This window comes from Natrix helvetica, assembly GCF_964273705.1.
Source record: "Natrix helvetica genome assembly, chromosome: 11".
Taxonomy (NCBI): domain Eukaryota; kingdom Metazoa; phylum Chordata; class Lepidosauria; order Squamata; family Natricidae; genus Natrix; species Natrix helvetica.
The window spans coordinates 17,892,728-18,020,249 of NC_138562.1; the positions used below are offsets into that span (position 1 = coordinate 17,892,728).

Genomic DNA, 127,522 nt, shown 5'->3' on the forward strand with positions numbered 1-127,522 from the left:
TTAAGCTCACGCCGACTGCTTCGGGGGCTCTATCCAGCCGCTTCATTCTCTGTCGCCCTCTTCTTCTTTTGCACTCAATTCCCGGAGATACCGTATTTTTCAGAGTATAAGACGCACCGGTGTATAAGACGCACCAAGGTTTTGAAGAGGCAAATTAAAAAAAAAGTTTTTGCACTCTGCAGACCTCCCCAAAATGGCCCATTTTTCACGAAAACAGGCTCGTCTTTTTTTTAAAGGGCATGAATAGCCTTTAGGAGGCCTGTAGAGTGCTCCTTGGGGGTGCCCCCCCCCAAAACAAACAAAAAATGGCCGGTGATGGCAAATCTATGGCCCATTTTTTGTGTAAACTGGCCCATTTTTTTGTCAAAACGAAGGGTATGCATACCCTTTAGGAGGCTTATAGAGTGCTGCTGGGGGCCCACAATTGAGCAAGAAAGGCCTATTTTCGCTCATTTCTGCCCCCCCCAGCCCCTAGGAGCACTCTGCCAGGCTCCTAAAGGCCTTGCATGGCCATATTGGTGAAGGGGGCGGGGTTTTAGGAGGCAAAAATGCTGTATTCAGTGTATAAGACACACCCAGATTTTCAGCCTCTTTTCTGAGGGAAAAAGGTGCGTCTTATACTCCGAAAAATACGGTACTCTGTTTCAGAAGGTTATGCCATGCTGGCCCTTTCTCTTCCAGAATGGAGATCCATGTTAGGCTCGAATCAGAGCAGTAGCAGCAGCCTTCCGTTCCCACAGAGGCAAGTATCTCTCGATGCATCAATGCCCTTGGGCCATTATCTCACCGTCTTTGCTTCTCTTCTCAGAAGAAAGAGCCAGTCACCTTGGCTAAGAAAACCAACAACACCTACAACATTGTGGGGACCACGTACGCTCTCAATATCACCAAGGAGCCTACCCTCCCAACCATTGCCAAGAGTGCGGCTGCTCCAACAGCCACACCTGCGGCCGTGGTGGTCCCCGCCGTCAAGGTGCCCCGATTGGAAGAGAAGCCTCTGGAGAACAGGAAGACCTACAACAGTGTCAGCAAGGTAGACAAAATGTCTCGCATTGTCTTTCCGGTCTTGTTTGCCATTTTCAACATGGTGTACTGGGCAACGTATGTCAACCGGGAGTCAGCCATCAAGGATATGATCCCCAAGGATTGAAACTACCTGTTCACCCTCCATATGTCCATTCAATTTGGACAGAGGAGCCCTGGGGGGGTGCATAGATCCCCCTGCTGATACTATAATCATTTTTACCTTTTATTATGATTAATATTATTCAGCTGACTTCCTTCCTCTCCTATGTGAATCAAACTCTGATTTTAAGAAAGAAAACGAAATCAAGAATGTTATTGGATGTGTTACATTTACTGTTTGGGGCAGGGGACGTCCCTGAAAGACCCACGGGGGGGGAAGTGTGTCTATCTTAGAGTCTGACATCCCTTTGCTTCAATCTTGCTGACTCCTCTCCAACTTGCCAGGAGCCGGCTTCCTGCCTTGCTCATCCTGTGCGAGGCAAGCCGAGGAGCTCCTGGGGGCCATGGCCTCTGGGGAGCTAGAGGGAGGGGGCTTTCTCACTGGAGGGCCTAGGGTTTCAATGAGAAATAGGTCCCTCATTTGGAGAACAAGTTACTTCCCCTTGGAGCGACTTGGCCATTCGGAAAATGTGATGAGAGCAGAAGGGGGATCTTAGCTAGCGGGCAGGTGGAGGACGGCCACTCACAGAGTCCAGGCAGGTCCTGGACTCAGTATTTGCACGTTCTTGCAAAAGCTGCTAGGATATAACAGGAGTAGGTGTCACTACTGAACAGGTGTCTGTTTCAGGAACTTTGCAGTTTTATCAGGACAGACTTTATACGCCATGGGTTTCTGAATTTTTGACTGGGTCTATGGTTCACCATTATTTGTTTCTGATCATATACGGCAGTACTATATAGAGCAGATTTTATTATCTGTTGCTATCTAAATTGGATTTTGAAATTTTGTAAATATTAAGTACCGAAGCATAATTGGCTAATGCAGCATTTCTCTGTCCTTTCAGATAAATTATTATTATTATTATTATTATTATTATTATTATTATTATTATTATTGCTTCATGAAGCCGTGTGCATGGACAAACGTGCACATTAAAACATAGTGCCCCGTGGTTTCTAGAGAATGCACACTTGTGGAATGAATGAATCAACACATGCATTTCAATTTTATTTCACCATCCACGTAATACATGGGCATTTGCAGTCTTTTGAAATATTGCCAGTACACAAAAAGCACTTGAGCTTTTCAGAAGCATTTCCTGTGAAAATGGACAGATCATCTGCAAGCCCAAACTGCTTCCCTTTTGAGAAGAGAAAGAAGCTGTTCCACCTTTCAGTTTAACAAATAGTTTAAACTGAAAGGAGCTCAGGCACTTTTCCATCTTCTGGCCCTCCAGCCAGCAGGAAAATCAGAAACTATCCTTCACTTGGAAGTGATAAAAGCAGAAAGGGGAGAAACCTATACATGTGCTCTGTTGATCCTCACAGTCTCTTGGATGATATTTTGAAAGAGAGTCCCAAGTTCACTCCAGATTCAACCGCAGCTGGAGGAAAGGGAGCTGCTTAATCTCTATGGAGCCACTCCCACTCCCACAGCAGGACACGGGTGTGCAATTGCACGCTCCTGCACAGGGCACAGTACCGGCGTTTAAAGATGAGGATTATTTCAGCGTTGAGGTTTCAGCAGCCTCCTCATTAGAGGCTACTTGTGAAGACAGAAGGTGTACAAATAGAAACGGGATGCACTTAACAGCAGTTGCAAATTTTAAAACATGTGAAATGGGTAAAGATCAGGCAGAACACACTACAAAACCAAATTGCAAAGAATAACCAAGGGAGACATAGTAAGAAAAGGGTGGGATTTCTGATATGCCTAAAAATAATCGTTACCACTGAACAAGTAAAAAAGAAACTAAATACAAAATAGAAGGATGGCAATATAAAGAATGACCAATGTCTTTTGGCCAGAAGAGGAATTCCTCCCTGGTCTACTCTCCATTGGACGGCCAGGGAGCCCTCTTCTTGTCTCTTGTTTTTTTGGCCTCTGGCAGCCTTTCTCTGTTTCTCACAGAACAATTTTCTTGAGGCGGCTTGGGGCTTGGTATTTAAGTTTTGAACGTACGGGCATAAAATATGTAATTCTTCATTTCCCTTCATTGTCCCAATGGCCTGAACCTAAATTGTTCTGTTTTGTATATGCACATGTTGAAGTTTTTGCATTTGAACCCTGACTCATTTTTAAAGACACCTCTCAGCCCCCTTAATAGCACATCCAGCACTTGCTGTCCTGAGTCGGGCCCTTCTGTCTCTCCTGCTTGGCTCTCCAAAGCCTCTTCGGGGAGGTGCAAGAAGACGCCCCCTCCCCCCCCCCAGAGCTCAACTGAGCATCTGCCTTGCCTGAAAAGCCTTTTCGTGCTCCTGGAGCTCTTCACCTGGAGAATCTGAGGCTGGAACATTAGGAGCAGCCCTGGGGGGGTTGGGGGAGGGGGGGATTGCTTAGATAACTTCCAGGAAGCTTGCAAACTTACATAAAAACAATCATCGAAATATGCTTAAAAATATTAAATATTGAAGCATTCCAACCATAAGCATTTAAACACAAAAAAGGCCTGGTGTATAAGAGCCTAGCTCCACTCCACCCCAAAGTGTAATAAGGGGGGAAATGCCCCCCCCCATGAAGGATTCAAAGGGAAGTCCTTCCAAGGGCAGCTCCTCTGGCCAACCAACCACAGTGGAGCTGACCTCACCCTGCTGCTGTGGTCCTGGGCCTTCCCGCCTGTCCCTCTGCATTCCTGGCCAGGGGCAGTTGCTGGACCCTCTTTAAGGATTGGCCATATTGCAATAGCTGGAGTTTGAACGGACCAGCGTCAGTCTACGGAGAGTCTCAATCAACCCGATCCTGGTGTCCCAAAGATGCTTTTCAAAAGGCAACTGGTAAAGTCCAAGAACCTCCCGTTGCCTTTTGAAAAACACCCTCGGGATCTACCGGTGAATGGCTTGTCAATGGACACAAGCCAAAAGCCTTCCTTGCTTCTGATGCTCTGTGGCCACCCAGACCCAGGGAGAAGAGCAGGTGGCAACTTTCTTCTCCTTTGGGGAGAGAGCAACCAGATGTGCTACATAGTACATAGCCACAAGTGCATAGTAGGATAAAGACAAAGGAACCATAGATTTGCTGCTGGGGTGGAAAAACATCTAACGCACAAGTTGCGTCCTCTGTTACAGCCAGTAGACAGCACAAAAAGGAAGTTAGGAAAGGAAAATAGTCCTTTCCTCACTTACATAGAAGTCCCCCTGCTAATGAAGAAAGCAGAGCAATGGCTGACAAAGAAAAGTCATTTCCAAACCAATTGTGAGAAAAAAAAGTAGGCATCACGCAATGTTTGAAAAAGCTTTGCTAAACTTTGGCCAACGGCTTGCTGCTCAGCAGCATCTCAATCCATTGAGCGAAGCATTAGAGAGTTTTCGTATGACTGGGCTACCATTTTGCGATCATCCAGAGTTTTGCATTCAAGATATGACAGCCCTCCTGTGGGATCCGCCAGGCTGGCTTCTTCAAGAGGAGCTTTGCTCAAGAAGCCCTAATGAAGCTGCACTGGGTCTGGCGTGAGGAATCGGGGCACCTGCACCCCCAGAAAAGTCCGTCCTCTATTGGTGGGGAAGAATTGAAGCCATGAACTGGGTGGGAATGACCTCGTCCTGGTTTCATTCTTCAGCTCCTAAGAAATATATTTCCTAGAATTATTTCCCCAAATGTTACGGAGACTCAGATTCACTAGCGTTTGTAGATTATTATTTTTTATTAGCTTCAAGGCAATTATACAAAATACCCCAAAATCAGTAGATATGCAACATTTTTTTCTTTTCATAAAACCTCTCATTGGGTTGTAAATATAATTGTGAATGTTTAGAAAAAAAATTAAACAGGGATTGGTGGTCCAAATCTCTTTCTGATCAGCCTTTTTGTGTATAATTATTATATCTGCCTGAGAGGCATCCACCTTGAAAGACTGCTTGTTGGGGCAGGGGACATCAAGGCTCTGGAAGGCCCCCTCCCAAAGTGGAGGAGCTCCTACAAGTTAGCAAGTACTTTAGAAGACCATCGAGATATCACTGTTTACCACTGTTACCTTATGGTGTAAACTGTTACTTTGGTTTCTGTTTTGGTAGGATTGCATTGTATTACGATGTTGGACATTCGATTTCTTACTATATGTTATTGTCTTTCTGTTAATATTCTTACTGCAGATATATGTTATTATAATGTTATACTGTAAGCCTCCCTGAGACTTGATAATTTGGAATGCTGCTGCTGCTCCTCCTATTATTATTATTATTATTATTATTATTATTATTATTATTATTATGTCAGACTGACAAGCACTTGGCCTACAACACACCTGACATAACAATAGTTGAAAAGAAAAAAGTCTGGTTCATTGACATTGCAATACCTGGTGGTGCGTGAATTGAAGATAAACAGCAAGAAAAAATCACAAAGTACCGAGACTTGCAAATTGAAGTTGAGCGACTGTGGAAAAAGAAATCGTGTGTTGTCCCGATTGTAATTGGAGCCCTTGGAGCAATACCTAAAGGACTACCTCGCTATTTGGAAATTTTAAATTTATCGGATCTGAACATTCTGATTCTACAAAAAACCGCCCTACTTGGAACAGCTTATATCCTTCGACGTTACCTTAACAGTTCCTAGGTCCTTGGTTAGGACTCGAGCTGTTCAGCTACCAACCAGCCCCAAAGGCTGTGAACCTCACTAAAGATTAACTAATAATAATAATAATAATAATAATAATAATAATAATAATAATAATAATAATAATAATAAATAAAAATAAAAAAAAGCCCAGGCAAGGGAAGTTTTGCTTGAGAACAAGACGTGAGCAAGGAAAAAACAATAATTCCAAACATGTCCCAGACTCAAAATGAAAGACCAGAGAAAGCACTGGTTGGGTTAGATAGAAGGAGAAACACAGCCTATTTTTAACAAAAAGGGAAACTCGGAAACAAGGACTATTTGTGCAATGGGCAACATGGGGAAGAGCAAGCAAGAGAAGAAAAAAGGAACAGGAAAAGAGACGATTGCTGAGAATGTCTCCAGTGGAGAAAAAGAGATGCCCAGAGCAAAGCAGAAGAGAAAGCAGCAGAAGGCAAAAGGGAGCCATGCAAACACCATTGGGCAGACTCTAAGCACCTCCAGAGAAGCCGGGAGAGCAGGAAGCTGAAGAAGGCAGGGCCTCTTTCCTCTGGAGGACTTCCAAGCTAGTGCTCGACTTCTGGACCCGTCTGCCTCCCACCTCCAAGTGTTTGCAATGCCCCACCCCCACCCCCAAAGTCAAGACAACCCTCGTTGCATATACAAGGTGAAACTATGGACTGGCCATGCTGTCTGAGGTGGACAGCCAGAAAATAGATTTAGCATTTGACCTCATTATCATTTTGGCAGCAAGGTGCTACCAGGAATCTACTTTTAACATCTTTAACTTCAGAGCAGGAGAATCAGTTTGGTATGGTGGTTAATAGCATTTAGGTAGAAACCGTGAGGCCCCCCGAGTTCTAGTCCACCTTGGACACAAAACCAGCTGAGTGACCTTAGGCCAGTCGCTCTCTCTCAACCCTAAGAAAGAAGCAATGGCAAAGCACTTCTGAAATACCTTCCCAAGAAAGTTTTAGGGATTTGTCTAGGGCAGTCTCTCAGAACTGGACATGATTGAATGGAAAGAGCGGGGGGGGGGGGGGGGAATTTCAGGGAGCTAAGAAAAAGTTACAGCTGCTATAACGATGCTTGGAAAATCTGCCAAATATTAAATTAAAGTAAGGGCATGGCATTGTCCCAATGTGCCTTTGGCCTGGATTGCTGGTATTATTGTTTATATGATTATCCTCTTCTCTTGTATTGTTTCTATCCTGTTTGCTCCCCAGAGGCCCTTTGGATTGGAGTGGATTATAAACATTACAATACAATACAATACAATAGTAGAGTTGGAAGGGACCTTGGAGGTCTTCTAGTCCAACCCCCTGCCTAGGCAGGAAACCCTCTATACCGTTTCAGACAGATGGCTATCCAACATCTTCTTAAAGACTTCCAGGGTTGGAGCATTCACAACTTCTGGAGGCAACTTCTGTTCCACTGATTAATTGTTCTAACTGTCAGGAAATTTCTCCTCAGTTCTAAATTGGTTCTCTCCTTGATTAGTTTCCACCCATTGCTTCTTGTTCTACCTTCAGGTGCCTTGGAGAATATTGTTCAATCAATCAATCAATCAATCAATCAATCAATCAATAAGAATAGCTGTTCCTTTCAGCATCAAAAAAAACCCACCTCCTTGGGAGGGGTATACTAAAAGACACAGGGCTGCCAAGACCAAATTCATGGCTAAGGGAAGACAGATTTCAACTGACGTCACCTTTCCATTTATGGTAGGCACAACATTTAGGGACTTCTGGAAAAATTGGCTCACTTTCAGAAAATCCACAAACTGAGCAAAGGATCCGTCCATTAAACCTGAAGTCAAATGGTGACACATGAGGCACTGGTCTGCAGTCTCACATTAGCAAAAACTAGCTGGAAATCCTGTTTTTAACCTTGTTCTGCCATGTTACTTATCCTGGCATCTCTGTAGTGCTCACAGATCAGAGGGCATGTCTGAGCGCATGATCGGGCACAGATGGAGCCCTCCATTAATCAAGGTGGGTGGAGGAGTGAAAATCACTATTTTCACTCTTTGTCACTGGAAACATTTGTTGCCAGGATAAGGAAAGGAAGTGCCCCAGTTTCTGTTCCTTGCCAGGGAGGGATGAGTCCAGATGTTCAAAGGACTCCCTTGCAGGACTTCCCACTGGTGGAGCTAGACTGGAGGTAGGGAGACATGGGGAGCAAGCAAGCAAGCAAGGATTTCCTGAGGAGGCCATTTCCCCTGGTTTGCTACTCAGACCAGCTTGCTGTGAAAAGGTGAAAGGGCAGGTGGTCCTCAATTAGTAACCTCAACTGGACCCCATTAAGTGAAGGAGTTGCAAAAAAATAACCCTGACTGTACTTATTATCTTACTTCAACTGTACTTTACAGATCAGCAAAAGTTGTGCATGTGAGCCTGGGTTGCAAACTTACTTTTTCACCACCATTGCGATTGTGAATGGCCGCTAAACGAGGTGGTCACAAAACGAAGACGACCCGTAACTGAGAAAATGATACAGGATGAATTTTCCCCTCGCGCCAATTTTGATTTTTTTTTTTTTTACTTAAAACAGCAAGGTGCTTTATAGGAAGACAGAAATCTTGAAAGGAACAAAATAGTGGAATTAGCCAATTAGCTAAGAATAGAGGAAGTCAAACAAAATGCCGCCCTTCCCAACCTCATCCATTTTTGTTCTTCAGGAATCAAGAAAGGGCCCATCCCTTGATTTAAATCTGATAATTGCAATAACCTGTTTGGTGGCTGCAAGGCAGGCTACAAAAATTCTCCTTCTTTATGCTTCAAACAAGAATTTGAAGCTCACCAGAAGGCCACTGACTTGAGAGTTTTAGCATCAGTTGACGCACCATGGAAGAGGGCAGCCAGTAGCTCTGGCCTTCACTTTCCAGGTACTCTTGCTTCATTAGGCATCCCATCTGCTGTGTGAGCTGGAGATTCAGCCATTGTGCCTGAGGGTTGGGTTATTCTGGTTGTTTGAGGTAACTCACACCTTTTTTCAAATGAATAACTTAGTTGTACAGAATCCGGAAGGAGGATCTTTTAACCAGGCATTCTAAACACCTTTTGCATTTCTTCATCAGCATCCAACTTGCAGTCACATACAACTTTGATAAGGGCCAATTGCTAGGAACTTCTATTGGAAACCCAAGAAAACAGCAAAACACCACATTTTATGACGGGAGGAGGTCCGTTTCGTCCAGAGAGGAATGACTGCCAGATTCCAGGAACCGAGGTCAGAGTACAGGTTCTCTGAGCAGAAAAGGTCCTCGGCCTGTCCCAGAGCAGGAGGAAGAGCTGAAGGAACTGTACTGTCAACTCAAAGATGCTTTTCAAAAGGCAACTGGACTTCCGTGGTTTTATCCTTGAAAACATTTTGCTTTTCATTCATTCATTCATTGTTTCTTCAGTCTTGGATGAGAAATGAAATGTTTTCAAGGAAAAAACGAAGAAAACCCAGTTGCCTTTTGAAAAGCACCTTTGGGACGACCATAACCTGGATGATTGAGAATCTTCATAGTATTGTCAACACAAAGAACTGGCACTCAGAGAAGCTACCCCATTATTCCTTTGAATTAGCAAACCTCCCGTTCTCAAATTCCAGGTGGATGGAGCACTTTTTCCCAAGCTGACTCTCAAAGGTCGGCTTTTCTGCAAGGGATCAGGGGAAACGTCCCAGGCTCTTGTGCCTGCATCTCTCTGAGAAACACAGTTGGCCTGATTAGGGCCAAGGAGGGATAAACGAGAGGAGGAGAAGCCTTAGATTAGAAGAAAAACTCCCAGAGGACACATCTCGGTGTGCCTTGGGGCATTCTGGAGGAGAAAAGGCAGTTATTATGCAGGCGTAATTAATGGTGAGAGAGAACATTTCACAACTTCATTTCATATTTTAAGCATTAACAGCTGATGGTGATAACAGCTAAATCCTAGCCTACAAATATCCGCATTTCAAAAATTAGCAAGTAGAGGAGAATAGAGAAGTTGGCCAAAGACCTGGGAGAAAAGTGTTTTGGCCCTCTTGGCCCTTGATGAGAGGAAGAGCCCACCTGCAGAGAGCAGCTTTTCCCCTTCGAGATCCCATTGTGGGATCCCTCCTGAATGTCTCTGTCCCTCTTCCTTGTCAGAAAGTGCCCACAGTTGTGATGGAAGAGTCCGTCCACATCGCTCCTTCTATGGACGGAGAGGAGCCTTTGACTGAAGGAGCCTGCTGGCCTTCTGGCCTTGGGCAGGTGGAAAAAACTGTCGATCACAGCAGCCCAGCACAGGCAGGGGAGTCAACCGGCACCCCAGTTGGCCTCCACTTGTGGAAGCCAACGTTGTATCCTGGGGCAATGATAGGCCAGTGGAATCTGGCAAAAGGAGACCTCCGATTCAAACCAGAAAAAGATGCCTCAAGAGGCGGGTGACTCTTGGTTTAAAAGGCATCTACGTTCCGTGTGTGAATCACGAATTCCAGAAATCTGGAAGAAGCAGGTCAGAGAGAACTGCAGGAACTGTACTGGGGGACAATAACAGCAACCTGAAGGTGCTAGATTAGGCGATCTTTAGGTCCACCAGGCAGCAGGAATCTTATTTTTAACTCGCTCCGCGCTGCGGCTCTCGCAGGACCGGCTTCCTCGACCACCAACGCGAGGCCGCCGCTGCCTCCGCTCCGGCTCCTCCCTGACCGCACGGAGAGACCCTGGGCGAGGGTCGCCCTGGCCTTCCGGATCAGTCTAGAGGAAAGCAGGGGGCTGGGATCGGGCATCTTCCCTCTTCTGTCGCCCTCCAGGAGACAGACAGTTTGCAAAGCACCGGCGATGGCAGTTGGGAGGGCAGACGTTGGCTCCCTCGCCCTCCGCTTTTACGGAGGAGAAACCGGGGGTGGGTGGGTGTCGTTTGCCCCCCTCCCCCCCAGTTAAAAAGGCGCTGATCCGGAGTCAAAATCCGGCCACTTTCGTTGACTCGCTCATTCACCTGCCTGCCCCTCCTTCGCCGCGCGCTTCAGCAGGGAATCCTAAGAGTCGGCCAAAGACACCCCCCCCCCAATTCCCACCAGCAGCAGAAGCAACCAGGCGTGCCTCGGGATGACCCCCTTGTGGGGCCTGAGGACAATAATCGTCTACCTTGAGCCCCCTTGCTAACCAGAGAGAGCCTCTGAATGTGAGGGTGGCCAATCACTATTCATGGGTTTAGCCTCTACTCCAATATACCTTAACTGTTTTTACCTTTGCCTCCAAACTGTAAATTTTTAGGGGGGAAAAGGGAAGCCTGCATGGAAAACATGGCAGCTTTACCCAAAATGTTAAGAGCCCAACTGGCACATTTCTGGATGTTGTATTGAGATATGAATATAAATATGAAACTTTTGGGCGTTGCTGATTCAATAGGTTTGTTGTAATAGAAATGACTAGTATACGTTAGTATATAAAGTTAAAAAGTGGAGACTGTCATGTTAATCATATTTCTACTGTGCTAAAAAGCATTCAAAAGTCTATGCTTTTTCTTCTTTTTCCCCCGTTCCCCCCCTCTACTCATTTTCCTCCCCTATTTTCCCATTGTTTTCATTTTCCTTTGTATTTTACATCCTAATAAATGAATAAAAATTTGATTAAAAAAATAGTTTCAAGCTGGCAAAAAAATCCAGATTTTAGGAGGGGGGTTATTTTAGGAAGTATTGCTGTGAAAGAGAAGAACAGACTTTTTCCCTTTTCTTTTGAATGGTGTGTTGTTGTTTTTTTAATTTCCCTCTTGGGATGTTTTTATCTTCTACTTTCCACCCCCTTGGCTTTGCCAAGGCACTAGACCGCTTTGTGACCCCCCAAAGGGTGGCAGATCTTGACTGCTACTGAATGCCTGGGGGCCTGTGGAAGCTTGAGATCAGGTCCAGGCCATCCTGCACCCATCACGAAGCCTTTGGGCATGGGGAGTGGTGGGTCCAGCCTAGAAGGGAAGCAAGACTGGGCTTGCTTTCCCCATACAAGAGGCCACAGGCAAATGGGATGACATTTGACAGACTGACATACAGAACAGAGCAGCCCTGACAGAACAAACAAACAGAACAGACTGACCTGAAAAACCAAGCCAGGTGTCATAACTCCCCCACGTTATCATGGTAGAAAGGAGGGGAAGTACATACTCTCAGCGGATCTCAGATTACTGCAGCTGGCTCAGGAGGGGTGCCTCTTACAGTGGAATGTGATTTATGACACAGACTGGGGTGGGGGGAGGAACAGGGGTAAAGTGCAGAAGAAAATCAAACAAAGCACAGGCTTGACTGCGAACAGATATTGCCTAATGGATCACCTAATAAATCACTGGTTTTGTACTAAAACCTTGACGCAATAATTATGAATTAATTAGGCCATCGTTAGGAAATTTGACACCAGGCTGTGAAATCCCCAAGAGGTTGGCCTTTGGGTGAACAAAGCCAGCGAGCAGAAAGGGCTGCTGGAGATTGGGGACTCTGTTCGATTCCTCGTGAGACTCAGTGCTTCTGCTTGGCTGCATTGGGCAGCTGGCTGTGATTGAACAGGCTGAGTTTGCACAACAGTCACTCAAAACTCAAGACATCAGCTATATTAATGAAATTGCTGAGCGGCAGGCAGGCAGGCAGGCAGGGAGGGTATGTTAATAGAGGCCCTCAATATTTCACCCAGCAAATCTTCAAGCTCTGAAGAGGTTTCCATTATCCTAGATGAGAATTGCTTTGAAAGATGTTAATTCCCATTTACCGTATTTTTGGGAGTATAAGATGCTCCAAAGTATAAGACGCACCTAGATTTTGGGGGGGGAAACAAGGGGAAAATGTCTGCCTCTGCCTCCCAGCAATTTGCCTCTTTGCAACAAACCGCAAACAGTATAGACAATATACTGTTTGTAGTGTTACATTTCAGACTATACTTGTATAGATTTGTTAAAATTAATGTGCTTTCTGGAAGTATAGTTATTCTCTGCTATTTAAAATAATAGCACTTTTAAAAAGAGTAGAAGGGGGCCTCTTCAGATCAAGCATTTATTTTAAAAAGCTTCTTCATTTTGTTAAGTTCTCTAGAATAATAATAAAGCAGCCTTTAAAAAACAAGTCTAATAATTTAAACATTCTATGGGCATTTATAGTTGTTGACTTACCTCCTTGCCGCAAACAGCCTGATTAGCACAAGAAAAGAAATCTGCCTCCCAGCAATTTGCCACGTGGAGCAAACAGCAAGTTTCACTTTCAATTTATCCCGCTCATTAGCTGTTACAGGCTGCAGGGATTGCTATAGTCTATTGAAGCCTCCACAAACCCTGTTTGCTGCAAAAAAGTTAATTGCTCAGAGGCAGAGGCTAAAGGCTTGGGGCCGGTGGGTGTAAAAGACGCACCCAAATTTTCACCCTCTTTTGGGGGCGGGAAGGCGCGTCCTATACTCTGAAAAATACGGTACCTTATTTTAGTGGGTGTGATAAATTAGTGGATGTTCAGCTCCTTTGGCCTTCAAGTTCAGTTCAAATCGTTATTGTCAATGCACAACATGGTTCAATGAAAGCTAGAGTTAGATATGGATTGGCCATGCATCCTACTGAAAGCAACTTGCATTCCCATCTCTGACAAGGGCAAAGGAGTCGTGAAAGCCGTGAAGTGTTTTATACTCTTGATATAGTTTATTGAGACTGGGCAGTCTTTCTAACCTCTTCCGGCCTCAAGATTTAATACCAGTGAAGTAATGCTCAGATGCTTTGAAAAGTTTCTGGTAAGGGTTCTCCGCTCATCTCCATTGAGAAACTGGATGAGATATACTTCCCTACCACCACCACACCAGCAACATTGTACCAGCAATCAGTTTATTTTCCCATGAGCCCCACTCTTTCATTATTAACCCCATTAGAATGCAACAGCTGGTTTTAGGTGGCATCATCCCAAAAACAACTGCCTGACTCTTCGGCAATCCTAGCTTTCGCAAAAGTTAAAATAAGCTCAGGTGGGTCAATAGGCTGAGTCAAGCATCTGGTTTCATTTTGTTGATTGTGCTTTATTTTGTGATACTTTCATTTCTGCCAGCCTAAGGCGGCCCTTCTGGGATTGTGCCTTCCTAACAGCTGCGGATTGCTGTTGCTGTCCACAGTGCTGAAATAACTTCCTCCTGGGTGAGTTGTGGGTTGTTGTTGTTTTTAAAAAAAAACTATCTTTAGTGCCAATGGGTAGCCTGATTTTGTCTTAGTATTATTCTGTCATGAGGGGCTGAGCAGTAAAAATGTAGCATTCACATGTTGTCATTATGGAAGCAAGTCAGAGGCTCCCCTATTTCCCCCAGGCAAATGGGAAGGAATGACAATAGCAGCAGAAACAACAAAGCAGATGTTACAAATGCTTGTAGCACAGTCCCCCACTTCTCTCAGCTGAAGCCTCCATTGTTCTTCTGCCACCCTGAAGCAGAAAAAGCTCCTGTTGCCTCCCCCTCCCCTTCACCGCTGAGTCTTGTGGTGTTAATGACTCCCACTGTTGGCTGTTGACTGAAGCAAAAATTCCCATAAACTAGAAAGTAACACGGAAACAAGACCGATCTCAATGGACTGGGGGAAGATGGCTTCCCAGTTATTTATTTCAGAGCATTGATACGGTTGCCCAACTCAATGACTCTGGGCAGCTTACAAAGATAAAACAATGTAAAAACAATAAAAAGGCAAAGTCAACTCCAGTCAAGATGGGTGGCAATTAATCCAATAAATAAATACATATAAATAACTCAGTGATCAATCAGATCAGCTACTTGATGGACTCCATCCCATTCTGGGGTCCCCAGGCCTGTTGGCAGAACCACATCTTTAGGCCCTTCGGAAAGTGTCAAAATGGGGGTCTGTCTTATCTCCATGGGGGTCCCTGGGGAGCAGCAGGGAGGAAGGCTCCAGTTCTGGGTCCTGCTAAATCAGGGGTGTCCAAACTTGGGGACTTTAAGACTTGTGGACTTCAACTCCCAGAATTCCCCAGCCAGTCCACAAGTCTTAAAGTTCCCAAGTTTGGACACTACCCCTGCGTTAAATGGACCTCCTTAGGGGAGGGGACCCATAGCCTTCCCTCCCTCTCTGCTCTGGTGGGTCAGGTTTACACACCATTTCCAGCACGCGAGTACAAAAAAGATTAGCCGTTACTGTCCCAAATCCTGTCCTAGGGAGCAACAGTCAAACCATTCCCAGATAACTGGGCAAGAACCTACCCCAGGTGCCTCCACCGGTCCAGCAACCACATTGGCAACTAGCTGGGGATGAATCTGGGTGATTTTGTCTTCTAGAAAATGAGCAGATCCCTCTGCACACCCCTTCAGGTCGACCTCTACATCCTCTTTCCCCAGGAGGAGACAGCTCACTTGAAAAGAGGGTCGCTGGCCATTATCTACAGATGCAATTAGTGCGGGGAAGGACTTAGGCTTCTATGCCCAAATCAGCATGCCTTACTAGCAACTTTTGCCAGTAGTTGATCCAGTTTTGTCCCTTGCCAAGGGTTCGGGCTGAGGCTAGGGCTGCTTTATGAGAATGAGCAATGGGTTGCTTTAAAGGAAGCCCCGTGCCTGCTGAAGGGCTCAGGAGCCTCTGGAGGGCATCACAAATTTCAGGAATCTATCCTGCAAAACTGTGTTGCTCCATCCTTCTGAAACTTCTATAAGCAAGTGGCCTCCGGATATCCTCAGACCAAGCTGACCAGATGGAAGAATCCACACCTGAAGTAAGTAGATCAAGTTACCATCATCAGAGAAAACCTATCCACCCAATGGATTTAACTCTCTCAAAAACGCAAGACATTATTGCAAGTTTGCGCCTGGTCAAACTTCACTATTTTGGGGGAGGGGGGGAGTTGTCATTCCTTCAGATGTCCTGCCTTTATAGGCCAACAGCACCCCCTTGTGGTCTATGGTTCCCTTTGTGGACAAACCACTTCCTGCCATCCCTAGAATTGCCTGGCCCTCCTGAGCCATTTCCTGGGTAAATAAAGTTTCTTTAGAAGAAGACCGGCTTCAGCCATTTCTCTGCCCCATTTTCCGCTCACAAGAAAAGACAAGGAAAGGAAAGGCTGCCAGAAAAGAAATCAGCCAGACGTATCATTGACACGAGTATTTTATTTTATTTTATTTTTAAAGTATGACATGGGACCCTGTAACTCTTGTTGCATCAAGGCAGACGTCTCTTAAAATAGACTAAAAGTAGTGCAATGTGTAAAGTGACTTTGGGCACACTGCTTTCCCCTATGCATTTTTCTCAGGAACCAGATGACTACCCAACTGGCCTAATCTGCTTCCAATCCTAGTTAGATCTGGTGGGAGGGATCCAAAGGCTCTTTATGAAGCTGCACAGGAGAATTTCTTCTTTGTTCCCGGCTTCTGAAGTAGGACAGAGGCTCATCCGTCCACATCATCATCTCAAGGAGACCAAGCAAGTGTTACCATGAAGGTGCAACACAGCTCTTTCTCCTCCTTAGGAAAAGTGCTGATTTTTTTCTATTATTGTTAGGGCCAAGGACTGAATCCGATCAGGTAAGGAAGCACTGTGCAAAAGCCTTTCCAGACAACTTCATTACACGGATCCGATTCACAAATCCTGCAAAGCACATAATTTCCCCATCCATGAGGTTTGAAAGATCCCTGGTTTAAAAGAGGACTGGGCTATATGATTATGGGGATCTGGTGGGCAGCCGTAGGCCTCAACCCACCAATAATCTATGCTCATTGAACAGCTATTCCCAATTAATTTCAGGTCCTCTTCGAGCTGGATCTAAGTATGAGAATAGATGACTGGCCCAGAAAAAGATTCTGGATCTGACCTTTCCTGACTGCCTGAGATATATGAAGATAATCCCTAATCACCTACTCCTGCTAGGATGTGCTGCAATTTTTGGCACAGTGTTGCCTCAGAAGAAATTTCAGTTATCTTCGAAAACAAAGGGAATACGCAGCAGGAAATCTCACTGTTCAGAATTAATAGAATAAAAAGATCCAGGCAGCGAAAACTGCGCTGAAGTGTACAAGGGGATTTAGGCACATTTTTTTCTCTCTGCAATTTTGAATTATACAGCCCTCACTTAAAGAGATGATTCCATGTCCTGGGGACACAATACCCATGCTTCACTCACATGAGGTATGTGTACACGCTTTCCTTCCTTCTGCGTGTGAAATAATAGAGGCAATAGAATTCCATTGGAAATGGCCTCCACAATAGGAAGACTTGGGACCTTTTTTTAATCGGCTGTTAGTCACCAACTGTGAAATGATATTTCAAAAAGGATTATTGCCACCAGAATAGAGGTCAGAAGTAGGAGCTACTTTCAATTTCATGACTGTTTTTTTCAGAACAGACATCTAATATCCTGCACTGTCCCACCTGCAAGGGGGCTAGGAAAAGGAATGAAGGGAGGGAGTTAAGAAAAAGGGAGACTCCGTTATCTGTTAACTAGTGAAAGAAGAAAAGCGTGTAAGGTTACTGCAAGGGGAGGAGAGAGTTGTGTAAAGAGCCACAGTCTGGAAATGGATCTTGTGGTCAGATAATCTGATGAGAATTAGATCAGGGGGGGGGAGGAATAAGTAACATGCAAACAAAGTAAATAAATTAAATGAGCAGGAAATGGTAGGAAGCAAAGCTTCAAGGATCGGTTTTTTCCTCTTCCCCCAGTGGGCTGATAATGCCCTCGAGAAAAAGCTCCTCCTGCTTGTCTTCCTTCAGTTTGGTTTCCAGAGAAGTAAGGCGCTGCTTGAGCTTCATCTGAGCGGCATCGTATTCAGCCAAGAGGCGAGAGAAACGAGCATTCAGGGTCTCCAGGCTGGTCTCCAACCTGTCCAGCTTCTGGCCCACATCCATCGCTTCCATGCTCTCCGCCGCTGCTGCTTCATCCAACAGCCCCTCTTTGGTGAGGATCTCTCGGCCACGTTCTTCCAGGACCCTCTTGGCATCCGGATACTCAGTCACCGCTTCCATGAGGTCTTCTTTGGATAGGCAGAAGAGGTCAGAGTAGCCAATGCTCCTAATATTGGCCGTCCGCCTGTTCCCCATTTTGCTTCCTTTAATGTTGAGAATGCTGATTTCTCCAAAACAGCAGCCGGCCGTCAGTAAGGCGTATTGCGTAATACCATCATCTGCTACCACGGCCAACTTTCCTTCCTTAATGATGTACATTTCTTTACCAATATCTCCTTTCCGGCAAATATAATCACCAGGGCTGAAAACCTGAGGACGAAGCTTGAGCACCAATTCCACCAGGAGCCCAGCCTCACAGTCCTGGAATATCCTCACTTTCTTCAGGGTTTCTAGGTGGACATTGATGGCTATTTCAGCCCTCAGTTTATCAGGAAGATTTTTGAGCACTTCCCACTCATCCACAGTCTTCTTGTTGGTCCAAAGGTAATCAAACCACCTGATAACCTTAGCTTCCATTTCTCTGCTTACTTTGCGGAAGTGCATATAGTGCTTGACGGCATCGATCTTGGCCTGGAATTCTGCCCTGTTGGCATTCATGTTGGAGATCATGGAGCCCACATTTCCCACAATAGTAGCAAAGATGAGAACGCCAATGAGGAAGTCAAAGATGACAAAGAGGTATTCCTCATCGCGCACAGGGGGAGGGGTCTCACCGATGGTTGTCAAGGTCAGTGTGGACCAGTAGAGACAATAGACGTACTCCCTGGTCAGATATCCATATTCTGGATCTGAGATATTTGGATAAACCCAGGTGTCTTCTCCAAAGCCAATGGCCTTGGAGATGGCGTAGTAAATGCAGGCATTCCAGTGGATGATGACCAAAATGTACATCACCAAATTGCAGATCCTAAAGATGTTTGGGTAACTGGTTCTGGTTTCGGTCCGATCGAAGAATTCAAACATGCGAGGGAAATGCAGCAGCCGGTTGAAGCGTATCTCAGGCCGATGGATGCCAACTGCGAAATATGCCAAGTCAGTAGGCAGAATGGATAAGACGTCCAACTTGAACTGCAAAGTGGCAAAATATTTAGCACGCAGTTTCTTGAAGTCTTTAACGAGTAGTCCCTGCTCCAGGAAACCTACCAGGAAAAAAACACAAAGAGCAATTCAAAGACGGTTATGTGCGTCATTCTTTGCTCCTGTTCCTTATGCCCAGGGTCCACAGTCTGCCTGTGATGAGTGAAAGGGGCTACTCTGGATCGCACAACAGCATAAAGGACAACATTTTCCATTCTCAACAGTCATGAAGGTTGGCGAGACAAAATATCGAAAGCTACAAGTGCTCCACTTTGAGCGTTTATTCATTTAGCTGGCTATCAGGGCAGCATCATGTCTATGAGGGCCACTACTGCCCAGTTTGGTCACCGTTAGCAATAAAACTTGATGAATCTGTCGCTGGTTCCCCCACCCCGCCGAGCTTCAGGCAAGCAGGTTGACTTTCTCAGGGTCATTTCCTGCCTGTCGGAGAGCTACAGAAAGAGCACCAATCCTTCCCAACCCAGATCCCACCTCTTCTCCTTCACCTGTGTTCATCCGGATGACAATGTCCCCGATGTAAATCCCATCTGCCAGGTAATCCAGGAGCAGCCAACAGACCAAATACCTTCTCTGGAGCTCATTGAAACAGGCTCTGCAAAGAGACCAGAGCTGAAGCCCGTGAAGAGCCTGTGACAAAGAGGGCAGGGCGGCCGTGGGGCCACCAGGCAGGCTGTCCAAAGGGAAAACAGGCGAACGATCGCCATAGGATGGCATATCCCTCAGGGAAATATTTTGTGCACCTTCGTTAAAAGCTGAAAGTAAGGGCCAGCTAGTCTAATGGTGAAGGCACCGGGCTAGAAACCAGGAAACTGTGAGTTCTAGTCCCTCCTTAGCTGTGAAAGCCAGCTGGGTGACTTTGGGCCAGTCTCCTCTCAACCCACAACATCAGCCTCAGGCAACAGGCCAGCCGGTCAATTTAATGCCATGATCAAATGGATCAACCTTCAGTTGATCTGATTTAAAAAAGTGGTCCCTGCACCTGCTAGGAAGGTGTGTGGGGGAAGTTAAAGGCTGAAAATCAGTTTGTTAAAAGGGACCCATAAGCGGTGGGAGCAAGTATTTGGATGTTCTGTGCAGGGAACTGACTGGTCCTCCCTTGCCTTGAGTCAAAAGGGCTTCCTTGATTTTTTGGGTGGTGGTGGTGGTGTCCCCCAGGAGAGGAAAGACAGCCAGCACAATTTCCAGGGACAGTTGTTGGGCCTCCATGCATCAGAGGGATTACAGCTGTCCACCAGCAAAATAATTCCTTCTGATGACCGAGCTGTCCAAAAGAAGCTCTGGCCCTACATACTCATCCTCTGCAGCCAGTGGAAGAGAGAAAGCATGGCAGGTACGGAAGGAGGCAGCCTGGGTGTGCCAGCTCAGGTCTGCAGTGGGCGGATAATCGCCTTCGGGGCAGAATAAGGGCTATGAAAGGGTCGACTTGGGAATATTTGCTTCCACTCTGCCGTTGCTGGAGCCTGCTTGATTGCTGGGGACCCAGGGAGCCAGGTCACCCCAGGAAGTGAGACCCCCACAGGAGGCAAGTCCCCAAAACCACACTCCCCACTCACCTGGCAACCAGCACGCACCAATTGTACAGAACTGGTATTGCGATCACCAGGAGCCAACGATAGTACCACTCCCCAGCAGGGTCGACCACAAGGACTTTCCATTTCTTCCTGGAAACACAGTCAAAACCTTCTTTTAAAGGAACTGAGCTGCACTGGGTGGGCAGAGCTGATGAGAGGAAGGATCCAGCTCCAGTTCAGATAAGGCCCCCAGGGTCTGGAGGCTGAGGGGGTTTGTGATGTGTGTGTGTGAGAGAGAGTGTGTGTGAAGAGGTGTGTGTGACTTGAGGAAGCCAAAGCACAGCCACTGCCATACTTCTGTCCAGCATCCACTGCCTTGGCTTCAGGAAAGCACATCCTTGGTTGGCCCAGGGGAAGAAAGAGACAACGCCAGTCTCTGGCTGAATGGTCTACTTCCTGAACAGATAATGAGAGGATTCTGGAGCTGATTATGACTCACCGCCCTTCAATCTGTCTTGGATACATCTATTTTAATGAAAACATGGACCAAGGGAGACATGACAGCAATGTTCCAATATCTAAGGAGCTGCCCCAAAGAAGAAGGAGTCAACCTATTCTCCAAAGCACCTGAAGGCAGAACAAGAAGCAACACCCCAGAAAACGGCCTGTAAACACCCAGAAAAATGTCCCCCAAAACAGCCTGAAAATGGCCTCAAAACAGCCTGAAAAATGGCCCAGTAAATGGCCTGAAAATAGCCCCCAAAACGCCCTGAAAACAGCTTGAAAAAATGACCTGGGTTTTGGTCGTTTTGGGGGCTGTTTTCCAGCACCCGTGAAGACCAGCTGGCGATGGTGCACTTGCCCACAGAGAGGGCTGTGCGTGCCACCTCCGGCATGCGTGCCACCTCCAGTTCGCCATGAAGGGTATAGGGTTTCTTCCTTGAGCAGAGGGTTAGACTAGAAGACCTCCGAGGTGCCTTCCCATTCTGTTCTTCTGCTTCGGTGGCATTTGAAAGCCTCCCTGGCTGCCCAGGAAAAGGACCCTCGAGCATGCCATCTAGATGAAGTCAATGACCTGATGAAACCCTGCAGCTGGGGCCTCCTGGGCAGAGACTCTAGCTGCTAGCTGCTGGGCCTGGCCCCAAGAGATATGCTGCCATTTTGCCAAATGCCAAAAGATTAGCTCAAACTCTCTGCTATCCCTCACGAGAGGTCCAGGCCACATCCCGCAAATGCATTCAGTGCAATGTCACCATCTTCGCAATAGCAAATGGGCTGCATTCTCTCCTTCTCTCAAGTTCCTCTCGCTTTTCCCAGCTGCTCACCTCCCTTCCCCAGAGTGGCCAGCAGCTGTTTTCTGGCATCAGGGATCCTCTGCCATCATCCCCCACCCAAGGCCAAGGCAGCCCTCGTGGGTCCCTTCCTTGAGACGACCCTTAGAAAGGAAGTCCCTCATTCCCCTCGGCAAGCCCAGAAGAGAGAGCTCCCCCTCTCACCAGGGAGTCAGGCAGACTCACTTCTTCTGCCGCTGGCCTGCCAGGCCATCTCCACTGGCCGTTGCCAACTCTGATGCTAAAGCCTTCACATCAGGTCCACGGAAACGCTCAAGGAAGGAGTCCGTTCTCTCCTCTTCTTTCTTAGCTTTCTTGGCCCATCCTCGGACAGTCATTACCAGCTGAGCTATCCTAGAAGGAAGAAGGTTGGTTGGTTTGGAGTTGAAGATGTGGCACTGAAAGCTTCGGGGAAACAAACTGGCCATTGGGGTTTTTTTCCCCCTCCTGTCTGGTTAGGTCTGGAAAAGGAAAGCATTAATGTCCAAACAGAATACATCTTGACCTTTGGTAGTCCCCAAAATGTTGTTACTCCTCCTGCTGAAACATCGTCACATCCTCAGATGTTGAAACCAGGGACCTTGATTGCATCCGTCTTATTAGGCAAACTACAGCATTACTCTTGAAAGCGACTGCAGCCCAAAGTTTCCAACAAAGGATCCACTGAGCCCTCCCTCTATTGCCTAGGAAGGGGTGCAGCAGGAGTCCCCAATGACTCTGGCAAAAGAGGGCTGCATGTCAGGACAAGGAATACATCCCTGCTGTTATCCAACTCCACTAAACATGTCTGCACCCGTAGTCTGCTTCAGAAACCTCTGCTCACCTGGCCTTTCCCACCTGGCCAAGCCTAGCTGGCCAAAGCCATGGGGAGCCTACCTGGAGAGGGCCCCTTTTTTGGGGTGGTTGGCATCCTCCAAGGCAGCCACTCGTTGCAGTTCTGAGGAGACATCGTCATCATCAAGTGAGGGAAGCCTGTCAAGAGACCAAAGTGCCTTGGCTTACGAAGCTAAGCAGCAGCCCACCATTGCCCATCGTGCTCAGCAAGACCACCCCTCTCTTTCACTGAAAACAAGCCCTCGGTAACTCGCCAAACCCTGAGCTGATGCCTCTCAGTGGCATCAAGAGCTTCTGCTTTCCCCAGAAGGGCACAGCAGAGAAATGAAGCCATGCTGCCTCTCTCTACACAGACTGGTGGGAATCAGAGGAGGTATTCAGCCAGTTCTGACCAGTTCTGGAGAACTGGTAGCGGAAATGGTGAGTAGTTTGGAGAACCGGCAAATACCACCACTGGCTGGCCCCGCCCCCATCTCTTCTCTGCCTCCTGAGTCCCAGCTGATTGGGAGGGAATGGGGATTTTGTAGTAAGTAAAAAATGTTTGAATCCCACCACTGGGGGGAATCCACAGGTTTGCACCTTGCCAACCAAGTTTCTGGGGCCCATTGATCTGGAAAGCAGCTCTTTATTGGCCAAAGCAGGTGCTGCTTCTATCAGCCTAGCTTTGATGAGGCAAGAGAAAGTTTGAAATCAGAGGAGGGGAGGCCGGGCTCTTTCTGATGAAATGCCACCTCTTGGGTCACATGAGGAAGAACGTTTCCTTGGCATCAGGGCAGCCTCTCCAACCTCTCTGGATGGGGCCAGCCGGGAGGAGACGGCCAGTGGGTGAGTTCCATCTGAATAACACAAGGAGCATCAAAGCCTTGGGTGGCACATTTTATACATGGCTGCAACAGGAAACAGGTGCGCAAAAGGAGCAAGGTTTGCAGCACACCACAGCTCTGCAGCGCCACACGCTTGTTCCGTGTCCCCTCCAAACATGCACACGCATGCCAAAATGGACACTATGCATTCAGATAGACAGAATGCCACGGTCTTCGTGTAAACAGTGACCCGTCTGGCAAATGGAGGCTCATGCAGCCTTTCCAAAGTTACCCGAGTTACCTGCTCTGGTGGTTGCCGAGCTTGGTCTGCTCCAGGTTACCTTTGGTTTTTATAGGGACGGTTCTCTGGTGGTTGGCGCCATTGTTTTTTGCCATCCTCCTCCATGGGCAGAAGCCACCAACCTTATTCTGCTCTGCAAAACAGGGGAGAGAGAGAAGGCTGGCTTGGAGATGTGAGAACCTGATAGATGTTTGCTTCTGGGCTGGGGGCTTCACTATGGCTTTATCCAAAGATGGCTTTGCTGTACGTGAAAGGGGGCATATGGCTGGCAATCTGGAGGAAGTGGTACCTTCAGCAATTTTCCTGCAATCCAATGAAATAGGGCACCTTTGCTTGGCAGAGGACTGGCTTATAAGCTTAGGCAACTTGCCAAGGCTGTTGTCCGACTTCCCTAGAGCAGCAAACTGTGGTTCTTTCCTCCCTCTGCTGCGGCTCCGTCACCGGCCGGCGCCACAATTTTGAGAGGAGCTTCCGGTGCGCGTGGGGAGAGAAGCACAGTGTGCCAGGAGAAGACTCTATGACAAGGGGAGGTTTTTCCAGTCATCTCCACAATTGATAGGTCTTTCGGTTAGCACAAGTGGAAGAAAAAGGACGCCGCGCTAGGAGGAGACTCTATGGTGGGGGAACTGAACTTCCAGTCAGCTCCAGAACTGAACAGGGGGCTTCTGGTTAGGACCCTTGTGGCTCCCGGTGTTTTCTTTTCCATGGGAAACAGGTCCAAATGGCTCTTTGAGTGTTTAAGTTTGCTGAACTCTTTGCTCTTAGAGCAAAGACATTTGTTTAGGGCAGGGGTTCCAAACTTGGGAACTTTAAGACTTGTGGACTTCAACTCCCAGAATTCCCCAGCCTGGCTGGGGAATTCTGGGAGTTGAAGTCCACAAGTCTTAAAGTTCCCAAGTTTGGACATCCCTGGTTTAGGGCTTTCTAAAATGCCTTTTCCCGTGTTGGATGGAGCATCATTTGAAACATCTCAGCGAGGTTGCCTTTTCCTCCTGTCAGTTTGACCCCCTTTCCCAGATGTCTCCATTGAGGGCCTGTCCCCATACATCTTAAGGCAGGGGTGTCCAAACTTAGGAACTTTAAAGCTTGTGGACTTCAGCTCCTGAATTCTGGGAGTTGAAGTCCACAAGTCTTAAAGTTCCCAAGTTTGGACACCCCTGGTCTTAAGGGAACAACCAGCCTACGTTTCCATCCTGGCATGACTCACTTCCAGTTTCTGCCCAGGACCAGGGGGAGGAATCACATCTGGTTTTAGGACAAGAAGGATTGCGGGTAAATTTCCAAATACCCAAGAGCCCTGTGGCCCATAGCTAGGAGCTGGCTTCATAAGCGCCAGCCCCATAAAATCAGTGAGAGCTTTGGCTAGGAAAGATATAGAAGGATTGCTGACTGGATGCTAATCATGTGGCACCTACCATAAAGCAGAGCTGAACTTCCTTCTTCCCTCCATTAATCTGCCCAAGCCCCTTCAAACAGCCTGTCGTGACAAATAATCTCTGCAGATACAATTGATTGTAGGAGGAACACACACACAAAAAAACCATCTTCTAAATGGTTGCATTTTAATAAAAAGTTGGACTATTGCAGTTGGCAAAGCAAAAAGCCCCGTATTCACATTCAAAAATTTGTTTGACTTTGATTGACACAGCTAGTGAGAGAATTTCCTCCTGTCCTCTTTCCTTTCCCTGCTTCTGCAGCCCTCACCCCCACCTGACTCTAATTCCCCACGTGGTGGTTTCTCCATGTTATTATTCAAGGCTTCTCCCCAAGGCTTTCATCTTTGCCATCAGAACCATAGCAACCTCATCAGCGTCAAGATCCTGCCTAACGACAGCTGCGAGATGCTTTCGTGGCCTGCCCTCAGCAGACTCAATGGGGCAACTCGGGAGGAACCAGCCTGGGGAGGCAAACCCCCGGCCGGCCTTCCGGCTTCACAGGAGGAGCCTCCCCTAACTCTGCCAGAGGAAGAGCAGCAGGGCAGCCCAGCTCAATAGCCGGAAGGTACAAGAGAGCTTCCAATTAACCGCAGCCAACCAGTTGCAAGAAGCAGCTGCCGCAGTCTATTAGGTGGACATTTTGATCTCTGCTTTAGCCCTCCCTAGCTTGGGTTGTTTGTGTTTGTAATTGGTTTCAGCAAACCTAGCAGTAGTTATAATAAAAGCAAAAGTTAATAGCAGTACTTGTATCAACTCAATGGGAGAGCCCAGAGTGGGAGAGAAAAGAACTAACGCTGAAAGAATCACGAATCAAAGGAATCGTATTTAAGGACTTGAAGTGCCCTTACACTGCAGAGCTGAGTTGGGGAGACCCATCCACCGACTATGAGCAAAAGCCACGTCCTTGGCTGAATTATGTCACCTGAAAAGGAGGAGACAGCAAAACCAAATGCAGGCTATCTCCATTGTGTCACCTCACCTGATTAAAGATGGGTTTCTTTACAGCCTTTCAAAACCTCCCCACCTGAAACTCCCGCTGCTTTCCTTATTTGGACAGGTAGCTCAGAAGAAGTGCCCAGCATGGTCAGCAATTCAGCAGGTAATTTCTGTTTTCTTCTTCTCTTCTATCTCTATCTCTCTCTCTCTCTCTCTCTTTAGTACCTAATTGCCCTGGCTGACCATCTTCAAGAACATACAGGCACTTCTTCCTTTCTGCCCTCTGAATTCAGACTTGGGGGAAGGAGTCAAAGAAGGGGCACAGGCCAGGCAGCCCCCAGGCTCAGCAGCAAGGCAGCCAACTGGGTAAAAGGGAGAAGCCAGCTCAGCTGTGCCAGAGAAAGAGCCGCTAACATGGACTGTGGGTAACAGACAGTTGATGTCATTCCGGAGCAGTTGCAAAAGTCAGTTGAAGGAAAAGGAAGAGGCCGTTGGAACAATCGAAGAGAAGGGGGGGGGATCTCAGGGCAACACCGATGTATTATTGACCTTGGTTCTTTTTAATTGACCAGTGCTTATTTCTAAATTCTCTGACATCTGCTATCTTTGCCACACTTGAGACCGTGGGCAACCGAAAGCGCCTGCCCCCTTGACTGCCATCCTGCAGATTTCCACACATCTCCCTGTTTGTTCCGGTTTAATGGCAAAGCATTTCCAAAGCGCCCTTGGGTTAGCCTTCCAGCGACTGCAAGGATGAGGTAAGGGGTTTTCTCTGCCAGGGAAGAAGGCTACTGGCCACTATCCTCAGCCCCATGTGTTGGTTCCTCCAGGCCTCCCCCCCCCCCAACCTAACCCTTCCTCCAGCTAAGTAGGCCTAGCCAGCGCTTCCCCTGCTACTCACTGGTCAGGTGCTCTGCACGGCCTGTGTCGGAGGCAGTAACTGCACTGGAGGTGGGCAGGCCTGGAAGAGCAGCAGCAGCTGCTGCTTCCACAAGTGATCCTGCCGTCTGCGTTTGAGCACCCTCTCTCCGGGCCTCAGGTTCCCTTCGCAGTGTTGCTGGGCATTGCCGTTGGGTGGCTGACTTGCTGCTTCAAAGGGTTGCCAGGTGTTCCAAGGAACCAGGAGGTCCTTTGTAAGCTGGGACGGTGCTAGGCGACCCAACTCATGCAGCCTGTTGTTCAAGAGAAAAGAAGAGCCCAAGACCAGGCGCTGCCCATCTGAGACTGCATTTGTTCGAACCTCTTCTTGTAGGAGTTCTCAACCTGCCGCCAATGCTGAGCCAAATGCCCTTCTCAACGGCCCATTCCTTCATTGGCTTGGAAGGGCCACCTGCTTACTGCCGAGCCCTTCCTCCGGCTCCCTCGGTGTGGGAGCCGAGCCCAAAGGAGCTTGCCTTTTCTACTACTTTCTGCTGCTCAGAGACTAGGCTGCTTGCCAAGGTTACCTCCCGCACCAACGCAGATCGCTTCGAGCGAACGGGCTTGCTGCTTTCTCTTTTTTCTTTAGATCTGGGGCCTCTCTGCTGAGCTAGTGGGCAAGGAAGTCAAAACGTCTTTGGAAAAGGCCAATGGGTGTCAATCCATCAAATTCTCTCAGATGCAAATTCAACAAGCGAACTGCATCCTCCTCTCTCTCCCACTTGCGTGCGCCCAGCTGCAGACAGTAAGACAGCCTTCCCAACATCTGGCAAAAGGTCCCCTCTCAAACTGGACAGATGTCAAGGCTGAACTTGACACCCTCCAAGCAGGGAGCAGATGCAGAATGTGTGCCTTTAACCACTGGCAGCAGCCACAAATAAGGCCCCGTTTTTGCAAAAAACCATTCTTCTCCCCAATTAGAAACTTGAGTTGGAAGTCCTGGGAAGGGGAACTTTGGCAGGAATACGACTTTCCAGGGTGAAGCTTCAAAACCAGGAGATCTGAAAGGAAAATGGCAGCAGGCAAAGCTCAAGAGGCCGCAGTTGCCACGCCAAGATCTCCCGGCACAGGCTCCCTAGTGCACCTCTGATGCAAAACACACTTAGCAAAGACACAACAATTTTTTCCCTGGAGAAGGGGGCTGGGGCTGGGAAAAAAGTCTATAGGAGGTTTCTAGTCAGTAAAAAATGTAGATATTGGGGGTGTTTTTTTTGTCTGATCGAAGAAGTCAATTTAGCCACCGCAGGTAGGTTTCCTTCCTCTTCACCAGCCATTCTTCCGTGATGGGCAGTGCCGAATCTTTCCATCTTTGTGCATACAATAATTTCGCTGCAGCTATCATGAACAAAACGTTCCCAAAAATTATATCCAAATTTGATACTGAAAGCATGCTGCAGCCCCACAAGGTAGAGCAGATCCAGAAATCAGCTGCAGACGAAGGCTAAAACTATTTTTTTTCAAATTCTTTTTATTTTTATAAGTTCTCTTACATACCATTGTAAGTATACATTCACATAACTGTTATTCTTCTTTACATTTGTCATTCTTATACATTATTTCATTTAACAGGTTATAATATACATGATAACCCAATGTTATCATGCTCTTCGATGCACAGCACCTCCATACGATCCCCTCTAACATGGACTGGGGAAGAGTGGAAGAGAGGGCAACTCAATGCTACTTACACACACACGCACACACACGCACACACGCACACACACACACTATCCCCAGAGGTGGGGTTCAAATAATTAAACAACTGGTTCTCTGCCCTAATGACCAGCTGGGTAGACGGGGCTCGGTGGTCATGTGACCGGGTGGGCGTGGCCAACTCAATGTCACTCAGGTTGATGGGCACTTCGCCTTAGCTGTTACAATGGAATAAAGGTTAACCGGAGAGGCAGTTTCTGTAAGCAGGGCAATAAAGATTCAGCTAGAAACAACACCAGAATGTTTCCTTCCTGCCTTCCTTACAGGATTAGCCCTGGAAAGTGGGAAAAAACAAAAGGAGATTTCTTCCAACAACCGGTTCTCCGAACTGCTCAAAAAGTTAGCAACCGGTTTTCCCAAATAAGTACGGACCGGCTGAATCCCACCGCTGCCCATCCCCCAGGAAAGACCGTGGAAGTAGGAAAAAGGACATGTTCTCCCTCTACAACCCAAGAGGGGCATTGCAGGGAATAACAATAGTAATAAAGATAAAACCTGGCAACGGCTTACAACAGGAACATTAGAAAAGAAGAAAGAAATGGAAAGCTGGAAGGGCAGCCGTTCCTCTCCCCTCCTACCCTAGAGACCAGGAACACTCAGTGTCCCGTCTCTTCCTAACCCATCCCACCACCCACCACCCACCACCCCGTCCCCATGGCTGGTTTGCAGGTCTTACAGCTCACCGCATCCTTTTTCCTCTCGTGGCTGTCGTGGGCAGGTCATTTCCTGAGCCACATCCACATGTTAAAGAGCCAGGCAGACACCAACATGGAGTAAAGGAACAGCTCCTTCTGGTGCCAACTCCCACTTTGCTTTTCCAGTGTGCCCAGTTGCCGAGAAAGGTCAGACAGCTGCATTTCCAACAGGAGAGACAAAGAGGAGAGAGTAACCCGGCCAAGGGGGGGGGGGGAAGAAGCCCCTCACCGCCTTTCAGGGCTTCACAAGGGGAGATCCATTTCGGGGGTCCTCCACCTTACCTGCTCCATCATCGCCCTAATCTCCAGGGTGCAAGGCTCCTCCAGGGATCTGTCTGAGACCACGTTCCCCCCCCGGACACTAAAGGGAGGAGGCAGAGACCCATCATTTGCTGTTGCATGCTGGGAGGGGGAGCAGGGCTAATTCAAACTGGAGAAGCTGGCAAGCATTTATGGTGGCAGGAGCAGGATGGAGAAAGAGCCCCAGCAAGACTGGTCAAACTTGAGGATGTGGCTGCACCCCCTCCCCCCTGGAAAACACGACCCACTTCTCAGGACGCCACATGCAGAATCCCACAGGGTGGTTGGTCCTACCTGATTTGAACTCTGGGCCCCCACAGCATCCGGAACAGTTGCAGCCCCAGGAAGTGCAGCATTCGGAGGACATTCCTGGGGGAGTAGATCCTGCCCTCCCCAAAGAAAGCTGGGCAGCTGGGGCACGGCTGCAGAAGGCCTGGATCCAGCCTTCAATGGGCGCAGAAAGAGAGAGGCAGAGCTGGAAGCTTAGCAAGCTCCTGCTGGCCCAGAGGGCGGACAGGCCGATGCTTCTCGTGTCTCAACCGCAAAGAAAGCTCGCGTGAAGGAAAGAAGCCTCCTCAAGGAAGTGGAAGGATTTGCCAAAAAAGAGAGAGACCCCTGGGGCATGCAGGGTTCTAGGCTATTGGAAAGGGGATACCCCAATGCTAGCTTAACCAGCTAGACGGGGAGGCCCTAAATGACCCCGAGTGTTACTTTGCCTTGCTTACCCCCTGCCCCACCCATGCAACCGGTGCTGCCTCCAGTGCCTGTAGAGGGAACCTTCAGCTTACAGGTGAAGTTTCTTCTCCTAGAGGGCCATCCTTTTTCTTACCTGCTCTCCCTCTGCCTGATCCTCTCCACTGTCCCCCGAGGGGCCTCGTCGGACATTCCCTCTTCCCAGATTGTATCCGCAAATGCCTGTTGGGCACAAGACGCAAAGGAAGGGAACCTGGGCTGGCAGTCACCTCTGCGGTGGCGTCAAAGACACATGGGAAGACCTCCCTGCCAGGGACCCTCTGGGAGAGTCCCAGAGACCTCGGCCAACAGCCCCACATGGCTCCCTGGCACAGCAGGAGACTCTGCACCAGGCCAGCAGGCCTCAGCCCCTGCCACAGGACGTTGGCCTGGCCCACCCTGGAAAGGACAGCACAAGCAAAGCGACTGGCTTAGGGTGAAACATGACACATCTCCACGGGCATGTCCTGCCTCGCTCGTGTGCGCCCACGCGTGTCACCACCGTAAACTCTACTGAGCCTAAAGAAAGTGGTCCTCAGCAGGCCTCAGTCACTGCAAGAACACCATATCCAAGCTCCCTGAATATGCCATTGGTAGCGTTTGCTCACTTTGGCTGCCAAGGGGCAAGAAAACCAGCTCCTGGGCATTTGGGGCTGGTTCAATGGGTACGTGGCACATTGGCTTCCCTGCTGTGTCTAGTGTGGTTTGCCCCATGCAGCCCAAAAACCAGGAAAGGCGACCTCAAGCCAGGAAGCATTGTGCTCATATGCACAGCACATACTTGCACACTTGGGGAGTGGGGGGGGGGGTGTATCCTCATTCTTCTCCTATTCTCCACCCCCAGCAAACCACCTCTGTTCTCCCAAGGGTGGAGATGGCAGGCACCCTCTGTAGCTCTTCACCAGAAACCTCTGGATTCGACCCATAGCAAGGACGCCAGGCGTGGCTAAAGTCCTGAAAACCCCTTCTGTTCCCGTCTGCCCCCCCCCACCTCAGGCACTTTAGTTCCAAACACCACCTCCCCCTCTGGGGGCGGGAGGGGGGACCCGAGACCTCCCTGGCCTTCTGGTTTGCCACTAGGGCATATTCTGTATTGAATACCAGTTGCTTATTCTTCTGCGGTCCAGGCTGGCAGGCAAAGCTGAGCATCTTATGTTGGCCATAGACTGGTTTACGGAGGGCTGGTTCCAGGAAAGGTCGGTCAGCAAATGAACGAGGCTGCTTCTGTGCCCCAGATGGTTGGAAACAGAGAGACTTCATTTCTAAGGGGGGGGGGAAGGAAGGTGACCCCATCAGCCCCAGAAAAGGAAACCTTCCTAGGGCTCTTGGGAGTGAATTCTATCAACTCTCACTTCCCACGGTCTTGGAGAACTCATAAGTCAGGAAATTCCTCCTCAGTTCTAGGTTGCTTCTCTCCTTGATTAGTTTCCACCCATTGCTTCTTGTTCTGCCCTCAGGTGCCTTGGAGAACAGTTTGACTCCCTCTTCTTTGTGGCAACCCCTGAGATGTTGGAAGACTGCTATCATGTCTCCCCTGGTCTTTCTTTCTATTAAAGTAGACGTACCCAGTTCCCGCAACCGTTCCTCCTATGTTTTAGTCTCCAGTCCCTTAATCATGACCTCCGCTCACCCCGCGCTCCGGGCGGAGATTCTCACCAGGCAGTGCCGGCAAAGCCTCTACCGAAATAGCTGTTCCCTTGGCACGGCCCTGCATCAAGCACCCCCACCAGAGGGTCCTGGCGGCGGGGAGAGACCCCCAGCGCCTAAAGAACGAGTCCGAGCCTTGCATGCGCGCGCGGACCCTCCCCCGCCTGTCCCCCACCTACCCCCGGGGTCTTTCTGGGGCGCGCAGGAAGGTCAGTTCCCGGAGCGCTTGAAATATTTGGCACCAGGCAAGGAATCCTCCAGAGCAGCCGGAGGAGGCCCGGAAGGGCGAAGGGGGCAAAAGCGCCGGACGGCTCGCAGCCCCGCCTGGCTCTGTCTGTCCTGCCCGGGCCCTTCCTTTTCCCTCGGACCCGCCCCGACTTCTGGCCCCGCCGGTCAGCGGCCTCGGCCGGCGATTGGCCTGCCGTGGTCCGCCCCCAGCTGCGACCCGCGGAGAGCTCGGCGTTGACCGAAAGGGAGCCGGCGGCGGCGTTCCCCATCCGCGGAGCCTGGCGTTCCCTCGAGCCCCGGGGCTATGCCGCCCACCGTCCTCTGCGCGAAGGGCCCCCGTTGCCCTGTCCACCGTGCCCCGGGGCTCCTCTCCGGCTCGCCTGCCGCTCCTCCAGAGCAGCTTCAAGCCGAGGTGCCCGAAAGAGGCATAGCTGCAGCGGCATCGGTGCCTGATCTCGTTAGGCTTTGCTCTCAGGAAGAGCTCAGCATATTAATCCCAAGGGCTGGAGAGGCAATCTTGCTCCCTTCAGGTCTACCTCATGGGAAGGACGTCTCCAGCTTGACCCCCACCAAAAGCTGGAAAAGTGCAACCTCAGTACACAAAAAGTACACACACAAACACACACACCCCAACATGTGACAACACAATCCAGCTCATGGAGCATGGAGTGCCAGGGTGGAGAAGGCTAATTTAGACCTAGAAATACAGCAATTGGAGCAGAATATGACAAGCGGACATGGCTTGAAGTATGTCCATTGCATAAACCATTTCTGTGGGCAAACCCACCCACCCTCCACTGCCACAAAGCCCTTGGACCATCCATCCAGCAGGGACAAAGCCTGGGCAGGTTCACCCTTTGCTTTCAGATTCTTCTGAAGGGAGAGCAGTTCGGCTGGCGTGTACAGATTAGGGTGTCGGGAAAGTTTCCCCGAAGTTTCAACAAGCAGCATGGAAGATGCTAACCTCTCTTCGCTGATGACCCCAAGACCCATCTGCCTGTTCCAGGTTCACTGGGCCCTGAAAAGGGCGGAATGGGAGAACTTGCCACAGCCACCAGTCTCCCTGGGCTCAGGGTGGTTGATGCCAGGATGGTAGGCAGCTCTTCTTAAGAGAGGGGGTAAAATCTCCCTGTAAGGCAGGCAGTGAAGGGAGGAGGAGGAGAGTTGCTATACTTACAATGTTTGGAGTCTAAATGTTTGGTTGTCTAAATTCACGGCTGATCATGGATGTGGCTTTCAGAACAGTGCAAGAAACAATCTTACTGCCCATGAGAAATGAACTTTCTTTCAGTTTAAACAAAATGTATAAATACAGTAAAGCAGCATAGAGAGTGTCACAGAAGGAGAGAGAATACCCGGCTATGAGTTAGCACCATTGAGAAAAAGAAGTGTGGAATAAGAGCGTGGGTGTGCTTTGTCCAAGGGAGTGAAAACATCGAGCAGCTGTTTCTTCTGGCAAGGAGGGAATCCCGGTGAAATGAAGGGGGCTGCACGGTGAGGGGGGGAAACCCAGAGCACTGAGGGCAGGAGGAGCCCCCTCTATGCCCCGCTCTATCCAACAGGGAACAGGGCCAAAGAAGGGGGCCAAAGGGAAAGTCTGGGGCAGAACCCCACCAGAGGAAGTGCTGTTGCAGCAGGAGGGGGTCCCCAGTACAGATGCCGGTCTAGAATCATCTTTGGCAGCATCTTTCTGCCAGGGTCTACCTTTGGACAGCCTCAAGGAGAGGAAGACACAGATTGGGCCAGTGGGATAAGCCTGAAGGGCGAGAAAATGTCCTGATGTGTTTCTGGGAGGGAGGGAGGGAGGGAGGGAGGGATGGGCTCAGTCCTTCTCCTCTGCCCTCCATATGGACATATAGATTACATGCACAGACACACACACACAGACACAGAACCTTCCAGTGCGACAGGTACATCAGAAAAATGGCAATTGCCAATGCATTGGCTTTGTGGATGCAAAAAGTCACTTTTGCTTTTGGGCTACTTCTCTTTGCAGGAGGAGGTCTCCCATCATCCATAGACAAAAGGCAGCATTCCACAGGGAGAGCGAACACAGAGGGGAGGGGGGCACTTTCTTCTCCTCCTTTGGCAGTCGTTGGGTAGAAAGATAAAGCGAGCTGAGCAGAAAAGAAGGACTGGCATTTCCCCATGTCAAATACATGGCCAAAAAAAAGGGGGGGCATACCTGCCCTCCTCCTCCTCCTCAGCGCCATCCCAGGTGGGTAGAAAAAGTGGTAAAGCCACCACCCCACCCGATCCACCCTCAGCACCCAACCAAGCTCTTGCCCAAAGGGTGGACATGGAAGGTGCTGAATGCCCACCCACCCCCCGGTAGCAGTAGGGCCCAGCCTCTGCCCTGGGATGCCACCCAAACGGCGGTACAGCCGTCTTCCTGTAAAGCAATGTTTCTCAACCTTGGCCACTTGAAGATGTCCGGACTTCAACTCCCAGAATTCCAACATCAGGTGTCTCTTGGAAGACCCTTGCTCGGGGTTATCCCCCTAGAACAGTGTTTCTCAACCTTGGCCACTTGAAGATGTCCGGACTTCAACTCCCAGAATTCCAACATCAGAGGTCTCTTGGAAGACCCTTGCTCGGGGTTATCCCCCTAGAACAGTGCTTCTCAACCTTGGCCACTTGAAGATGTCTGGACTTCAACTCCCAGAATTCCCCAGCCAGCATTCGCTGGCTGGGGAATTCTGGGAGTTGAAGTCCAGACATCTTCAAGTAGCCAAGGTTGAGAAACAATGCTGTAAAGGGACCCCTGGGGCAGAGTTCAGCCCTGCTTTCTACCACGTCCCTGCAACCAGAACCGCTCCGGTTGAGGATCCCGCAACAGCCCAGCAGAAGGAGTGAAGGGGTTGAAGGTCACCAGCCACCTATGGAGCACTTGGTGAGGGTGGAGGATAAGGCTGTTCTGTATTGACTTCACCTGGCCGAGAGGATCCGGGGCCGTTACTTCCCAGGAGCGTGAAGGGGATTCATAATCTCCTCATATTTGGGAGGTGGGTCGCTGTAGGACACGTTGGTCTCCTCTGCGCTACTGCTGCCACCACGATCCGGCCGCCCCGTCACTTCTTCGTAAGAGGGGGGAGGAGTGGCACTGCACACTCTAGGCAGGGGTGGAGCCATGTGATCAGGCTCCACAAGTGTCCTGGCCAGCTGACTGGGTGACCCCTGCCCCCACTCGCCATCTACAGCCCCTCTGCCACTTGGGTCCTGCTGGCAGTGGGCTTCGCTTTGGCTGGCAGGAGGAGGAGCCTCGCGGTGCACCCTCACCCTGGGCAAGCTGCGAGCCGCTCGGCTGGCCAGTCCCCTATTTCGGGGGTAGGAGGGACGGTGGTGCGTGACTTTTTGCAGTTGGCAGCGCCAGATGATGAAGAGACCAATGACAATGAGCAGTGCCACGCCCAGCAGGGGAACTACGACGTACATGGCATCGGAGCGGTCTGTCCCGTCAGAGGCATCTTTGACGGAGTAGGCATAGCCCTTCCAGAATTCCATCTGCCAGGAATGGGAGACACCAGTCAGTAACTATCCACAGTGCCCCGTCCCCCCACTTTGCCCCCCTGAAAGGGGTTAGCTCAAAGGTGCCTAAGGATTTGGGCCGTGTGCCAGGAACGGCTCATATGCAATCCCTCAGTCCCATCACTAGGAGGCAGTGCGAACGGCCCTGCTGCCTGGAGAAATCACCAAAATAAGACTGCCCCATGACCTTAGCCCTCTGATTAAAAGTGCATGCTTTTGCTTTGGGCTTTAATTGGCATTTCTTTGTTTTCCAATCCTCCAACTATTTGCCCATTTTTCACTCCTCCTGCAAAATTCACCCCGCTGCCCTCCTGCCCACTCCTCACTCTTTTACACCACAGAGCCTCGAGCAGTGAATAATAAACCTTTTCAGACACTTGGAACAGGTGGGACAGATGTTATGCTGAGCACCTGGGATTAACATGCCGGTTCCCCCCTTAATGACCAAATCCTTGATCCAGATGGATCCTTATCCACATCTTGGGAGCAAAGTGGGGGAACCTGGCGCAAGGGAGCTTTTGGGTGAAAGGCAAGGCATGCCCCCTCCTGCTGTTCCCTCGCAGACCCACCTACCGTCTTCTCCTTGTTCTCAAAGACCTCCTTGACTTCCTCATAGCTGCAGACCTCCTCCACGCATTCACGCTCAATGGTGCCCTGGCGAAACTCTTCCAGAAAGCCATTGGCCCGTGGAAAGCGCTTCAGGACGGAATGGGCTTTGGGGGCTGTGAGGAAGGCTGGAAAACAGGCACCAACACGGCCACCTTTTAACAAGGGCAGCCAGCATCTCTGCCAGGTCTCATTCTTCTTCCATGGGGGAGGTCTTGCTGCTTTAAGTGCAGAGCAAGATCAGGCCAGCCCCTCCCACCCAAATCTCCTGGGGCAGGAGAAGCAGGTACCGCTCCTTCTCCTTAACCTGCGATGGGCCAGAATGGGCTTGTGTGGGACGGTAGCCCAATTCCCTTGACCCATGGCATCAACCGTCTTGATGCAAAGAGGGCAAACACGACCTTAAGACTGGAACAGCTAAAAATAACCTCCATCAGCCTCCGTTGTAGGCTGTGGCGTTTGGGAAGGCTACCCAGCCACAGGCAAGGGCAAGTAGGCCCCTCCTGGAAAGGTAACCTCAGATTAGGGCAGTTCCAGTAGTGGCCAAAACGTCCCCAAGACTCCCCGATTTGAACAGCCTAAGAAAAGCCCTCCTCCCCTTCCTCGCCTTGTATTTTAAAGCCAATTTGGGAATGAAGAAGAAACCCAGCCAGCTACATTTGGCACAGGGGGTCTTTGAGCCCCTTCTCCCTAGGGTGGGTGTGAAACATGCCTCCCCTCTAGCAAAGAAGTCACCTACTTGCCATGTTAGGTCTTCACTCTTATCAGTTAAGGGTCTCGGCCAACTGTTAGGAAGAGAACAAGGAAGTGAAAAATCCTCCCGCTGATCCTCCCGTTCTTCCCTTCCACCGCCACCATCCTTGAAAATGCTTGAGACCCAGTGGCCCAGGCCATTCCAAAGCTGCCCTTCTTCCTCCAGATGATACCCGCACAGGGTAACTGCAATGGGAAAACAATCCGCAGAAGCCGAGGGTCCCTGTTGGCAACGTCCATGCCAGGAATGGGGACAGAGTGGTTGGGAGGAAGGAAGGGGCCCCGAAGGCAGCTCCCTGCACCTACGGTCCGACATCAGAGGATGGAAGAGAAGCGGTAATCCCTCCCACCCACCACCCACCCCAACATTGCACAATGCAGGGATTCTGCGCAAGGAGGGGAGTGGCAACCCCCACAGTCCGAAGGGGATCTGCGTTTCAGTTCCAGGCGTCGCAACTGGTGAGCCAAACGGCCCCCTCCAACCTCTCAGGCACCTCCACCCACCCCGCACTTTGGCCCGCAGGGGCCAGCGCTGAGCGAGGAGTAAGTTTTGCCCAGGCAGCAGGAACGGGGATCTGGTCCCCAACACCCGCGGGGGAGACGGGCTCGGGGTGGAGTTTCTGCAGTGGGAGCGAGCGCCGGCCACAGCCACCGTTCCACGCAAACCCCCTGCCGCATTTCCCAAAGGGAGAGAGAGAGAGAGAGAGAGAGAGAGAGAGAGAGAGACCTTCCTGGAGCGCCCGAAGTCCGCGGGGAGCCCCATCCCTTACCTCTGCCGTCGGGGAGGAGGTCGCCATGGCAACAGCGAGCAGGCGTAGGGGATGCAGCGAGGATGCCGCTGACGTCATGCGCGCCACCTCCAGGCATCGTGGGGGAGGCGGGGGGGGAGGCAACCGCGGGTAACGGCCCCGCCAGAGCGCGCCCCTCGCCCGGCTCGCCGGGAAAACGGAAACCGCCCTCGAGAGAAGCGAGCCCGCCTCGCCGCCGGTGCTCGGAGCGAGAGGGGCAAAAGCGAGGCGGCCAACTCTGCCCGTCCGCCGGGCAGCTCTCCGAGGCGACCGCTGCTCCGCCACCCTCTTCCCAGGTCTCGCTTTGCTCCGCCTGGCGTCTGGCTGGGGGTGGGGTGGGGGGGCGGCCCGAAGAGTCCTGCAGAAGCTCAGCGGGTCAGCCGCCAGTCGCGGCCCGTCGGAGGCGCCAAGGGGAGGGGGTCTTGCCGCGCGCCCTAGCCAGCCACGCCCTGGAGGCGGAGCTCGCACGCCCCCCCCCCTCCCTCCCCCAGCTGCGGGAACTGCTCGTCGGTCCAGCGAGCTGGAAGCGGACCGAATGCCCATCCGTTCCCCGTTTGGGGAAGCCGGCGGGTGGCCTAAAGGGGACGTTCTCGCTTGATCTTCTGGGAAGCGTGATCCAGCGGCCCCCCACCCCCCGTCGTCCTGGTCCTGGTCCCCGGGGGATTTCGCTCTTTCTGGGTCAGGCTCTTCTCGCCGCCGGCTTGGCTCAGAACCGCTTGTGAGGAGGAGATGCGGTGTTCCGTTCCGTAGAGAGCCTTCCCCGAGCTCCTTGGCGGCTGCCCCCACCCACCCACCCCACCAATTAAGTGAAAGGGGAAGTGGGGGTGAAAGGGGGCTGGCGGGGGACAGGCTGTTTCGCTGAGCCTCCAATGTGGAGTAGAATAGGAGTAGAAATAGGAATAGGAATGGAGTAGGAGATAGAATAGAATAGAATAGAATAGAATAGAATAGAATAGAATAGAATAGAATAGAATAGAAGACAAGAACAGAAGAATAGAATAGAACAGAACAGAAAAGAACAGAAGAATAGAATAGAACAGAATAGAATAGAAGACAACAGAAGAATAGAATAGAACAGAACAGAAAAGAACAGAAGAATGGAACAGAACAGAAGATAAGAATAGAACAGAAGAATAGAATAGAACAGAACAGAAGAATAGAATAGAACAGAATACAAGAATAGAACAGAACAGAAGAATAGAAGAGAAGATATAATTCTTTATTGGCCAAGTATGATTGGAAACACAAGGAATTTGTCTTCGGTGCATAGACTCACAGTGTACATAAAAATAAAAAATACGTTCGTCACGAATCATAAGGTACAGCACTTAATGATAGTCATAGGGTACAAATAAGCAATCAAATCATACTAGGAATCAATCAATAGAAATCATAAGGATACAAGCAGCAAAGATAAGAGGCACCTGCAGCCTCACCCCATTCCTCTCCTCCATGCCCTGGCTTTCGTTTTGTGTGTGTGTGTGTGTGTGTGTGTGTAAAACATTTTTATTTCTTTTCCTTTTAAAACCAACGTTTCATCATTCGTCAATCAGTGCGTCGTCCGAGTACAATTGTTTCTGTGTCGTGATAGTTATAGCTTACCACTAAATTCTTTACATACACCCGTTCTCATTTTAACATTAGCGTTAGGAGCTTTCTTTTCCAACGTCGCCGTTCCGTTGTCCTGAGTTGGCCTCCTGTAATATCACAGAAGTCAAAGGAAGCAGCCAGGCAAGACAGCTGCCTATCAACCATCGGGATGCTGCAACCGCGTTTCAGTTGCCTTGCGAGACGGTCAGAGGCGGTGATCTTGGTGCTCTCTGAGCGTGTTTTCTGGCAGACATTTCAATACCAAACTGGGTAACATCATTAGGCGCCGATGTTGCTACCTAGTTTGATAATGCACGTCTGCAAGAAAACAAGCCAGCTCAGAGAGAACCAAAAACCCCACAGTTCAACTCATACAAACATTCCCTTCTGTCTGTATTGTAGGAGGGCTGGAGGGCAACAGGAAACACTGCTGTTCCCCACCCACTCACCCATCCACCCAACCTCTTGGCTTTTTGGCACCAAAAATAGAGAGTAAATCTGGGCATTTGTGGGGAAACTTACAGGCACATACCCAAAAAACCTTGCTGCCAATCAGTGCGGGCAGAGCTGCATTGGGAGAGAAGCAGGAAAGGCAAACCTTATTTCCACCAGGCTGGCCAATTAGCAAGGAAAAGCCCTCCAAATGCTAGGATAAGGAGGGGGCAAGGGATGTGTTGAGCCAGAAAAGACCCCTCCCCATTCGCTCACTCTTCTATCCAAAACTCTGCTCTGGCTGTCCTGAAGCAGCTAAACACGAGGAGAGGGATTCTCTACCAGACTCAACTGAGGAGCAAAATGCCCCTCAGTCCCTCGGAGCCAGGGACTGCGGGTGCTAGTTTCCCCACACACACACACACACACCTGCACTTGTGCAAGTGTGAGCAAGTGGAAGAGTGGCTCCTCACGCCACACTTCTCCTTTTGCGAAAGGTTTTTAAAAATCAAGAGGAACGGTTTTATTTTTCGATAGACGTGTCCAAAATACATAGAAAAAGCTTTATTTTATCTATCGAAATGGACACACCATCCATCTCATTCAGAGGAGTACATGCTCCCCCTGTATACCGGCCGAGGGTCGCCAACTCATCGAAATGGAAGCACAATTGTTAGGGGCTTCTTCCTCCAAGGAATAAAACGGTGGCTTCTCCGAATGTTGGTGAAACTACTGAAAACAGAGGGTTCCTCCCTTTGCCCTATTTTTCATAACGGATCGTTTGTTTCTTTTACGTTTTCGGACGTAATTTCTAAGATAAGGGGATGGACAAAGGGCACTTGGCATTTTTTTCAGAAGCTAATAATTAATCTGGGATGGTTTCCTTTCAAGCTGCGTGTCTTCTACGCAGCATTTGCTCCCACCGATACTTCAGCAGAAGGGCACACAGGGCAAGGAGGCATCTAACAAGCGGCATCAGGAAAGCAAGCATGGTATCGGTCGGGCTCCAGTTGGTAGGCTACATTTTGGGGCTGCTGGGCTTGCTGGGCACCATGATAGCCACCGTGCTGCCCAACTGGAGGGTCAGCTCCTACGTCGGCTCCAGCATCGTCACCGCTGTTGGCTTCTCCAAAGGACTCTGGATGGAGTGTGCCGTCTACAGCACCGGCATCACGCAGTGCGACATCTACAACTCTCTGCTCAGCCTGCCCACTGACCTCCAGGTGGCCCAAGCCCTGATGGCCACCTCCGTTGCTATAGGTTTCCTGGCCGCCATCGTCTCCGTGGCGGGGATGAGATGCACCATCTTTTCTCAGAAGTCCCCAGCAAAGGACAAAGTGGCAGTCGTGGGAGGAGTCTTTTTTGTCCTGGGGGGCCTGCTCAGCTTCATTCCTGTCGTGTGGAATATCCATGTGATCCTCACTGAGTTCTTCAACCCTCTGGTGCCCGACAGCATGAAATACGAGATTGGGGAAGCCTTGTACTTGGGCATCCTGTCATCCTTGATCTCTCTCATCGGCGGCGGCATCCTCTGTGCCTCCTGCCCACCTCGTGACTCACAAGCCACCGGCTACAGTCCTTATCACTCTCGGACCATGGCAGAGAAGAGCCCCCTGCCACTTTCCGCATCTCCAAAGGCCTACAGCCAGACTGGTTATGTGTAGCATTGGCTGCCCGCCTGTGGAAACGCTCTTCGGATGCACTGAATGGGTAAGCAGAGAGACAGATGGGTTTAGCCTTCCCACAACCCTCCTTTCATCCTCAGCACTCCAGCTCTGCCTCTTCCCCAGGCAACCTGGCACTGCCGGAGGTGCCGTGTAGCTTGTCAACCGTCTGGTGGCTGCAGTTTCCCCCAGGCCCGTGGGGCTGTGTTTTCTCCGAAGACCTTCCTGTCGCTAAAAGACCAAGCAAAGTGCCCGGTGACTGAACGGCACAGGAGGAGCCCATTTGGAGGAACCACAGGTGCCCACCAGGCCTCTACTGGGCACTCTTCAAATCTTGCCTTCATCCCGTCTCCCGTGTCATACGATTCAGCCCCCGATTGGGAAACGGGACTTAAGGATTTGGGGGGAGGGGGACGGACATAGCTCAGTGATGTGGGAAAACAGTTGCCATTTCAGGGAGAAGCCTGCAAGTCCTTGGTAAGGGAGTAAAAAGACCCCAACCCAAACTGTTGGAGCCCAGAACAAGGGGACTGATGGCAGAACAGAACAAGGATGATGCGTGGGGATGTCTTGGGCAAACAAAACATCCTCTGAGAGATGACAAGAACTCCCCCCCCCCCCGGTCTCTTATCCCTTGCCCTGCCCTCTGCCAGGGGCAGATTTCCAAAAAGGATGACCAGGTGCCCTGCAGCCCACTGTTATTTGGGTCTCAATAGCGTAGATTCAGCTTCTGGCTTTGAAGAGACCGAAATGTGCCTGCTTTGTGGGTGGGTACATGTTGGTCTTGGCAGACGCAAGAACTCTGTGGACAAGCCTGCCTGCAACTGCTCTGGGATCAAAGGGCCGCTCCATCCGCCCACCCGCTTCCAGGACTCCAAGCTTGAGAAGAATTTGGGCTCAGAGGGCCTCAGTGGTTTCACTGGCCAATAAAGGAATTCCTGCTCAAGCAGGGATTGGACTAGAAGACCTCAAAGGTACCCTTCTGACCCTGCTATTCTACCTTCTGTAAAGGCAAAGGACAAGCGGCGAGACCGACGGGCTTAACTGTGTCTGGGGGAAAAGAATCTACATCCCCAAGACCAATTCCTTCCAACCTGGGAGACAAGGAAATAAGACGATTGGGATGACCCCGAAGTACCTCCGGCCCATCCCAAAGCACAGCCAAATATGCCCAGGGCTGTTCTACCCCCAGCTCCAAAGCAATGTATTGGCACCAGCATCTGTTGGTCTGTTGGTCTGTTTAGCAGTGTCCTAGAATAGGGATTTTTAAAAGTACATGTGCTCCCAGATGATGAGCTAATGGGAAGGGGGGAAAAAAGGGGTGGGTGGATGGGAGGCAGGTAGCATGTGAAAGCAAGTTGGCAAACGGGTGCAAGGAAAGATAAGAGGCCCGAGACTTGGTTCTCCCCACGCATGCGGTCAGACAGGTACTGTACGTTTTGAACTATAACTCACCTTTTTCCCCACCAAAAAGAGGGTGAAAATCTGGCTGCGTCTTACAGAATTTTTGGCCTCCCAAAACCCCACCCCCTTCACCAAAATGGGCATGCAGAGGGTTTGGGAGCCTTGCAAAATGCTCCTGGGGGCTGGGGAGGGCAAGAATGAGCAAAAAATGCCCCCTTCCTTGCTCGTTTTGCCCCCCCCCCCAATCCCCAGGATCACTCTACAATCCTCCTAAAGGGTATGCATGCCCTTTTTTTTTGACAAAAAACGGCTCCATTTTCATGAAAAACGACCCCTTTTTTGCCCGTTTTTGCCCTCCCTCCAGCCGCCAGGAGCACTTCGCAGTCCTCTCAAACTCTCTGCATGCCCCATTTTCACAAAAAACGAGGCATGCAGAGGGTTTGGGAGGTCTGCAGAACGCAAAAAACTTTTTAAAAAAAATCTTCAAAATCTTGGTGCGTCTTATATTCTGAAAAATACAGTAATTAGGAGGCATGGAGCAGCTTAAGTGGCCAGATACTAAGCTAGTTGGGAATCCCTGCTCCAGGAAAGGCTTGGCTCAAACATGCAGCAAAGCATGATTCCCAGAACCAGAAGGGGTTGAGCTTCCCGAGGGTGTGCTGAAGACATGGCAGTGCGGCCACACAAATACACACAGTGGGGAAAGAACTTAAGAATCTACTCGGGAAGAGCGCAAAGGAGGCAGAGAGGGAGGACCAACCAATCCCTTCATGACTGAAGACAGGAAAAGTTGGTTAAAGAGCCCAAGAGACGAAACCAGCAGTGACCGAGCTCAGGGGATGCATTCATCCTGGCAAGCTCCTCTCTCTCTTGCAGGGCCATGAACAGCAGGGGGCTAGGGGAGGGGGCTGGGAATGGGAAACTCAACAGGCCTTTTCTAGGTGCAACAGCCTAGGAATTTGTTGGTCCAGTTTAAACATGCTGATCTGAAGGTGGGAGACTAGGCCATTCCCAGATTGGCTGGCCCACAATTCCTTGCAATGCTTCAAAATTGGATGGGGCCAATGTTGGGAGAAGCATTGGGATGTCCCGGAAGAGTGAGAGGCCAGGATGGCACTCTGGAGCTAGGAGACATTCTATACGCAGGGAAGTCTTTTCCCATGAATTGAGGGGGGGGGGGGAGAGAGAATGTACCGCTTTGTGTAACAGTTAGAAGCCATGAAAATGGTACAAAAAACCTCAGCAGTGTTATTTTTATTTTCTCCCGGTCGTGCCAGTGATGGAGGAAGGGTCAGCATCCTTGGGCAAAGGAGCAAGCTAAGCTGTGGGTGATGCTCTCTTCCTTGCAGGAAAAGACGAGTGGGGCTTTGGATGGAAACTGTTTCTCCTGCCTTGTTCTGACCCACGGTGGGGCGTGGGGAAGGGAGGGGGGGCACAGCTGAGCTCCTTTCAGAACAGCTGGGTGTTCGATGAATTTACGCTTCCACAGCTCGTGCAGGCAAAACTTGGAGAAAAGTTTAGGGGGGGAGAAACCCTTTTTGATTAATGCACTGCTGCATTGCTGCCATTAACCTTTGCAAACCAATAAAGCCATTTTCCCGATAATGAGTGACGAAAGCATTCTTGCCATCCTCCTAAATGGTTCCTAAGGTGAATGAACTTAAAATGGACTTTTTCTCCCTCTCAGATTGAGTGCTCCTTGAAACAATTCACCGTGTGACCAACTTTAGGAGGGCGCGGGGCAATCTCGGCAGTCATGCCCAGAAGGCTCTGCAAGAGATGGGACAGCTGGGGGTAGCTTTGCCGCACCTTGGCCTCCCTTTCTTGCTGAGCCTGTAATTTTTCCCTACTGGAAAAATTCCCCTTGGAATTAGGGCAGCCCAAAGCAGCCATAGGTATCTGGAACAAAACCTGACACTCTTTTACTAACCAAGGTGGGGCCACCAGATTTCCGTGAGCCAGAGAAAAAAGCATCCAGGAGAGGTAATTCTGGAGCAGAGAGACAAGAGGTGGTGGAAGTGGGAGACCTTCTAAGACACCTTCTCCCTTCCATGCAAAGGGGGGCAACGGTGGTGTGTTGGAACAAGAGCACATCCGAGGCAACGCAGAAAGAAGGGCGTTTGCCCAGCAAGACTTAACACATCAGCGGCTGTGGTTTTCCTCCTTCAACCAGGTGAGAATTCATTATAAGGACGAAGCATCCCCAGCCAGCTCTGGGTTCCCTCCATTAGATCAGACTCCCTCCCTTTCTTGCAGAGGGGGGAAAAGGAAGGGTGGAAGCAACCATCACTTCCCTGCTACGCTCCCCCCATAACCTTTGCCCTGAAACGATGGAGCGGGAGAAATCAAGGTCAGCTATGAGTAGTCCACGGTTCTTTCCCCAAGAACAGAGTCTGGTGTGGGGGAGTGGCTTTTGAAAAGAGCCCAAAACAAACCAGCAAGAGAGGCTCCTTCATCTATCCCTGCTCTGGGAGAGTGGAAGAAGAGAGAATGGGCTTCCCTGTTAGACACACACACACACACACACACACACACCAATGGGCCTCCTTCACCCTGGCTGGCAAGATGCTCAGGCTGCAAACGCTTCTCTCCTTTTGCTCCTTACCTCAGAGAGGTGGGAAGCAGAGCTCCAACTGCCCACTGGAGGCTATTTCTTGGAGGGCCTTGGGCTCCCACTCTTCTCCCCCAAGGGTCATTCTTGCTGCAGTGCTGGGGGGGCAAAGAACCTACGTTGCATGCCGAAGGCCTGGCTCTCCCTGAAACCAAGCGAGCATCTTCGGCTCCCAGTTAGCCAGAACTACTTTTAAGTATTCATCCAATGGCTCTTTAGCAGTTCAAAAAGGCCCAAGGAAAGGGGCTTACTCCAGCCCCTAGAAGAGAAAGACCCCCCTCAGCCAATGCTAAAGAACCCCGCCACACTCGCTTATCCCCTGACTGAACCCCAGAATGCTCTGAGAGAACCCAGACTACGCAGCCAGAGGAATCGCGAGCATTCACACAATTCATGCAAAATGAGCGAGAAAAGATCCGACGGAATCTCTCATCCAATGCTGGCTTAACAAAACGACTCCTGCAGCTTGGCCACTTTTATTCCCTGCTCCCCCCCGCGTGCGCTCGGCTCCCTCTGTATGTAGAAGCAAAGGGGGTCACGGGAGCTCCAGTGGCAACAGTCTTCTCTGTCTGCAGGCAAAGCCATCAAGCTACGCCAACACTTTAGGATTTGTCTGATTGGCTGTCATTCTCCTGGAGTGCAGAGTTGATTCCGGGGCCCAGGGCGGAAGCCGGCTTCCCACTCCGGCCAAACTCAAGGATGAGCGGCTTCCCTCGCAGGAGAAACCCGTTGAGCAGCTCCAAAGCTTCCTGGGCCTGGGACACGGCTAGCCAGAGAAGAAGGCTTAGTGGAGGAGAGAAGAATCCAACCCAGCCCGGCCCTCCCACAGGGGCGAGGTACTTACTAGGAAAGGTGAGGAAGGCCTGGCCTTTCATGCGCCCGCTCAGCAGGCGCAAACGAAGGGGGGTGGCATTCTTCTCTTGGAAGCGGGAGAACAAGGGCAGCAGGTCCTTCACTGTAGCGCTGCGACTCAGATTTTTCACGTACAGCACCTAACCGCCCACAGAGGAAACGGAGCAGACTGGGTGTCTGCCTCAGCCCCCGCCACCTCCCCCGGGGGGGGGGCACAGGAGCCGTTTCCACACCTGCCTGGCAAGAGGGACAAGAGGCCCCTCCTTCCTCCTCACAAGCCTACCCGGACTGAAGGCCACTCTATTCTTCTACCCTGCAGGCTTCCCAAGCCATCTTAGGAATCCATCCCCGTCAGCCTGGGCAACTGGCAGGGAGAGGTGGCTATTTTGCCCGGCTCTGCACTTTACAGAGAGGTAAACCCTCTCCCTCTGTGGGGAAGCTGCTCAGTGGCCTGGGAACCAAGCCGAACCCTGCGACACAAGAGGCAACCGGGCTCTCCCAGAGAAGAGAAGAGCCTCTGAGCCCAGCCCAGCCCGCCTGCAAGTACCTTGCTTGGCTCCCCTGGGTTATAGGAGGAAAATCTGGGGATCTGGCGGATTTCTTCTTTGGAAAGGCGGTTCTGGAGAATCTCCTCTTCTGGCACACACGCAACAGGCTCTGTCACCATCACAGGCTCGGGGGCTGGGGGAGCCGCTCCACGGCTACTGAAGGGGGTAGAGCCAAATGGATCAGGCACCTTCTGGGGAGACCTGGATGGTTCCGGTGGCCTCTGGCTTGACAACGGTTCGCTCAGGAGCTCCCGATAAACCGTGTCTAGTGGAGCCATTGGGCCCGTCTCAGGGGCAACCTTCGGCCGAGCTTCATCTGCAGCACAGGAGGCAAAGGCAATTCCTGACCAGTCGGCCCGGGGAACAGGGAGGAGCCCCACACCATCTGGGGCAGCCCTCGGGCCAGACGGGCACCGTACCTTGGCGATACAACATCCGCAGAAAGGAATGGCGGTCCGTTCCCTGGAAAAGAGCCTTCTCGATCTCCATCTCGCGCCTGCTGAGGGACTTGCTGCCCGCAAAGTGCTGCGGCAGGGAGAGGATGCGCTGGTGCTCGGCCATCTTTTCCTGGATGGCTCGGATCCTGTCCTGAGTGGCCTCCGGTGCTGCCCCAAGCCCAGGGCTCTGAAGGGAAGAAGAGGCTGGGGGAAGACTCCGGCCTCCAGGGCAGGGAGAGGGGCAGGCCGCCTTCCTCGGGGCCTGGGGGCTGTGGGGAGAGGGGCTCCTTGAAGGAGGGAGGGGAGGGCAGCAGCCGCAGAGGGACCTCGGCCGGGCAGCCCCGCATACCAAGCAGGAGGCAGAGCCCCCACCCAGCCACCCGGTCGCCGCCTACCTTCTGGGCCCGCTGCCTCCAGAGGCGGATCTCGGCGTCGGAAAGGCCCAGCTCCTGCAGGGAGGCCGCTTCCCCGCTGCTCTCCTGCAGCGCCCGGAATTCCGGCAAGCTGCGGGCGCCAGCCGCCTCCTCCCCGAAGGGCCGGAAGACGGTGGCCGGCGCGAAGCGGTGCCGCTTGGCCACACACCTGCGGAGAGCGAAGGCCCGTCACTCCCCGGCTTTCCTTTCCCCCCGCAGCCGCTGCGGGGGTCCCGGCCGAGCCCCTCCATCCCTCCCTCCGCCGCTCACTGCTCCAGCGACGCCGCCGTCTCCAGCTGGTGGCGCAGCAGCCGCTTCAGCTGCCTCTCGCCCTCCGTCTCCAGCTCCTCTGCCGCCGCCGCCGCATCCCCGCCGCACCTGCGGGAGAGACGAAGCCAGGCACCGGCAGTGCCCCCCGGCGCCCCCTCCTCCCCACGCCCCCCCCCTCTCTCGGAGCTCTCCCCGCTAGCACCGGTTCCCCTCCTCCCGCCTCCCTCTCCCGGAGCTCTCCCCCCTCCCTCCCAAGCACCGGCTCCCCCCCTCGCCCACGCGCGCCCCCCCTCTCCCGGAGCCCTTCCCCCCCCCGACTCCCCCTCCCCCCATCTCCAGGCACCCCTCCCTTCACGACCCCCTCCCCCCCGGATCCCCCCCCTCGCCCAGCACCGGCTCCCGCCCCGGCGCCCCCTTCCCCTTGCCCCCCCCCCCCACCGCCCAGCACCGGCGCCCACCTCACCTCCTCATCGCGGCTCGGGGCTTCCCGGGTGCCGCGCGGTCTTCCGGGAGCGCCCCCATTGGCCGGCGCGTCCCCCGGAGCCCGCCCCCAATTCTACGTCCTACGAGGCCCCCTGGCGGTGGGCCGGCGAAGGCTCAGCAAAAGAGAGGCGTTTGGAAAGGAACTCTTTTATTGAGGGGTTACAAAAAGAAGCGGGGGGGGGGGCGCGTGAGTGGGGGGGGGGTCGCTCAATCGAAGGCGATGCGGAAGCTGCGCTCCTGCTCCTTCCGGCGGCCCTCGCAGACCTTGGTCATCTCCTCCACTTTCCTCTGCAGCAGGGCTGTGGACAGATGGAGGAGGAGGTTGGCTGCGGGGTGGGGGGCTTCCACCACTCTACAGCTACAAGCTTGCTCTTATGGCCCGTGTGGCTGAAAAAAGCCCCCTCCCCTTAGCAGAAAGATGGGGAACCCCATGAAAGAGGAGATCCAGAAAGGCACAGCTGCCACATCAGAATGGGGTGGGGTTAATCCTGGACTCAAACACCTCCCCGGCCCATGATACTACATCTGGCTATAAAAGGGGGGGGGGGCTGCCACTCCCTCAGAATTCAGAACTAAATACCTGAGTTCTGATCAATCCACTGCAAAGAATCCATGTGTGCGTTCAGAATTTTGCAGATCTGCTGAAGCTGTGAAAAGGGGGGGGGGGAGAAAACCCACATTCTGGTGAGGAAATGGCTCCCCTGCCTCCATGCCAACCAAGGACATATTTACATCATATTCCCCAGCAAGGGGGCAGCTGAAGCATTAGCTCCAGCAGACGTCACGATTCAAAGTGCAGAATTGAAGCCCCCTCCCCTCCCCCCGCACAACAAGCGTACTCACGGGGTCACTATTGTCAGCAGGGCCCCCGGAGGTGTTCAGGTGCTCGATGATATCTTTCAGATCTTGGGCCATGCGTTTCAACTGGGCATCGATGTTCTCTGCCAGCTTGTATCTGCAGCAGAAGAGCAAAGGTGACACACAGTGGCGAAGAGCTGCGCAATGGTGCCCCTGCCTCCTACAGAACGGGCAAGAGGGTTGAGCAGCATCAGAAGGGACCCAGCTGGAGGGGCCATAATACTCAAACCCTGAGCAAAAGGACCTTTGGCTACAGCAGGGGTGTCCAAACTTGGCAACTTTAAGACTTGTGGACTTCAACTTCCAGAATTCCCCAGCCAGCAGAGCTGGCTGGGGAATTTTGGGAGTTGAAGTCCACAAGTCTTAAAGTTGCCAGGTTTGGACACCCCTGGGCTACAGGTTGTCAACGGCTGGGCATAAACCCCTCTTTGCTGAAGCAAAGTACAAAGACAGCCAAGGAAAATGACTGAAGCCTGAGAAACGGGCCCTCTTGTCAGTCAACTGTGCTGATTTACCATCAGCTTATCTTAGGAACTGAGGACTTGGCAGCACAGGGAAACAGGATGGACTCCAGCACAAGCCTGAAAGGCTTACACCTCTGGTCCTGGGTGACCGACCCAATTGGATTCCCACTACTGTTCAAAGGAGGCCAAGGAAGGGCACGATGCCAGGCAACTGATCCCTCCAGGAGAAGGCCCGCCTTGAGGGATGCTCACGTCTTTTCCCGTTCCTCATCTGCATGTTGCAAGTAAATTGTCCCACTCTGCTCCTTCACCGATTCCTCCAATGGGATCAACAAGTCTTCCAGCTCCTTTTGCTGAGACAAAATGAAGTCCAGCTCCTGGTCCAGCCTATAAGGGAAGGGAGGGAGGGAGGGAGGAAGAGAATGCTAAAGGAGATGGCACACACACACCCCTTTCTCCTAAAGCAGCCAGTAGGGACAGCCCTCCCCACTGCTCCTGAAAAGCCAGGGAACCACAGCCAATCCTAGTCTTTTTAAGGCCCCCCACCCCTTACCTCTTTTGATCCAGCTTCACTTTCTCTACTTCTCTGTGTAAGGTGGTGATCTGCGGGAGAGAGAGAGAGAGAGAAATGCCGTTGCTTCTTTCCTTGACACAACCTGCCTTGCCCAACACCAGAACCAGGCAGCCCCCTCCTACCTTTTCTCCATTTTCAATCAGTGTCCTGTCCCAGGCGTTGACCTGGGTAGCCTGCTGAAGGAAGTGCTTCTCCTGGTCCTCCAGTTCCAGGCTCCATTTGTTAATCAGGCTCTCCAGCTGGGCGTAAGTCATGACGGGGGGAGTCCTGGACAGAAGAGGGGAAAACCCAGCCCGCCATCAGTCTATTTGGCAAGGGGACCTGGTGCCTCTTGCCCAGCATCTTCACCGGGCACTTTCAAATCCCGTCGCAACCGGAGCTCTCTCCACACAACTCACATGCCAGTTGTGGTGGTTGCAGTGGAGGTGGAAGCAGCCACGCTTGTTGTGGCAAGGGGCTTCAGGTTCAAGAGGAATCCTGCAGCAGGTATGGAAGCGGCGCCTGGAGAGAAAGTCACCTGGCATCAGACTGTGGCGGGCAGCTGCTGCTGAAGTGGGGGCTCAGCTGTGACCGACAGCAGGGCGTGCCCCTGGAGAAGGCAACACTTTGATTCCCACCACCAAGCTTAACAGCCATTGTGGGACCAGGGATGTTTCCCATTCTTCACCCTGCTTCACCCGGGCCTCTAGCCCCTGCGTGTCCCCTGGGCAGAGGAGCAGGGGAGGCTCTGCTCTGTGGCCCCTGGACTCAGCACCGCCCAGGACTGGTTTTGCCCTGCAGCATCAGCCCTTCTCTCCTACTGATGGTTTCGCCCTGACCCTGGTTTCTTTTTGTAAACTGACTTGATGGCTTGCCTTAGAAAAGGAAGTTGTGGGCATATACTCAACACGGCCCAAAAGGAGGGCAAGCCAGATGGTCAAACCCGCCAGAAAGTTCCCTTTAAAGAGCCTCAGGGCGCAAAAGGACACCTCTTTCCTTTGTGCCATTTTTCTAACCGATTCTCACCAGCTGTGGGAAGGGCGGCGGCGGCTGATGTGGTCACTCCAGGCATTTTAGAGCCAAATCCTAAGGTCCCAATGGGAGCTGCCCCCGTTGAAGTGGTACCCACTGCTGAAGAAAGAGACAAATGTTGGTAAGCGACCAAAGGATATTTTTTTTTAAAAAAAAAAAAGCTGAATCATACATTGAAAAATGCTACAATCATTTGTGTCAGACAAAAACAGGCAAAGTATACAAAGCTCTCTTGATCTGATGGGAGATCAAGTTCCCAAACTCACACTTCTAACTATGCCACGCTCGCTCAGTTGAGCAAAGGCCGTCAAGGGATCTGCTCCAGCTGGCCCTACCTCCTCAGCCAACTTACCTGAAAGGCTGGTGGCGGTACTGGCAGCTGGAGCCGAAGAGCCTGCTACGGTTGCAAACAGTGTGGGCCCTGATAGGCCGAGGAGGGAAGACGAACTTGTAATGGCAGGTGCCACCGAGGTGACACTGGTACCTGTGGAGGAGGACAAACAGAAGACACCTGCTGCGGTCTTAGTGTTCCCTGGGTGAGAACAAAAATGAACAGCTTCCGGAAATGCACACTTTTCTGTGTCGCTTAAGACCAAATATGATTTCATTCATTCCATCTATCTGGAGACGATGCACAAAGTGAGTGCAATTTTATCAATAAGCCAAACCTCTTCAACTGTTAGAAGGGAATCTAGCACTACTGCTGAACTACTTTGGTGCCATTTGACAGATTCTAAATATGGGAATCTTTAATATGGGACACACACACAGTCACGGACACACACACACACACAAAGGCAGCTTATAAAAGAACTTAGCAACTGAGAAATGAGATTTGCTGGAAAAGTGCATGTAAGAAAAATAAGATTTTCCAGAACAAACATTTGACGCATTTTTCGGAGTATAAGACGCACCAAGGTTTTGAAGAGGCAAATTTTTAAAAAAGTAGGTAGAGGGATAGAGAGGGAGAGAAAGAGAGAGAAATACAGTAGGTAGGTAGGGAGAGAGAGAGAATAGGTAGGTAGGTTGATAAAGGGAGAGAGAGAGAAATACAGTAGGTAGGTATTTCTCTAATACAGGTCAGCATGCAGACTTATGATGCTGAAAGGGATTAAACGAAAGAAAATAGTATCTAGCCAGCATATTTTTTTAAAAAAGCAGCAATGGAATGAGGTTGCATGCATGATTTTAATATCTACAGCATTTTGTTTTCAATGATGGAATAACAATTGGAGTGGAACAATTGGTGTATAATGATGCTATATATACACGAACCAAATACCTAGAATATTTTGTGTAAAATGAGAGAATAACAATCATAGTGGAACGACTGTACAATGATAATGATGTATTTATGCTTATTCAATGGATAATTTGTGATTTGATATACAGTTGTAAGTGGTGAGAATGGAGATGCACAAAAACCTGTAAACAAATGACACGCTATATGAAACAGTTGAAGGTTGTATGTTTTATATGTTTTGCTTCTCTTTTAAAAAAATAAATAAAAAGCAGCAATGAATAGGAGCAGCAGGCAAGTCAGCACAGCTCTTCAACACCCAAACACAAAACGTACCTCCGGGTTTAGCCCCAAAGGACAAGGCAGCGGTGGTGGAAGTGACAGCTGCTGCTGGAGCCAACGCTCCAAAACCAGAACCTGCAACAAGACGGGAAGCAAAGGGAAGACAGAAGCATCAGCTTCCTGCCTGTTTCCAGAAGGGGGGGGGGGGCTCCATGCAGTGCCCCAGCTTCTTCCTTTTCAGGCAAAGGGGCCCCTTCCAGATCAGCCCCCTCCCAGGCACTGCCCTCTCCTCAAAAGGAGAAACACCGGCAGACCTTAGCCAGGCACAAGGGTCTGGCACAACCCAGGACCAAGAGGGACAGCTAAAGGCTCCACCCAGCCGGCCCCCATCTCACCCTCACCTGTGGACGCTGTCCCGAGGCTGAAGGCCGGTGCTGCCTGCGATGCGGGGGCTGTGCTCACAGCGGCGTTGGTGGAGGCGGGAACAATTCCGAAGGCCGGGCCGGTAGACGCCGTTTGCGGCGGGACACTCCCCAGCGAGGCGAGACTGAAATTGGGGGCTCCCGACTGGGCCGCTCCGCCAAAGCTGAAGCCTCCGGTGGGGGCGGCGGTTGGGGCAGCCTGAGCTGGCTGGGGCGTCGTCGTGGCCGCTGAACCGAACACGAAGCCCGCGGGTGTCGCGGCCGCCGCCTGGCTGGCCGGAACGCTGCTGCTGGAGCCGGAGCCGGCCAGTCCGCCGCTACTGGCCAGCGCGAAGCCGGTGGTCAAGGAGGGCCCCGCCGTGGCGCTCGAGGCCCCCAAGGTCAGCTTGGGCGCGTTGCCCCTGCAGGAGGAGAAGGAAGGGAGGCGGTGAGGCGGCTTCTCCGGCGGGGTCAGACCCTCGCTCGCCTCCGCCCGCCCCGCCCGCCAACGCTCGCACGGAGCCCCCCCCCCTCACCCCAGCGTGAAAACGCCCCCCGCGGGGGGAGCCGCCGCCCCCGCGGACGAGGCCGGGGGCATCCCGAAGCTGAACGCGGAGGCCTGCGCTGAGGCGGCGGGCGTCGTGAAGGAGAAGAGACCGGCGGCAGGCGGGGCGCTCCCGGCGTTCGGGGCGGGGGAGCCGAAGCCGAAGGAGCCGCCGGTGCCCGCGCCCGACGAGACGGCCGAGGAGAAGGAGAAGCCGGCGGGTGCCGCGCTGCTGCTGGTGGTGCCGCTGCCCGCCGGCGTCTTGGGCGTCCCGAAGCTGAAGCCGCCGCCGGCGCCGCCCGCGCCGAAGCCGAATTGACTCATGGCGCGTCTGGGCCCGAACACTCTCGCCGCCGCCGCCGCCGCCGCCGCGCTCCCTGATGACGCTACGCGCCGGAAGTAGCGGGCCCGGAAGCCGTGCCGTTGCCGGGCAACGCGGGACGCGGCGGTGCAGAGCGGCCATGGCGACGCGCGCTCCCCTCCCGGGCGACTCGCTGCTGGCGCTGGCCGAGCTGCTCTCCTGCGGCCCGGGGGACGGCGACGAGGACAGCGCGGACGCGGTGAGGTCCGGGCCGGGCGCCGTGGCGGGCGGTGGGGCGCCCCGGCCTGCCTGCTTGAACCCGCCGCTTTCTCTCCTCAGGCGCAAGGCTCCGCGGGCGGCCGCTCCGGCCCGGGGAATATCGGGCCCCCGAAGGCTGGCGGCGCCTCGAGTGAGTCGGCGAGGGCGAGAGGGAGGGCCCGCCTGTCCTCAGCCTGCCCGTCGGCTCCCGGAGGCCGCGGAAGCGCCGCTTACAGCCTCGTCTCTTCCCACAGCCGCCCCGCTGACGCCCGAGGACAGCAAGGCCATCTGGAGCGCCGAGGAGGTGCCCGAAGGGAGCGCGGGCGACGCCTCGTGGGACCCCCGCGAGCAGCCGGAGTACGTCCCCGCGGGGCAGCTGGAGAAGCGGCCCTCTTCCGAAGTGCAGCCATCCCGCAGGCTGCCCGGGGAAGGAAAGCCAGCTGGCCCTGAGCCAGCCCGGTCCAAACCGGGGCTGGAGGGACGGAGAGGGAGGGGTCAACCTAGGACAGGATTTCCCACTGACTTGCTGCTCTGCCCGTTTTTTCTCTTGGTTTGCGAGTGGCTCAAATGGGGAGGATAAGCAGGGAATTTCTCTTTGTGGGGAAAAAGCATCGACTCCTCCATAGGTCTGAGAAAGGATGTTGTTCTGTGAAGCATCCACTGAAAGTGCAGCTGCCTGACTCCCAGTTCTTTACAGATATGAGATTCTGTTCAAGCAGCACGTGAGGGCTGAGGATCTGTTCCTAGGCATGAGCAGAAAGGACCCCTCCACTGCCTGCTGCGAGGACATGCTGGTAAGAAGTCTCTCTGGGCAGTCCTTCCAGCCTTTTCACAGCAAAAGCTACAGGATCTTGTTGGAGTTGTGAATTTCAAAAGTTTGGCAACTGTGCTTTCTCTATGCGCATTCTTATGAAGCGTCTAACCTCTAACATTTCATATGTCTGAGATGACTCTTTCCCTGCCACCTGAACTGCTGTGCCTAAATATTGGAGGATATCCTTAAGCCTCCCTTTTCCTAGTCAAAGGATGCCCCCAGCTTTGACAGAGGTGGTGCAGTGATTCCAGAACCTCTCACTTTGCTCTGTGGTTTAAAACAGAAAAGCAACAGCGTAACACCTCTTGCATGCCTCCCTTCCTATTGAAAACAAGGTTGGATGCACAAAGGATTCATTTAACGTAAGTAATCTCTTTTCCTCACTTTTTTGTTCTTCCAATTTCAGATTAAGATTAAACTGCCAGACACAAAAGCTTCGGACATTACCCTCGATATACAAGAGAAGCTCCTTGATTTTCGGAGTCCCCAGAAGTATGCTGAAGAATTTATTTTTTGTGAGAGAGTTCTTATATTGCCTTTAGACAATAACGCTCCAATAACATTTGAGATGTCTTGGCCGTGAGGTTGAAGCTTCAGAGCAAGCAGAAGCAGATGTCTGCCTTCTCTTGATGCTGGGATAAGCCTCCCGTGCCACAGGCCTATGGAGCTGTGGCCATAGTAACTTCTAATTGGGACAGTCTCTGAGCTTTATACGCCTCCTCTCTCTGATTCCCTCCCCCCTTTGCTTCTGGTGTTTACCTTTCTGCTAGTACTGGGGAAGTGGGGGAGTTGATTTTGCATGTAGCAGTCGTCTCCCCCCCCCCCCCCGCTTCTTCATGCCTCCCTCAATTTCAGCTTGGAATGGTCTGTTTTCCAGGCGGCTCCTTTTGCATCTACCTCATCCAGTGGACGCCACCAATGGGAAAGCCTGTTTTCTTTCTGAGCAGGCCACACTGGAAGTCACTTTGAGGATGAAGCGAGAATTGGATTTCATCAACTTTTCATGAAGAGAAAGAAGGAATCAGCCCGCGAGAGGCCCAGGGGAGATTTTCTAGTTAGGTAATTGAGAGGAGAAGAAGGAGAATATCTTGCCACCGATTCCAAAGAACTAATGCAGTGTCCAACAGGCTGCCTTGCCTGCACCAGGAGACCTTGAGGCCTGGCTGTCCTACTTCCTTCCTCTTGAAATCTGACATTGAAATTTTTCTAGGAGGCCTCTGGCTTCCCCGTTTTTGTTAACTGTTGCTTCCTTGGGGGCTCCATTTCTCCAACATCAGGAGCTCAGCATGTAGGGGGCAACAGAGGCAAGATGGGGGTCCTAATGGCTGAGCTGCTGACTGCTCAGACTTCTGTGCTGTTGATAGATAATAAAAGTCCCGCCCTTTCATGTCTGTGCCCACATCTACCCTTTGCAGAAGTCTGCCCTGGCCAGCATAGCAGGGGCTTCCTTTCAATTGATGCCTTTCTGGGCCATTTGCAATGGAACAGGGAGCTAAACAAGCTGAGGCTTGTTCCGAGAGATGCTAACCTCTGTGCTCCAGCAATGCGCCTGGGGTTCAGTGACGAATGAGCACAGTCTTCCACTGCATAAAGTCAGCATTTTGCACAACTGTGTTTCCATCGGGAGGGCCCAGATTGCAAGCAAGCCCGCAACTTGAAAACCACATAGGAGAAGGAGCTCCTGCTGATGTGTGGTTTGCAGCAGAGGGAGAATGTGTGGGCAAATGAGAGCTTGTTCATGGCCGCCTCAATAGAGTGGGACAACTTGCAAGACATCTGTCATCTCCCAGTAACCAATGAAGCCCTACTTCCTATTGGTTCTATTTAAATGATGGCATTTAGGTTTCATCAGAGGAGCCCAGGTAAAAGCAGAGGAAGACAGTAAAAAGCAGGGTGGGGTTAAGTCAGCAGGAGGACATCGTTAATGTTGACCAACTTTGAGGCAGGGCAAGGAGGGGGTGTGACACATTGGCACCCTGCCTCTTTTGGAAATGCATATCTAATTCCCGGAGCCACGAGAAACGAAGTTATTCAGCCCAGCACCAAGAAGCATTGCCAGGGCAGTGGGAACTTGGATTGGGCCTGCTGAATGTGAGGGGGAGAGAAGGATTTGCCTTTTCACAACAGCAGGATTAGAGGGAAGTGGCAAAAAGGCAGAAGAAACCCTAACAGAGAAAAACGATCAACTGTTCAAAATGCCATTTCCTAAATATGCACACTCCCAAATCCATTCAGCATCTAAACCCTCTCCTGCGTGTTACACCCTGGACAAAAAAGCAGCTTTTTTGAGATGGTGACAACAGGGAACCAAGGTGGAGGACCAATCCTCCTATCTAGATGAGTTTGCCCAGATCCAAGTCCAAGCACTCATTTTTCCAAGGAATAATTTTCTCACCCAATTCTCTCTAGTCACTGGTTGGACTGACCAATTCCAACCTCCAACCAGAGCTGGGGAGAGTCGAAACTCTTTGTTTTCCAAACCTCTAGCATGACCCTGCCCAGAAAGGCCCCTGGGTGGACTTAAGTCAGGGGTGTCCAAACTTGGGAACTTTAAGACTTGTGGACTTCAACTCAATTCTGGCAGTTGAAGTCCACAAGTCTTAAAGTTCCCAAGTTTGGACACCCCTGCCCTAAGGTGTCATGTGGAGTGCATCTTCAAAGGGCCTCATCAGGTTGGTATGGGAGACAGTTGGCCTTGACCAAGTCCAAACATCAACCATCAGCATGCGCAGAGGATGGTGAGAACAAAACTCCCTTTCCCAGTACCATGCCCCCACCCTCCCCGTTTCTATGGCAGCCGATAGCAAGCAAGCGAAGTAGAGGCTGACAGGGTGCTTCTCCTCTGGGCTTGATTCCTCTGCCCCTTCCCCAGGAGCTCCCATGTCAAGATGACATCTTTCATTGTGGCTGAAGCAGCAGCCATGAGACCCCAGGCCTAGGCAAGCCCCCTCCTGGCCCAGGGGCCTCCTCTGCTTCCTGGGCTGAGCTAGACTACCAAGAATAGCAGCCTGCATGCCCCCTAATTGGTGGGGGGAAGGAAAATGAGGAATTTCTAGACTGGCCTTCCTTCCTAGAAGGTGTTGCATCCTCCCTCCCCTTTCCTCCCTCCCTCTCTCCCTCTCCCCCCCCCCTCCGATTTGGAAATTAAGGCTGGCTTCCCCTCAGCCCCGCTCCCCATCGCAGAGCTCATAGCCTCGATCTGAAACCTACGAAGAGGGGCAGGGGAGCCCAGGAGACGCGCTGGCATTTTCCAATCAAGACCACTTAAAATCTACAACGCCGCTTTTTCAGAATGCTGCGCCAAAACCCTTTCGGGTGGGGGGAGGAAAACCACCCTTCCTGGAGGGCCGTCCACAGCAGAGGCGCCATCCACGGGGCCAGAGGTTGGGTGGGTTTCCTCCTGCCGGTGACGTTGCTTCGCTGCCACCTGACAGGCGAAGTAGGGGCGACGGTCCCTCTTTCTCGCTGGGGGGGGGGGGGACGGACCTCCCGGAAGGGATCTCGCCACTCCCGCTTCCCCTCGGCGGGCTCCCCGGGGACAGATGTTAAACTCTGCCCGCCCCACCGGCAGCGAACGGCGAACGGCGAGCGTCCCGAGCAAGGCGGGGAGCGGCGGCAATCGGGGCAGGGAATTCGGCTGGTGCGAGGCGCTCCGGGGAAGAGCCAGGGAGGGTTCTGACGCCGCCGTCTTCCGCGCGCTCTCCGCCCTCCCCGCTCGCGTCAGTCCACCCGCCACCGCCGCCCTGGCCGCTTAGGCCCGGTGGCGTTCCGGGAAGCCGCGCCAACCCCCCGGGCGCGCCGCCGCGCCGCCGCCGCCGCCAGCGAAGGCCGAGCATGGAGCGGCCAAAGACGGGCATCCAACGCCCTGTCGCAACCTCGCCGCCGTCCCCGTAGAGCCGCAGCGGTGGGAGCGAGTGCCAGGTAGGCCCACAGGTTCTATCTTTCTCCGTCCCTCCGCCAGTCCTCGCGGAAGAGGGCTGCTTGGGGCCGTCGGGGAAGCCGTCGGGGAAGCGTCGGGCGGGCGTCGAGGGGCGATGCTTGGGCTCGAGGGAATGGCGGCCGCACCACGCCCCCTTTGCGGGCAGCCCTGCCCCTCCGGCTGCGGTCAGTCCCCGGGAAGCCCTCCCGCATGCCGCCACGAGCTTGCCACGCAGTTCTCCGGGGCCGCCCCGTTCCGTGGAAAGGAATGAAGCCAGTGATGGAAGCCTTGCCCCGGCAGGCCGCTGCACCTTGCGGTCACCTCGGTTCTCGGGCAGCTCTGGCGTTAGCCCGGGCCGGCCAAGAACGTGCGGGTTTCTCTGGGGACGCGGAGATACCGGCTGGTGGGAAGTTGCTGCGGCTCCGCCTCCTCTCCGAGCGGGCCTGTCCCCTCTCTCTCCCCGGCCAGGGCGCTGCGGTCTCCGGAGCCCCTCCCGACCGAAAGAGAAAAAGGACTTCTCTCCTTGAAACAGCGTTGATGGGAGAGCACCGGGCGGCGGCAGAACTGGGCTGCCGGGAAGGCGGGCAGCAGGGAGCTTTACCGCGGGCCTTCTTTCTTCCAGCCCAATTAAGCAGGTGAGTCTGCCCTCCGTTGGCCGGCCCAGCCTGCCTCCCGGCGCCGCGTTCTCCCTTCATTTCTTAAGATAAGTCGCGGGGCGGCGGCCTCTCCCCGTTATCCCGGTACCTCCGGGGCTCAGGTGATGTCGGCGCCGGGGAAAGGAGCGCGAGGGTGGGAGCGTCAGAAGCCTCCTTTGCGGACCCTCGACCTCTCTCCTCCCCCGGAGAAAGGAGCGGCCTTCACCCCCCACCCACCCCCGCAGGCAAGGGAAAGAGAGCTTGGCGGCCTGGGCTGGCACTTGCGCTGTCCTTAGCAAGAGGTGTCCTTGTGTTGGAAGCCTGCCTGCCAGGCTTCCAGATCGAGGGTTGGCCCGGGGGAGGCCTGAGACACCCCCCCCCGCCCGCTTTCCTCTCTGGGATCTGGAAAACTGGCGGGGTGGAGCGATTTCCCCCCCCCCCCGAGCCACGGAGGCGAGAGAGGTCTCTTTGGTGGAGGCTGCTGGGGGTGGGGTGGGAAGAAGCGCGTGCGGGCCCATCTTGCTATGCTACTCTCCCAGTAACCGGACAGAAATTCCAGCCCGCTCTTTCTATTCCGGGGGGGGGGGTGTCCTTTACCATATTCTCCGTTTTCGGCTGGGGAGGGATGACAGGTGTTGTGCAGGGGGAGGGGGCCACTAGCTGAGCTGAGCATCAGGGAGGCCTGGCGGTTGGCATGGATGCTGTGGAGGACGAGGGGGGGCTACGTTGGGCCTTCTCTTGGGGTGACTAGGGAAGCCAAGTAAGCAGGGTGATGGGGGAAGGAAAAAGGAGGGCAGGCCTGAGCTGGAGCTTCCAAACGACTCCTGCAGGGAGGGAGACTTTCTGTTATTTTTTTTTAAAGAATTTTTTTAAAATTTTTAAACAAACAAGCACAGACAAACATATAACATAAAACCATCTTCCAGTTACATCCAGTGTGTCAATTGGTTACAAAACTTGTGTGCATCCTCTCCCTAGTCTTGGCTTACAATTTATATAGAATCTCATATTGTCAATCTGGTATATACTGTATGTATACAGTTATTATCCTTGTTAAACATTTACTTGACTATATTATTAGTTCATTTTATGTGAGATATTCTTAAGTTTTGAATACATTTATATGATGGCATTTCATTACATCATCCTAAATCCATCCGGTAGTAGCACATCTTTATGTTATATTCTGTATCGTCCCATTATCCTTCTATTGTAAAATTCTCTAGCATATTTCAGCCCTTCTGTAAGAACCCAGTCGGTTTCAGCTTGGGGTGCTAAGGGAGGGGATGGGCAAGGAAGAAGACTGCCAGAGCACAGAATTGGCCACTCACTGGCCTCTGAAGTGCCATTGGCCACTTCAGTAAAAATTCCCACCCCATCTGACACCTTTAAATGTGGTGCATATGTTAGCAAAATGCCTGTTGCCTCACTACCTGCACAGTTCTGCATATCTACTCTTTAGCTTGTTTGCACCAGTTGCCAATTTAGATGAGGATTTTTTAATAAAAGGAAGTCATTGGTATGGTGGAGTCAGAAAAAAAGCAGCAAGGATCCTCCAAGAAGGCCACAAGCCAGGGAGGGGCTGAGCTGGTGGCCGTTTTCTCACTTCCTGGGGAGGAAGCAGGGTGTGTGTGTGTGAGATCTCTGTCATTTTATTTCCACCATGAAGATGTTCCCGCTTTCCTCACAAAATGTAAACAAAAAGGTTTGGGGGCTTGCATGAAAAAGGGGGTTTGAAGCACATTGTGAACAGAATTGAAATCTTGGCTTTAATCCACTTAACCCTGTTGGTCAATGGCTCCCTCCTTTGGACCCCTCCCAATGAAGAATGGCCTTTGGGTATGTTAAACACAACTGCAAAAATGTACCATCATATAACTAATAAAGGTATTTTTGGCTGTCAAGAGATGGCTAAAATCCCCAGCTTTGCATTTAAATTGGGTTATTTGGGGTATATATTTTAAAATCTGACATAGCTGTAACTCCCTTCCTTCCTCCCTCACATACATACATACACACACATAAGTAATCTTTCTCATTACTGAACTCTCACATCTACCATCCCTAGTATAACATTATGTGGGGTGGGGGGGGGGGAGGAAGGCTCTGGAGAGCCCATGTTTCTATTTGCCTTGCCTCATGCCAGTTTACTGCTCAGGCTCTTTCCCCCGGAATTGGTGGGGCTTTTGCAGCTAGAGACCACCTTCTTCCAGAGAAGAGCAAGGCAGGGAAGCCCACCCATCTCCTGCCTGGCACCTCACAGGCCCCCTTTCCCTTTCTGGCCCTTGAAATGTGGGGGGGGGGGCAACACCAGGCTCTGCTGGGTGTGAGAGGGCAGTATCCTTGGCAGAGGCAAATAAATACCCCTCTGCAGTGGCTAGAAAGAGACCTGGAAGACAGAAGATGAAGCAACATCTAAGCTTGAGTCTTTGGATCGTGAAGGAAATAGTCAAAATATAACTTCTCCCTTTCCTTTGTTCCTTGTCATCCTTTCTCCATCTCCACGAAGCAACTATACAGCATACTGCTTTACTCTTTTTGTTTCCTTTGAAAAAGACACCGTCCCTCCAGCTATTTCCTTTTGGGTCTTATCCTTGCTGACAGCTGACAGCCTGTCCCTCTGGGCTTCTTTCGAGGCCAATTTCAAGCTCCTCATTTTGTCTTCCTGTCCCTCGGACCTTAACCAAACTTTTTGTGTAGTCAATGTTGCCTCTTCTTTGCCTCACTGGAATTGCTCATAATTTCAAATTTTTCCCCCCTATTATCGTATGGTATAATTTTTATAATTGCCCTGATTTTATTAAAATCACCTCTCTTGGGATGCTGAGTTCAGTTTTCATTAAAATCAGGACTGCTCTTTTGTGGCCTCTTTCCTGCTATCCTGTTCCTGCTGCTTCCATGCATATCCCCCTTGGATTGGAAGGAACCTTCTAGACCTCTGATCCTACTTCAGGTGTTCCATCAAGGCACCTCCAGGGAGGACAGAGGGTCGCCCACCCCAGCAAGAAATCTGTGGGAAGACGCCCCCCCCCCACAGATTCTGCCAACAGAGTCCCAGGAAGTAAAATTCCTCGCGCCACTTTTTTAACACCTCTTGGGAAAATCTGTGATTTGCTTTGGGAAAATACCACCTACGCTTTGAACAATTTTGTATGCGCTCCTTCTCTCCCTTTATTTTTACTTCACGTCATTTCTATTCATTCATCAAGTTTGCCCACCTCATTCCCTTTGGCTGCTTAACAGATTTGGATACTTTGGAAACGCAGTATAATTCCTACTCCCTTTTTATTGTTTCTGCTCCTCATCATCTAATGGGATGTTCATTCTACCAAAGTATTCACAGCTCCCTGTTTAAATCTTTAAAATATGTGTTGAAATGAAACTGCGGGGCGCGCAGCAGAGACCGATGAAATGAAAAGATAGGCATGGAAACGTTTCTGCAGTACTTGGAGAGCCTTCTCACAGTTCTATTGGCACTGCTTTAGGAGGGGGGGAAGGGCCCCGGGGTCCCAGTCTGCAGAAGCACTTCTGGGAACCAGAAATCCCTTAATCTTTGTTAAGTTTCCGATCAGAATAGAGCTGGAAGGGACCTTGGAGGTCTTCTAGTCCAGCCCTCTGCTTAAGCAGAAGTAGTCTAGAGAAAAGAAGGACTAGGGAGGACATGATAGCAGTATTCCAATGTTTGAGAGGTTGCCACAAACAGAAAGGGGTCCGTTTATTTTCCAAAGCACCAGAAGGCAAGATGAGAAACAATGGATGGAAACTAATCAAGGAGAGAAGCAACCTGGAATTAAGGTTTGAAAGCTCTTTCCTGAGCTGCTAATATCCTCTAGATAGGACCGTGTTTTGGGTGAGCTTTAAGCCATTCTTTGTTGACTAGATTCAGTTTGTTTCCGATCAGAATAAAGCTGGAAGGGACCTTGGAGGTCCAGCCCTCTGCTTAAGCAGGAGCAGCCCTTAGAGAAAAGAAGGACGAGTGGGGACATGAGTATTATCTTGATGATTCAAAACCATCTGTGGAGAAGATTTATCAAGATTTGTGCATTACAGTAAAGCGAGCTACCCATCACCAAAACGAAACTCCATTTATCATGATGAATGTCCCAATTTGGCTCTTCTAGAAGAAACTGGACTATCTCTGTATCAATTGTAAGAGGAAATCATGGTGATGTTTGTGGAAAATAACCCAACTTGTCCTTCACCATCCCCACAGCATTTATTCCTCACAGTCGGCACTCTCGGGTGGAACTCCCTCCAATGTAAGGTGTATGTTCTCTTTTGCACTGTGTATTTAGAAACTACGGCTGTACATGCAGACCAGTGTGCATGTATTTATTCATTCATTCAGTATTGTGCAGATAAAATTGGTCCTCACAAGTGATTGAATGTGGAGAACAAAGGGGTGGAAGGATCTGTGCTTGTCTTGGAGCACTTGGTGCTTTTAAGGAAATGGCAGCAGGAAGAGATTTGACGGCATTGCATGGGAGAACAAATGAAAGAAAAACGCCCGTGGGCTTAGATAGAAAATTATATTTAGGTGTCAATAACATTGAAAGCTGTAGATTGGGATGCGCTTCTTTATCCATAGGATGAAAATATCCAGAGTGACAGGGTACATATTTTGTCAGAATTTTCTAATTGTCTTGGATTGATAAAGAACTGATTTTCAAGCAACTGAATTCTGCTAACCGTCAAGAATTTGTCACACTGGATAGTCCGTTTCCAGGCAACCTTGTTAGCTGGTGAACTAAAGCAGTTTTTTTTTTTAACGCACATAGAATAAGTGGAATAAATAAAACAGGAAATGGAACATTGGCTAGAAAGAAGCGGAAGAACCGCTCCAGCTCTGTAGATAGGCAAGAAGGACCCCCATGCTGGCAGTAAGGCGAGCTTCGATGCACGAGTCTTCATCCCATGCAAAAAGCTTTGCGCATCAGCCACAATTCTCTGGAGGATAACACGAAGCATTGCTGGCCAGAGCCTTTCCAGCTATTTTAGGCTGTGAAGGACTTGGCTGGTCCTCCTCTTCTGTCATTAGCTCTGATACAGGTTGCTTGCCAAAAAGAGGCAGGCAAGGAGGGAGGTGGCACTACCTGCACCCATCCTTTCTCAGGCTGCCGGTCAACTGCCAGATCCAGAAGAGGGGGAGGACCAGCCCGTCTGCTGGGCAGCTTCAGGAAGTGAAGCTATCCTATGAGACTCCAAGCAGCCCACAACCAGGCTGGTGATCACCTATGGAAGCTCTGCAGCCTTTCAGACAGCAACTGCCTGCAGAAAGGTATCTGTGCCGAACAGCCACGCGGGAATCAGGGCCACAGGGCATGTGGCACCGCCAGGCCAAGACTGACCTGGGGAGTCAGCTTCTTACGGTATTCAGTCCAAGCGTTTGGCTATAAATGTGGCTGACCCTGCATTAAGAAACCGTTTGGTAGCCTCACAAGAGACTTACGGGTCTCCCCTTGCTCTGAGCTGCCTCCCCAGATTTCTCTGTTGTAGGGAGGGGGATTTGGCGATCCTCCCCCTCCCCCCAGCGCTGCCTGTCCTCAGCACAGAATTTGGACACCTGCCGTCTTTCACAGGCAGCTAGAGAGTTGGCAGTCTCTAGGCTAGATCTGCAACGACACTGCAGCAGCGACAAGATCTATCTATCTTCCAGCAAAAAAGATCCAGGCTCTCCGGGACGATTCCTTTTTTTAGAACCCACACAAGGGATGCAAAAAATTCTGCGAGGCTTCTTGTGCTCCTTAGGCAGAGCTATGAAGGTTCAGAATCCCCTGGGGAACCCCGGGAAGGCCTGGGCAGGTGAATCAAACCCCAAGGTTGAAAGCCTCGTGAAAGGAAAGGTTGCTTCTCTTCGTCTCAAGAAAAGGACAACAATGCCATCTCTCCCCACCCCCCCCGAAAAATGTAGTTATAAGGAGGAGGAGCATAGTCAGCCTTGAAGGCAAATTAAGCATACAGGATCATAAAATGCCAGCATTATAAATGCATCTTTTAATTAATTCATAGACTATAATAACTTGAAACCATTGTATACTTAACAAAGGAATAATTTGTGTTGTTCTATGCTTATAACTGTGAGACACATTAAAAAAAACTAAAGTAAAATATAACATACCTCTTGGGTCAATTAAAAACAGGACTTGGGGATTCCCCCCTGCTCTGTGTAGGAAACTGTAGACTTCAAAAAAAAAACTTAACCCTAACCCCAAATCACAGAGGATGAGCCTATCTTGCCCGTTTGGCCTGTTTTCTGGAGTGGGACCGGATAGGACATCTGATGCAATGTATGTGTAATCTGGGGGTCCTCCTGGACTCACGGCTCCTGCTTGAAGAGCCCGTGGTGGTCATGGCCAGGAGAGCCTTTGCACAACTGCAGCTTGTGCACCAGCTATGCCCTTTTCTGGACCAACAATCCCTACTCACAGTCACCCATGCCCTACTCACTTCCCGTCTTGATTAGTGCAATCTGCTTGACATGGGGCTGCCCTTGAAGAGCATCCGGAAGCTCCAGTTGGTGCTAAATGCAGCGGGCCACATGGTTTTGCGCAGATCCCGGTGTGCACATTTATCAACCTCTCCTGCAGGAGCCGCATGGGCTGCTGATTTGCTTCTGGGTGCAATTCAATGTGCTGATTGTTACCTTTAAAGCCCTTCATGGCTTGGGACCAGGTTATATTGTGGCCTGTGAGCAGCCAGAAGATTCGGACAGTGAGGAGGTTGGGGAGGAACATGAGCCAGTCCTGGAGTCCAGGGAAGGCTCTGATGAGGGCTGTGCTTCGGAGGCAGAGAGGGGGCCAGGGACGTATGCCAGTTCTCAGCTGCCTTCGGAGTCAGACATCAGTGAGGCAGAAGAACAGCTGGAGCCTGTTCCCAGTGTGCGCATGCGCAGAGTGGCCAGACAAAGGGAAGAGCTAAAGAACAGGGGTCGACTTGGGAGAAAGGCCACAGGTGAACAATGAATGGACCCTCCCAGGGGAAATAAATGGGGAGCGAAAGGGGAGTGGAGACTTGGTTTTGCCAGAGGGCTTGGGGAACCCAGAGTGGGATGGAACCCTTTAAATGGCTCATGTGATGTGCTGTCGCTGGGGCAGAGGGTGGAGGGGGTTATTATTATATTATTAAGTTACGTTATGTTACATTATATTATATTATTATATTTTTATTAGTTTCATTGTTTTAAATGAGGTTTTGTATTCTGTAAGCCATCTTGAGTTGCCATGTCGAAATAGGCAGCAATATATACTCTGTGTGTGTGTGTGTGTGTGTACACACACACACACACACACACACACATACATACATGTATATATGTATTTGTGTTACAGCCCCTGGTATGCCCAAATATGGGAGGGAGCTCACTACTCCCCCTTTCTGTCCTTCGGCTCATTACAGAAGAACATTTATTTATTTATCAGCACAAATACAGCACAAATAAGGCGATTCTGTATGGGAACCAGGAACTCTGGAAGCTGCAAGCAAAGCCCTCTGAAGCCCCCCAGAATGGTATTGGAATAGGGTTGACTTGCTGCCCACCCTTGTCAAGCTATGTGTTCCCCTCGCTCTCCTCTTTCCTCAACGTGCCACCCTAGACTGAACCTTGCTGCACCTTCTGCTGGTGTCAGTTCAGATCAGGCAACTTGGAAAGCGCAGGGGGAAAAAATGTATTTTTGCTGTCTTACATGCTTTGCTCTCAACACTTTCCCAAGCAAGCCAAACAGTGCGGGCTTTCTCATTTCAGCACCCTGGCCAGCACCCTCTGCAGAGAGAACCCAGACAGGAACTGGTGGGTTCTGGGTGGTATGGCCCAGTATGGGCGTACCGGTGGCAGATGGGAGCAGCGGCCACCATACCAGAACGGAGTTTCGTTGGGCCCACCCGCGTCCCTTACCTCTTTTTGAGGGAAACGGGCCAATTGCGCATGTATGGCACCTGCACAACCTCCGCCGAACAGCTGGGGGGTCGCAGAGCGGTAGCATGCGCAACACATGTGCCCGGGGTGAATGCCCGACCCTGTCACAGCGTACCAGTTGCGACGGGATCCGGAACCCACCACTGCTATAAGTGGCTAGAAAACAGAAGCCAAAATAGGAAATAGAAGTCTTTCTGGGTTTTTTCCCCTAAACTAGCCTTGAATAAAAATTAACCAAAGTTATTAATTACTATCAAATTTAAAGTATTGACTATAGTATAAATATATTGGTGATATGAACAATTAATATTATCGCAAGTGTTAGTACTACTGCTATTATATTATTAGAGAAGGTAGAATCGATAGGAAGGCAATGGAGAATGGAGAACTATAAAGGCTAAACACGAATGCCAATACAGAAGGCTGTATAATTACTTTATGTTGTTATGTATGTTTTGTTTTGTTGTTGTTGTGTTTTTCTTTCTGTTTTTAAAGGTAAAAATGTTGAATAAACACTATTTAAATAAAAATAAATGCATAAAATCATCCTACGGTGTTTCAGTGACGAGGGAGGTCTCTTGTCCTCCTAATGTACGATCCAAACCCAACTCCTCTCACCAGCTCCTGCCCAAGGATGTTTCTGAGTCTTCCAGGGTGGGGGAGGGACTCCCTGGGGTTATTGCTCTCCCTTCTGTTATATCCAATAGGAAAAAAAAACATCAGCCCTAAAGCAACTCGACTACATTAATCAGAGAAATAACCACCCTAAAACTATAGAGGGTCATACATCCAAGATTAAGGAAGCCTACATTATTCAACCCGTTGGGTGGCCTTGCGCAAGAGGTTGCTGGGAAACCAGCAGTCCTACTCATCTGCCTACCTCTAAACCTTTTATGTCCTGAAAAGTGCAGGGCCTGTTTAAACAAATGGCCTCTCTCTCCCCTATCCCCCCTACCCCTGATTGCTAAATGCCCCCCCCCCCAAGCCACAACCAGGCCATGCAGCAATTTCCTTTGCTTTCCTCTTTTGCTTGGCAGTGTGATCTCTCCTTGGGAGCGGAATTTCCTCCCTTTGAGTTCTGCTTCTCTTCTAAGCTCTCCAAGTCTCAGTCCTTCCCCAGGAGATCCCGGGGTTCCCTGGGGAGGGGGAGAGGGTCAGAGGGAGGGAGGGAAGGAAGCCACTTCCCTGATGCATCTCTGCTGTAAAAGGACCTGTGAACTGGGCAGCAAGCAGCTGCTTGGCACTTGCAGAGAATTTCTCCCTCGCTCGCTCTTTGGCCCCCGCCAAGTTCTGGGGCTGAGCCAGGCGGCTTTTTAAGATTCCGATCACAGATGGGGCTGGATTTCCAAGGCTTGAGAGCTCAGAGCCTCCCTCGCTCTTTCCACAGGCGCCGCCATCACCAATGACAAGCCAAGGAAGCAGCACAGTGGAAGCAGCAGTGAGAAGGCTGGAGCAAGCTGTCCCTGCTCTTGGCTGCTGGATACCGACAGTGAGTACCTCGCGACCAGAGGAGGCTGCTGGGGGACGCGGGTGTGTGTGTGTGTGTGTGTTTCCAGGCTGAGGCAGCTTCCTTGTGGGGGAGGAGCAGTGGGGCAGTTCCTGGGAAGCCCTCGCTTTGGGGTCTCCTGCTATGAGTGGAGGGTTTAGTTGCGCCCGCATCACGGTGGGCCCTCTGAAGCAACCTCCCCCTCCCAGATTTATTAGGAGGAGCCGGACTTGCTCCTAAGATAGAATCCCTTGCCTGTATCCAACCACAAGCAGGCAGCAAAAGCTAGGCATGAGGAAGAAAATAAAGCCAGGGCATACGGATACGAAGGGATTGTTTGTGTGGAAGTCTTCCAGGAGAGGCAGGAAGGGGATTTCTTTGCCTGGAACCGCTGGGACTGGCACTCGACAGGCCTGTTCTTGAGCCAACCAGGAGCTTCCTGCTCTTCGTTCCTGGCTTTTATCTTCTGCTCTGGCACCTTGTTCTGTCCCTGAATAAGGAGGCTCCACAGGATCTTGTAGGTTTGCTTAGTCTAAGCAAGGCAGTGGAAAACTCAGAGTGCCTCCAACAGGCAGCTCCAGTCGGTCCTGGGGGGCGGGTGTAGAGGGGGATTTTCCCTTTCCTTCCCAGAAAATGCCTTCTGGTTTGTTTTGGGCTGGTCCTGCAGCAATGCTTTTTCTTTTTTTTCATGGGATTTCCTTCCTAGGGAACAGCCCACCTGAGGCCCAGCTCCATGAAATCGGTTGGTCTAGAAAGAAACTGCTGAAGGGAGATTAAAGTCAGGCTCCCCACCTTCTGGGCTGGGTACATTTGGAGAGGTTGCAGCTCCTTGCTGGCATTTTTGAAAAGGAAGAGAAGGAGAGCAGAGCTGGTCTTCGGGTGCTGCTCATGTGCGGGGGTGGGTGGGGTCACAGGGGGTCACACAGCATTCCAAATATTATCCAAAATTAAATCAGAATCCAAGGCAGAACTTTTCTCAAACTTCCAATTTATTAAGAGAGACATGTTGGCACATCTGTGGGAAACCTGAATATGAGCTTCCTGAGTTTTCCCCACCCAGTTGAAAGTTCGTGATCTTGTCCCCCACACACCCAAGCCCATCCCATGGTCCAATCTCCCACTGCCATGTTGGCAGTTCCACCCATCCAGTTCCGGTCAGGTGCAGAGACAAAGGATGACCTTGGCTTTCTAGGAAGAATTTTGTTATGGCTACATAGCATCCAACTCCGTACAATCCTCCCCTCCCATTTCCCACTACCAGTCAGGTGCAGAGGTGCAGAGACAAAGGATGACCTTGGGCTTCTAGAAAGGAATGTTTTATTTTAACAACATCACATTCTACTCCTTACTATTCCCCCTCCCAATTCCCCACGAATGAAACAACATAATAAAATAAGTGAGAGTGTGGCAGGCCAAAAATCCTAAAAGGAATATGACTGGAGGCCTGACACAGGGATTGGGGTGGGGGAGATGCATACATGCGCATACACAGAAGCGCTTTGGGCACTTGCTGCCGAAAGGGTAGCCATCACTGCTCTAGAGCGCTGGATGTACTGAGCATTGGCACCCCGAGACAATAGGTGCGAGAGGAGGACAGGACCTGTTCCACTGCCTGAGCATCTCGAAGGGTGAATCCCGCTTAGATTCTTCCCCCCCCCCCCTTCTTGCATCTCCAGTTTGAGCTGCTCGTATAAATCCACCACAGGAGAGCAACCTCACTTTGGGGTAGGAGTGCAGCCCTCAGGTGGGAGGGAGGGCCTTTCCTCCTTCGGGACTCCCTTCCAGTCATCTGGTGTGCCAAAGTGCCAGGAGAATAGGTCAGCCTCTGCCTTGGAGAGAGGGAGACTGCTCAGTCTGGGAGAGAGGCCATGTCAACTATGGGGCTGAGCCCTCCACTGGCAGAGTGGTGGTCCCATCCAGCCCGGAAGGGGTGCCAGAGAGGACCTTGTGGTCCCCCCAGCCTACGAAGAAGAGCAGAGGTTTTTTAAAAAAAAATGGAATTCATATCAAGGTATACCTTTAAAAGAAAAACTAGCAATATGGAAAGTATTTTTTTTCTTTGGGAATATAATTATCAATTCCACCGATATTGAATGGGGTTTGCTAGAAGGCGGAAATACACCACGTAAAATAGAGAACGGAAGGGAGAGAGAGAGAAAGGAGACAGGAGAGAGGGAAGTAGAAGGGAGGGAAAGAGTAGGAGAGGGGGAAGGTGTGGAAAGAGGGGAGAGGAGAGGGAGAGAGCAAGGGGAAGTAGAGAAGAGAGAGAGGGAAGAGGGAAGAAAGGAGGCAGGGAGGGAGGGGGGAAGAGTTGATGAAACAGGCTACAATACGGTGTGTGGAAAGCAGAAGAGCAACTAAAAATTGACAAGGCTTGATGGCAAGAAGAATTGATATAACTATTAAATATTCAAAAAATGTTTGTTAAGATGTAACGGTATACTTTGGATTATATTATAGGTGTCTTTAAAAAATAAAAAAACTTTTGGCAAAAATAAAATAAAATAGAAGAGCAGAGGTTTATCCAAGGAAGAGGGCGCAAGCAGCTGCCACCCTCCCCTCTCCTGTTTTGTGTCTCCGCACGCCCAGGCATGTGACGCAGGCAGAGTGTGGCTGGGATGATATGGAATGTGACCAGTTGCCTGCAGAGGCCCTCCGACAGGTGAAACTCCAGCGTCACCCCGTCTATGGATTCGGCTTTGTGGCCGGAAGTGAGAGACCGGTGGTAGTTCGCTCGGTGACCTCAGGTGCGGTGGGAAATGCCCCGAGGAGTGGGGCCAGTGAAGGTCGCAAGTACGAGGAGTGGGGCACAGGGGGGGGTTTCTGTTCATTGGGGGGGACAGCTACGTCAGGAAACACTCCTCCCCCCTTTCACTAAAGCCATAAGCGGGAACAGGACAAAGTGGGAATATGCAAAATTTCAAAACAGGCAATTCTGATGGTTCTCAAGTCACATCATTTCAAAGTCAAGGTCAAGAACTTTTAACGACAGAAACCCTGGGTCAAACCCACCCACCCACCCCGTCCCCAATGGTAAGGACAGCCTGTTCCCAACACCAGGGATTCCAGCTGCAAAAGAAGGCGCAGGGAGCGAGAGAGCACAGCCAGGCGGGGGGCTGAGATGCAGTGGGGGCCACCAGCATGTGATGGAAACATCCAAAGCCCCCTGGGGACAGCCATGCCCCCAGCTCCCCTGGCCCTGGCTCACAGAGACCCCCCCCCCTTTCTTTGGCAGGAGGGCCGTCTGAGGATAAGCTTTTGGCAGGTGACCAAATATTGGCCATTAATCATGAAGATGTAAGTGACGCCCCCCGAGAGAGAGTTATAGAACTGGTCAGGTAAGAGCGGGATGCCCGAATGGAAGGGGAGGAAGACTCAGAGACCCTCTGGAGAGCCTGGACTGCTCCGGAAGGGGCCGCCTTAAGCCCACCCGGGTCTCTTCCCAGAATTGACTGCTGGGACCTTCTGCATAATCTTTGGGGCAGGGAGAAGTGCAATCTCATCCCCCCCACCCTGAGATTGAAGGCCAAGGCATCCTAAGCAAACCCATGATTGGGGGTGGGAGTAAAATAAAAACTTGAGCTTGCGAAAAGGAGAGCCGGACCCCCGCGGACCCAGGGAATGACTCCATCGGGGGCAGGGAGCAGCCGACGCCATCGCTTGCTGCCAAGCTCCGCGGAATTCTCCTGAAAGCAGCCACTTCTCCCTTCTCATTGCAGAGGCGCCCAGGAGGCTCTGATCCTTACGGTGCTACAGACTCACCAGGTGGGAGCCAAACTTTGGGGTGGGAGGGGCACCGCCTTTATGCCAGCGACTCTTCTTCGTGCCACCTGCGAAGAAATGGCTGGTCCCCCCTCAATAGGCTAGACCCCAGGTTTCCTGATCCCACTTAGCCCCCGTTGCCTTGATGTGCAGCCTGCCTCCTGGTGCGGGGGGAGGCAGGCTGGAGGGCTCTGGCTGCCTGAATGTGCCACCCCCAAGCCCAAAAAAAATGGCCAGGGCATCAGAATGAAACTCGTCCTCTTTTCAATGATTAGCAGCAGTAGCAGCAGCCGATCTTGGCTACTCCGGCGGTTGTGCCCCTAGAAGGGCCAGGGTCTTGGGCTCATGCAGGGGCTGATGTACCGCTTTTCTCCTCTGTTGATAAACTGGAGGTGATGGGAAGCCACCTGGCCATCCCCTGCGGCATTCCTAGGACCTTCTGGGCCAGGGTTTCCTCCTGACTTCTTGGGGCTCCTTCGTTCCTCCTTGGGGGGGGGAGGCAACTGCTGGCATTTCTTTCCCAGACCCCCAGCACAGCAGCAGGGAAACGGCCCAAGTGGCAGCACGGCCTTTAGTGGTGAAGGCTGGCTGGAGAAGGCTCCGGACAGCCAGCGCCTTTCTCCTTCAGAGGCTGTGTGGCCACTGGCACCAGCCCAGTGGAAGGGAGGCGAGCAGCAACTCTGAGGGTCATCCTTTGGAGAGCAGCGTGGCCAGATCCAGCCTGGCCTCCAGTAGCCGAGAGCCGAGCCAAAGCCCTTGGGCCACCAGAACCTGAGGGGGCGTGAAGAGGGTCCAGCCCAAGGAAAATTCTCTTGGCTTGTAGGCTTCTTTTGTTGGGCAGAGCTCATCAGACGCCTCTTCTCTTTGCAGTCCCCCAAATCAGCCTTCATCAGCGCAGCCAAAAAAGCAAAACTGAGGTCGAACCCAGTGAAAGTTCGCTTTTCGGAACACGTCACCATTGGCGAGACGGATCCCGTGAGTGTCTCCCCCCCTGTGCAGCTCCTGAGAAAGCTCGGCTCACCTCCACCCTCCCTCGCAGCACGGTTGGGGGAAGAGCTCCCCAAGGGTCGCTTAGGAAGCGCAGCTGAGGCCAGGGGATAGAGCATGCATTATGTACCCATTCCCACGCCCGGGAGCTCCGATATGGGGTGGAGAAGGCCCTTTGAAACAGTTGAGAGGCATCTCAATTTGGTATGGCAGCAAAGGGGAGCCAGGCTGTTTCTGACGACATCCGTCAAAGTTGCCCAGGATCTGGAGATAACCGTTTCAATGTATGTTCCAGTCTGTGTAAAACAGGGGTGTCCAAACTTGGGAACGTTAAGACTTGTGGACTTCAATTCCCAGAATTCCCCAGGCAGCATGGCTGGCTGGGGAATTCTGGGAGTTGAAGTCCACAAGTCTTAACGTTCCCAAGTTTGGACACCCCTGGTGTAACAGGTCCAAGGGGACAAGTCTTTTGGGCCAGTCAGGAGGCAGCTGACACCTCCCCAGAGAGTCCGGGACCCGTGCATGCTTGCAGCCACCTCCCTGCTTCGAGGCGCTGCCCGTTGGGGGCCTTCAGCCTGCATCTGGTCCGCCAGCTCAGCTCAGAGCCCCCCTGGAGATCAGAGGTGGCAGGGGTGTACATTTGGCCAGTCCTCCAGGGTCCATTCCCCCACAACGGCTGAACCTTAAAACCCAAGTGTGGCTGATGCTGTCTCCTCTCCCTCCCCTCCCCCTTTCTGTTCTTCTCCCCCTCTTCTCTCTGCCCCACCCTGCTCCTCCCTCTCGCGTGTTCCCCAAGGACATGCTGAAGAAGGAAGCTCTTCTCCTGATTCCGAATGTACTGAAGGTTTTCCTTGAGAACGGGCAGATCAAGTCTTTCACCTTTGATGGCCGAACCACGGTCAAGGTAGGGGGTGCTGCCACAGGAGCCAGGCGGCTCATCAGGCTGATCTGGAGCAGACTTTCCTCAGTGGGGAGGGACACAATGCAAAGGATGCAGCCAAGGTGAAATTTGGGGGGTGGGAGCAATGGTTCCCTCCTGTCTGGTGCCTGGCGTCCTTCCCTTCATTCTAAGAACTGCTAAACAGCTGGGCCCCTCTCCCTGGAGAATTGCACCACGCTGGGCCTTCCTGGGAGAGGGAACACATCTCTGAGCACTGAAGCCCCCCTCCCATTAGCTCCTCTCTCTCTCTCTCTCTCTCTCTGGCCAGGATGTGATGATGACCTTGCAGGACCGGCTGTCCCTGAGGCAGATCGAGCATTTCTCCCTAGTCCTGGAATACTCCAGCCCTGAACAAAGTCACAAGTTCCTTCTTCTGCAGGACAAGCAGCCCCTGGCCCATGTAAGCCCCCTGGTTCATTCTCTCTGCGGCAGGAATTTGGCCTCCTCATGGCTCCCCTGGGAAGGGCTGCCTGCCTGCTTTGCTCCTGGCATGGCTTGCGGGAGGGGGATAGAGGGGGCTGCAGATAACCCATTTTAATGTGCAAGCCAGCCGTGTCCCAAAGAGCCAGTGCGGTCGGTGCTGGGCTGCAGCAGCAGAAGTAGGATGCCGAGATGATGCCACCACTGGTCAACCACACCAGGAACACCACACCAGGAACACCACACCAGGGTGTCCTGTTCTGTCCAGTTCTGGGGAGGTTTTTGTAAGGCGATTCTGCAAAGGCGTCTTGCCCAGGAAGGAAGCTGGCGCTGTCAGGCTGAGTGTTCAGGGAGGCAAGAGGATGCCCGCCACTCGTGTGCCAGAAGCGAGGGTTTGCAGGGAGGCTCCCTTCTGCTTCTCCACAGGTGGTGCAGAGGACGCACTACCAAGGAATGCGATGCCTCTTCCGCGTCAGTTTCTTTCCCAAAGACCCCGTGGAGCTGCTGCGAAGGGACCCGGCAGCCTTTGAGTACCTGTATATCCAGGTGAGCCGAGGAAGGGGGCAGAGGCACAGGCACAGAGGCTCCTTGCCTACCAGTAGTTGCAGTTGTATATATTGACACCATATCAATTCCTTGCTTGTTCAATTCTTGTTTCGTTTTGAGCTCACCCTTTTCGTTCAAAAGGTGTTCGTATCTCAGAATATTTTCCATATTAATAACATTTGGACAAATCAGCGCTTCCATTGTCGAAAGTCGATGGTTCCCCCTTGTTTCGCAGCAGAGGGGTGGGCCCTCTTTCTGCCTTAGCCCGGGGGGGGGGGAGGCTGCAACCACGAGCCAGCCGCCCCGGGAGCCCAGCGGTGCTGCAAAGACCTGGACAGGGCCTTCTGGGAGGGGGACGCAAGGAAGCAGCTCCTCTGAGCAGCCTCTCTCTCTCTCTCTTTCCCCAGAGCCGCAACGATGTGATCAGGGAGCGATTTGGGATGGAGCCCAAGCCGGAAATGCTGTTCGGCCTGACCGCCCTGCACATTTACATCACCGTTTCAGCCACACGGCCAAGCCAGAAAGTCTCCCTCAAAAACGTGGAGTAGGTTCAGCAGCCAAAGCCGCAGCACTTCCCCCCTCCCCCCCCAAGCCCCTTCCGAGTGTCCCCCGCAGCCCCTGAGCTGGCCTTTGCAGTGATGTTCTAGCAAGGCTTTGAGCCTCCTCTGACCCCAGGACCTGACCATGGCCGTTTGCTGACCATTTGCCCTTCCTGCCTCTCTGGTAGTAGACACCCCATGCCCCAAGCAAGCCAGAGGGTCCTGGGCTGCCCCTATTAGCCCAGGGATCCCTGGAGGGCAGGGGGAAAGGCAGGAAGCCCACCTGGCCTGCCTCACCAGCCCTCTCTCCCTCCTGCTAGGAAAGAATGGGGCCTGGAGCCTTTCCTGCCCCCCTCGCTGTTGCAAGGCATCAAAGAAAAGAGCCTTCGGAAGGCCCTCTCTCAGCAGCTGAAGGCCCATCAGAACCAGCCCCCCTGGGGCACCAAGGCAAGGCAAGGGGGCAGGGAGGGAGGGCGGACAGACACCTGATCCTAGATGGCTGCCTGAGGGGGGGGCAGAGTGACCCCTCTGGCCCAGAGGGGGCTCCACAGGCTGTAAGGGAAAAGCATCCTTCAGCTGATGGATAAGGATTTCCAGAGCTCCTCCAAAAGGGTGCTGCCTCCTCCCTGCAAACTCTCCTCCCTGACCAAGTTGGCATCTTTTTAAACGACTGATAGGAGGGCTAGAGGGCATCTAGACAGACCACAGTAGTTGTGTTGCTCTGTGCAGGCTGGTGGAGGAGAAACTTAAACATATAGCAATCCAATCAATTTCTTGGTTATCAAACCATGTTTCTTGCTGGAAGGTAATTAGGTAATTGGAAGCAAATTCTTCTCTGTTGCCAGGACTTGGGAGTTTTTATTTCTGATTATTAGACGGGCCGTTATTATTATTAGGTTATTATTAGGGGGCATGCTATTCGATGTGCATAAGTTACTAAAGAAAGATTGTACAAGGGCTTTCTGTTATGTACGAACTGTCTTTCACCCCTGACATTCCTCTGTAAATAGCGGTAAATGACATCGGACGATTAACAGGCAATTCTACATCAAATGTAAAATAAGCAGAAAAACCAGTTTGTGTTTTCTCCCATCTTTATTATTTTTATAGATAACTCAAGGTGGAAAGCACACCTAATGCCCCTTCCCCCCCCCATTTCCCCACAATATCCCATGAGGGGAGTTGGGCTGAGAGAGTGGAATCGCCCAGCCAGCCAGCTTTCATGCCTAAGGGGGGGGGGGGGATTAGAACTCACCACCTCCTGGTTTCTACCTTGGTGCCTTTTCCATAAGATTCTCCGTTCAGAGAAGGAGCCGTGGTGCAAACTTCTTAGAAAGTCCAAAACCAGCTCTTTTCTCTGGGGTGTGTGTGTGTGTAAATCTCTCCTGGTGTGAAACCCGAGGGCTACGGCTGACAGGAGGAAGCTGAGCAGCCTCCCTCCACAAAGGTCCTTTTCCGTATCAGCCATTGTCAGCCCAGCGCAAGGGAGGCCTCCATCCAACGGTGCTGCCCTCAGCAGCAGGCCTTTGGGAGTGGGTGGGTGGGCTCCTGCAGAACCAGGCAGAGTCCCCTGGGTCATCTAGGCTAAGGTCCACGCAGCCTGGTGCCCAGAAAACAGCTGGCAGCCAGCGCAAGTCTCTCACTGCAGGACTAGCTTGCATCCGTTTGTGGCTTGGCTGCCATAGCACACCCCAGGCAGAACCCACTGCAGTAGTCAAGCCAAGGAAGTTTGCTAGAGCTGAACTGCTTTGACCTCCAGAAAAGCCATCCTTGCCCCCTGCATCGTTGCCGGGGCAGAATAATGCTCGAGGGGATCTTGGCCCCTCGGCTCTGACGGGAGACCCTAACCCTAAGCCAATGTCTCTTCCCAGATCTCCACCACCCAAGCGAAGCTCCACTACCTGCGCATCCTAAACGAACTGCCAACTTTTGCTGGCGTCCTGTTCAGCACTGTGGGACTGGTACAGTAATGCTGGCGCGGGAGGGAGAGCACGGTGACGGGCCCCCGGCCATACCCCCAGGGCCTGTCCCTGGCCTTCGGCCTCTTTGACTGGCGTCTCCTCCCGCACAGGATGAGAAAGAGCCAGCCACCACCCTCCTGGTGGGGCCTCGCCATGGCATCAGCCACGTCATTGACCTGAAGACAAACCTCACCACCGTGCTGTCCGAGTTCAGCAAAGTCAGCAAGATCCAGCTCTTCCGGGAGAACCAGGGGGTGGCCCGGGTGGAAACCAGCATCCTGGATGCCAAGGTAGGTCCGGCTGCTGCCCCTGGCTGCCACCCTGCAAGTGAGCCAAGGGCAGGGCAGCGGTGGGGCCTTTCACGGCCAAGCAGCTCCCCTTTCCGTCTGGAGGAGGTCGTCCCGTGACCAGACAGGCTTCGGACCCTTTGGCTTCCCTTCCCCTCCCAGCCTCTGGTGCTGCTGATGGAATGGCCGGAGGCCACCAACTTCACCTGCCTCATTGCTGGCTACTGCCGCCTTCTAGTGGACTCCAAGCGGACGATCCTCTCCCGACACACCAGTCACCCACCACCGCTTCCACTGACCAAGGCAGGTGCGTTTCATCCTCGGAGATTTGTGCCCCTTGGCCAGGTGCCCATGTTATCCCTCGACACAGGGGTTCCAAGGATGGGCCTTTCGCCCCAGGTGGCTCTGTAGGCGGCAGCTGCCCAGTTGGAACCTCTCAAGCAGGAGGATCCCCTCGCCAGGCTGGTGGGGAGGCACTCGTGTCTTGGGCACGGAGCTTTTGTGCTCCACAGAGCTGCAGGCGGCAGCACTCTCCCGCCCCCCCCGCCCCCCGCACACCTTTGCTCGCTCCATCCTCCTCCTGCAGTTGTTCAGTCAGGGACTCAGAGGATATGGGGGGTGGGGTTTACACTGTCTCATTGGGAGGAGTCCGAGGGCAAGAGAGGAGCCAGGAATTGGGCGTCGCAAGGGAGCTGCGAACATTCCCCAGCAATCTCTCTGCACTTCCGCTTGCGGCTCTTCCGAGGGAGTCCAGAAGGGTCTTCAGCCAGGTCCCTCGAAGGGGAGCGGCCTCCCCCGCAAGAAGCACACCACAAAGGATCCGTGACTTGAGCTCAGCTGTGCCTCAAGGGAGCGATCCTGTTCTGTGCGTCTTGGTGACCAGCGAGAGAGTCTGGGCAATGGAGGGGGAAGAAAAAAAAACCTCCGGCTCCCGTCAGTTTGGGAGAAGAGTGGCCAGGCACCGGCCCTGCTTCCTTCTTTCCATGCGCTTCCTCTTCCTTTGAGCTCCAAAACTGGCCATTCTGCAATCCGGTGCAGAAAGTGGGGAGGGGGGAAAGGAGCAGAGGGGAGAGGTGTGGCGAGAGCATCTTCTTCGGGTTCTTCTGCTCACGGGATCCCTTGCTGGTCCTTCCGCCAGGGGGCAGGCAACGGATTCTCTGGCTGCCTGTCCACCAGTCACCTCCTTGGGAGCCACGGCAGGGGTGCATGTTTTAACGGTCAATGTATCTTTTGCTCCAGACAGCAGCCCGTTCCTCGTCCATCAGCCTCCGGCACCAGCAGGGCACCTGGCTAAGAAGGAGAGCAGGCTCCTGGGAGGCCCTGTCCCCAGCCCCGGAGGGGGCAGCCCTCCAGACCCCCTGGGCTCGGAGCTCCTCAGCTTTTGCTACCTGCACTTGCGGGAGCACAAGGAGCGCAAGAGCAGGACTGACATCAATGAAAACCTGATCCTCTTCGATGAGTCCCGGCCCCGGACCAAATCAGACCCCACCTCAGAGAGCTCCGGGCGAGAGGACGGCGAGCCCCACGGCCCAGACCAGGAGCGCTGGGCCAACAGAGCCAGGGCATACACCCTGGACAGCCAGCAGGGCAGCCAGCCCCAGCAGCTGTACTGTGACTCCTGCAAGGCCAAAGTCAAGCGCAAGCAGCCGGCCCCTCACCGAGGCAGCAATCCCGGCCCCACACAGGACAACATGGTGGACCTGACCTCCCTCCCCCCTCCAGGGAGTGATGAAGAGGATGATGAAACGACCTCCCTTCTCCCCATCACCGCACCACCTCCCGGCTTCCAAGACAACAGTTCTGATGAGGATGACTCTAAACGCCGGGCGGCGGTAGCTGCCGCCATGGCAAAAGGGCAAGAGCCAGGACGCCAGCTCTCCAGCCTCCTGTACGAGGAGATTCCCGTGACGCTAATAGATAGCATGCAGACACGGACTGTCCGAGATCACGCTCAGGACCTGGACGATGCTCTGGTCTCCACACTGCAGGCCCTGGAAGCGCTGGCGGCCTCAGAAGATGGCGCACACCCTCAGCCGCAGCAGACGGCAGGTACCCCTCCTCCTTTTAAGGTGGTTCCCATCAGAACGTACCAAGCAAAAGAAGCACCTCCCCACAAAAATACCCCCGCAAGTTGAGTCCAAAGTTTAGCACTGGCAGCGGCATAGCCGCATATGGAAGTGGGACGTGGTGGAAGGACCCTCGTTCCCAGGTCAGAGGAGCAGTTAGCGGCTGGAGCCTTAGCTCTGAGGGCCACCATGGGCTGCGCCTTGGAAAGACTTGACTCTCCAAGCCCATTTTAGAAAGAGAGAGCTGCGGCAGCAGTCCGTCCTCAGGGATGAGGCCAGAATGTGGCTCAGAAAAGGGCTCTTAAGGGACATTAAGACTACCCCCGCTAGTTCAGGTGCATCATTCAGGGACAACTGGGGTGGCTGCCCAGACAACCCTATAAACGTCCTTCTGAGACAGTGCCAGAACTTGGGCCTCCAAAAAGACAAGAGGCCCAGCAGCATACCTGGCTCCTCCCGTCTACCACTTGTTTACAAACACCCCCACCCCATTTCTCCCTCAGCACAGGAGCAGCTTTGCCTTTGAAGCAGTGGTTCACAGACACACAATGCCGTATTCCTTTCATTTCAATTAGTGGTACCCCCCCCCCTTCAGCCCTCTCTGGTTGGCTAGGCCAAGCAGGCAAGTCCCTCCAGGGGCTGAGGGTGGGCTTGAGCCAGGCTTTCCCCACCCAACTAAAGAGTGTGCCTTCTTCTCCTGCAGGCCTCATCCTTCTGGCCGCCATCACCCCGGAGTCATCGATGGACTCCGGCCACGAAACCAACTCCTCCGAGATCCCCCACGTCCCTGAGATTCTCGCAGCTGTGCAGCAACGTCAGAACGCTGCCTTCTTCCTGACTCAGCAGCTCAGCAAGGAAGGCCTCTTGGCCCGGAAGGACCTTCCTTTCCGCATCCAGACTTCTCGATATCGAGAGCCGGACCAGTTCTCCGATGCCACCTGCGCTACAAACAAGCGAGATACGGAGAAAGGCTGTGCCCAGCCCTCGCCCTCTCAGCAGTTCAATGAGCCCAATGCCAAAGGGGAAGTGCCCGAGCCCAAAGGTTCCTTCCCCTGTGGGACAGCTGAGGCCCCACACACCACAGCTGTCCCTGTCCTGGGAAACAGCCACCCAGAGAGTGGGCGGCAGGACCAGAGAGCAGCCCCCGTCCTCGTCGCCTCAAGTCTGCAGCCAGTTGGCCACAAAGCCTCCCTTTCTGCAGCATTCTCGCCAGCTGAAGGCAGCGGTCCCCCCTGGGGTCCTGAATGCAGGCAGCTGTCTGGTCCCCAGCCCTGCTCTGTGGGCCGGCTCCCCCCCAGCCTTCCCTGCTCTCAAAAGCAGCCAAGCGGCGAAGTCTGCCAGCAGAATCCAGGACCCCCAGGCAGCCCCACAGAGGTGGCTTCCCCTCCCCTGCAAGCAGCAGGAGAAGAGGAGAAGCAGGCGGCCCAGGGCTGCCAGACAAAGGGAAGGCCAGAGGGGGCAGAGGAACTCCCATGTCAGGTAGAGGGTGGCAGGCCATCTGGCCAGAGGGAGACAGTCCTCAGCCAGGAGGAAAAGGGACAGCATGAAACAGGTGCCAGCAGCCGGAGCGCCCTGAGGCTCCCACCCTGTAAGAGCCCACAAGCCTTCAGTAGTCCCGGAGGGGAGACTCTGAAGGGGAAGGTCCACCCAGGTGCTCAGACCGGAAGCCTGCCCTCCACTTCCATGCTTTTAAAAAGGCCTGAAAAGGCGCTGGCCATTGCAGCACCAGACTCGGATCTCCCGGCTAAGCCTAAAGTACCCAAAGCATCATTCCGGTTCAAGAATCTCATTTCTGCCACTTTCCCAACACGACTCAAGAGAGAGACCGACGAGCGGCAGGCTCAGCTGCAGAAAGTGAGGCAGTACGAGCTTGAATTCCTGGAAGAGCTGCTGAAGCCAAAGACCAGGAGGGACCCTGTGTCTCCGGACCGTCTGGACCCCTCGGCCACAGGGCGCTGCGCCTGCCAGGTCCGGACCAGCCCTGTGCAGACTGTTCCAGGGATGTCCAGGGAACAGAGGCGGAGTTGTGACTGCAAGCGGCTCAGCCGTGGCACCAGGCCCCTGCCCGGCCAGTCCACAGCGTCAGGCCTGGAGAGGCCGAGCAGGGGCAGAGAGCCGCAGCAAACAGAAGGGCCAGGAAAGTCCTCCGCTGGAGCCCCTCCCAAGGGCAGCCGGATCAGGTCCACCAGCCTGGAATCGCGGGATTGCCGGTCTGACCCTGAAAACAGCCTGTTGTGGCTGACCACGTGTGCCTCTCCGGGGGAGTGCGTAGGAGCACCCCACTACAAAAAGTTGATGCGGCGCTACAGCGTCAGCGAAGTTGAAAAGATGCAACAAACGCCCCCAGGTTCTCCAGGCTACCTGCGCAAGCAGGAGGAGGCCACCGCCCAAGACCCTGCCTCGAAAGGCAAAATGCAGGACCCTCACCTGACAGTGGCAGAACCCTCTTATGTTCAAGTGGCTGAGAAGAGCCAGAAAGGTGGTGCTGTGCTTCCTTTTCAGGAGGACATCTATCCGAGCCCCCACAAGCTGCCAGAGGAAGATGGAGACGGGGAGAGGTGCTGCTCCTTCCGGTACTGCTTCTACTACAGGAAGTGCGACATGACCGATGACGGGAGTGAAAAGGATGAGCTTTCTTACGCCATTCCCATGCCAATCCTCCCAGAAGGGAAGATCAGCCACCAAGCCATCCCAGTGGTCAGCAGAACTCTCCAGGTTCTGGATGCCAGCGTCTGCAGCACTCCGGACAACCAGACCCAGGAGATAGACCTGCGGACCTCCTCCTTTGAGGGCAGCCTGGCCAAGATCCAAGCCCTGAAGGGCCGCACCTACACCTGGCCCAACGGGTTCCTGGCTGTGCAGCTGGACACCAGTGAACTCTTGACCATCCTTCGGCAGTGCATCATGAGCCCCCAGGCCCAGGAAGGCAAGTCATATCTCCCTCAGTTGACTGAGTACAAGCAAGAGTTGGCCCTTAAGTTCAAGGACTTCCGGGCCGCCTGCCGCCGAGTTGCCGCGGTCAACAAGAGCCCAACCCGCATGCTGTCAGCAGTGAGCGGCAGCTTCCAGGTCCTGGGAAGCTTGATCGAGACCTTTGTGCGGCTGGTGAAGGTGGTGCGCTCGGGGTCTCAGCGTCAGGGGCTCTTGGCCCAAGTGGAAGAGATTGTGAGGAACTACACATTCTTGCTGAGAGCTGCCGAGGAGTCCACCGCCCGAACCGCCCACCGAAGGGACCAGGAAGCCGAGCAGCCAAGCCAGCAATCCGCGGCCTCCATGGTGAACTCTCTCACGCGGTCTTGGAAGGCGCTGATGAACAAGTAAATGGATGTCTGTGGCCGGAGACTGCCGCCGGCCCAGCCTAGACCAAGTGCCTGAATGCCCGCAGGGCTGGGAGAGCGAGCAGGGCGCCGGTCATCTCCCGCCTGCAAAGCCTCATTTGCCCCGCGAGCCCCACCTCCTCTCCCGGACCATCCGGGGTCAAACCGGCTCAAAGGCCCCGGCTGCGTCCGGGGGAAGCCCAGCCCGGAGCCCCTCCTGCCCCCGCCCCCCAAGAGGGACCTTCCTCCGGCCGCCAGAAAGGAGCAGGTTCACCCGGGAGCCGCCTCGGCATCAGACGGGAGGCGGCTCCTCCCTCCGGCTGCCACGGCCAGGAACGTCCACGTCTTCGCGGCGGGAACTGTCGCTGCTGCCGCCGCCCGTTGTCCGCCACCCGGGACGGGATTCGGAGGCCCGGAAGTTTCCGGTGCTTGGCCGAGCGGGACCCGCCCGCGGTTTCTAAAGGTAGCCGAGCTCAGTGCCTGGCGCGCCCCTGCTACCCTGGGAGCCCGGCCTCCTCCTCCCGCCGCCGCCGCCGCCCCCCCTCGCGTTTACGGACCAAGCCGGTTCTCTGTCGCAAACCCGGAAGAGTAAATGGATTCCTTCCGCCTCTGCCGCCTGGGAAATTTCCTTTCCGCAGCCCCGCCCCCTCCCGTGCGCGCGCGCGCGTTGCCAGGCGAGGAGCGGTGAGGTGACAAAGGGGGCGTGGCGCCAAGATGGCGGGCTAGCGCGCGCGGCTCTTCCGTCGGCGCCTGCGCGTTCGGGGGGGGGCGCCCGTGCGTCGCACCATCCCTCTTAGCGGAGCCGGCGGCCGGAAGGCGGAGGCCGTGCGGCGCTGCGTGCGGCTACTGCTGCTGGATCCCAAGAGCGGCGGTCGGGAGCGCCGCAGGGAGGCGGCGGAGCTGCTGCCGGTGCCGCAGGGAGGCGGCGGGCCCGCGGAGCGCGCCTCGCCCTCCTCCTCCTCCTCCGCCGCCTCGCACTGCCCGCCGCCGCTGCTGGCCAGGATGCCGAACATCAAGATCTTCAGCGGCAGCTCGCACCAGGACCTCTCGCAGAAGATCGCCGACCGGCTGGGCCTCGAGCTGGGCAAGGTCGTCACCAAGAAGTTCTCCAACCAGGAGACCTGGTGCGCGTGAGCAGCGGCGCATGCGCCGGGGGCAGGCGGGCGGAGGAGGGAGCGGAGGGAGGGAGGGGAAGGGGCGGAGCCCGGCGCCCCGCCCTCACGCCCCGCCCCGCCCCCCGCAGCGTGGAGATCGGCGAGAGCGTCCGAGGCGAGGATGTCTACATCGTGCAAAGCGGCTGCGGGGAGATCAACGACAACCTGATGGAACTGCTCATCATGATCAACGCCTGCAAGATCGCCTCGGCCAGCCGCGTCACGGCCGTAATCCCCTGCTTCCCCTACGCGCGCCAGGACAAGAAGGACAAGGTGCCCCGCGCCCCGCCGCGCCCTCCTCCCGCCGGCCCCCGCCCGGCCCGCCCTGACCCGCCGCTGCCTCTCTTGCAGAGCCGCGCCCCCATCTCCGCCAAGCTGGTGGCCAACATGCTCTCTGTGGCCGGCGCCGACCACATCATCACCATGGACCTGCACGCCTCCCAGATCCAGGTTTGGGGCCGTGGGAGGGAGGGGACCCACGCTGCAGGGGGACCTCCCTGGGGGCTCTTGGGCTGCCCCGAGAGGTTGGGGGCTGAAAGGATGGGGAAGGGGCTGCTCCTCCTCTCCTGCTTCCTGGGAAACAGCCCCAAAGCCTTGCCGGAAGGGGGCTAAGCAGCCGCTTCCTTTCCCCTAAGGGCTTCTTCGACATCCCCGTGGACAACCTGTACGCTGAGCCGGCCGTCCTAAAGTGGATCAAGGAGAACATTGTCGAGTGGAAGAACTGCACAATTGTGTCTCCCGACGCTGGGGGAGCCAAGAGGTGAGACCCTCCCCCCCCCAGGAGCGACTGGGGGCGAGGCCTGTTTTGCTGAACGTGTTCCGTCTCAAATCAGGGCCGTGGTGAGGCCTTAATTAGTGACCTCCTTGAAAAGATGTGGCCAAAGTTCATCTTCCAAATTCAGAACGCAGCTTGCATTGTTGGCTTTCCGTGTGATGTTTCTCCTGGCGCCTTGGCTTTGTGTAGTGCTAGGGATCAAAGAGAACCCCGGTCAGCAGAGGGCGTCTGTGTGTGACCCCCCAGGTTCCCATCTGACGGTTGGCCTTTGAAAAGGCAGTTGCAGGGGGCCGCTTGCATTCATAAAACGCTTTGGCTGGGAAGCCCTTTTGAGAAGTGGATTTTCTTTTGGCTCTGCTGCTTCTTGGAATCTCGGAATTGGAGCAAGCGGGCTCTTCGGATCATGTCACGATCGTCTAGGCATTCCTAAATAATAAAAGAGGGCTCTGTTGTGAGGATTGCAGGACAGCCATTTGTGCCGTATTTGCATGTTGGTTACGTGGGCCTGTGCTGCTGGCAGAGTTCACAGTAGCTTCGCTCAGCCTGGTGTTTTTGGATGGATTTGAGGTGGCAGTGCTATTAAGAATACAGGAGTTGCTGCCAGGTAACTGGCAGGCATAAGAAAATACAACACAATACAATAGCAGAGTTGGGAGGGACCTTGGAGGTCTTCTCCTGCGGGGAGAGGGGGCGGTCTATAAATTTAATAATAATAAACCTAACCTAGTCCAACCCCCTGCCTAGGCAGGAAACTCTATACCGTTTCAGACAAATGGCTATCCAACATCTTCTTAAAGACTTCCAGTGTTGAGGCATTCACAACTTCTGGCGGCAACTTCTGTTCCACTGATTAACTGTTCTCACTTTCAGGAAATTTCTTAGTTCTAAGTTGCTTCTCTCCTTGATTAGTTTCCACCCATTGCTTCTTGTCCTGCCCTCAGGTGCTTTGGAGAATAGCTTGACTCCCTCTTCTTTGGGGCAGCCCCTGAGATATTGGAAGACTGCTATCATGTCTCCCATGGTCCTTCTTTTCATTAAATTAGACATACCCAGTTCCTGCAACCGTTCCTCATATGTTTTAGCTTCCAGTCCCCTCATCCTCTTTGTTGCTCTTCTCTGCACTCTTTCTAGTGTCTCCACATCTTTTCTCCATCGTGGCGACCAAAACTGAATGCAGTATTCCAAGTGTGGCCTTACCAAGGCATCATTACCCTTTCTGGAAATTGACAGTATGGACCTCTCTCCACAGAGTGACCTCCATTGCTGATCGGCTGAATGTGGACTTTGCCCTTATTCATAAAGAGAGGAAGAAGGCCAGTGAAGTAGACCGCATGGTGCTGGTGGGGGATGTGAAGGACCGGGTGGCCATCCTGGTGGATGACATGGCAGACACCTGTGGCACCATCTGCCATGCAGCAGACAAGTGAGTATCCTGCCAGAGTGTAGGCAGCCATCTGGGGGTCAAGAGGGTGAGTGGCTTCTTCTGTCCTGGCTGATTCCTCCTCCTCGTACCTGGCCGCCTGCTTTTTTGAATGCAGTTTTGTGTGCTGAAAGCAATCAGATGCTTATGGACAGGGGAGGCTAAGCCAAAGGCCCGTTGTTTGACTAATGGCGGGTTTCGAATGCTTTCTTTCTTTAAAGATGAGCAGCCGGGCTCAGCCAGTAAACGCTGCCTGTTTTGTCTTCCACATAGGCTGCTCTCAGCTGGTGCTACCAAAGTTTTTGCCATCCTGACTCATGGGATCTTTTCTGGGCCAGCCATTTCCCGAATCAACCACGCCTGCTTTGAGGCAGTTGTAGTCACAAACACAATCCCCCAGGAGGAGAAGATGAAACACTGCCCTAAAATCCAGGTGCGGCTGCAGAAGAAAAGGAGACTCTGGGCAACTTGCAGGCTCCAGAGAACTTGACTTGTTCCTCTTCCTCTTCCTTGCAGGTGATCGACATCTCCATGATCCTGGCCGAAGCCATCAGGCGGACTCACAATGGGGAATCTGTCTCTTATCTCTTCAGTCATGTCCCTTTATAACTGTAGACGCTGCTGCTTGGGTGGCTTTTTGAAAAACCAAAATTTCTTTTAAGTTCAGTAGATGTTGCTCGTTTGATTGCCACGCTCTTCCTTTCTACTTCTCAGTGTTTGGAGGGGTGGGGGTGGGGGGAGATCATGAGTCACATTCTCAGCCTGCCCATTGACCGGGGTGGGGCTGTGTGCTTTTATGCAAATTAGGCTCCTTGTGAAGTTATTGACCTCATAACGTGGAGAATAGAACCGGCGGATTCGGGGCATCCACCCTGTGTCCTTGGTAGGGTGTGGTGGCTGCGGAAGGTCAGGATTACATTTTGGTTAGATCTAGAGTGGTCGCTTGGCGCAAGGGTATGCAGAGAAAGGTCTTTCTGTGCCAAAAACAAAATGCCCACATTTGGGGTTTGCCTTGACTGGAACTGGCCTGCCTATTCTTGCCTACCCCTTTTATGTCTGTTTCCAAATGAGCTGGTTGGAGAGTGTGTGTGTGTGTGTGTGTGTGTGTGTGTGTGTGTGTCCACCACTTCCTTTTAAAGTCTTCCCAGGCAGCTTGTGCTCCTGGGCTGTTCTGTGCCCTGTTGCTTTCAGCTGCGTCTCTTGGCGCCTCCTTTATACCTGAGGGCAGGAGAGATTGTTTCAGAGCAGTGGTGCGTGCCTCCCTTTGAGAGGCAAAAGCAGCAGACCAAATTCCCCATCCCAAAGGTTTTCAGAGCATTTGAGGAGAAGAGAAAAATAGCTCCCAGAAAAGAAGAGGTTCTGACACCCTGGGCCTCTGATCCCATGGCACTTCAGCTGGGTTCTGAGCAGCAGCTCCCTTGATTGTATGCCAGTTGTTCTGGTGTGGGTGCGTCTACCTACCTACATACATACCTACATACATACAAACATATCTATCTATTTATTTATTTTGCTTCTTATTTGGGCCCTTCCTGCTGCCTCTGCTTTGCTTCAGCTGAATCCCTAGGATACCACTGTGATGTTTGTGTTAACTTCAGAGCGGGAGGAATTAAACTCTTCCTTAAAAATCAAGAGCTTTCTGGATGCTGTTCCCACACGCACCATATTCCGGCAAGATTCTTTGGGGCGCTGCACTCCCCCCCCCCTCCCCAGCGAAAACAAAAAAGGAGAGTGGGGAGAAATAGGTCTCAGTATGGGTGAGTGTACTCCTAGGTCGTCCTTGGGACTATAGGGGTAACTATAGGGGTATCTCTGTTGGAGCCGAACATGTGCTGCCTCCTTTCGTGCAATGCAAACTATTTTTCAAATCAGCAGCCATTATATAGCGAAAACCACCTCCAAATTCAATCCCTGGAGATATTTTTTTAGGGTGCCGGGGGGAGGGGGGAGGCTGGCAACTGGCCACAGCTCCTGTGGTTTGCCCGCATATCCTTTTGGTGAGGCACATATGAGGCAACCAGCCATGTATCCCTTCAAGTCAGCAACTGTGCCACACCAAGGACATATATGTGGTATAGGATCTCCTGCTTGAGTAGGGGGTTGGACTAGATGACTTCCAAGGTCCCTTCCACCTCTATTCTGATCCATTGACTGCTGGTGCCCGAGGAAGGCTGCTTGTGTAAGGGCACCTCTCCTAGGGGGTAGGGCATGCTGCTCCTCTCTGTCTTATGGGCTTCTCCCGGGAGGGGCAAGTAGCCACAGGGACAATGGCTGACATGGCTAGAGAAGCTTGCTAGGCAAAGGACAGGGCTGGTCACAGGTCTTTCTTGTGCATAGAGTGCCCCCATCCTTCACGCAGTCTGGAAAGCACATAATCCAGGAAGGCAAACTAACATCCCATGGATGTGGGGCAGTAAGACTGGAGTTTGCAGAAGACCATTACTTCGCTTAATTGGTTCGTGACTCTCCGAGGCTCCTTGCCAAGTTTTGCAGATCTTGGTCTGGCAGTTCTCCAAGCCACCTAAGGTCGGTGACTGTAAATCCTCCCTCGAAAGACTTTGCTGGATGTGAATGAGCAGAATTCACTATACATTAATAAAAGGGGTTTTTGTTGGGACAAGGAGTTTGCTTCATGCTCTCGGGAAGCCTCGGTCAGATGCTCCATTCCTGTCAGGGCTGCTGCGTCCACTACTGAGTCTTCTTCCATGACGCTAAGAAAGTGCCTGCCAAGTTTCCAATACGAACCCAGGCAAGCAACCACTGTAGAGACGATCCCATCTCCCTGCAAAACTTCCTTGAGTACATCATCACAGAATGAATGCAAAAGCAGCTCTGGGTAATTTAGTACAATTAAAAGTGTAGAATCTTCCCTCCTGCTGGTCTCAGAAATCCATCACAGCAGGTGTCCAAAATGTCTGTCTGCCTAAAGCAGAGTTTATTTGGCTTTTATACAGTTTCAACAAGCAAAACAAGAGCATAGGTAGCAACAGCATCTTATTGGCACATTCTCCTTGTCAATCTCTTAAGACCATCCCAACCAGGGTAGAGGCTTCACATAACACAATAGTTCCTGGTACTACCTGGCTACTAATTAGGTAAGGTCATAGATGTTGAGATAACCGGTTACTGAGATCATGGCAGTTTGCTACACCGCCCCCCACCCTGTAGGTTTCAGAAATCAATCACGCAGTTTGTGTCCAAAATATCTGTCTGCCTCTCGCAGAGTTTATTTGGCTTTTATAAAGTTTTTACAAGCAAAGCACAGAGCAATAACACATTAGCAATAGCACATTACTTTTGGTTCACTCCCCCACTTCTTCCCTAGTGAATCAAGAATGCTATTCAGGCCAAGGTTTACTCCTGCCTATGCTCTGGTGAGATAGCGGGCTAAAAGATAACAGACTGTGCATCACTTTTCCCTTATTCCCGCATCTGGTTCTGCTAATTAGGTGAGCTTGTAGGTTTCCAAGATAACCAGCTACTGAGATCATGGTAATTTCTACGCATGCCTTTACATAGCTTTACCTCTCATTTCCCCCCCTCCACACACACACCCATTAGTGCAGGTCACATTGTGCAATTAGATGCCATCCAATTTCTCCCTCCTTCTTCCTCCCCCCCCCCTCCCAATCATTTGGCAAACTGAAGCAGTCAGAATGAAAGTAGCCTGAATACACTTTGAAGCGTGACAGTACCCTGAGAAGCAGCTGCGGAAGCCCCACCACCACCGGAAGCCCCGGGGGTGGAGCTCTCATCAGAGAGAGGATGCTGTGGCTGCTTTCAGGTCCGCATCTCTGTGCAAAGGAAGGAGCAGAGACAGGTGCGGAAGAAGGTAAGGTCCTTGGGCTGCTGCAGGGAGGGGAGGCAGCATCCCCTGGGGCATTTTCTGAAGGAAGTGGGTTAAAATTTGCCTGGGGTCTGGAGTGGGGTCTTGGCACACTCCAGTCTAAGCGTTTCTGGAGAGCGTGGGACTGGCGGTATGGGAGCCCTGGGCCAGGGATGGGGGAGAAACCGTTCAAGGAAGGGTGGAGTTGAGAAATGGACCAGATCAGACTAGCAACTGCAGAGGACTTCCCCCCCTCGCCCCCCCCCCCCCCCCAGCATCCTAATGGGAGACTCGGGAGGCCTTTGGGCAGGGACTCTGCTTCAGCCCTCCTCCTTCTGCTGCTGGGAAGAGTTCTGAAAGCAGCTCAATTTGAATAATTTATTACAGCAACAAAGGCGTAGTTATTCTTAGGGATTCCCTGTGCTCCACCCTCTGGAACTGCAGTCCTGTGACTGATGATGGAGGGGAGGCAGGTGCCAATCCTTTGGAAGACTCCCCCACCCCCAGAGGGTAGGACAAAAGGCTGGGCTTATATTGACTTCCATCGGTTGCCGGACAGCCCTTCTGGGGAGCAGCGGTTCCCCAGGGGGTGGATTTCCACAACTGCTTTACTAAATCAGGTTGATTTGAGGTGGTCCCTAAGGAACACCCGAGGCCAAACCTATGGAGAAAAAAAAAACCAATAATTTTAGCCACAAATGGATGAGAAGGAACCAAATTCTAGCATCTACCGAATCCAAACCCATTTCCAAATGTAATGGAGCATTCTTCGTGTATTTTGAGACTGCAAGAACTGTTCTAATAAACTTAGTTTGAGGAATTTCAAAAACAGTGGAATGATTAAGAGTAGATTTGAGTATTGGGGTTTCAGAAAACCCCACGGGCTGCAGGGACAGAATCGGCAACCTTTAGTGAGGAATATCTCATGCTGTGCGACGCCAGCATAAAGCAGCAAAGATTAGGAAGTGTGGAGCAGCGCTTGGGATCCTGTTCATTTGACCTTTATTATTTTTTATGATAGCGCTGAGCCAACACTAAAACTTTGATTTTCTGATTATCCTTTGAACCCCAAAGGCCCACCTGCTTCTCATTCCTGCTTCTGAAGTGGACATACTGGTTTTTGCTTAAGGAAGGGCCACAACAATCACTCCTGCTTGAATAGGAGATTGGTGAGCAGGGATTTAAAACCAATTGGATTTCTATCGTAAAGCAGACAACTTTGGAACAGCTTCAGAAATCTGGCTCCAGGAGAAACTTCTAATTATTGGAGCGTAAAGAGACTTTAAGTGGAAGCAGCCTTTGGGGAATAGGTTGCCTCAGCAGAGGTTGTCAAAATGGGGTGTCTGTGTAGGGGGCCTCTCAGAAGTCAAGCTTCAGGCCTAAGGGCACAGATTCCTTTTTATTTAAAGATTACATTTTAACTAAAATTAAAATCTTTCCTCCACTTGGCACCGCCATGGCAACTCCCCTGTCCAGAACCCAAGGCTGTGACCTGTGCACTGTTCCCACGGAGAAGTCCGACACACCGCATCGATGGAGGAGGAGACCGAGAAGGGTCAAAGGGCTTGGCAGAGTTATTTTGTGGGCGCTGCCTCCAGCAGTCTCTCCACCCTGGCAACCTTCCCTATTTACAAGACCATCTTCCGCCAGCAGCTGCACGTCTTCTCCATCCCTGAAGCGGTGCGCCAGCTGTACCACGAAGGCTTCCGTCACATCTATCGCGGTGTCTCTCCGCCACTCATGAGCAGGACCCTGCAAGGAACGTTAATGTTTGGCACCTACAACAGCTGCTACGGCTTCCTCTCGGCTCAGCCCTTGGGGTCCTGGTCCCGGAGAGCTGTAGCTGGGGTGTTTTCTGGCTTCTTAGAAGCCTTGGTCCTCTGTCCCTTCGAGAGGGTGCAGAACGTGCTCCAGGATGGGAGGAAGGTCCAGAGATTCCCCACCACACGTCACATCCTGGCCACCTTCCGTTCCTACCCTCTCAGGGAGAGCTTCAGCCTGGGCTTCTACCGAGGTCTCGGGCTCATCTTGATCCGCAACAGCCTGGGGACCTCCCTTTATTTTGTCTTGGAAGAGCCCCTCCGTAGCAGCCTCTCCGCACAGAGCTTGCCTCTTGGGATCCAAGCCTTTCTGTCGGGCAGTCTTAGTGGCACTCTGGTCTCCCTGCTGCTCTACCCTCTTGGCATCCTCATTGTCAATGTGCAGTCCCAAGTGGGAAGGCAGGAAATCCTCAGCCTCTCAGCCACGGTGGCTAAGATCTGGCAGGCCCGGGGAAGACAACCCCAGCTGCTGTACAGGGGCGGGTCACTCCTCATTCTCCGCTCAAGCGTTACCTGGGGACTCACAACGGCCATCTACCAGTACCTGTCCAAGGTCACCAGCTAAGGACTGGCCAAGGACTGGGGGAATTGAACAGTATCAGGCTGGGGGTGTGGGGGAGAAGTGCAGAGCGAACTCAGAATTGGGGAATTTGGTTCACTTGGAGACTTCGTAGAAATCTGAAGATTGCGAACACATCTGGACTGATTTCACCGGCGCTCCAGAAAGCTCTGCTTTGCTCTCCACTGGATCCCAGTGGGCTAGCAGGAAGCATCTTTTACTTTCCTGCAGGGGCTGGGTCGGGGGGGGGGGGAGAGAAATGATGATTTCTGCTCTTACATGCATGTTGCAAGCTGGACATTCACAGCAGAATTAAACCCCGATAAATATACTGGGGTGCATTATTTGTAATCCTAATGCCAATTTGTGAATGAAGCTCGGGCTGAAATTATTGGAACCACGTAATCAATTATATCAGCCAACTTGTCTTGGAGCCTCTGGAGAAAGGCTTTGCTTTTAGTTAATAATTAATACTATTTTTTATAAACTCTCTTCAGCTGAGCTGAATTTTAGTGGCCTACATTAATTTTGATACTTGATCAGTGTAGCTGTTATGAGTTAATAAATTGGTTATCCCTGGCCTGTTTGGTACACCCAGTTTCCAGTAACCATTATGTCGATTGGGAGTCCACAAGCAGGATAATTTGGGCATGTATATTTCATCACCTGTGCCTTTATAAAGTTTCCAAATTGTTGTCTTTTTTATACATGCACACAAGTGTGCACTTAACTTTTATCGGCATAGAAAACAACTACACGTCTTCCCACAATTCACTAACTAATGGTTTGCAACCTGCAAGGAAGGATAGGGCTGTCTTAACTCAGGGGCCTGATGGGTTTGGGTGATGGAACATAGGGGCCCCATACTAATCTCTGTATGTTAACCGTTCAATGCACCTTGGCTTGTATCATATGCATGCAGCAACTGTATGGCTTACTATGATTGTGTTTTTCAAGCATCATGTATTGTTCAAATATTTGTCGTGTTGATTAGTGGTTGCTGCACAACATGCTTTTAATGTTTCAACACCGATTTTGTTGGACGTGCCAGTCAAATAAATATATGTTTCATTTCATCGACCATTCACATTTTCATTCCTGCAAGTAGTTGTCTTACACTGCCTTTCCCGGAGCCCCTAATGCTGTTATGGCGACCCTGCGTAATTACGGTATATTGTTATGTATGTTTTGGTTTTTATTGTTTGTGTTTTTCTCTCTGTTTTTAAAGGTAAAAATGTTTTATTAAAAGCAATTTAAAAAATAAAAAATAAATAAAAGACGGCCCTGGGATAATAGAATAGAGAATACATGTGCACTGTCTTGTCCCAATATCTGATTACTGTATTTAGATTAGCTTTAAAGATATAAAACCTAAATTCAAATATCCATGACGAAGGCGCTACGCTTATTTAAGACCAAAGCAACTCAGAAGAAGGCAGCCGAGCACGGGCCAGGCTCTCAGGTTCGGTTCCGCCGCTAGGCGGTGCGCAGAGCCGCATCTCCGGCGCGGGAAACGGAGCTCGCCGGGCCGCCCACCTGCCAGGAGGCGGCGCTTAGCAGGGCGGCGGCGTGAAGGTTGCTGCTGCTGCCGCCCCTTCCCGTTTCTTGCGGGCCGGAAGCTGCGGCGGCCTCTGAGCCCCTTGGGGTGGTGGGAGTTGGGCCCCTCGGGGACTCCAAAGCGGGTCCTGGCTCGGCCCAAGTGCCGAGAGGTTCCTCCCAAACGCCGCCTTTCCCCATTCATCCCCCTTGCAACCTTCCGCAACCGTCACGTCTTCCTACACGCAGAGGTGTCCAAACTTGGGAACTTTTTAAGAATTATGGACTTCAACTCCCAGAATTCCCCAGCATGGCTGGCTGGGGAATTCTGGGAGTTGAAGTCCACAAGCCTTAAAGTTCCCACGCTTGGACACCCGTGTCCTACAGCCTATGCAACCACCCCCCCGCGAGCCTCGCTCTCCGCCCGACGGTCAGATCTGCGAAACCAACCGCTCTCCCGCCGAGGCTCCGGGGGAGACCCCCTCTCCGCCAAAGCCCATCGGCGGCCGCCAAAGGCCCCTGAATGACAGCTCCCATCATCCGCAGCCAGCAGTCGCTGGGTTCTTGGCAGGGCGCCGGGCTGGGCAGCCGTGAGGCTCGGGGGTGGGGTGGGAAGGGCGCGGTACCCCCCCGCCGTGCCCTGCTCGGCACCCGGAGGAGGCTTGGAGAAAAGGCTGCGCGCAGCCCTTGGGGCAACGCAGGCAAAGCTCCCCTGACCGTCGGGCCAAGGAAGCGGCCGGGCCGGGCGGGCATCCCGAGGGGCGAGTGGGCTTGCCAGGGCGCGGCGCCTCCCCGTGCGGGAAAAAGAAACTACACTTCCCGAGGTGCCCCGCGGTCCGGCCGCCAGATATAAAGGGCTGCCCCGACACGCTGGCTCAGAGCGCGCGGAAGACGGAGGCGGCTGTGCAGGTGAGCAGCGGCAGCCGCGGGTCGGGTGGGGCGGGGTCCCGCGGGGCGGCCTCCACCGCACCGGCAGAGAGGCGCTTTCTCCCTTGCTGGGCGCGGCGGGCTTGCAGGGACTGTCGTGGGGAGGGGGCTGCGGCGTTAAGGCGAGCGGCGCTTCCCGCAAGAGGGTGGTGACTCGGAAGCGGGGCTGGCGGGCCAAGGCAAGAGGGGCGTGCCGGAGCCTGGCTTGGGGTTGAAGGGACAGCGGGCTTGCTTCTCCCCCCCCCCCCATCCTCCCGGGATCTGCCCCTCCGGTCTTGGGGCTGCGGCTACACCACCCCCCCTTTACTCCTCCGGGCCGCCCCGCCAGGACCCACGTGGCTTTTTGCAGTTCTGAAAAGTCTCGGCTTCGCTTCCCGTCTGGTCAAGATGTGCGACAAACCGGATCTGTCGGAGGTGGAGAAGTTCGATAAGAAGAAGCTGAAAAAAACGAACACGGAAGAGAAGAACACGCTGCCGTCCAAGGAGAGTAAGTAGGTGGGGCGGGGCCCTCCGGCAGCTGCAACGGTGGCCAAGACTCTGGAGGGAGGAGCGAGGCTTGGGGAGCCCAACCTTTGACCAGCAAGCTTCAGGCAGGGCTTTCTCAGCCTATGATAGTTGAGCCCTGCCCAACAGCGGGAACCGGGAATTGGCCGGCCAGTCTGGAAATCCAGGGCCGTTGGAGGGGGGAGGGCTTTCCCTGCTTCTTCCGGGTCCCCCTGCTGAGATGGGATTCTTTCCCTGGAGTTGCAGCCCTGGCAAAGTCTCGGGGTGGCTGAGTTGGTGACTGTAGGGGGCGGGGACAGCATTTCACAAGAGTTTGAAATCCTGGGAGGAGGAGCTGCCTCCCAAGTAAGGTTGGGTCTCCCCTGGGTTCCTGAGCTTGAGGGCCTCACTTGCAGAACTTGGGCCAGGATGGGGGTCCCGATGGGAGGCAGTAAAACCCAGGTGCAGTTGGTTACCCAGATGATCTTCCCAATAGGTTTAGGCTACCCAGAAAGTGCGCTCTCTTTCCCCCTCAACCCCAGCTAGGGACCAAGGGTGGGTGTCTGGAAGGCAGGCTCAGTGACTATTAATGCTCAAGGGGCTTTTTTCTCTCCCCAGCCATTGAACAGGAAAAAGAGACTGCCAAGTCCTCATAGACCAGCGGCATGAAGCTCTGATGATCTTTCTCACTTGTTTATCTAAAACAATGTATATATAAACTTGTGTATCAAGAAATGCTGAAGCAGCCCATCTGCGGCTGCTACCTCTTTGGGTCTTTCCCCCCCCCTCCCCACTTTTCAGGGATTGGCCATGCTCTCTGCTTCCATCACAGAAGAAAAAATAATGCACAGGAAAATTTCTGGGGCTTGCCCCAGTGTGTTTCTCATCGTTTGCCTTCCTTGTCCGATGAGGTGATTTCATCAGTTAAATCCTAATTAGTAAAATTGGTCCGTGATTGTTTTTTTGCAACTTTACTTTGATTTCCAAGAAATGGAAAGAAAAATCTATTAAAATTTTAAACATGAATTACCTCATGACTGTCTCTTGTGATTCCTCCCCAGAGCGCCCGCCTTTCTCTCCCCCCTCCCCTGTTTTGAAGGCATCTTGCTGGGGGCTTTGGCTCAGGCCTGTGCTGTGAGTTGAGAGAGGCAATGGTACTTTTGAAGGGGGGGGCGGGGACTGGTGTTCTGTCTGCTGGGGGTGGGGTGGAAGAGGGGGACCAGCATCTCTGCCTCTTCCTTTGGGGAAGCCAAAGGTCCACCTGAGGGATCAGGTCGAGACAATCCCACTACAATTCTGGGAAAACTCCATGTAGCCACTGATCCAGGCTCAGGGCTTTTGAGAAGGGAAATTGAGTCTAAGCCAATCCTGAATAGGGAACTTAAGGTTAAAAAGACAAGCAGAGACAGGTTTTAGAAGCAGAAAGAGAGCTCCTAGCCTGCAGCTTGAGGGCTTCCAGAGGTGCCCTTTCACATTCTGGCTGGCAGAAGATGTGTCCAGAGTAGGGGTCCTGCTATATGTGCAGAGGAGAGCAAGAGGGCATCTTCGTAGCCAGGAGGAAAGATCAACAAGCACTCAGATGAAGAGAGCCGTGGTCTTCTAAAGAGGCCTTGTTGCTTCTTAGATGTTTAGATGGCAATTTACAGTGATGAAAAAACTTAACTGCCAGCAGGAAACGGTAATAATTGAGTGCCAACACAGCAGTGAATTTTGGAGGTAACCAGCCGTTTCTGTGCAGACACACTTGCTAATAGCGGAAGGATTTGCGTTGAGTTGCCAAAAGCTTGAAGAAAGAGGAAGGGAGCAAAACCTGCAATTTCCCCTCCGTGCTTTAGGCAAGAAAGTTTGTTTTGGGTGTGCCTTCCTCAGACGGGGCAGCTTAAGGGAAGGGAAACTACGAGAAAATCTACTTGCACTGAAAGCTTCCCCCAAGACAAGCTCATCTGCTGGAAAGGTTAGCAGCAGCCCTGCAGCCTCCCTCCTCAAGAAGGATGCACAGCTTTAGATAAGCAAAGCAGAGAAGGGCCGGCCATTTCCCCTAAACTGCTCACCCTGGAAATGGGCCAGAAGTCCTGAGCGGAAGAATGCCTCTGTGGTCAGGGCTACTAGTTTGTTCAAGGAGGCGGCAAGGCATTTAGCCAGCACTCCGGCTTGCAGCTGAACAGCTCCCTGGGACTTGCCCCCAACAGGGTGGGGACACAGGCGGGCATGCCCAAACCAAAATCCATGTTCTGTTCAGATGTGCGTCCTGATTTAGTGCACAGGGAAAAGGGGTGGGTAGTTCTGAGGAAGAGAAAAACTTGCCAGCTAGACTTCTCCATGGCCGCTTCCCAGCCCCGGACAGGCAATTAGGGAGAGAGATGGAGACGCTCCCCTCCTTCCCTTCTTGAAGAGGGCAGAGCTGGCCCCCACCTCCATCCTTCCAGCAACCTTCAACCTGACCAGCCACAGAGGAGGCTCAACCTCCATCTAAACATGGGGCAATTTTACAGGCAACTCCTGGAGCCAGAGTTGTGGTAGAATCTTGGGGGGGGGGGTGGAGAGAAAAGCTACTGGATTTCCCGCACCTTCATAATTCACTGGTGCCTCCCAGGAACTCAGGGGACGCTGGCTGTCTCTTCAGTAGGAAGCCCCATTTCCACGTCCTGGGTACAAACAGCCCATTTCCTCCTGCACCACTGCACTGGTTCCCTTATGCTGGGGGATCCAAAGGATTCTCAGCAGGATCCCAGTTCCATAGGAAAGACCCCACTGCAGTTCAGTCTTGGAAGCTCAGGCAGCTAAAGGGGATTTGGGGAACAGCTGTTTCCAAGGGGGGCTGCTCTGCATTTACTCCTGTTTGACTCCAGTGCTTACTCTAAGGATGGGGTGGGGAGGAAACCAGCCCATCTTGTTAATTTAGGTCCGTGATCTGCATATGTTCAGGAACCATGCCGTGATCTGCATATGTTCAGGAACTGCTCCACAAGGCCGTGGGGGAGGAGGGGTTGCTGTGACCGTTAGTCTAATGCAGCTGCCTGGAAGCCATGTGGTGCAGCAACCTGCCCACCCCATCCACCATGCTTCACCACCGGCATGTCCCAAGCCCAAGCGCCCCTTTGCACCGCAGCAGCAACAACAGGCCCTACCCTGCCAGGAGCTGTTTGCTTTCCAGGCGTGGCCTTTATAGCTAACACAATGTGCCCCAGACTCGGGCAAGGCCTGCCTCCTGCCTGCTTGGCTCCCCAGGCGAAGGTCAGGAGTGGGAGGCCGCTCCCTGAATACAGAACAAACCCATCCGACAGGTCCGGGCTAGCTCCACCAGCGGAGACGTCACCAGCCGGGACAGGCTGCCAGCCCAGCGTTTCTCTAAACGGCCCAGGAGGCGGCTCCACAGCAGAGCCAGCCCCCTCCTTTTCCCCCCGGGAAGGCCGGCCGGGAGGGGATTCTCCGGCGGCCCCTGGGCTGCTCTGCACCGCGGTTGTGAGACGGGAAGCGCTGGGCGCCGATTTCCTTCCTTCCTTCCTTGCAGAGCTGAGAGCGGTTGGAAGCCGCGGGGCTGCAGGGGAAGGATGGAGCTGCTGCCGCCGCAGTCTTCGCGCAACACGATGCTCCAGGCGGAGCCGAAGCCCCCCACCCCACCCCCGCAACCGCATTCCCTCCACCGAAAAGCCGCGCAGGCTCCGATCCCCGCTCAAGGCAGGCTGCGGCCGGGGTAGCCTTGAAGAGAGGGGGGAGGGGTCCGCACAGCTGAGGGAGAGAGATGCGCGGCGGCTGCTTCTTTCACACCTGGCCTGGCGCCGCCTCCGCACCCCCCCCCTAATTCCGCGGCCGGCCCTTCGGGAGCTCCGCCAGTGCCTGCCGGGGCGGGTGGGAGCCGCCCGGGGGCGACGTTGTCTGGACCCCACGAGGGGCCGCCCTCCCACTGCAGGGGCAGCCGCTGGGCGGCCTCTGCCCGGGCAGCCGCGGGCGCATGCGCACAGGAGATGCCAGGCTCCGGAGGCTGCCGCGGAGTGGCAGGCCGGCTAGGCGGGCGGAGGCGACGGTGTAACGGGTTCGAGCCTGGCTGCCGGGCAGGTGCTCCGGGACCAGCCGCAGCCTACTGGTGAGGAAGACGTCGGGTGGGGGCGGAGAAGCGCCTCCCAGACCCGCAGCTTTCCACCGGCGGGTCTGGGTTGGTTGGTTGCCTGCCCGCTGCTGCCGGGCAGAGGTGCCTGGGGTGGAGCAGAGGATGCCAAGGCGCGTCGGATGGCATTGGCCAAACCCCTGGGGACCCTCCCGGGCTTCCCTTCTCCTACGGTTCTTCCCCCCCCCCCACGCCCAGATGCGAGCCCCGGGCGCCCCTCGGGAACAGCTGGATGGCGTCGAGGCGCTCGGTCCTCCCCCGAGAGACAAAAGCGCCGGGCGAAGCGGCTCTGCGGCGCGGGCCTCCCGGCTTGCAGCTGGCATCGCTCCTGAGCTTGCGGGGCGCCCAGCCGGCCGTCTGGCTCCTCGGCGGAGGCATTTGGCAGGCACCGCCCAGGTCCAGCGCCTGGCCTCCCGCTTGGTCTCTCCCGGGCTTCCCCGTGAAATCCCGAGACCGGCGGGAAGCCCTTCCGCAACCAGCCGGGTTGTCTGAACTGGGGAGAACTGCAGCGAACAGGCCAAGGCCCTCAGAGCTGCCAACTAGGGAAGGACTAAAGCCAGCGGTGGGTTGGGCTGCTGGGAGCTACCCCTGCCCGCCCCACTAAATTTCTACAGTATTGTCTGGTTCAGGGGTGTCCAAACTTGGGAACTTTAAGACCAGTGGACTTCAATTCCCAGTCTGAAGTCTACCGGTCTAAAAGTTCCCAAGTTTGGACACCCCTGGTCTAGTTGATTCTTCTTTTATTTTTTCTTCCTCTTCTAAGCTTTTAGCTTCTTGCATTTCATTTAAATTCCCCCCTCCAAGTTCTTCTTCTATTTTCTTTTCTGTGTGTTTAAACAAACTATCTGTTTCTTAATTACTTATCAAGGATTCATGTACTTCTTTTGAAATCAGAAATATTTCTCCATAGATCTGAAACTCCATTTTATAACAATTTAAAAATCTTTTAAAGCCTCCCAAATTATCTCTCTTCACAATTAGTCCAATTTAAAGTCTATTTAATTTCCTTGTTTTTCTTCTTTTGTTCAATGATTCCTCTTCTCTTCAAAAGTAGGGCGCTCTACTGAATTAATATAATCCAACAGCAGTCCAATTCCAGAAATAGATAAATCCAGTTTTCAATTAACTTTCTTCAAAGAGAGCCAAAAAAAAAGGGGGGGGGGACACAAGCACTCCTTAAATTTTCTCACAATATCCAAATTATCTTCTTTTGTACAGCCAAGGTCAAATCTTCCAGCTGCTACTTCTCTTGTTTTGTCTATTTTAGTCTTAGTATAGATTTTGCTCACCAAGACAGCTGAGCTTTGTAGTACTTTTTTTCCTCCAGTAGATGGCACTCTGAATTTCTATTTCATATAAAGTAGCCTAACAAATACCGCTGATTGTCAAAATATCCAGGGAGTTTAAAATACACATAAAAAATGATATTTTCTCCCGAAAACATCGCTCCGGCTCAATTCTTAAGTTCGGTTGTCCCAGCTTTGAGACAACCATCAGAAAATGGCCGCTGCCCCTGCTGGTGATTGGAAGAAGTGTTTCTGTCCTGGAGAGGAAATTGCCAATTCCTCACCGTCCACAAAATGCCTCTCCTTTCTTCACCATCCCTACAAGATGGATATGGCCCGGAGGCCTCCCAACAGTAGGTACCAGCTGGTTTTCGCGGTGCTCATCAGAGCTCCACTAATTTCCAGTCCGTTCTCGCTGCCACATCAACCGAAAGTCAAGTCAGAAAGGTAGCTTTCTGAGCTAGGAGACCAGTGGGGGGTTCCGGGCGGTACGGCCTGGGACGGGCGTACCAGTGGCAGCTGGGAGCAGCACCCACCATACCGGAATGGTGTTTTTGGGTGGGCCCATCTGCCTGTGTTTGTTACCTGTTTTTAAGGCACCGGGCTAATTGCGCATGCGTGCACAGTGTATGGCGCCTGCGCGACCTCTGCTAAGCAGCTGGGGTGTTGCAGGGCGGTGGCATGCGCATGTGTGCGCAGGGCAGTGGCATGCGCATGCACGTGCATCACACGTGCCCGAGGTGGCTGCCTGGCCCCGTCGCAGCGTACTGGTTGCGACGGGATCCGGAACCCACCACTGCAGGAGACGTCCTGCGTGCCTCCTGCCAGGGAGCTGGGCCTGCCACCTGCCTGCTAACCCTGTGCTCTGCTCCTTTCCAAGCTTGCTGCGGCCAGATTGACCATGAGCGGGAAGTCTCTGCTGCTGAAAGTCCTCCTCCTGGGCGACGGGGGTGTTGGCAAGAGCTCTCTCATGAACCGCTATGTCACTCACAAGTTTGACTCCCACGCCTTCCACACCATCGGGGTGGAGTTCCTCAACCAGGACCTGGAAGTGGACGGACGCCTCGTGACTCTCCAGATTTGGGACACGGCGGGACAGGAGCGCTTCAAGAGTTTGCGGACACCCTTCTACCGCGGTGCGGATTGTTGCCTCTTGACCTTCAGCGTTGATGACCGCCAGAGCTTCGAGAACTTGGGCCACTGGCGGAAGGAGTTTGCTTGCTACGCCAATGTCAAGGATCCGGAGCACTTCCCCTTTGTGGTGCTGGGCAACAAGGTGGACAAGGCGGAGAGGCAGGTGGCAGCAGAGGAGGCCCGGGCATGGTGCTTGGCACACGGGGACTACCCTTACCTGGAGACAAGTGCCAAGGATGATACAAATGTGGCGGTGGCTTTTGAGGAAGCAGTGAGGCAAGTGCTGGCCTTGGAAGAGCAGCTGGAGCACTGCGTCCTGGGCCGCACGGTCGACCTGCACCCGAGTGCCAAGCCAGGCTCTTCGTGTTGCTGAGAGGTGCCAGTCTAGAACTGGCTGCTGTTTACAGAGGGAGAAAGGGAACCCAAAGGGGAGAGAGGATCCTTGGCTTTTCTCTTTAGCCCACTCAGCCCTTCATTGGTTGAACTGCCCTAGAGTAGCACCTCAGCCTCCTGATCATGCAGTGTGGGATTGGGCTCTGGCGGAGGGCACTTCCTGTTCCCTCTCCTCTCCCCCTGCCCTGGGAGTTGGAGGACCAGGGTCCTTTGTCTGCCCCATACACCTCAGCTCCTGAGCAGGACCAGGGAGAGCAAGAATCGCTGGAGGTGTTGCACAGTCACCTGGTGGCCAGCAGACTGAGTCATGTGGGACTTTCTGGCCAAGATGCCTTGTGCTGATGGGGAAGGGTGTCAAATGGGTGGGGAGAGTTGAGCACAATCCCCCCCCATCTCTATGGCTGCTGTTAGTGCCAAGCAACAAGAGAGCCCTGGGCTCTGTCTCCCACCTCTTCTGCCTTTGCTCCTGTTGATTCCCCTGGAGGTTGCTTCAGGTGCCTCAGCGGGAAGTGCGGGATAAGACTCACTTTGACTTTGTAGGAAGCAGGGGCCTCTGAGCTGAATCTGTGGGGACAGAGACTCTTAACCTGGCTAGCGCATATGTAGGTGAGTGTACGCTTAAACTTAGTGATGTGCGGCCCATGGATGTGGCCACCTTATATCTCTGATTAGAGCAAAAGTCAATGCCATTCCCTCCATTCTGCTTCTTTTTGGGCAGAAAACTGGCCAAATTCTGCATCGTTACCAGTTGCGCTATTCTTGGGGAAGTTCTTAGCTCTCCAAGGTTGCAGGTGCCCAAACTCTTTGGCAAAGGGTCCTCAGAAGTACGCTTTCGGGGCTGAACAAATGCTGGAAGAGCTCCGTCCTGTCCCTCAGGCTCGTCTAGAAATGAGCCCCTCCCACCACCGCCTAGAGAAACGGGTATCGCAAAAAAGACCAGCTGCTCCTGGGGGCTCTTGGCCCAAGAACTGGGCCCTTGAGAGCCCCTGGTGACACTTAGCTGGCTTGCCATTCAGGTTCACAATCAAAGCCAACCGCCCCCTTCCTCCCACAAGCCGCATTCCGACCATTCCCCCACTGTCTTGGGGGGTTCAGCAGAGGGGGCTTCAGGAGCGGGGCAGTTATAGGTGTGGCAAAAGCCTTGAATTAATTTTGTGCCTAGAGCCAGGAGAAGAGACGCCCCAGCCCAGCTGCATATGTCGGGGGGAGGGGGAGGGTCCCAAAGGGGGATGCAAGAGAGGTAGATTTTCTGGTGACTGAAGGAAGAAGGGAAAACTGCCAAGTACATGAAGAGAGGGGGGTATCAGTCATGCTCCCAAATGTGTTCTTTGCGCCTTTTGCGACAAGGTTAATCCATGTAAGGTGGAGCCCAAATGCAGGGACTTTTCCATTCGTTTCAAAGGACTTCATGTACTCCTAGTGTTACAAGCATGATTATTTTTTTCAAAGCTGTCTCCAGAGAGAGTCCTGTCCATCTGTTGCAGCTGAACCAAGCCAGTGGCACCAATAAAGATGGGTTTTAAAACGATCTTAAAAACGGCAAGTTTGTTATAACTTCAGGAAAGAGCCTGCTGTGCCCAAACCGTCTCACACCTCGCCCTCCTGTGCATCTCACCCTGCCCGCTGAGGAAGACACTTGATCTGAAAAAGTGGTTCCTAAAGCCTATCGTTCTAAATTGGCTGCCTGCATGGCACCACAAGGCGCCCTGGGGTTTATTCCCCTTGCCAGGCACCAAAAGCCTGGGAGAAAGCTGGTGTATTCTTCACATTTTGTCCTTGCCAGCCCAAGAGTCGCTCTTCCAGTTTTCTCCCTGATCATCTGTGGTTGCTATAAGTCTGGGAGTCGGGAGCGTAAGAAGGCAACGGGGAAATGTATTTGTGGGCCGCAAATGGTGATTATATCCACACGATGCCAGTTTTCATTCTGTTCTGCCCATTTAAAAACCCAGTGGAGAAGTGATGTTCAGAGTGCATAACAAGGTCCCTCTGAATGGGTCAGCAGTTAAAGAAGTCTCCTTCCTCCTCCTGATGGAGACTTGGGAACGGGGAGGGGGGGAATTCTGACCCACTTCACAGAGTGGCTCAACCGATGAAATTAAACCAGCCCTTAAGAGACTGAATGATCCAACCAACCAGATCAATAGATAAGTCCATTCCCGCATAATGCCCGCTAAAAGCAACTTTACCAGCACAAGTGGGTGAACTCGCCAACACCCAAAGATTTCAGAAGCTCTCCACAAATACAATGTGTGTTTCACTGCTGTGTTTGTTCATTGCAAAAGAAGGAGCTTTGTTCGTGGGTCATTCCTAGTCCTGAGCCAATCCGAGCACCCACCAGGTCTGGAGGGAGGAAGGGCTGGCACGAGGAGCTCTGTGCTGGGCCTGAGAGAAGCCCCGGCATTCTTGAAGGAGTGGGTGGGAGGGTGGAACAGCCATCTGGCCACAATGGGAGAAGCAAGGGATGCCATCCTTTTTCTCAGAAAGCCTGCAGGTGCAAGAGGTTGAGCCAGGAACCATCATCCAGTGGAGCCTGCGGGGAATCGCCCCTCTGTGCTGCTTTCGAAGAGACAATCCCCACATATGTTTTTTCACAGGAGATTTCATTAATCTGGATGGATGGATGGATGGATGGATAGATGATAGATAGATAGACAGACAGACAAACAGACAGACACATAGATAGATAGATAGATGATAGATAGATAGATAGATAGATAGATGATAGACAGACAGATAGATAGATAGATGGATGATTAGATGTATGTATGTATGATGGATGGATGGATAGATAGATAGATGATAGATAGATAGATAGATAGATAGATAGATAGATAGATAGATAGATGATAGATAGATAGATAGATAGATAGATAGATAGATAGATAGATAATATAGATGGATGGATAGATAGATAGATGGATGATTAGATGGATGGATGGATGATGGATGGATGGATGGATAGATAGATAGATGATAGATAGATGATAGATAGATAGATGATAGATGGATAGATAGATAGATAGATAGATAGATAGATAGATAGATAGATAGATAGATGATAGATAGATAGATGATAGATGGATAGATAGATAGATAGATAGATAGATAGATAGATAGATGATAGATAGATAGATGGATAGATGATAGATAATATAGATGGATGGATGGACGAATGGATGATGGATGGATGGACGGACGGATGGATGATGGATGATGGATGGATGGATGGATGGATGGATGGATGATAGATAGATAGATGGAGGTTGCCCCATACCATCCATCATAGATGCTGAGAATTTTTATCAATTTGGGAAGAGGAACTGAGGCAGTAAAAGCTGATCTTTTGGTCTGAGCTGCAAAGGGGGGACTGCAGAGGCCATCAGCCTGTACCATCTTGCTGGCCTTCTGAAAGCCATGCCAAGGAGGGCCAGGCGTGCAAGCGCCTGCGAGAGGCCTGAGCCCCGCCCAGAAGTCCTGCCCCAACCTCCCCGGAAGGCAGAGGGAGAAGAGCAGCCAAGGAGACCCTGGTGGTGGGAAAAACAGCCAGACAGGAAGAGTGCAGAGAGTTCTTCAGAATAGTCGTAACTTTTATTCCTCAAATATTACAAAATACACCTTGCAAGGTAAGTCTCCAAAAACAAACTGGTCAGGCTTTGTTAAAAATGAATTTCAAAAGGAGAAAGAAACACACTTAGCTTATTAGCCGGTTTCCCCAGAGTTTATACTGAGGGATTTCGGAGGGCTTGAGTCCCAGTTATATGCATTGCAATCAACGTGGAAGATCAGGTATAGACAACTTCATTTGCCCCCAGTATTCGCTTCTGCTTTCCAGGTGGGCTCTGTTCACAAGTGCATCCCGAATGGGTTTCAGCTGCCTGGGTCAAGCCTGCTCAGCAGGGCTGCCCTGATTGTTAGCCGTCTAGGGAACTGGCCCCTGCCTGGCCATCTCTTCTCCCCCCCTCCCCACTGGCTGACACAGACCCCCAAGGCTGGAGACGAGCACTAGCTGGCTGTGCCCGGTTGGCCAGGGAGCTCCCAGCTAGGGCCTTTCCCTCGTGGGCAAGAAGCAAATCAGGCTCCTGGCCGGGGGGAGTGTCGGGGAGAGCTTCCATGACCCTTCCAGTCCATCCCTTCTTTCCGCTGGATATCATGGTGTGAAGTTCAGGGATGCTCCTTCCCTTCAGAGACCAAAGCAATTTTCTTTTGCTTTTATAGAAATCCGTGTCCAGAATGTACAGGGTGTTTTTTTTCTCTTCTTTTACCTCTCTAGTTGGACCAAGGAACCGAGACAGGAGGCTCCATATAACTGGGATGGCTTACGGTTTGCCAGGAATGGGGAAGAGTAAAAAAGAATAAGGAAAGGAAGACGGGTTATATTCTGCAGATGATTCCCTAAGGAAGGAGACGTAGGATAGAAGCAGCAGTCACTGGGAGAGGAGAGCACCAATGTGACGGTCGGAGGCTTTGGGTCCCCACCGCTCGTGGCCAAAGGGAAAGCACACGGCCCAGGGTTACGACCCCCTCCTCTAACGAAGGAGCCCCTAGCATTAGACACGGCAGCTTCTGGTTATGGGTGCTCCTAAGATAAGGTTGACCTCTGCCCAGCTGGGGTGGCCCAAGGAAGCTAGAGCCAATCGACTTAGCTTTTCCTGCTCCTCAAAAGATGGACAGAAGGGCCCCTTCCCCAGGTTCCTCGCAGCTCTTGGGAGGATGGACAAGGTCACTCTCCGCAAGGCAGTGGCTCGGTGCTCTCTTTCCCTCCTGGGAAGATCCTGGCTCCAAGCCCTCTTGCCCAGGAGATGGGGAGGTTAGCCAAGGGGGGGAGGGGCTTGTGTTCGCCGCCGCCTCTGGTGCCACCCCAAGAGAAAGCTGGTGAACTAGCAGAGCTGGCTCTTCTGTGTCTCCGGGCGGCTCAGCCGGCTGATCAGACCACCTGGGCCTCCTTTGGAGCAGGCAGCTTATCTGTTGGGTGGTCCCAGAGGAGCCCAGAGAGCTACTGGGAGAGGAGAGCATGAAGGAAGAGTGTAGCTGCGGTGCTGAAGAGACTCTCCTCCATCCTCGGGACACGGCCTGCTTCATTGGCACAAGGGGGAAGGGCAGTCAGATGGTGTTAAGGGGGGAGGAGGAGGAGGAGGAGGCCAGGTACAGCGTGACTGCCTGGTTGAGTTAAAGCCTGGTAGTTAGAGGAGGAAGAGCATCTGGTGAAGGTAACGGCTCTCTCTTTCGCTCACGCTTAAAACTTTGTGCCTCTTCCCATCAGTTTGAGGACTGCAAAGTTGTAGGTGGCAGCAATGATGAAGGTGAGCTGGAGGCAGAAAGTGGGAAGGAGGAGATGAGATCAAAAGGCCCTGGCAAAGACAGCCCCCTTCCCAAACTCCCCTCGTGGCCCCCAGCGCTCCAGGCTGCTTCTGCACCTGCCTAGAGGTCCCCAGCCCCGCCCGCACTCTTCCCAGCAACAGTCCCAGGGGTGACTGTGAATCAACCAGAAGCGCCTTTCCATGTTGCTGTCATTTGAGAATGTTTGGCCCAAAAGCAATAATGGCATTCCTGCGTCTTTCTCCCTAACCCTTGAATCCAAGGGAGAAGATCCAGGGGACTCTTGGCTAGACTTACCAGGGCCACAAGGGTAATGGAGGCCCCCACAAACGCGGCAATAAAGAGATGAAAGGTCATCTGGAACTGCAAGAAAACAACACAGAGAGGTCTAAGCCCCATCCCTGGAGGATGGGGGATCAAGGAGATCTCGGCCCCTTGGAGGACTGAACCCAGAGGTTGGAGGTCTGGCCAGGGTCAACCATGGAATCACAGTTGGGTTTGCATTGGCCTGGGGCCAAAGAAAGCAGCCCCTTTCCCTAAGGGGCTCAACCAACTGCTGGACCAAAGAGGCCTTCACTGATCTAGCAAAGCCGCTCTTCAAGGTGGCAGATGGATTTTCTTACCCATCCTGTGGACTATTCAAAGTTTCAGGTGGGATCGTTTATTTCTCATCCTCATATAAAAGTGAGTGTCACCTCCAAAATAATGCCCAGATGGTACCTTACGTCCATTTTGTCCAGCCAGATAAATAATATGGGTTGTTGTAAGAACCAATCTGGGTCGGTCAGTGGGGACCAAAGGTTTTTTCTTCAGAGCTTTGGGTCTCGTGCTGGAGCCCATCCTCAAGGAGCGTGAATTGTCTTCAAAACGATGGTTTTTACTAAAAGGCAGTAGCTGACGGAGCTACTAAGATGTGTTTGGTGACTCAACTCGGATTTTTAGGGACCTGCCGATTGTCTTGAAACACAATGGATTATCCACAAACAGCAGGTGGCCAATATCGGTTAGTAATAACTTGGTTTTGATGATTGAGTTATCAAAGATAACTGCTGGCTTTCCGGAGAGCGTGAAGACTTGGCTCTGGCAACTGGCATGGGACCCAAGAATGAGACCCAACCCTGAGCGATTGGGGGAGGGGGGGGGCTTAAACATGGCTTATTTTTGTACAGTTTTTTATGTGGACTTTATTGGAGTGGGTTTTTTTACTTCTACACCATCCAAAGTCACTTAGACAATGAGAGGGGGAGGGAGAGAGAGAGAGGAGGAGGAGGAAAGGAGGGAGGGAGAGAGAGAGAGAGAACCCACCAGAACTGGCCTACCCTCTGGAAATGGGGAGAGGGGGGATGGAGAGAGAGGAGGTTGGGAGGAGGTCGACCCACAGCCAAGCCTGAGGGCGCTTAAGGCCCCCTGCTGCCCCCCAACCAGCTGGGACACCCAGCAGCTGACCGGAGGCTTCTCCTGTCTTGCCAACCCAGTTCAGGATGAGGATGATGGTGGCTGGAGGGGGGGAAGGGAAATAAAACCCCTTTTTCCCTTAAGGAACCTCCCCTCTGGTTCTTTTTGTTTGCTGGGAAAATCTAGCCCATCCTCCACTCCTTTGTGCAGCCGAAGACACTCACCTCAGCAGTCTTGCAGATGGAGAGGAGGCTTTGGCCGCAGACTCTTCCCGGAGATGCATTCCAGGGAAGCACACCTGGGTGGAGCACAAGAGGTCCTGAGCACAGAGCAGCGCCCCCCCCCCCTTCCAGCAGGCCAGGAGGACTCCACGGAGGCGGGAAGCCCCCCCCCCCCCCCGGCCTGACCTCTTCTCCCTATGGAGCTCCTCCATCTGTCTCGAGAAGCCAGGGGAGAGGGCTGGGGGCAGTCAGAAGGCCTGACCACTTCCAAGCTTAATAACCCACTAAACCATTCAGTGCTCTGATTTTGGCTTCCTCCCCCTCTCCACCTCCTCCTCCTCTTCCTTCTTCTTCTCTTCCTCCTTCTCCCCCCCTCCTCCTCTTCTCCTCCCCCTCCCCCTTCTTCTCCTCCTCCTCCTTCTCTTCCTCCAATGAACCTTGCCAGTTGCAGCCTTTTCTGCAGCCCCCAGTCAAGCAAACCAAGGCTTCACGGGATGTGGACATAACCATTCCAGCCTCCGGAAGGCAGCTTTCTCCCCATTCCTCAGGAGAGCCGCCCAGTGTGAGCAGCCTTCCTCTGTGCCTCTGGCTTCCAGGGACAGGCTCGGACGAGTGGCCATCTGCTCACCAGAGCCAGAGAACCATCCAGGCCTGTACCAGCCTCTAGACCAAGGGTGTCCAAACTTGGGAACTTTAAGACTTGTGGACTTCAACTCCCAGAATTCCCCAGCCAGCATAGCTTGGGAACTTTAAGACTTGTGGACGTCATCTCCCAGAATTCCCCAGCCAGCATAGCTTGGGAACTTCGAGACTTGTGGACTTCAATTCCCAGAATTCCCCAGCCAGCATAGCTTGGGAACTTTAAGACTTGTGGACGTCATCTCCCAAAATTCCCCAGCCAGCAGAGCTTGGGAACTTTAAGACTTGTGGACTTCAACTCCCAGAATTCCCCAGCCAGCCATGCTGGCTCTAGATGGTTTGAGGTGTCCCCGTTTAGAAATCTCCTGGTTTTAGGAAGAAAGTGGCATTTGTGACTCACCATACATTCTGGCATCAGCGCACAGGTTGCCGATACTGGCCGAGGTCTTGGTGGGGTTGGCAATGGAGTTGCAGGTGGTCCAGGTGCTGAAGTAGACATAGACCGGGACGGCAGAGCAGGCCAGCACCAGAAGCCAAAGGACAGCCAAGACGTAAGTGATGCCCACAAACTGAAAGTCAGAACAGGCAGGCAGAGGGCGGGGGGTCATTGCGGGTCAGGACCTTTGGCCAGAAGAGCATGAGACTGGAGATCTGCAGCCTGAGACAACTTCCCCACCTCTTTCAGCCGGAAAGGAAGGGGAGACCCCTCCAGCACCAATGGGACTGCCAGGGATTGCAGCCCGCACCCACTGCTCGCAGCTCTTGCTCTCCTCTCCTCTCCCCCCCAGGTGCTCTCAGCACAATTGGGGGCCATGATGCTCCATAACCTCCTCTCAAAAAGGCTGAGGGTCTGCTGGGCCGTAGCCATTGAGAACATGGAGCCAAGTTGTGATCGGTGTCACGTAGAATCTGATTGATGAGCTAACCTCGTGCAATTTGGAAAGCGATGCATTTTAAGGGCAGAGATGCTCCCTTAGTGGTACACTTTTAAAAACGGGGAACGCTAGTAAGTCTCCCTTCCCTCATCCCTCACACCTGCACTTCCCTCTCCAGCGGCTGCTTTACGCCGAACATGGCTGCAGTTTGCAACCTTTCGCCCTTCGCATTGGGCCTTCAGACCCTGTGGGCATCTCTGCAGACTTTTTGAAAGGAAGAAATCTGCTCTCTGCCTTGCAAAGGGCGACCTCCTTTTCCTGGCCAAACTGTTTGGACATGCCACTGTTGGCTAGAGATCCCAGCCGCGGGGGTCTGAGCTCGTGCTTGATTACGCTGAGAGCCCCACCCACCCAGGTGCCAACCACACTTTCGGGCTGGGACAGATGCTCAAAAAGAAAGGCACACGCAGTACGCACACCTGTATCAGGAATTCGAGGGAGCCAGCCTTCCCATGCTCTGCCATGTGGGCTTCCAGGCTGCAGTGGTGAGAGGATCTTGCGGGGGGGGGGGATGTAAAGCGCATGTGACATTTAGCTGAGTGCCAGGAGGAGTACTGAGTGTGCCTGAAGGTGAGCATTTGCCCAAGAGGTGCAGAAGTCAGTGATCTTGAAAGAAAACAGCACTTGGTTTGCTCTATCCTTGTCTGCTGGGCTCTTCCGGTGCAACTGAGCATTTCTGGGCAATGCTTGTGCTACGGATCTACGCCAGCTCCCTCATTGGTTTGGCCGATGGCCCTCTACTCGTCCATAGCATCCCCCCACCCCAGCCCAGTCCCTCTAGCTCCCGGTCCCCCTGTGGCTGTTCTTTGCCACTCCCCCCCCCTGGAAAGGAGTTTGCTTGGGGTCCCTTGAGGAAGGAAGAGCAGGGTGCCCAGGGGCAGAGCTGCCCAGCGCCACAGGCACTTCAGCTGGTGGATCAAATAAGTACCCATCGCTCAGGCGACGCTTGGCATCTCCGCCCTCCCCTTTCCTGCAACACGTATGGCCTGATGAGACACCCCAGCTGCAGTGCCTCATGGCAAGGGGCCCATGCCCAACAGTCAGCCTTGCGTTGCAGAGGGATGGGGGGGACGGGGGGGTTATCACCAGGCAGTGGAGGCTCAATCCGCCAGGTCTTCCTTGCAAAAAGGAGAGCACGGGGGGAGGGGGGAGCCCTGCAGGGGATGCCCGTAAGTTGAGTCAGCCAGTTAGTGTGGGCAAAGGCCGAAGTCAATGGGACAGCTGGGGAGGTGTTAGGAGGGGCGGCGTCCCCCTGGCTGCAAGGAGGGGTGGGTAGGGTGGGGGAGGAACTGCCATCCTGTGCGGTTTTCTCTCTTAAGATGCCACCAGTGTCTCTTCCAGTGCAGCTGCCCGGCCTGTGCCTGAAGCCTTTTCAGGACCAGCCACGGGGGCTGACCAGGGCTGCAGTCTCATGCCTGTCTGCCCACGCCCATGCCCACACCAGCCAACCTGCCCCAGAAGACGCAAACTGCGGATAGATCACCTTGTCAGGATGTCCTAGCCATTTGCCCAAACAGTGACACACCAGCTCCCAAGAGTGAGCTTGACGGTGTCCTCTGGAACCCCTCCCCTTGTGGCCCCCTGTTACCGTAGCGCTGAGGCCCTTGCCACAGATGGTGGTCTTGTAGTCGCCAAAGATCTGCCTCACAGCGCCGGTGGTGTAAAAGCCTTCGGCCAGGAGGAGGGCTCCAAAGAGGAAGAAGAAACCAGCGATCCCGTAAATGGCATATTGGAAATCGTGGATCCTACAAAGGAAGGCCGGGTTCAGAAGGGGGGGAAGGAGGGCAGGGGTCCCATCCAGAGGCCTCCCCCCCACCCATCCCAGGAGTCAGGCTTTGCAAAGCGCTTGGTCCAAAGGCCTACCCTGAAAGAGGGCAGCCCCCCGTTTTGCAGACAGGAGACCCCTGGCAGAGATTGTTTTTCGGCCACAGGACTCTGCCTGCCTCACCCCCCCAAGGCAAAGCTGGCTGCTGCCCTATAGATCTCTGCCTTGCCAGGTGGGCACCCGCGGCCATAGAGACCTCAGGCAGTGGTTTGATGCCCACTCTGCCTTTACCAGTCCAGCATCTGTGAACAAAGCCCGTTCCCTCATCTGGCTGGCTACCGTCACCCGTCAGCTAACCCCAGTGGCACTTAGGCAGACCTCAGTCCTGGGCACGTCTACACTACCAGCAGCCTTTGAGGCAATGGGTGCTGGGTGAGGCGGCTGTGCCAATCACCCCTTGAAAGGAGCCCGGTCTGCACAGCTGCAGCTCAGAGGCTGGGCGTGAGAAGGGCACGTTCTGCGGCCACCTGGCATCCCTGGCACGAGGCTCCGTCTGCCCATCCCGCCCGATGGTGACATGAAAGGGGCTTTGCAAAAGTGGCTCAATGGAAGGGGGAGGGGGAAGCTCCTTTTAGAGAACTGGTATATCCGCTATCTACTATTCCACAGTAGATACGTTACAACTATATAGGATTTTTTTAAAAATGAAGTGTAATGCATAGCCATTAAAATTGATTAAAAATTAGTATTAAAACTCGGGCATTCGTATTTAAGTTATTTTTCAACTTGGCATGTGTGGAGAACAACTACATTTACAGTTGAACTAACTTCACACCGTTTCTCATTTTAAATACCATTTTCGAGCATTCTTTTCTTGAAAATCACACCCAACCCCTAATCCCCAGCGCTGGCTGGCCAGGCACGTGAAATGCCTCTCGGAAGACAGGAGGAGGGGAGCGTCTGGGTCTCTGGCAGAGGTTTATGGAGGGGAGGCATTGCTACACCCCTGCCCTGCCCAGAGTACGCAGCCCAAAAAGGGGAATACTTACACATCCACCAGATACTCATAGTCTTGGTAGTTTTTGGAAAAGTAGGTCTCGATCAGATGCTCCGTGCCCGTGAGGGCTTCATGGCCACAGCCACAAAACAGGGCTACTCCCAAGAAACACAGGCCTGTGGCTACCAGGGAGGCAAAGGGGGCTCCCACCAGGCACCTGGCACAGCACTCTAACAAACCTGGGCAGAGAAGGATGGGAGGGAGAGAGAGAGAGAGAGAGTGCCCATTAGCCCTGGCGGCTGCAGCAGCAGCTGACCAAATGTCCTGCCCTGTGCAGAGAAGAGAGAACTTTTAGAGGTTGCATCAAGTCAAGAAGCTGAGACTGGATCCAAATCTGTGGGGCAGCCAATCCTGGATGAATGTGAAGAGCCAGCCCTGAGGCAGGCGGGCGGGTGGGGTGGGGCAGAGGCAGACAGAGGAGAAGGGGCTTCACCCACTAAAAGCCACATGATCCCCTTCACCTATTTGCTTCCTGGCCAGTGACTGCCCCCTGCCCCAATCTTTTCCTGCAGGTGGGAGATCAAGAAAGAGGCAGGCGACCCCCCCCCCTTGAGAGAGAGCCCCAGGCTTTAGGACCTGGGGGTGGGGGTGGGGACTTCTACTGGCATCTTTTTGGCATGTCCTCTTCTGGGACATGCATTTGGGCAGAGGGCTGCTTGTTATTTGGGGTGTCCACTTTCATATAATTTTCTTTTGGTTTCAGGTATGTCTTTTAGTTTTCTTCCTTCCTCTGCTGGTCTTAAAAACGACACTTGCTGAAAAAGGAGACCTTCAAGCAGAATTTGCTATTTGGAGGTGGGGGGCGGGCAACACCTCTGGCTGTGAAGGACAGTTAGCTGGTAGCCTGGCATTTAGCAAGATGTAAACCAAGTACCGACTTTATTCCCTGTCTGGCAAAGAAGTTGAATTTTGGATTGGTCAGAATCTTGTGTCTGTTTCATTTTAATTTTCCATCTGTTTGGTGGCTGCCTCTCCTCCTGGCTCCAGGCAGCTCTGTGGGTCCAGTAACTCAGAGAGTGCCCTCTGCATCTTTCTAACAGAGATGTCCCACAGACACGCCCGCCTTCCAAGCTGAAAGCAAGATGTGCCTTGACTCTTGGGGCGCTCGCCTGATGAAAGGGATCCTGGGATCTTCCTGAGGACACGGAACTCTGCATTTCCTCTGAATTGGATCGCGCTCTGCCCTCCCTCCGGCATTTCCACTGGCAGGGAGGAGGAACACCTGGTCATTAGTAACGGACACAGGCGAAGGCCGGGATGGAGTTTGGCTCTCTACCCTGGGCCAGAAACGGGCCTCGACTCCCAAAGAGCCACTCTCGTCTGTCTGCTGAGACCTTGCTCAGACCTCCAAGCTTCATCTGGGAGAAGAAGACCTGGAGCGGAGAAGCAGGAACTAAATTCCTTGCCAGGCTGCTGCTTCGGGGTTTCGGGGAGCCTGATCTGGGCCAGAGAGCCAAGGAGAAGCCTGTTGCTTTGGACCGGAAGGGAGGTGGGGGGTTTGAGGTTCAGAAGGGCAGATTGAGAGAAGGGCAGCTACCTGGAGACCTCGCCTTTGCAACTGGATCCGGGTTGGGATTCTGAGGACCAGGAGGTGGTGGATGTGTTTGGCTCTGGGGTTTTGTCTCAGGCACTTCACTAATATTATCTATATTACAAAAAATACAACAGTAATCCTGAGAATACGCCACACAACGCAGAAGCCCACCCCACTCCAGTGGCAATTTTGAGAGAGCCGGTCCTCCCCTACCCCCTACCCCCGCTTAGCCATCTCTCCACATCTGCCCTCCCTCCAGGCGCTTTCCCCGTTGCTCCTCCTCCTCCTCCTCCTCCTCCTCCTCCTCCTCCTCCTCCTCCTCCTCCTCCTCCTCTGCCTCTTTGTCCCCCGGGGTGTTTTTCTCAGCCCTGAAGAATGAGCCCATCAGAAGCTGCTGGGGCCAGGGGTCAGCCTTGCGAGCTGTACTGGTCTCTGGGTGGCACGGAGAGCACAAGGGGGATTTGTTCTCCGCACTCTTCTCTCTGCCCCGACTGGGGAGGAAAGGGGGACCAGCAGAGAACAATGGAGCCCTCTTTTCCTTGCCCTTCTTGGGAACAGCCTCCCCCCCCCCCTCGTTCTCCTCAAGTGTGGTGTGGAACAAGTGCCCGAGGCCTCAAGCCAGCAGGTTCCCCACTTGGGACTGGCATCTGATAGGCGCAAGGCAGTCATGATCACCTTCCTGCCACCCAAGAACCCCAAGTGCCCTCATCCTCCTGCCGCTTCCCCCCCCCCACCTGTCCAGCAAATGCCAGCAGAGCAGGGGCCCAGCCGGAGACCTGGGTGGCTTCATTCAGGGTTGCCCAGCTGAGCCTGCTCCCACTGTCCTTTGGGAAGGGTGCGTTGGAAGGCTGAGCCCCCATGGGAAAGTTCTGGAGGGGGGGCTCCGCCCGTCCCTCCTTTGACTATCACACCCCTGCAATGGAGATGACCTTCGCCCATGGGAGGAAGCAGTCTCCAGGCAAGGCTTCCTCCATCCAAATTCCGAGAGGACCGAGAAGGAACCCCCTGTGGCCTGAACACAAGGCAGAACGCACGGCTTGCTTTCTGGAGCTTATGGGAATCAGCCTGGGGAGGGGGTCTGCGGAGGGGCTGGCTGGGGAGCCCCCCTCGGGGCTTTGAGCCATGAGCTGAACGCAAAGACGGGTCTCCTGCACCCACAAGGGGGTTTGGGACGGGAGGCTGGATGGAGCCCTCTTTGGGCGCAGCAGAGGTCAGGCTGGCTCAACCATCTTCTGGATCGCCTGGCCTGCCTGGGGGCTTCTGCTTGGCCACTGGGGAGGGGGGGGGAGAATGCTGGGCTGAAGACCCTTTGGGGTTTTTGTTATTTTGACCTCACTGTCTAAACTCAACCCAAGCAAAAAAACTAATAAAATATGTAAGGAAAGGCAAAGGATCGTTCGACTCTGCAGGATCTGCTTCCAGCATGAGATTGATTGATTGATATCCTGCTTCCTTATTTTTACAAATAAGACAGTGAGTTTAGATAGATGCCTTCCTCCTCCTCTTATTCCCCACCACGACAACCCTGTGAGGTGGGTTGGGCTGAAGGAGAGGGACTGGCCCAAAGTCACCCAGCCGGCTTTCATGGACCCATTTCCTTTTGGCCAAGTGGCTTCCTATTCTCCTCATTCCTCTATTCCTCACATTATGCGTATTGTAAAGTACAAATGTTTTAAACAAACAAACAAATAAATGCAATTAAATGAATGTCCTGCTTTAAGTTAGGACCCAAAGTGGGAGAGCTGGTGGTCTGAGCACCTCTGTGCTCTCTGCTAGATTCTGGATCAGTTGGTGGCCCAGAGGGAGCCACAGCTGCAGCATGGCAGCCGAAAGGCCCCTCTCTGCCCCCCCCCCGGGCTTCTTTCTCTCTTGGCCCCTCCCTTGCTTTCCACCAGCCTCCGGGGTAACCCACTAAGCTTACATAATGGCTTGGGCGGGGGGAGGGGAGGGGGCAGGGGTTGGCTGGTGGCAAAGATGACAGAAAGAGGTCCTTGTGTGAACACAATCCCCAGCCTTGTGTCCAGGGTAGAACAATGGACACAAGAAGACAAGGAGGATGAGCCTCCCCAAGGCTTGAGCTCAACACTCCCCCCCCCACACACACATAGGGTTGTGTTGACTCCGGAGGAGCTCTGGCTGGTACCAGCAGGGGGGAGAGGAGGCGTGGGTGCCACAGGGACAGAGATGGAAGGGGGGGGGGTCCTGGAGCGGCTTTTCCAAGGCTGTTTTGACAGAAGGCCAAAAAGGACACCCTCGAAGTGTTTCAGGGAGGAGGAGGAATGAGGCTGGGTTGATGGCAATCCAGAGCTTTCTCCTAAGTGTTGTGGGAAGGGATGGAGGCATCTTTCAGCCTGCAGAGAACCCTTGACCTTGGCTTCAGCTGGGCATCGGAGTGCCACCATGACCTCTCCTGTCTTCCTCTGGTCACCTTATGTCCTCTCACTGTCCAGAGACACAGTGGCCGCAGGAGCCTAGCGCCCCAGGCCTTCTTAGGACAGGGAGATGCCTGAAGGTAAAACTGCCAGGTGCAGCCGCTCCCTGCAAGGCCCTGCAAGACCAGGGAGCTTCCACTGAGAGACTGCGGAGCCGTGGGGATTTCTGAGACTCCCAGCGGATCTTTGGCCAGGCAAGAGAATGGCAGGCGGCCGGAGTCACACCACAGGGGACTGAGTCTTTCTGACTGGGCAAACAAAGTGCCCAGGTGGGGCCACTGGGAAATTTGGGGAACTTGCACACCTGGCCACCTGCCACCCCAAGGACGCTCAGAGGAGAAAAGGGCCGCTGAAAGGGGGGCTTGCCTTCCCCACCCTGGGGAGCTGAAGCTTCTATTTTGCAGCAGGGAAGCGGGGGAGGGAGGGGTTTTGGCCAATCAGATGGAAGACTCCCCAGGCAGGAGCCCTTTGTGCCTCCTGCTGCTGTCCCTCGCCAGCCCCCCCACCCCCACCCCCCAGAGGCCCGTATGTGGCCCTCAGATGGAAGCTCCCCGCCCGTGTAGCCAAGAAAGCCACTTCGGAAAGGTGAACGAGCCTTCTGATATTTGCAGACAGGGGTTTCTCACGACTTTAATTGGGGTGGAAGCAGGTCCCAGAATGGGCGTGGACAGTAAGGTGTAAAATAAATGAATAACAATTAAATCTCAGGGGTTGCCACAAAGAAGAGGGAGTCAAACTATTCTCCAAGGCACCTGAGGGTAGAACAAGAAGCAATGGGTGGAAACTAATCAAGGAGAGAAGCAACTTAGAACTGAGGAGAAACTTCCTGACAGTTAGAACAATTAATCAGTGGAACAGAAATTGCCTCCAGAAGTTGTGAATGCCCCAACACTGGAAGTCTTTAAGAAGATGTTGGATAGCCATCTGTCTGAAACGGTATAGGGTTTCCTGCCTAGGCAGGGGGTTGGACTAGAAGACCTCCAAGGTCCCTTCCAACTCTACTATTGTATTATTGTATTGTATAAACCAAAACCCCAGAAAACTATTCAAATGGAGGGGTTTACAATGAAGTAGAAAAGCTGCAGCATGATGAAGCCGGGGGGGGGGGGGGCATGTTCACCTCATCCCCTACCACCCCTCCCCAAATAAAATTCTGCCTGCAGCCTGCACGCAAGGACTTCCCTTTCCATCTGAGCCCATTGCAGCCCTGTTCAGTCAGCTGAGCAGGCAGGCAGGCAGGCAGACACAGCCCCTGAAGAAGAGCCCTTGGCTGGCCCACCCAGATATTGGACTGGCTCTAGGTAGCTGAAATAGATCCTGCGCTGCATCGCCCCGTCTGATCAGAGACGCTCCAATGTTGAAGGAACATTAGAGGTCATCTAGCCAACTCCCTGCTCCGTGCAAAATCCACTCTGAGAGAAGGCATTGCTGTGAATGGCCTTGATCCCAGGCTGCAGGACGGCTCCAATGAGCCCCTCCTGATCTTCTGGCATAGAAGATGATCTAACATCGTAAAGTATCCCACACCTACAAGGGGGCACCTGTGATCTCTGCTTCTTCTGTCTTCTCCTTCTGGGGCACATGCTTGGCTTACTTTTAAGGGATGGGGGAAATACTTGGGGGAGGAAGGAGGAGAGAATCTGTGCAGGAGGGAAAGTGGGGTATGAAATGCTAGGGACCAGGTAAACTGCCTGCAGGAGCCAGGCAAGCCTTAAAATCACTCCTTGCTTTCTGGAGGGGGGGTGCTGTGCAGGGGAGGGGGCTCTCCTCCACTTGGAACTCTCCAGGAGCTGCTCTTGTTCAGAAAAATGTGATTTCAGGTGTCCGTTTTATTTTGACAGCCATATTATTCACGATTGAATATTGTACCGATGTTGGCTGTGTTGCTTTACACCTTGGCGCACATCTGGCAGCCTGGCAGGGGCGGGAGGAGAGCTACACATCCCTGTGCAACTTGGGAATTGCTGGCTGGGGTGGGGGTGGGTGGGAAAATAAGAAATATGTGGGAGAAGCCGAAGCCAGGGGCTGCTAAGAGCTCCCTCTCCCGGGTGCCCTGAGAGGCCTGGAAGATGCTTGAGAGCTGCCAGCTCCCTCTCCAGTGGGGGGCATTGTGTGTGGCAGCCGCTCTGGCCAAGGAGACCCTATTTCCAATGAGGGGGTCAACTAATTCTGCAGGGAAGGGGCTGAGAAGAAAGGCCTGGCGGGAGTTAATAGGGGTGCCCATTCCGGCAGGAGGAGGAGGGTGGCGATGAAGATGCCCGAGTCCCTACAGAAAGAACTCCTGTCTAGAGAGCATGACAACCTCCTTCTATGAGCTCTTAGAACGAAAAGACCCACAAAGCTTAACTACCCACCCATATCTTCCCCAGCTTCCTGCCTCCTGCCTGCCCCCCCGTCTCCATTCTGCAGCTTCAGCTGGACTTTACAGCCTCCCTGAGAGCAGCTCCCTCGGACCCTTGCCTTGCCTCCATTGAGATGCGCCCAGACCTCCAAGGAGATGTTGGCACCGTCTCAAAGACCCCCTTCCTGGAAAAGGGATCAGGTTCAAACTCAAGACGACCCCGCTGGAGGGAATGCCGAACCTGGATGGAGATTCGGGAGACGCTCCCTAAATAGTTTGCCGGTCAACGTCAGTCGTTCTTTGGGACTTTTGGGTGCTAAAACAGCAGTTTGAAATTTTAAGTCAATTTTTTTTAAAAATCCCAAGCGCCCAGAAGAAAGGGCATAAAAACCCCTTCAGCCCAGCACTGAAGGGCAATGGAGTGATAATATAGCCCAGCTTCTTAATTGCAGGTTCTCCCTATTGGAGAAGGATTAAAGGCTTCCTTGGATTTGCCAACTTACCCATGGTCTCAGGATGCGAGTGAAGGTACCTTTGGTGTTTTTTTTTCCCTTTGGCCTCTGCTCAGCTAGAAGAACCCTTCGTGGTGCCCTGTTGCCTTCTCTCCTTCCTTCCCTCTGGTGACTGTCCTGTTCACCAGCAAAGAAAAGGGCTCTTGGGTTGGCAGCCAGCCCCCTTAAAGAGCCGCCCCCCCTTCGTCCGCTCCACCCCTTGGACTCTCCCCTCTTTCTTAACCCTCCTTTGGACAGGGGTGGTGTGCATTTCTGAGCATGGCACGAGCCAGTTTGCCCTTCGTGTGCTCCCAATAGCCTTTGGCCAATGTAGGAACAGAAAAGGCAGCCAGATTAAGCTTTGGCCTCTTCTGGTGATCCCCACACAAACATTGGGGAGGGGGGAGTTGTTGTAAACTCTTGATAGCTGTGCTTCACTTTGGTCTTTCTACGGCTCATCTCTTTTCTGACAGCATCTCTCCGTATTTCCAGTCTCCCCTGTAGAAAGGGCCAAGGTTTGGAGGCAGGGGACCTGGGCTGTGCAATGAGCCTCTTGGATGGCAGGCAAGGGCTGGACAGGCCCACGGAGAGAGGACTTCGGGCCTGGAATGGCCTTTGGGAGTCCCCGTCTCCTGTGGCATTCAGACATGCCTCTCCATCCTCTGCTTGCAGTTAGCCCCACACCGAGTAAATCTAGCAAAGGGAAGGGAGCAAAATAAGGGTGGGAAAGTGCAAAAGGCAAGATGCTTTGGAAGCAGGTTAAACAGATGTAAAGCTGGCATGAAGTCAGGTGGGTGACCCAGGCCGTATCCCCTCCCCCTTTCACCCTAAGAAGTAAGCAAAGGCAGCCACTTCCCAATATCTCACTGGGACAAGCTTGTTGGGGAGGTGGGGGGGGGAGCACGGCATAAGCCAGTAATGTTGAGTTAACTTTAAAGATTTTTTAAAAAACCTTCCTTTTATAAAAACCCTCCTTTGAAATGTCAGCAGTTTGTGCTAAGACATCCATGAATAGTGAACGTCGGTCCAAATGTTTCTTCCAAAAATGGGTGCCGTCGATCCATCCAGATCACATTTCCCGGGACTAACCCTGGCCTAGCGGGGGTGGCTCTATGGGAAGGCCCCGCCTTGGCAGAGAACCGGTGGGGGGAGGGGGGCTGTCAAGAATTCGGGCCAGCACGGTCAGATGCTAAAATACACCATGTAAATGAAATGAAGAGTGTGGAAGAGAGAGAAAAGAGGCAAGGGGAAGAAGAGAGGGATAGGAGAGAGGGGGGGAGAGAAGGAGAGAAAGGAGGAGTGGAAAGGGGAGAGAGGAGAAGGAGAGAGGAAGGAGAAGTAGAGAAGGATGACAGAGAGGAGAAAGGAGGTAGGGAGGAGGAGGAGAGAGGGAGGGAGAAGAAAGTGATAGATAGGGTATAAATATGGTGTATGGAGAGCAGGAGAGCCAATGATAGTTTTGGGGGTTGATGGTAAGACAAATTGATGTAAATATTTAATCATGTAAAAAAAGTTGGTTAGGTAACAGTATACATGTGGTTATTTGTATGAAAATGAAAAAATAAAAAACGGGGGGGGGGAGAATTTGGGCCACCAAAGGCCTGGTCAGGGGCCACAACAGCCGTCCACGCCTGTCCTGTGGATGGGAGAAGGAGATGCTAGATCCAGGCTATGCTTACCGGGTGACAGACGGCAGCTGGATTTAAGCTGCCTTCTGTCCTCCTTCCTTCTTCTCCTGGTTTAACCCCAATACTTGCTCCAAGGGGAGCCCGGGAGAGGCACGATGCTGCCGCCCTGCTTTCCTGCCCCTCCCTCCCTGCCTTCTGGCCTTCCTCCCCAGAGTCCTCGAGGTCAGCGCCTCCCTTTGCTCCCCGGGGGCCTCTGGTTGCCTCTGCGGGGGGGGGGGGAACCTGCCCACCCCGCTATCCCTCTCTTATCCCGGCCACCCTCTCTGGGATGGGTGTCGGGCGCCAGCACTTCGTAGTGGTGGAGTTTCTGATCTGAAACCAGCAGGGGGCAGAAGCAGCCGTTGCGCAAAACCAGCTCCTGTTTATAGGGCACCGCCAGGGCTGCTGCTTTAGCCATGGGGTCCAGGCTGTGGGGCAGAAGGTCTGAAGGGTCTTTGACCAGAAGCTTCCTTCTGCAATCTAACTGCCTCCTTGTACCCACATGGAGGGGAGGGAGGGAGAAGCAAGCTGCCCCCCTCCCCACTCTGCTCCAAGGCGTGAGATGCACAGGCTGGCATCCTTCCTTGACTCCCCTGCTTCTTAGGCGGGCAGGAAGACCCTTTCTGTGATGCCAAGTCAAGAGAGCTCCAGCCGTGCTTACCTGCCCGCTCTCATCAGTGCCCCCCTGCTGTTGTTGGCCTCTGAACTAAGGACCGTTCACACTGAAGCCTGCTGCTGACCTTCCCGGGGGCCTCTGATTCCTCTCCCCTCCCTCCCTGGAGTGGAAGGGGTCCCACCCTGTGTGCATGTGCCCACCCTGGAGAGGAAGAGCAAAGTGCCCCCTCTGCACTGAATGGGCCACAGCTCTGTAGCTTTGGGTATCAACTCCTCTCTCTCTCTCTCTTCTCCTCCCTCCTTGGAGGGAGACCAAGTCATAATGTGGGGGGCGGGAGGAGGCAGCGGCGTTTGAGGCACCAATTAATTTGAGACACATTGCAGGAACAGCTGACGAGAAGAAGACTTCGGTCACAGGCGCTGGAGAGCTTGGATGGCAGGCAGGACTGCTGAGAGCAGAGCCCTCCACCCAAAGCCACCCAGAGGAATCCCAGCAGAGGGAATTGGGCTGCTCCCATTCTTGCTTGGGCGGAGGGGAAGGGGTGCTTCAAGGCTCCCTACTTGCCCCATAATGGGAGCTGCTCTTCCCGAGTCCAGGATGCTAAAGGGAGACCAGTTGCCCCCCGCCATTGCCCAGCTGCTGCAAAGCCTCTCTGAGCCCCGTAAGGGTCCAGTCAGCCCCATGGCTGCTTCAGGCAGACGGCCTTGAGGCTCCAGGCTCGTTTGCACTGCTGATCTCTAGACCCAGGCTCACCCTTGGAGTGGCCATTGTTGGAGGAGGAGGAGGAGGAGGAGGGGAGAGGGGGAAAGGTGGAAGGGGGAGGGGGAGGAAGAGAGCTGCTTAGCAGATCAGGCCAGCTAGCTTCTACCACTATAGCTAAGAACGATCCTTGCCTAAAATCCAGGCAGTTGCTACCAGTCCTCTAGAGTCCAGATGTACCGAAAGTCACTCTGGGTTCTTCCTGAGCAACAGAAAATGGGGGCGGCTTGTGGGCCAGTGGAAGAAGGGAGCTGCTTGAGGGACCAGCAGCACATTTATACCTTGAGGAGGCCCCCCTTCCCAATCTCCTCTTCCGCGGCTGTCTGGATGGAGAAGGGGGACCTGGCTGTCTTTTAATTGAAGGCATCTGTCACAGCCGTGTATTTAATAAGCAAAGCTGAGCTTGGCGAATGGGCCGGGAGGGGAGGGGAATGGGTTGTTAAGATGCCCTCCTTTTCCTCTTGACTCCAGATGGCATAAAAATTACACACACCTTTTCAATTGCGTCTTCCAGGAGCCTGGCGCAACACTGGACGCACTTGGCAGAAATAAAGTGAGACGGGGGAATGAGAAAGACGGATTTATTTCAACGCCAGCCATGGAAATTCTCCTCTCTTCTTGGTTCCTCCATCCTTGGGGCTTACGAATTGCCATGGCAACTAGGAGGCCTTCAGACTTCCACTGCCAAGCAGCCTTGAGAGGCAACTTCACGGCTGGCATGAAACTTCAAATAGAGGGGGCGAAGAGGGGGGAGCAGAGGGACGGGGCTCCCTCCACGACGAGAGGGCTCCACAGCTTTCGGGACAGCGCGCCTTCCTCCACTCCCTCCAGTCCTCTGCTTGTAATCCGTTACGATTGATTGTAACCAATCAATTCGGTGACCCAGGTACAGGGGCTGGATTCACATAACATCTGAAACTGAAAGAAGAGTTGCATCATTTGTAACTCAGTGACTTGTTCTTGCAGGGCAAGGAAGCAGTGGTTCAGTTAACAACCGTGTTAAGCGTGTTGTGTACACAGGCTGCAGAGCCGCATGGGTCCCATTTCCCTCGCCCCAGGACCCATGTGGCTTTCAGCAACCACAGGATTCGAAACCAAAACCCTGGCATGGAAAGAGCCCTTATTGTCCGAGAGACAGCCTGGCATCAAGGAGAGCCTGGTTCTCTAGCCAGATCTTGGGCCAGTGTGAAAAGATCTCCTGACTGAAGCCTGAAAGAAACTTTCTGCTGCCTGGACACAGGGAGGGATGGAGGGTTCTCTCTAGTCCCAGCCCTCCATCCTTCTGAGGTCTGAAGGGAGCTTGCCCACTCCTCCTTCCAAGAGCAAGCATGTCACGAGCTCCAGCCAGGAGGGGAGCTCCCGGGTTGGTGCCTCTGCAACTTCGGGCAGAAGGCAGCCTTGGTCAGCAGCCAACAAGAGGATTCAGCCAGAACGGTGGACATGGAGTTCTTTGAATCCCGAGGGTGGCAAATCAGGAAGCTCCTCTTGCAACCAGACAGTCGCTCGCCTTTGGAGCTCTGAAGCATGGAAAGTTCCATCTGGAAAAGTAAAGATGCAGCAGAATCCTCCGGTAGTCAGCAGGACGGGAGAAGGTTGCTCTTTGGCGTCAAAGACAACGCACTTCTTGGCCAGAGGTGGTGGCCCAGGCAGGCCTATCCCAAAGCATCCCTTTGGCCTCTCCCGCTCGGTTTGCTGTCTCCTCCAGTTCCCAACTTTGTTCTCTGGTGGCTTTGCAATCCCTTGGTCTCCTGTCCAGGTGAGAAAATCCCAAGGCAGAAGAAGCGAGAAGGCCAAGCCAAGTGGCATCTGCCTGGACTGGAGTTGAGCACCAATGGGCATATCTGCTCCCTGTACATTTGATTGGAGCTAATCACTGTTAGAGGAAGGCAGGAAGGTCCATGGAGAATCTCAGTCTTCCAGATCCTGGTTGTCCCAAAGGTGATTGCTTCCCTTTCCTGGTTTTTCTTTGAAGACATTTCGCTTCTCATCCAAGAAGTTTCTTATTGATCAAATCTTTATTGTTTTTTTCATCTATAACAACTTATAATCATCACATTAACATTGTTGGTTCATCCTACCTGTATATATCAATCTTATTTCGCTTCTATATTTATATACATTCATTTACAGTTCTATACATTTCTCTATTGTTTCTTGGCTAGATTCACTTTATTCCTGTTATGCAACCATTTATACCGATTATCCCAAATTTCATAGTATTCAGACTCTTCTTTGTCCTTTAATCTTAATGGTAACTTGTCCATTTCTGCGCAATCTAGAATTTTCTGAATCACTAATTCATCTGGGGGAATATTACTCTGTTTCCAACATTGGGCAAACGTTACTCTGGCTGTAGTCAAGAGGTGTATTCGTATATATTTAATTTTCTTTCTATATTTCCCCTTGGTTATTCCCAGCAGAAAAAGTTCCAGTTTATATTCTATTTGTTCCTCTCTAATTTGTTGTATCCATTTCCAAATTTTAATCCAATACTTTTGAGTTTCCGGACAGGTCCACCATATATGATTGAAAGGCCCTTGTATTTTTTTGCACTTCCAGCAAGTCGTCCTCCAAGAAGCTTCTTCAGCTCTTCCACTCCTCACCATCCAGTCAGAGCTGAAAAGGTTTCTTAGATGAGAAGTGAAACCTCTTCAAAAAAAAACAAACCCCAGAAAGTCTTGAAAGAAGCACCTTTGGGAGAGGAAGGCAGGAAGCAGCTGGGCCCAATGGAGATGCTGAGGAAAGCCTCCAGACTCCTGGTCATGCAGAAAGAGAGGTATCAGACCCTCCTTCTTGACCAGCTTCATCTCCTCGCTTCAGTGAGAACATCATAGGTCCATCCCATCTCCCTAGGGCAGGGGTCAGCAAATTTAAAGAGCAACAAAGGCGCTAACTGGAAGCCCCCCGTTCAATTCTGGAGCCAACCAGAAGTCCAGTTATCCCCCACCATAGAGTCTC

At 52.8% G+C, this 127,522-nt stretch overlaps 14 protein-coding genes across 27 annotated transcripts in view; 8 read left to right on the forward strand and 6 right to left on the reverse strand.

Annotated features, from left to right (window-relative positions):
* The window catches only part of GABRA3 (gamma-aminobutyric acid type A receptor subunit alpha3), a 17,740-nt gene extending 15,667 nt beyond the window's left edge, over nt 1-2,073 (forward strand). Inside the window, exon 9 of the mRNA XM_081964244.1 lies at nt 809-2,073. Within this exon, the coding sequence (XP_081820370.1) occupies nt 809-1,150 (342 nt within the window). The 3' untranslated portion in view covers nt 1,151-2,073. The remainder of the gene's footprint in view (nt 1-808) is intronic.
* Nucleotides 2,074-17,319: 15,246 nt separating this feature from the next.
* Nucleotides 17,320-23,565, reverse strand: CNGA2 (cyclic nucleotide gated channel subunit alpha 2; the record flags this gene model as incomplete). Its single annotated transcript, XM_081964402.1, has 6 exons — nt 17,320-18,731; nt 19,176-19,282; nt 20,244-20,351; nt 21,719-21,886; nt 22,409-22,504; nt 23,471-23,565. The coding sequence occupies 6 exons, from the start codon at nt 23,563-23,565 to the stop codon at nt 17,320-17,322; spliced, it is 1,986 nt and encodes a 661-aa protein (XP_081820528.1).
* A 4,681-nt stretch (nt 23,566-28,246) lies between these two features.
* On the reverse strand, nt 28,247-35,455 carry LOC309397875 (mitochondrial fission factor-like). 6 transcript variants are annotated; one of them, XM_081964288.1, is made up of 7 exons: nt 35,355-35,455; nt 31,302-31,462; nt 30,298-30,383; nt 29,763-29,912; nt 29,451-29,529; nt 29,157-29,324; nt 28,247-28,747 (listed from the first exon to the last, which is right to left on the reverse strand). In XM_081964288.1, the coding sequence occupies exons 2-6, from the start codon at nt 31,458-31,460 to the stop codon at nt 29,193-29,195; spliced, it is 606 nt and encodes a 201-aa protein (XP_081820414.1). In that variant the 5' UTR covers nt 31,461-31,462; nt 35,355-35,455; the 3' UTR covers nt 28,247-28,747; nt 29,157-29,192. The 6 variants fall into 6 exon arrangements, with proteins under 6 accessions (XP_081820414.1, XP_081820412.1, XP_081820410.1 ...); XM_081964286.1 differs by lacking the exon at nt 35,355-35,455 and adding an exon at nt 32,027-32,864; XM_081964284.1 differs by lacking the exon at nt 35,355-35,455 and adding an exon at nt 31,857-32,011.
* Nucleotides 34,856-38,067, reverse strand: PRRG3 (proline rich and Gla domain 3). Its single transcript, XM_081964290.1, has 4 exons — nt 37,733-38,067; nt 36,949-36,994; nt 36,177-36,337; nt 34,856-35,579 (listed from the first exon to the last, which is right to left on the reverse strand). Exons 2-4 carry the CDS (start codon nt 36,953-36,955, stop codon nt 35,031-35,033), a joined length of 717 nt encoding a protein of 238 aa, XP_081820416.1. The 5' UTR covers nt 36,956-36,994; nt 37,733-38,067; the 3' UTR covers nt 34,856-35,030.
* A 2,434-nt stretch (nt 38,068-40,501) lies between these two features.
* Nucleotides 40,502-44,435, forward strand: CLDN2 (claudin 2). Its single transcript, XM_081964283.1, has 2 exons — nt 40,502-43,633; nt 43,664-44,435. Exon 1 carries the CDS (start codon nt 40,648-40,650, stop codon nt 41,434-41,436), a length of 789 nt encoding a protein of 262 aa, XP_081820409.1. The 5' UTR covers nt 40,502-40,647; the 3' UTR covers nt 41,437-43,633; nt 43,664-44,435.
* Nucleotides 44,436-45,911: 1,476 nt separating this feature from the next.
* Nucleotides 45,912-48,490, reverse strand: RBM41 (RNA binding motif protein 41). Of its 3 annotated transcripts, none has more exons than XM_081964251.1 (7): nt 48,435-48,486; nt 47,972-48,079; nt 47,684-47,870; nt 47,271-47,475; nt 46,851-47,167; nt 46,296-46,443; nt 45,912-46,217 (listed from the first exon to the last, which is right to left on the reverse strand). In XM_081964251.1, the coding sequence occupies exons 1-7, from the start codon at nt 48,440-48,442 to the stop codon at nt 46,054-46,056; spliced, it is 1,137 nt and encodes a 378-aa protein (XP_081820377.1). In that variant the 5' UTR covers nt 48,443-48,486; the 3' UTR covers nt 45,912-46,053. The 3 variants fall into 3 exon arrangements, with proteins under 3 accessions (XP_081820377.1, XP_081820376.1, XP_081820378.1); XM_081964252.1 differs by having other exon boundaries at nt 46,096-46,234; nt 48,435-48,490; XM_081964250.1 differs by having other exon boundaries at nt 45,912-46,443; nt 48,435-48,490.
* A 95-nt stretch (nt 48,491-48,585) lies between these two features.
* NUP62CL (nucleoporin 62 C-terminal like) lies at nt 48,586-54,200 on the reverse strand. Of its 2 annotated transcripts, none has more exons than XM_081964236.1 (12): nt 53,821-54,200; nt 53,285-53,706; nt 52,938-53,018; nt 51,714-51,845; nt 51,356-51,457; nt 50,749-50,851; nt 50,473-50,617; nt 50,330-50,379; nt 50,029-50,163; nt 49,298-49,409; nt 49,035-49,101; nt 48,586-48,753 (listed from the first exon to the last, which is right to left on the reverse strand). In XM_081964236.1, the coding sequence occupies exons 1-12, from the start codon at nt 54,150-54,152 to the stop codon at nt 48,662-48,664; spliced, it is 1,773 nt and encodes a 590-aa protein (XP_081820362.1). In that variant the 5' UTR covers nt 54,153-54,200; the 3' UTR covers nt 48,586-48,661. The 2 variants fall into 2 exon arrangements, with proteins under 2 accessions (XP_081820362.1, XP_081820361.1); XM_081964235.1 differs by having other exon boundaries at nt 51,356-51,460; nt 53,821-54,199.
* Nucleotides 54,201-54,208: 8 nt separating this feature from the next.
* Nucleotides 54,209-56,588, forward strand: DNAAF6 (dynein axonemal assembly factor 6; the record flags this gene model as incomplete). Of its 2 annotated transcripts, none has more annotated exons than XM_081964291.1 (6): nt 54,209-54,388; nt 54,469-54,538; nt 54,624-54,744; nt 55,085-55,181; nt 55,608-55,693; nt 56,079-56,588. In XM_081964291.1, the coding sequence occupies 6 exons, from the start codon at nt 54,209-54,211 to the stop codon at nt 56,206-56,208; spliced, it is 684 nt and encodes a 227-aa protein (XP_081820417.1). In that variant the 3' UTR covers nt 56,209-56,588. The 2 variants fall into 2 exon arrangements, with proteins under 2 accessions (XP_081820417.1, XP_081820418.1); XM_081964292.1 differs by having other exon boundaries at nt 54,642-54,744.
* A 2,336-nt stretch (nt 56,589-58,924) lies between these two features.
* FRMPD3 (FERM and PDZ domain containing 3) lies at nt 58,925-83,988 on the forward strand. Its single transcript, XM_081964194.1, has 17 exons — nt 58,925-59,122; nt 59,653-59,755; nt 69,055-69,156; nt 71,743-71,900; nt 72,389-72,491; nt 72,873-72,918; nt 73,786-73,890; nt 74,699-74,806; nt 75,111-75,242; nt 75,689-75,808; nt 76,216-76,352; nt 76,668-76,794; nt 78,219-78,308; nt 78,419-78,598; nt 78,758-78,902; nt 79,835-80,644; nt 81,365-83,988. Exons 4-17 carry the CDS (start codon nt 71,777-71,779, stop codon nt 83,980-83,982), a joined length of 4,845 nt encoding a protein of 1,614 aa, XP_081820320.1. The 5' UTR covers nt 58,925-59,122; nt 59,653-59,755; nt 69,055-69,156; nt 71,743-71,776; the 3' UTR covers nt 83,983-83,988.
* A 781-nt stretch (nt 83,989-84,769) lies between these two features.
* PRPS1 (phosphoribosyl pyrophosphate synthetase 1) lies at nt 84,770-87,993 on the forward strand. Of its 2 annotated transcripts, XM_081964262.1 has the most exons (7): nt 84,782-85,102; nt 85,222-85,405; nt 85,484-85,582; nt 85,768-85,892; nt 87,157-87,330; nt 87,601-87,760; nt 87,844-87,993. In XM_081964262.1, the coding sequence occupies exons 1-7, from the start codon at nt 84,981-84,983 to the stop codon at nt 87,934-87,936; spliced, it is 957 nt and encodes a 318-aa protein (XP_081820388.1). In that variant the 5' UTR covers nt 84,782-84,980; the 3' UTR covers nt 87,937-87,993. The 2 variants fall into 2 exon arrangements, with proteins under 2 accessions (XP_081820387.1, XP_081820388.1); XM_081964261.1 differs by having other exon boundaries at nt 84,770-85,102; nt 85,222-85,582.
* Nucleotides 87,994-90,657: 2,664 nt separating this feature from the next.
* Nucleotides 90,658-94,613, forward strand: SLC25A53 (solute carrier family 25 member 53). 2 transcript variants are annotated; one of them, XM_081964276.1, is made up of 2 exons: nt 90,658-91,159; nt 92,630-94,613. In XM_081964276.1, exon 2 carries the CDS (start codon nt 92,687-92,689, stop codon nt 93,536-93,538), a length of 852 nt encoding a protein of 283 aa, XP_081820402.1. In that variant the 5' UTR covers nt 90,658-91,159; nt 92,630-92,686; the 3' UTR covers nt 93,539-94,613. The 2 variants fall into 2 exon arrangements, with proteins under 2 accessions (XP_081820402.1, XP_081820401.1); XM_081964275.1 differs by having other exon boundaries at nt 90,659-91,159; nt 92,228-94,613.
* Nucleotides 94,614-95,821: 1,208 nt separating this feature from the next.
* On the forward strand, nt 95,822-97,512 carry LOC309397888 (thymosin beta-15A homolog). Of its 2 annotated transcripts, none has more exons than XM_081964305.1 (3): nt 95,822-95,977; nt 96,324-96,482; nt 97,097-97,512. In XM_081964305.1, exons 2-3 carry the CDS (start codon nt 96,383-96,385, stop codon nt 97,132-97,134), a joined length of 138 nt encoding a protein of 45 aa, XP_081820431.1. In that variant the 5' UTR covers nt 95,822-95,977; nt 96,324-96,382; the 3' UTR covers nt 97,135-97,512. The 2 variants fall into 2 exon arrangements, with proteins under 2 accessions (XP_081820431.1, XP_081820432.1); XM_081964306.1 differs by having other exon boundaries at nt 95,842-95,977; nt 96,345-96,482.
* A 2,932-nt stretch (nt 97,513-100,444) lies between these two features.
* On the forward strand, nt 100,445-104,915 carry RAB9B (RAB9B, member RAS oncogene family). Its single transcript, XM_081964296.1, has 2 exons — nt 100,445-100,562; nt 102,750-104,915. Exon 2 carries the CDS (start codon nt 102,771-102,773, stop codon nt 103,374-103,376), a length of 606 nt encoding a protein of 201 aa, XP_081820422.1. The 5' UTR covers nt 100,445-100,562; nt 102,750-102,770; the 3' UTR covers nt 103,377-104,915.
* A 2,047-nt stretch (nt 104,916-106,962) lies between these two features.
* PLP1 (proteolipid protein 1) lies at nt 106,963-121,669 on the reverse strand. Of its 2 annotated transcripts, none has more exons than XM_081964278.1 (7): nt 121,535-121,669; nt 114,717-114,903; nt 113,491-113,647; nt 111,368-111,536; nt 110,332-110,405; nt 109,010-109,075; nt 106,963-108,701 (listed from the first exon to the last, which is right to left on the reverse strand). In XM_081964278.1, the coding sequence occupies exons 1-7, from the start codon at nt 121,536-121,538 to the stop codon at nt 108,630-108,632; spliced, it is 729 nt and encodes a 242-aa protein (XP_081820404.1). In that variant the 5' UTR covers nt 121,539-121,669; the 3' UTR covers nt 106,963-108,629. The 2 variants fall into 2 exon arrangements, with proteins under 2 accessions (XP_081820404.1, XP_081820403.1); XM_081964277.1 differs by having other exon boundaries at nt 113,386-113,647.
* Nucleotides 121,670-127,522: the final 5,853 nt, after the last annotated feature.

Excerpts from the sequence above, each read along its gene's own strand:
- LOC309397875 (XM_081964284.1), bottom strand. The coding sequence starts at position 31,989 with ATGCAAGGCTCGGACTCGTTCTTTAGGCGCTGGGGGTCTCTCCCCGCC. Across the intron at positions 31,463-31,856 it reads GGCTTTGCCGGCACTGCCTG|AAATGAAGTCTCTCTGTTTC; the intron begins GTGAGAATCTCC and ends CCCCCCCCTTAG. Across the intron at positions 29,325-29,450 it reads TTAGGGCGATGATGGAGCAG|CTGTCTGACCTTTCTCGGCA; the intron begins GTAAGGTGGAGG and ends TTGGAAATGCAG.
- PRRG3 (XM_081964290.1), bottom strand. Across the intron at positions 35,580-36,176 it reads TTGAGAACAAGGAGAAGACG|ATGGAATTCTGGAAGGGCTA; the intron begins GTAGGTGGGTCT and ends CATTCCTGGCAG.
- CLDN2 (XM_081964283.1), top strand. The coding sequence starts at position 40,648 with ATGGTTTCCTTTCAAGCTGCGTGTCTTCTACGCAGCATTTGCTCCCAC.
- RBM41 (XM_081964250.1), bottom strand. Across the intron at positions 47,871-47,971 it reads ACGGCGGCGTCGCTGGAGCA|GTGTGTGGCCAAGCGGCACC; the intron begins GTGAGCGGCGGA and ends CGCTCTCCGCAG. Across the intron at positions 46,444-46,850 it reads ACCCAGGGGAGCCAAGCAAG|GTGCTGTACGTGAAAAATCT; the intron begins GTACTTGCAGGC and ends GTGGGCGGTTAG.
- NUP62CL (XM_081964235.1), bottom strand. The coding sequence starts at position 54,152 with ATGAGTCAATTCGGCTTCGGCGCGGGCGGCGCCGGCGGCGGCTTCAGC. Across the intron at positions 53,019-53,284 it reads CCTCGGGACAGCGTCCACAG|GTTCTGGTTTTGGAGCGTTG; the intron begins GTGAGGGTGAGA and ends GTCTTGTTGCAG. Across the intron at positions 51,846-52,937 it reads CTTTGGGGCTAAACCCGGAG|GTACCAGTGTCACCTCGGTG; the intron begins GTACGTTTTGTG and ends CCTCCTCCACAG.
- FRMPD3 (XM_081964194.1), top strand. The coding sequence starts at position 71,777 with ATGGAATGTGACCAGTTGCCTGCAGAGGCCCTCCGACAGGTGAAACTC. Across the intron at positions 72,492-72,872 it reads AGAGTTATAGAACTGGTCAG|AGGCGCCCAGGAGGCTCTGA; the intron begins GTAAGAGCGGGA and ends TTCTCATTGCAG. Across the intron at positions 78,309-78,418 it reads TGTTCAGCACTGTGGGACTG|GATGAGAAAGAGCCAGCCAC; the intron begins GTACAGTAATGC and ends CCTCCCGCACAG.
- PRPS1 (XM_081964261.1), top strand. The coding sequence starts at position 84,981 with ATGCCGAACATCAAGATCTTCAGCGGCAGCTCGCACCAGGACCTCTCG. Across the intron at positions 85,583-85,767 it reads TGCACGCCTCCCAGATCCAG|GGCTTCTTCGACATCCCCGT; the intron begins GTTTGGGGCCGT and ends CTTTCCCCTAAG. Across the intron at positions 85,893-87,156 it reads GACGCTGGGGGAGCCAAGAG|AGTGACCTCCATTGCTGATC; the intron begins GTGAGACCCTCC and ends CTCTCTCCACAG.
- SLC25A53 (XM_081964276.1), top strand. The coding sequence starts at position 92,687 with ATGGAGGAGGAGACCGAGAAGGGTCAAAGGGCTTGGCAGAGTTATTTT.
- LOC309397888 (XM_081964305.1), top strand. The coding sequence starts at position 96,383 with ATGTGCGACAAACCGGATCTGTCGGAGGTGGAGAAGTTCGATAAGAAG. Across the intron at positions 96,483-97,096 it reads CACGCTGCCGTCCAAGGAGA|CCATTGAACAGGAAAAAGAG; the intron begins GTAAGTAGGTGG and ends TTCTCTCCCCAG.
- RAB9B (XM_081964296.1), top strand. The coding sequence starts at position 102,771 with ATGAGCGGGAAGTCTCTGCTGCTGAAAGTCCTCCTCCTGGGCGACGGG.
- PLP1 (XM_081964277.1), bottom strand. Across the intron at positions 110,406-111,367 it reads CGCTGATGCCAGAATGTATG|GTGTGCTTCCCTGGAATGCA; the intron begins GTGAGTCACAAA and ends TGCTCCACCCAG. Across the intron at positions 108,702-109,009 it reads CCATTACCCTTGTGGCCCTG|CTCACCTTCATCATTGCTGC; the intron begins GTAAGTCTAGCC and ends TTCTGCCTCCAG.